Source organism: Erpetoichthys calabaricus, chromosome 3 (genome assembly GCF_900747795.2).
Source record: "Erpetoichthys calabaricus chromosome 3, fErpCal1.3, whole genome shotgun sequence".
In the NCBI taxonomy this organism is placed as follows: domain Eukaryota; kingdom Metazoa; phylum Chordata; class Cladistia; order Polypteriformes; family Polypteridae; genus Erpetoichthys; species Erpetoichthys calabaricus.
This window is the reverse complement of record NC_041396.2, coordinates 252,492,132-252,632,787: the sequence shown is the minus strand read 5'-3', so window position 1 is coordinate 252,632,787 and position 140,656 is coordinate 252,492,132. Positions and strand designations below refer to the sequence as shown.

At 39.4% G+C, this 140,656-nt stretch overlaps 2 protein-coding genes across 2 annotated transcripts; both read right to left on the bottom strand.

Moving 5' to 3' along the window:
- Positions 1–23,461: 23,461 nt before the first annotated feature.
- dcst1 (DC-STAMP domain containing 1) lies at positions 23,462–98,654 on the bottom strand. Its single transcript, XM_028796197.2, has 16 exons — positions 98,254–98,654; positions 66,717–66,842; positions 55,993–56,067; positions 55,602–55,730; positions 49,828–49,967; positions 49,357–49,609; positions 42,750–42,893; positions 42,438–42,559; positions 38,885–39,042; positions 38,270–38,369; positions 33,736–33,831; positions 33,280–33,406; positions 30,474–30,590; positions 29,996–30,138; positions 29,798–29,911; positions 23,462–23,973 (listed from the first exon to the last, which is right to left on the bottom strand). Exons 1-16 carry the CDS (start codon positions 98,333–98,335, stop codon positions 23,722–23,724), a joined length of 2,178 nt encoding a protein of 725 aa, XP_028652030.2. The 5' UTR covers positions 98,336–98,654; the 3' UTR covers positions 23,462–23,721.
- A 5,946-nt stretch (positions 98,655–104,600) lies between these two features.
- LOC114648812 (ras-related protein Rab-5B) lies at positions 104,601–135,963 on the bottom strand. Its single transcript, XM_028798075.2, has 6 exons — positions 135,847–135,963; positions 134,704–134,974; positions 134,060–134,211; positions 132,794–132,916; positions 132,560–132,653; positions 104,601–107,084 (listed from the first exon to the last, which is right to left on the bottom strand). The coding sequence occupies exons 2-6, from the start codon at positions 134,864–134,866 to the stop codon at positions 106,963–106,965; spliced, it is 654 nt and encodes a 217-aa protein (XP_028653908.1). The 5' UTR covers positions 134,867–134,974; positions 135,847–135,963; the 3' UTR covers positions 104,601–106,962.
- Between the last annotated feature and the right edge of the window lie 4,693 nt (positions 135,964–140,656).

Sequence of the window (140,656 nt, the reverse complement as noted above, 5' to 3'; positions counted from 1 at the left end):
AAAGAGTAGAGAAAAGTGATGAATGACCAGCCTCCGTCGCCTTTAGAAAGTGCGCATGCCGATACAAAGCGAGAGACCGCGATTTTTTTTTTTTAAATTACACCCACTCATCTATTATCAGACGGGCTCCTGTCGAACTATATGGGCATATCTAAACTGCACTTCTGAAAGAATAATTTACACAACCTTAGATGAGAAAACAAGAAATATAACTGGACATTTAAACGAAAGTCACAAAGATTCAGAGCTAGCAGAATTTAGAAAATCCAAAACAAATTTGACCTCCCCCCGCATTTGCCCCTAAAGGTCACAGGACAGTGCACTGCTCAGTACCCTAGGCAGTTAGAAACAATAAAATAGGCGTGCCGGAGCACATGGTCAGAAATGTAAAGACCAACTCCGTCCGGCATTCGGCTGTTAAAAGGCTGTGGAGTCTCATATTTGAGTAATCTTTTCTTCCCGTGCTCCGTGTTTGTTTTATTAATGACTTAATGAAACTGAATAAAAAATGAAATAAGGGTAGATTAATTATTATGGATACATAGACGTGTTATTAATTCCAAAGGAAATTGCATTGTTACAACAGCAAACAACGAAGGGTACAAATGAATATATAACAATAATTATAATAATCTAAGTATACTTAAAAAGGTGCAAATACACATACTGTATATCAAGAATTATCTACACCTAGGTCAAGAAAGTGTAAGTATAAAGTGATTAGAACTGCACATACAATACTTACAAGTTATTTATAAGAAACTGTTAAGTCCCTGGCACAGTATATTGCACATTGCGTCATTTCCTGTTAATATGAAATTATATGTTGCAGTTTAAAGATGTAAAGTTGCACAACAGAATGGCACACCTTAAATATGGATTTGAATTTTGATATTTTAGGAGCTCGATAGAAAGACATCTGGAGAGGCAGTTTCAAAAAGCTGGTAATGCAATGCTGAATGAGTGTTTGCCAAGAACAGTGTAAAGAGGATTAAGGACTTTGAAGAGGACTATGCTATCACGAAGTTTATACTGGGTAAGCAGTGTGGCATATGATTTCAAAGCTTTGTTCTGTTTTCTTTTGAAGGATTTTGCCTATGATAATGTGTATATATATGACAAATTTTGATCCAGACTACATGCTATGGGACAGACGGATGAAGGATCAAGTGCTATCAGTGGCATCTGAGCAAACTATCCATGCATTTACTGTAATCACTGAATCCGGAGTCAATGGTAGCCAGGGCCTATCCCAGCAGGTGTGGGCATACTGCTGAAACCAACCCTGGGCAGGATGCCTATTCATTGCATGGCCCATTTTCACATGCAGACTAAGCCATCTTGCTGTCACCAGTCAACCTAGCCTGCACAGCTTTGGAATTTGGAAGGAAGCCTAAGACCCAGGAGAAAACTGACACTTAATGAGAAAGGTTCAGCAAACTCTGTACAGATAGGATCTTGGCTAAATTTTGAACCCAGGACCCCTGAGCTATGAGGCAGCAGTGCCACTCAGGATCATCTCAACTAATTCTGACAAGCTTATCTAGACCAATATGATTACAGTATTAGACAAATTATAAATACATATTTAATGATATATTTACTTTTTTATCACTTTTTACTAAAGATAGAAAATTAGAAAAATATGTATAGTGAATAAGTGCACACATTAGCTAAAGGAAACTAATTTACCACAAGGCATGGGCATCTAGTAACAGAGTAATCAAAGCAAAAATCACAGTTGACAAAGTTCCTGTAGCAAATAAAACTCAGTGTGATCTGCCTACACCACTAAGCCACCCTACTTCCACACATGCTAATGTATGATATGACACCTTGCAGAGTCAATAGTCACCATGAGCTACATTATAGAATGGCAGATCAGGCTTAGGATTTAGCCCATAACTTTCGTAATACAAACACAAATGTAGACACCCAACATGAAGTTTATATTATTATTATATTATATTTTATATTATATATTATATTATTATTATTTATATTTTATTCATAGATATTGTGCTTTTAATATTTGGAGCACAGTCAGATTGAGTGGCCTTTTCAGGGACACACAGTTAAATCTTAAACCAAAAAAATGTTTGTATGCAAACGTTAAAGACGCATACAGCGCCACCCCGCTGCCTGCGCTTGGGAAAGCAGATCATAACCTGGTTCTGCTTCAGCCTCACTATAAACCAAAAGTGAGAGTCCTACCTGTAACCACACGATCATTCAGGAAGTGGACCCCGGAGGCTGAGAATACTCTGAGAGAACTTTTTGGAACTACAGACTGGGATATCCTGCAGGGATCTCATAATGAGAACATTGAGGAAGTTGTTGACTGCACTACTGACTACATCAACTTCTGTATGGACATTGTAGTTCCAGTAAGAACTGTACGCTGCTATGCTAACAACAAGCCATGGATTACAAGTGACATCAAGGGCCTTTTGAACCAGAAGAAAAGGGCTTTTAAAAACGGTGATCAGCATGAGCTCAAGCGCGTGCAGAAGGAACTCCGAGTCCAGCTCAGGGCGGCGAAGGAGCAGTACAGGAGAAAGCTGGAGCAGAAGTTGCAGAATAACAGCATGAAGGAAGTGTGGAATGGGATGAAGATCATCACTGGCTGCAGCTCGAAGCGGGGTACCACCATTGAGAGAGACGTGAAGAGAGCAAACCAAATGAACAACTTCTTTAACAGGTTTGACCACCCTAACCCACTCTCACTCTCACCTCGGAGTATTGCACCCTCCACACATCCTTCTGCTGATACCAGCATAGGAAAGACATCCCCACCCATAATTACAACAGCGCAAGTGAGCAGAGAGCTGAGGAGACTTCGTGCCAGCAAAGCAGCGGGTCCAGATGGAGTATCGCCACGACTGCTGAAGGTCTGTGCATCGGAGCTGGGGGGCCCTTTACAGCGCATCTTCAACCTGAGCCTGGAACAGGGGAAAGTCCCGAGGCTTTGGAAAACATCTTGTATCACCCCAATCCCAAAGGTATCACGTCCTAGTGAGCTGAATGACTTTCGGCCTGTTGCTCTGACATCACATGTGATGAAGACCATGGAGAGGCTGCTGCTTCACCACCTTAGGCCACAGGTTCAACACGCCCTTGACCCTCTGCAGTTTGCATATCAGGAGAAGGTGGGAGCAGAGGATGCCATCATCTATATGCTACACCGATCCCTCTCTCACTTGGACAGAGGTAGTGGTGCCGTAAGAATTATGTTTCTAGACTTCTCTAGCGCCTTCAACACAATCCAACCTCTGCTCCTTAGGGACAAGCTGACAGAGATGGGATTAGATTCATACCTAGTGGCATGGATCGTGGACTATCTTAAAGACAGACCTCAGTATGTGCGTTTTGGGAACTGCATGTCTGACATTGTGGTCAGCAACACAGGAGCGCCACAGGGGACTGTACTTTCTCCGGTCCTGTTCAGCCTATATACATCGGACTTCCAATACAACTTGGAGTCCTGCCATGTGCAAAAGTTCGCTGATGACACTGCTATCGTGGGCTGCATCAGGAATGGGCTGGAGGAGGAGTATAGGGACCTAATCAATGACTTTGTTAAATGGTGCAACTCAAACCACCTACACCTGAACACCAGCAAAACCAAAGAGCTGGTGGTGGATTTTAGGAGGCCCAGACCCCTCATAGACCCAGTGATCATCAAAGGTGACTGTGTGCAGATGGTGCAGACCTATAAATATCTGGGAGTGCAGCTGGATGATAAATTAGACTGGACTGCCAATACTGATGCGCTGTGCAAGAAAGGACAGAGCCGGTTATACTACCTTAGAAGGCTGGCGTCCTTCAAAATCTGCAATAAGATGCTGCAGATGTTCTATCAGACAGTTGTGGCGAGCGCCCTCTTCTACGCAGTGGTGTGCTGGGGAGGCAGCATTAAGAGGAAAGACGCCTCACGTCTGGACAAACTGGTGAGGAAGGCAAGCTCTATTGTTGGCATGGAGCTGGACAGTTTAACATCTGTGGCAGAGCGAAGGGTGCTCAGCAGGCTCCTATCAATTATGGAGAATCCACTGCATCCACTTAATAGTATCATCTCCAGACAGAAGAGCAGCTTCAGCGACAGACTGCTGTCACTGTCCTGCTCCACTGACAGATTGAGGAGATCGTTTCTCCCCCAAACTATGCGACTCTTTAATTCCACCCGGAGGGGTAAACGTTAACATTCAACATTATACATAGTTATTGTCTGTTTTTCACCTGCATTGTTATCATTCTTTAATTTAATATTATTTATTGTATCAGTATGCTGCTGCTGAAGAATGTGAATTTCCCATTGGGATTAATAAAGTATCTATCTATCTATCTATCTATCTATCTATCTATCTATCTATCTATCTATCTATCTATCTATCTATCTATCTATCTATCTATCTATCTATCTATCTATCTATCTATCTAGAGTGCAGGGATTTAGCCACTACACCATACTGCCTGCCTAACTTATCAAATGGAAAAAAGCAAAACGTTGTGCCTAAGGAAAAAGTTTAAAGGAACCGAGAGTGTGAAATATGGATTTGAGTTACAAATACTGTATATGGCTCTCATAATGTACATAGCAGAGGCACTCAGCTCTGGTCCTGGAGGTCCGTAGTGGCCGCAGATTTTCATTCCAACCAATTTCATAAATACAAGCCAGGACTAGCAGAAAATGAAACTTGTATTTAACTACACAGTATATAGCTTGTTAGTGCTTTTTTCATCCAAGACAAATCTTTATCACATTTTTTGTGAACAATATCCATATGTTTTGTGGTCCGTAACAGATTTGTATCTCTTAAGACTTTCCCTTCACTCTCATTTATTTCAAAACATTTTATTAACACAAATACTTCATGATGCATATACACAGGTTTAAATGGAGGCATATTAGCTGGAGAGCTGGTGGTTCTTTTGTCATTTGCATCTCAGTATTAAATGATGGCTGGTTAAGAAAACAGGCAACAATTAAATCCTTAATGCAGCTGTTTAAAATTAAAACAAAGAAGGCTTCTGAATTGTAACAACGAGTTAACTAAAACCGAGCCCTATAAAACATATTGCTTCAAATCTGGTTAAAGCAAAAATCATGTGTGTGACTCTGCTGTGTCTTCAATAACTTGCATTGGGGATTTGTTTTGCTATCAGGAGCGACTATCAGACGGGTAAACATGAACAACATAAACCTCTTTAAAGTTAAATTTGAAAGAGTTGCATAGAAACCTCATTTGTTTTAAGATAAGACGATTTTGAAAATTCACCAATGCTTTTTCAATGAGAAATATGTACAGTACAATGTGCTCTTGAGATACCTTAGGAAAAATTCAACTTTCTTGACAACACTCTGTAAAAAACAAGTGTACCAAATTTGAACAAAATCAGTCCATTAGAAGCCAAGTTGTTTCATGTAAGGAGGCAGACATGGTGACAACATTCAGTGCTTTTGCGTTTTCTGTGAATGCGGCTAATAAAGATCATAAGGACCTTGTACAAGAAAGAATAAGTTCGTTTTCCAAAACAAGAAAATCTGAGATAAGAAAGAATTCCAAGAATGTTGTTTCAAGTTGTTAACTCTTAGATTATTTATGTCTAAATGTACACAGAAAAAAAAACATAAAGCAAAAGAGGAAAAAAAATTCTAAAATTTTAAAGTGGTATTTTTTGGTTACAGTGTGAGAATTAAAACTAGTACAGAAATTCACCATGGTTTAATGATGTGTATGTGAAATATGAAGGCTAGTATCATTCCCCAGGAAGAGTACCAGCTTAGCCAAGATGGTGGTGACACCAAGTGCCACTGCAGGAACCCAAGAGGAAATAAAGAATGAGGGGGGCTTACTAACAGCCAGACATAACACCTGCCACACTCTTACAGCATGTTATACAAATTCTCAGAACTGAAGAAAGACATGCAAATCATTTTAACTGGGGTGACGAGAATGGGTGTGGTGGGTATATTAGAGTTGGATACCCTGTTTTGCTGTAACTAAACAGGCTACAACAACAACATTTATTTATATAGCACATTTTCATACAAACAATGTAGCTCAAAGTGCTTTACATGATGAAGAAAGAGAAAAAAGATAAAATAAATAATTAAAATTAGGGAACACTAATTAACATAGAATAAAAGTAAGGTCCAATGGCCAGGGAGGACAGAAAAAACAAAAAAAAACTCCAGACGGGTGGAGAAAAAAATAAAATCTGCAGGGTTTTCCAGGCCACGAGACCACCCAGCCCCCTCTAGGCATTCTACCTAACATAAATGACCTCAATCAGTCCTCATTGTATTCAGAGTTCTCATGGAAGAATTTGATGATGACGGTCATGTGGACTTCTGGCCTTTAATCCATCAATGTAGGCTAGGTAAATGAATGTGTGGATGGACATTTTCTCGGTACAGACAGCTGAACCACCAGCTTTAATGAGAGTATTCCTGAGTTGAAATGGGACTGAAGCTTAAATGTCCTTAATCCCAATTAAGTGTTCCTACTTGTCCAACTGGTGCACACCAGTCTGATGAAGTAACATTTGATGCATCTCAGATGGCAGTGTAAGTAAATCAGACACACAAGTTTGTTAGTCTAAGGTGTAAGGAACAGTGCACTAACATTTGAATTGAGTTAACTTACTACACTAATATCTTAAAATTACACACTTGATAAATACATCTGTTGATTGGTGCACCTTACTTTTTTGCAAATCCACATTCTGGGTTATTTTTATAGTGGTACCTCCTACTTTGTCACCTCACACACCTGCCACGGTGGTCTAACATTAAAACCAGTGAGTTCTCTTGCCAACATTGCTCAAGCATCCCATAGATGGATCATGGCTCAAAATGAGCAAATTAGCCAAACCACATGTTAAGCTCATAGACACGGTGCTGTGTGCTAATAGCTCATGTGTCAAAGGCTCCCCAAAGTATAAAGTCTACCTCTAACCACACTTAATTCAGGCTCCTTATTTGTATGCACAGAGCCAACAACATCACTAGGACTGCTGACTGTAAAATGTGGTTCAGGTTCCAGTGTAACATCTGCTTCTGTGATGTGGTTGCATTTGATCACATCACAGCATAATGCTGCTTTTCCATGTCACGTTTCAGCCAGGGTGTGTCACCTGCCTTATGTTTATTTTCCATTTCTGTGTCTTATTTGTTTATCTTAAAGTGTTATTTTGCAGGTGTTTATTGTATTAATGTATTGCCATTGCTCTCTTTATTTATTATTTACTATCAATGTATTTATTATGTGTTCTCTGTGCTTTGTGGGTGGAAACCAAAGAGGTGGGACCCCCATGTTGTCACTCCTGATGGATCTCCTTTATCTAGTACATTGAAGCTGTGGAGCAGATCCTTTAGTGGTTCAATGATTGTTGTTGAAATTTGTTTGTTAATTTTGGTTTCTGGATTTCTTGCTTCTGTTTTTGGGATTACTGTTTACTTGATTGCTGATTGGACTTGTTTGCATTGGGTTGCCTTTTTAGGCAAATTCTTTTTGTCCTTACTTTGCCTTTTTGACATTTTGTGTTTTTTTTATTCTAATTAAAAAAAAATCTTCATTTATTAACACTCTACATTAGCCTGATCCTTCCAAGCTAGAGGTTTTTATGGTTCTTCTCCCTTAAAGAGCATTTTTGATATTTCTTGTGTATCTTGGAAAAATTAAGTTTCTTCTTTTTATAACTTTTCAAGCCAAATGTCCTATCTGGGCCTGTGTAGGCTGAAGCCTGTCTATAGAGTTTGGAGGTCAGGCTGCCTGAGGTGAGGCCTGTTTTAGTCTTTTATGTATCAGCTTGTGTTTATGTGTAATTTATATTTCGTTGTGTCTTTGTTAAATTTGAATTCTTATTTTCCATGTATTTTTATGATTACTGTTAGTTTTGTTTATTATTCAGTGATTATGTACTATTCCTTTAAATGTATGTCTGTTCCTGGTGTTATGTGAGTGGAATGCCAAGAGGCAGGTCCACCCTGATATTACACCTGAAGGACTGGTCTCCACCTTTATATTGTGATGGATCAGACAGTGTCTTTGTGAGTTGTAGGAGTCATTATTGTATCAATTTCATTTGAGTTTTTTTAGCTATGTGGATTTCTTGATTTGGTTTTGGATTTTGAGTGTTGGATTACAGGTTGGACTTGGATTGCTTCTTTAGGCAAATACTTTTTTGCCCTTCATTTTTTTTCTTTTTTGTGCTTCCTTTGCATTTCTCACAATACACCCTTAATTTATAAAGATTCTTGTTTTAAATGTGTCTGTTGAAGTCAGAGTTTGATGGAAATCCTCTGTCTTGAAGAACATTTTTTTTTATATTTTTGGCCAAATTTCTTTTTCTGGGCCTGCTATCTGGGCAAGTCAGGGATTGTCTTGGCTTGATTTATTTGTCTTTTTGTAGGTCTCACTCCCCTTTTTTCCATGTCTGTGACTCCATCTCACAACATCGACAGACTGGTGAAGGCCCTGGCATGGTTTATGGGTCCTTTAGAACCCTCACACCCTTTCACCCTTTTTGAGAACACTGAATCATAACAGTCCAAAACCTCATCCAGTAAACACAAATAGGGCCAGGTTCTAGGTGTCTTCCATTTACAAGTCAGATTTGTAAGCAGGCAATATTCATAAACATCGAACATAATCACAAGATAGTGGTATACTTACCCAGAAGTAGACTTTACTAGGGTGCTAATTTTTCTTTTTGCACCTTTCATACTCTAGTTTAATATTTTTACTCTGCACCATTTCAGTCTATGCAGGATGATTTTTCCATTCACCTTAGTCGAACACACTGGCAACAGCTGGAGTGGTGTGGACTTTAAACTGGTTCAGTTCCTGTTTGTGACCCTAAAGCCAATGTCACATTATGCACCAAACCAGTCATAGGGTATGACAGCCTTGCCAATTGCAGTTGCTAATCTCATTGCCTGGCAATATCAATTTACATGAGTAAAAATCGATGGGCACATCAAATGCAGCGACTGTGTCACAACTTTCCAGCACAGTCTTGCTCCTCTCCCCTTTGTCAGACAGCCAATAAGGTGTTGCCTGACAGAGCCTGTGCTGCACAAAGCACTAACAGGTACGTTGAGTTCAGCAGCTATCTTTATACTTTTTTTTGTTTTTTTTTTCCATTCTGTTGTGGTTCGTGAAACATGAGATATCCGACAGATTAGCTTCTCTTCTGTTTGTGAGGTCCAAAACATCCACATTCCTTATTCCTTGTCACTGCATTATATGTATTGTACTTCCAGCTGAGCAGTCAATGGTTGTCAGCTCTTATGCATACAGAGTTCACCCCTAGGACTGAATTACAGTGAGTCAGGGACTAGCTGGAGTGAGTCACTGGGTATGTCACACTATGTAACAAGCCTTCACAATAGCATGTAGTTGACTGCCCCTGACTGGTGAACATTATGCAATGGAAGGCTACAAATGAAAATGTGGCACGGCCTTTCGTTACTCATTTAACAAGGCTGTGGTTTAGGTGTAAAAATGATCTGTAAACAGTTGTATCATGGCTTGACCTTGAAGGTTGATGTGGATAGAGGTATTAGCCAAGTATAAAATAATAGCACTGTAAATAAGCTCTTTCATTTTCTGTTTTGTCAAATATACAGTGTTTGTTTCTCTATTTAGTATAAAAAGTGAATGTTGCACAAAACAAATGCAATCTGGACAACTAAAGTGAGATTTTAACAAAAGACTGCAGAGAAATAAGCTGCACACACAGACCTGTCAACTGGATGACAACACATGTGGTACACATAATTTGAAATCGTGGCCTTCCTACAGCTTAGTAGGCCAGTACAGATTCCATAAGCCAAGCTAACCAAACCAAAATGTTTCACAAATGTTTCAAAGAAACCCTAAAATCAACAAACGAAATGGAGGTTGTTAATGTCAAAGCAGCACTGGGAACATTATGAATCCCCCACTATAAACCAATTGCCCAGTGCACTGGTGATAGGCCACTGTCAAAATCTTCATTAAGGCTATACTAATCTCAAAGTGCTCATCCCATATTTCCATTTTTAGGCCCTCCAAATGTTCACTTTTGTTTTACAACCCAGCATGCACTGCATCAGTCCAAGTGATGACTTCCTTGCAAAAACAAGTGGGAAATATAATGTTCCAGAGTGAAAAGGATAGTCACAAATCATTATTGATAGTTTATAGCTGTTTAACTATCCTCGTCTAAAATTATTTGTGAAATATGAGTAGCCACATCCTAGTCTGGTCTGGCAACTGTACGCAGACCACATAGTTAGTTATATGGCATGTGGTTAAAATGACCCTGATCATCACTGGAGCCATGGCGTCATCTATACAGGACATTTATGACAAGAAAGGCCTGAAGAAAGCACTTTCCATCATGTCAGAGCCCACACACCATAGCAACAAAGTGTTTGCATCCCTGCCACTCAACAAGCACGTTAAAGTCAAGAGAATGGCAACCAGACTGATTCTAGGAGAGCAGGGAAAGATTAATGAGGAAACTGCAGGAGTTGACATTTTTCCACATAAGAGAAATGAGGTTTTGTACCTGGCATGAAAGAAGTGTTTGAGATTATAAAGGGAGTAAGTAGGTTGATGGAACTCAATACTTGCCTTTACCATTTAAAAACAATTCCACGCATCAGTGGCATTTTTGCTCTCATTCAGTTGCTGCTGGATTCTTCCTATGTGGAGTTTTCACACCCTCCTTGTTTAAAAGCAACCTTCCTCCAGGGACTTTGAATTCTTCTAACAGTCCCAAGACATGCATTAACTTTGATTGCTGACTTTAAACTGGCTGTCTGAGTGATTGTTCCTGGATTAGTGTGGCTTACAACTATTTGAGCCTGTCTCCTCCCTTGTGCCGATTGCTGCCAGGATAAACTCCAGCTTCCTGCGTCCTTGTACTCGATAAAAATACTCCAGAAAATGGATGGACTGATGAAAGTTAAACATTTTTTCTCAGCACAGATAATCGTAAATATGTGGTGTGGTTAAAAGTAGCAACATAAGCACTTTCAAATAATGACTAGATGTTATTTTGGAGTCACTCAGTAAAGGGGAATAGCCAAGCTATGTTGGGCTAAAGCAATTGTTCTCTTCAAAAACCTTTATTATGAGCACAGCCGAGCTAAACAATGACACAGAAATTAATGATCATTTACAGAGGAAGCAGGACAAAGTCAGGATAAAGCGAAGGGGTGAACTGAGGTAACAGAGGCCTTTACTTAAGGCTGCTACTGTGTGACCGAGCTGTCTGCGATGTCAAAGTGAGTCGGCCCAGCTGGCTCTTCAGAGCCTTCTCTGTTCACGCCACTTATTTAGAGCCTGCTTGGCCATCATTTCAGACAAGATGATTAAAACCATTTATAAAAGCCTTCATAAGCAATTGAAAACACTATCTGAGCTTGAGAACTTTTACTTGTACTTGTAATACAACAGATCTAGCATAAATCAATCCCAAATCTTTAATATTGTGTGGGTATTTAAGTTAACCTCATTCAGCATATGTTAAGAAACAAAATCTAATAACATTTTGAATTTTTTGAATGATGTGATAGGTGTTTGAATAATAGGTATACTTCTACAGTTAAAAGGATAATTTTGGTATTATTCAGATCAAAGTTATTTCTTCACAGTCATGACATATATTAATTTTTCACATGAAAATTAATTTTAAACCGAGGCATTTTTTTGGGTATTTTGTGGGTATTGAGCTTACAATGTAAAAAAAAAAAATAATATTAAATACATCCACTTTGAAGCAGCAAAGATTTTGATTTTAAAAAACTAGGAGGCTTTGCCCCCTGCCACCCCCGGGGCACGCTATGCGCCAGCTACTTCGCGTCTCTGTCGCTCGTGTTGTGAAGGTGGGTGCTGAACGCACGCTAAGGAGATGCAGTCGGATCAGCTGCTGGCTTTGTTCTCATGCTGCCGAGCTGCATGTTCTGCTTGTTGCACTGCGCGTCGTTCATTTAAAAGCCTGTACAGCAGCTGTCCTTTTGTCTCACTGCCTTGTCTCACAGGAGGTTAAAATGTCTCTGAGAAAATCACATATCGTCTCCTTCCAAGATTTATTTTTATAATAGAGAGATGTGCCTTCCATGTTTCTGAGGCATACTTGTGGTATCAAAAGTAAACTGGAAATAGTACATTTAATCTCAGATTCCTGGTACTATTTTCTCAAGGTAAGGATACATTTCTTGCCCACTTGTCTGTTCTCTGTGGGCATTGTGAGTGAAATTATGCCCCCCTTCAGCTTATAAACCTACTTTTACTTCTGCAGTTCTGTTTCTTCAGTGGTTATGTTCTGTAATGGCTTGTACCAGCAGCCAAATCATATGATTTTTTTTCCTAAATGGCACCTACTTTTCAAATTTTTATGGACAGAATTTCTAGGTGCAGCCAAGGAGTGAAGGGTCTCCAGTTTGGTGGCCTCAAGATTGCATCTCTGCTTCTTGCAGATGATGTGATCCTGTTGGCTTTATCAGACTTTTTATTGGACTTTGACCTTAGACACGCATTTTGGTGATTTGAAGTTGACTGTGTAGCGACTGGGATGAGGATCAGCACCTGCAATTTCGAGGTGGTTCCCTGACGGAAAAAGGAGGAGTACCCTCTCCAGGATGAGATGTTGCCTCAAACAGATAAATTGAATTATCTCAGGATCTTGTTTAAAAGTAAGGGAAGAACTGGAGATTGACAGGCGTAATGGAGCAGCATCTCCAGTCATGCAGGCGTTGAACCGTTAAGTCATGGCCAACAGGGAGCTGAGCCCCTGATTTCTGGTTGTCCTACATTCCTGTCCTCACCTATTGTCACAGGCAGTGGGTAGTGATCGAAAGCAGCAGAAATGAAATGAGTTTCCTTCACATGGTGTCTGGGCTCAGCCTTAGGGATAGAGTGAGAAGGCACATTCTTTTCACCTGCTACATTCTGTGTTGTTATTTTACATAATAATAATAATAATACATTTTATTTATATTAGCATCTTTCCCATTCTTAAAGTGCTTCACAGAAGAGGGCATATATAATACTGGATACAAATAATATCTGCATAAAACACTAAATAATGATAATACAGGATGTACTAAGCATTAAGACAGAATAAAAGACAAAATACTACAAGAAAACCCTGAACAGAGAACATAATGTGCGATACAAACAAAATGCCCTTGAACACCTGAAAAGGAAGAGTCAGAATGGCAGGGAAAGTTAAACGCCCTCGTGAATAAACGAGTTTTAAGTTACCGGTAGAGCAAGATTCACATTGAGTGGCAGTGTTTTGTTGAACAGTGCACATAAGAGTTTAATTTTACTTTGTACAAATAACAATAAATCTGAACTGAACTGATTACACTGCATTGTAGTTTTAAATAAAAGCCTTAGATTTCTGAAAGAGCAAAGTCACATGTATGTTGTGTGTGTGCATGTACAATAAAAGAAAAAGGCAGTGTTTGCTATAAAGCAAATTAAATAGCCACAAACCAATTATTGAATTTTATAGCACATGATAAGTGAGGAAGCATTAATAAAAGAACCGAGGATGTTTTTGAGTGAAAACAAACTGACGCTCACTAATAATAATCTGTAAATTCATGGAGACAATTTGCAGACTGCATGAAGACCCTAGCACTGTGAGACAAGAATAGTTCATCTCTGTCCTCTGCTAAAAACATCTCTACTAAACTTCATCTTGATTAAAACTAAATGCATACCTGCTGTATAACATCTGTTCAGTTCTTGTCACTTGATACCATAGTATGCATACGCTCAATATTTCTCTTGCTAGACCACTGAAGCTTACTCATGCATTATTTTTCCAGCAGCAGCACTCGATATATTTACAAAATATTGAACTAACCTCCTATTTAGTGAATGTATATAAGCGATTGTGTGACTTTTTCCAGTTATTATTGTCTAATTGTTTACAAAACACAAACAGCTGTTCACGTCTGGGATTGAACATTCAATAATGTCAATAATGGTGACAACTTTACAAGGTGGAACTGCACCCCTGACCCTGAAAGGAACCTGCGTAGGAAGAAAAGCAGAGAAGTGAAAATGGCTGAATCTTACAAACAAGTCTGGCTTTATTTTTGGCTTCTTAAAACATATTGGATATGCTGTTGCAGTATGTCTGCAATCTCAAAGACATGGATCAATACTCAATAACGTTTTGGCAGGAAGAGTGAACATATTCAGTAAGTTTTAATGTTTTTTTACATTGGGACCCAGGTATCTTTTAAGTTCATTAGCTAACACAAAATCAGGCTGGTTATGTTTTTAAGTTTGTAAAGTTTGCTTCGCTTTAGAACACAATTTTATGTGTCAAATTAATGTATTACCTAACTTTGACTTGAAAAACACCGAACTTATCACTTAATGGCAACTAGCAAAACTGGCCAAGTTATTGTGAAGTCCAATGCTTTGCACACATTTTAAGACCTTATAGCTAAATTCAGGCCTTCTCCTTGAAGTCCTTCATAGGACTAACAGGTTGAAGAGCTCTTTTTTAATCACTATTACTTTTTTGACCGAGTATTTATACAGATTTCCTATTTCTAGTAGCCACACTTGACATTTATATTGATTGCTTTATTCAGTATTTTATCTTTTGTGAAGTTCTGAACCTCCTAAACCATGAGATGGCTGAGGGCTGCAGGTATCCATGCAGTAATAAGAACAGTGACAGTTTTTAGGATGAATATGAAGTCCTTTATTAATTGGTGCATGGAAATGGCAAAAAAGTTTATATTCAGATAGGAAATTGCCAACAAGGATGAGAAACTTACGCCAGCTTTCACTAAGACATGTGCCATGAAATTAATCAAAAGAAGAGAGAAGGTGGCAATGTAGTTACTGGAGTTTGTTTGTTTGTGAAGAGAAACAGCTGGTGGAGACTCCTTTTTATAAAAGAAAAAAATAGGAATTTCGGACAGCAGCGATGAAAAAATGAAATGTGTTCAAGGAAACAGGAAAGATTCTACCACCGGTACAAACAGTGGTGTGGTCGTCTGGGCAAACCTCTGTCCTGTCATACACACCACAATAGCTAAATATTTAATAAACAAAAATGTCTCCTTGAAGAAGTAAATAAAAAATTTAAAATGCTCCAACTTTTCATACATCTACACTCATCGGCCATTTTATTAGGTACACCTGTTCAACGACTTGTTAACACAATTATCAGCCAATCACATGGCAGTAACTCAATGCATTTCGGCATGTAGACATTGTCCAGACAACCTGCTGAAGTTCACACCGAGCATCAGAATAGAGAAGAAATGTGATTTAAGTGACTTTGAACGTGGCATGGTTGTTGGTGCCATACGGGCCGGTCGGAGTATTTGAGAAACTGTTGATCTACTGGGATTTTCACATCTGTGGGTTTACAGAGAATGGTCGGAAACAGGGAAATATCCAGTTGACGGCAGTTTTCTGAGTGAAAATGCCTTAGTGATGCCAGAGTTCTGAGGAGAATGGCCAGACTGGTCCATGTTGATAGAAAGATAACAGTAACACAAATAACCACTTGTTACAACTGAGGTATGCAGAAGAGCATCTCTGAACACACAACACTTCAAACCTTGAAGCAGATGGGCAACAGCAGCAGGAGACCACACCGGGTTCCACTGCTGTCAGCTAAGAACATGCAACAATTCACACTGGTTCATCAAAATTGGACAATAGAAGATTGGAAAAAAGTTGCCTGGTCTGATGAGTTTTGATTTCTGCTGCAGGATCAGAATTTGGCAACAACAACATGAAAGCCTGGATACATCCTACCTTGAGTATCAACGGTTCAGGCTGGTGGTCGTGGGGTAGTGGTGTGGGGGATATTTTCTTGGCACACTTTGGGCCCCTTAGTACCAAATGTACATTGTTTAAATGCCACAGCCTGCTTGAGTATTGCTGCTGACCATGTCCCTCCCTTTATGACCGCTGTGTACCCATCTTCTGATGGCTGCTTTCAGCAGGATAATATGCTATGTCACAAAGCTCAGATCATCTCAAAGTGGTTTCTTGAACATGACAATGAATTCACTAAACTCAAATGGCCTCCACAGTCACCAGATCTCAATCCAATAGAGCACCTTTGGGATGTGGTGGAACGGGAGATTTGCATCATGGATGTGCAGCAACTGTGTGATGCTATCATGTCAATATGAATCAAAATCCCTGAGGGATATTTCCAGAACCTTGTTAAATTTATGCCACAAGGAATTATTGCAGTTCTGAAGGCAAAAGGAGGTCCAACCCGGTACTACGAAGGTATACCTAAAAAGTGGCCGGTGAGTGTATTTTCTAAACCTGCTTATCCAGAGCATGGTAGCAAGGAAGCTGAAGCCTAACTCAGCAAGCATCGGGGCAAGGCAGGAACAATCCCTGGACATGGCGTCAGTCCATCACACACACACACACACACACACACACACACACACAATAGGGACCAACTTAGCATCACCAACCCACCTTCAGAACAATTGACCCAATCTCAGAACACCCTAAATGTTACACCATGCATACATTTTGTAACTTGTTTAAAAAATAAAGGTTTTATTTTGCCACAAATGCAATAAGCAGACAAACAACCTAAAAAGAAAGTTTTCTGTTATTTCAATATTCACAATTTTAGGATTTAAATGTCTTATTGTAAGATTTAGGTTATATTGTAACTTTATATTATGAATACTTTATGATATTTGGCTTGGTACATGATATAACTATGTAGCAATATGATTATGACGTTTTGTGGTTTCTCTGCACCACCCTTTCCCATAGCAGTCAAAATGTCAAAATCTGCTTCTGCCTAAAATATCTGCTTCTCGGTTGAACAGGCCCTGCCCTGCCCTGCCTCGGGTATTCAATTTTAGAGGCAAGGATGTAGAGTCAGCTAGTTAAACTCTAGAAATGATGGGGTAGTTTAGAATTTTAAGGAACATTTACCATCAACAGCCTGTGGAAAATGTGAAAGAATACTGTTGACCCTTTCTCTAAAGTTTCCTTCGTCAGCAAACTTGAGGATGGTGTTAGAGCTGTACTTGGCTACGCAGTCATGGGTGTAGAGAGAGTAAAGCAGGGGGCTCAGCATGCTGCCCTGTGGGGTGCCAGTGTTGATAGTGATGATGGAGGAGGTTTTTCCACCAATACACACTTGCTGAGGTCTGCCGGTGAGGATGTCCAGTGCCCAGTTGCATAGTGAAGAGCTAAGCCCCAGATCCAGGAGGTTAGCAATGAGCTGGGATGGAATGATGGTGTTAAATGCAGAGCTGTAGTCCACAAACAGCAGCCTGGCATAACAGTTCTTGTTCTCCAGATGAGACAGGGTGGTGTGAAGTGTTATGGAGATGGCATCCTCAGTGGACCTGTTACAACGGTAGGCAAACTGGAAGGGGGTTCAGACTGTCAGGGATGATGTCCTTGATGTGTTCTAGCCCCAGCCTCTCAAAGTACTTCATGGCTATGGGAGTAAGTGCTACTGGGCAGTAACCATTAGGGCAGTCTACGTTATTTTTCTTTGGGACAGGGATGATGGCTGTGTGCTTGAAGCAGATGGGGACAGATGAAACTCTCAGAGATGTGTTTAAAAATATCCATAAAGACAGCAGCTAGCTGGTCGCAACATGTTTTTAAAACGCGACCTGAGACTCTATCTGGGCCAGGTGCTTTGGTGATGCTGAATGGGGAAAAAGTCTTTCTCACATCATCCTCAGAGAGCCTCAGGCTGGAGTCTTGCGGCGCTGCGAGGGGTCACACAGGCCTGTCCGTGTTAGTGAGCTCAAAGCATGTGAAAAACACGTTCAACTCATCAGGGAGTGAAGCGGTGGTAGCTGTGGCCGCGTGTGTCCAGGGTTTGTAGTCCGTGATCATCTGAATACACTGCCACATCTGATATATACAGTTAGGTCCATAAATATTTGGACAGAGACAACTTTTTTCTAATTTTGGTTCTGTACATTACCACAATGAATTTTAAATGAAACAACTCAGATGCAGTTGAAGTGCAGACTTTCCGCTTTAATTCAGTGGGGTGAACAAAATGATTGCATAAAAATGTGAGGCAACTAAAGCATTTTTTTAACACAATCCCTTCATTTCAGAGGCTCAAAAGTAATTGGACAAATTAAATAACTGGAAATAAAATGTTCATTTCTAATACTTGGTTGAAAACCCTTTGCTGGCAATGACAGCCTGAAGTCTTGAACTCATGGATATCACCAGATGCTGGGTTTTCTCCTTTTTAATGCTCTGCCAGGCCTTTACTGCAGCGGCTTTCAGTTGCTGTTTGTTTGTGGGCCTTTCTGTCTGACGTTTAGTCTTCAACAAGTGAAATGCATGCTCAATTGGGTTAAGATCAGGTGACTGACTTGGCCATTCAAGAATTTTCCACTTCTTTGCTTTAATAAACTCCTGGGTTGCTTTGGCTGTATGTTTTGCGTCATTGTCCATCTGTATCATGAAATGCCGCCCAATCAATTTGACTGCATTTAGCTGGATTTGAGCAGACAGTATGTCTCTGAACACCTCAGAATTCATTCAGCTGCTTCTGTCCTGTGTCACATCATCAATAAACACTACTGTCCCAGTGCCACTGGCAGCTATGCACGCCCAAGCCATCACACTGCCTCCACCGTGTTTTACAGATGTTGTGGTATGCTTTGGATAATGAGCTGTTCCACGCCTTCTCCATACTTTTTTCTTGCCATCATTCTGGTAGAGGTTGATCTTGGTTTCATCTGTCTAAAGAATGCTTTTCCAGAACTGTACTGGCTCTTTTAGATGTTCCTTGCAGTGCACCCTCTGTATTTACTTTCATGCAGTCTTCTCTTTATGGTAGACTTGGATATCGATACGCCTACCCCCTGGAGAGTGTTGTTCACTTGGTTGGCTGTTGTGAAGGGGTTTCTCTTCACCATGGAAATGATTCTGTGATCATCCACCACTGTTGTCTTCCGTGGACGTCCAGGTCTTTTTGCGTTGTTGAGTTCACCAGTGCTTGCTTTCTTTCTCAGGATGTACTAAACTGTAGATTTTGCCACTCGTAATATTTTAGCAATTTCTCTGATGGGTTTTTTCTGTTTTTGCAGCTTAAGGATGGCTTCTTTCACCTGCATGGAGAGCTCCTTTGACCGCATGTTGTCTGTTCACAGCAAAATCTTCCACATGCAAGCACCACACCTCAAATCAACTCCAGGCCTTTTATCTGCTTAATTGATAATGACATAGCGACGGACTTGCCCACACCTGCCCATGAAATAGCCTTTGAGTCAATTGTCCAATTACTTTTGAGCCCCTGAAATGAAGGGATTGTGTTAAAAAAATGCTTTAGTTGCCTCACATTTTTATGCAATCGTTTTGTTCACCCCACTGAATTAAAGCTGAAAGTCTGCACTTCAACTGCATCTGAGTTGTTTCATTTAAAATTTATTGTGGTAATGTACAAAACCAAAATTAGAAAAAAGTTGTCTCTGTCCAAATATTTATGGACCTAACTGTATATATATATGGGTGGCGTGTACTGTTTTGTGCAATTGACTGGAAAGATCAAGCAAGATCTCCTACAACATGTGCAAAAGGCAAACAAAGAATGTTAAATCTTGAATCTTTCAGAGTTTATACATTGTCCTTACCCATCCCAGAAATGTGCAGGTTATATTAACTGAAACCTCTGCATTGGCCTTGTGATAGACTGCTGCACCACCTTGGCTTGGTCCCTCCCAAATCTCAAAGATCTGAGTGTCCAGTGAATCGGGGAGTCTAAGCTGGTCCAGTGTGTGTGCATGAATGTGCAGAGCAGTGGACTGGCCTGCCATCCAGAGCTGGGCCTAATGCTGATGGCTTGGGCTTTGGGCCCCAACTACCCTGAAGTGATAGCTGGACTATCCAAAACCTCTTAGTCGAATATAAAGAAACAATAAAAATGTCAGCAATAATTAGTAAATGTTTTATTTTTTTGTTCAAAATAAACAGACTTATTTATCACATGGTCAGGAAAAAAAATACAAGGCCAGCCTTTTGTGTGCACCTGCAACAGCTCCACCCTACATTCTGCTCACTAGCTGTGCACTGTTATTCTTGATTTTGCAGATACTTTTATCTAAGGCAGCTTATTAGAAATTCAACACACTGTAATATGCTTATATTTGAGGAATTATCAAGAAAGTACAATATTAACCAGCGATGGAGAACACTATTTTAAACTAATGTACTGGATGCAAGCTAGCAGTACTAAAAAGTATACTTAATTAACCAGGTGGGGACAGCATAACTGAGCATCACCACAGGAGATAAAGTCAAGTAGAAGACCCAAGATGCTTTATGAAGAGGTATGTATATTGGGAGTAATTCAGAGAGACAAAAGGAAACCACATTCTACAGCAGGGGTTTGCAGCTTAGGGTGCTCGTACCCCCTAGGCATTTCAGGGGATGTACGACAAAGAGGAAAGCTACATTGTGAGTCGCCAGAATTGAGTGAAGTGCATTTGTCTGACTTTAACGTGGTGTAATAGGTGTCTTGTGGTGGGACATTAATGAATTAAAGCTCCTGCACTGTGATTTGAAAAGAATCAAGCATTGCACACACAACTGGTTCCTGAGAATGAGCCACAGAAATGCACATTCTCATGGGTTCCTTTTCAATAAAGGCAAATGACTTTTTTTAAGAGAATGGAATTTGGGCCTTGCAAGGTTCCGCAGAGTAGGCCGAGGTCTAGTATTGATTTCTGTGCAAGCCCCGATTGTGAAACTTCACCGATTTCAAGGTTTGATTGATGTTTTTGGCAGGGGTAGTGAATTGGATGCAACATCTGCTGCTTAGAGTCAGTCCATCTCTCGTGCTGGCGGTCCTATCAGTAGTGCAGCAATTTTAACTGTGTGGCGCGTCTGTTTTTGAATTGCAGTGCTTGCTAAAAACAAGGCTTGTCAACTGTGCTTCACTGTTTAGTGGTGTGCTGCCATCTGTTGCTTCACTGGGGTCTAGAAACCCCAAAATCCCTGATCGCTGAACATGTACCATTTCCTTGCAGTTGCTGGCCAACCCCGAGATCATCTCTAAGATTCACATGGGACACATTTACAAGATTATTGAGATTTATGAAGGTAAATTTCTCAATTTACATTTACACTAGACAAAGAGCCCGTTTCGACAACATAAGATGAAATGGGCACGAGTTTGTGTCGGCAGTGTATGAAGAACAAATGATAAGTAACGAAGAAGTTGTTTTGTAATGATTGTAGTCCGCTTTACTCATTACTGTACAGGCTTGTACTGTTAGTTGATGAATTTTCCAGGCCTATAGTATAATATTGAATGATGAATGTTCCAGTACAATATGGAATAGTAGTAAGTATAAGCACCACAATCCTGATATAGATGTATTGAATGAATGCGTAATTGAATCAGAATGCATAATTAGGCCTCGAGCTGTAGTCGAAATCGCCTTTCAGGCCTCTAGAGCTTTAATCGAAGTCGCCTTTCTCTTTGAATTTTTGCGGCCGAAAATCCGCCGCCTGCCGCGATGTTGGGGTTGGATGTCGGTCTCGTAAGGTTCTTTGGGCAGCTGCGCAGAAGGCGACTGCGCATTCAGTTTTGGACGTGCGCAGAAGGCGACTGCACAGTAGCTTCAGACGTGCGCAGAAGGTGACTGCGCATTTGGCTTCGGACGGACGTGAGTGAGTGAGGAGGCAGGCGAATTATATATTAAGATTTTATGCACCAATTTAAAAGCCTATTTTTTTCAAGTTCCATATGTGGTTCAAAAATTAGAAATTTGACTTTTTCATCTTTGCCCTGCCCAGGATTTGTTCCTACTTTGTGCCCTGTGCTGGGTGGGATTGGCTCCAGCAGACCCCCGTGAACCTTTGTTAGGATATAGCGGGTTGGATAATGACTGCTGCAGTGGGTTGGCACCCTGCCCGGGATTGGTTCCTGCCTTGTGCCCTGTGTTGGCTGGGATTGGCTCCAGCAGACCCCCATGACCCTGTGTTCGGATTCAGCGGGTTGGAAAATGGATGGATGGATGGATAATGACTGACTGAATGTAATTTTACTTTGGTAGGGGGTGCAAACATAAAGTAAATATTTTCTATGGGTACGGAGCATAGAAAAGGTTGGGAACCAACCAGAAAGAACTAAGAAACAGTGAAAGGAGGCTCAGAAAAGAGATTTCTTGGAAGGAGGTATGGAGATATGAGAAACCAGAAGAACAGGCACACTCAAAGTGCCGTTTAAGTCATTTACTCCAATCACACATGAAAAGGAAAAGAACTATTTCACAATGGAAGGCAGTGTTTGCTGTTTCACACTCTCCTTCACAAGCACTTGCGAGTCTGACCTGCCAGCTCAGAAATTGGACTTAAAACCATCAAGTCACAGCTTACTGTGAATCTTTAATATATCAAGTGTTCTTTACTTTACATATTGAGCACCTCACAGAGTTCTGCAAAGCATGACTACAATACCATCTAATTAAATGACGATGTTACATTAAACAAATGCCAGTATGCACAGGAAGGGAGGGGCACTGCATACATTTAAAGGGCAATGCAGCGGGTGGTAATGTTGGTGGATTCCTCACTGGTATGCCTTCTGTGTATAAAGTGAGTGTTTTCATCCTATTCACGTGGTCTCCCCCCATAATCAAGCTGCCTGATTTTTAGATAAAAGTTATAGGCAGTGTGGCTTAATGGACAGGCTGATGGATCTTTAATCACAGATTGTCTGTTCATTCTCGACCTACAACTCACTCAAGAAAGTCCCTTAACTGCCCATACTCTGGTAAAAAAAAAAAAGAAAGAAATAAATAAGGGAACATCTGTAATGTATCCCAATCTTGAAAGTTGCCCTGGGGAAAGACATCTGTCAAATAATCAAATAAACAAAAGTATTAATAAAATTGCTTGCAACTTCCCATAAATGTTTCTGGGATAGACTCCAGTACCCTGCAACCCTGTACTGGTTCTGCAGGATCAAATATGAATGGACGGAAGATTAAAACAACACAAGAATCTGAAAAATTTCAGGTATACCATTATATATTACACAGTGAGAACTGCTTGCATTGAAATCAAAAAGAGACACCAAGGGGTCTTAAGTGTAAGCATTTCAGAAAGTGGACTGTAGTACTAGGGTGTTATACTGTGTTAGCCCATTATGGATGTAGTGAGAAGTCAAGCAGAATGATACCTTTTATTGGCTAACTGGAAAGATTATAATATGCAAGCTTTCAAGGCAACTCAGGCCCCTTCTTCAGGAAAGATGTAATACAGAAACTGTATCCAAGATGTCTTACTTAAAGGTTTTCCAATGCTGTATCTGTCCTCATGTCTATATAAACACAGGGAACTCCAGTTTCTGTATTACATCTTGCCTGAAGAAGGGGCCTAAGTTGCCTCAAAAGCTTGCATATTGTAATCTTTTTAGTTAGGCAATAAAAGGTGTCATTTTGCTTAACTTCTCACTACAGAAAGTGGACCGAACAACAGTCAAAATGTAATAATCAAGGGATGTAGTACTGCACATATTTAATAGTAACCAAGATGTCCATGAAATGCTAAGATGTCCCCCTCCCTTTTGCAACAACACCATCTACATTCAACACATTTCAAAGAAAAAGGCGGAGGAAGGCCTTGGGATGGCATACCAGCAAGGCCATCTACTGGGTAAACAGATACACCACTCAGTAGCGGCAGCTCAAAAGCGCTGTCAGCTTTCTTCAGAGTCACTCTCACTTTCACTCTCACTCTCACCAGACACATACTCTGAAAATGGTGTGCAAGCATAGCAGAAACAGTCCATATCCTGCCAGCACATTGGACAGTACACTGTGAAGCACTCCTTCGAAGGGCACACGAAACTTTCTTCAGTCTCCGGTTCAGAGCACACGAGGCAGCGCCGGCTTATCAGACGCTGCAGTATTGGGCTCCGCATGTACAGTCTGCCAAGCCAAGTGCGCACCTGGTGAGAAAAGGAAGATTTGGGAGCAAGTTTAAAAATAAAATACTACAAAGAATACAAAGTGGAGTATTAAATCGAAGGAAACCAAAGTCTCTAACATTGCCGAGTGTTAATACGGAAAGAGGATTGGAGACAAAGAGTAAACTGTTGTAACAAGAAAGCATCAAAGCTTATCAAAAACAGAATAGTGAAGAGAGTTCTAAAAAATAAAGATAGAAAGAGGCAACAGTAAGTCATGCAGACAAAACTGTCCAAACACAGGAGAACAGAAGAGCTAGAAAAGGCAGACGTGTCAAACACAGCAGGAAGCAGCTAGACGTTTTAGGAGATAATGGAACAATCATCGTCTAACAATCATCAGGGCCTCTGACGCTGCGTTACATTTGAACTGAGAGGTTGGAAGTTTTAAGTTCCTAGTTGGTAATAGTGTGGTGCTGAGGTGTCACCCGTTGCATGGCTGCACTCGGGTCCTAATCTGGGATCCTGAGTTGGTTTGTCATGTGGTGGGTGTGGCAATGCACTGTATCAGTGTGTGCTCCTAACCTAACCTCTCTCTAGTTGGAATGTTCAGCCGGAACGCCCCCACAAGTCAGATTTCCTACTTGTAAACTCAGGACTGGTCTGTCAAGTCCAAGTTTGTCCAACTTCAGATTATGACATCAATCCAAAATGGCAGCAAACATCACAAACTTTAGTATTACACTGTTTATTAGCACATCTGTATTTGTGTCTCATTAAATCAGTTGAACACACAGTACAATCCAACTTCTAACCGTGGACATGCTGCTACAGTGTCTGGATGTGCAAAATACTACACAATGCATTGTTATCAACTTATATTTATTCCGAAAAAACAAGCACAACAGAGGTTTTCATGGAGGAGTTAGTGTCGGTTTTCCAAACGTTTTACTGGAACACGGTCAACTAGGGTGTGACATCATTCTCAACTTCAACATCCAGATTTTAAGGTGAATGGAATGTAACATGAGGTGAAGACTGTGGGTGGCTTTAAGTTCAGAGGTCTCCATACAGTCTGAAAGAGTAACATGGCCATTGTAAAGGTAAGAAGGCTTTGGACCACAGTTACAGGTTTTTGGGTATTTATCTGCAACGGTCACCAGCATTAATATGTTTGTCAATTAATGGAATGATCTCTAATCACTATTCCAAAGATAATGTCTGGCTACATGGAGGAAATTAGGTTGTTTGTGATCTTCTGCTTAATATTGTCAGGCCTCTACAAGATTAATAACCCCTTTGTATGTGCCTTGGTTGTTTGACTCTGTAAGGATACCTGGGGTCACCATAAAAAGCTCTTGAGAAGGGTTCAGATGCCGATCTTTGGAGTTCTGTGATTCAGAACCTCCACTGCACAGCCAATCGTCTGTTTGGTTTATGTCATGAGTTACACAGTACAAACTTAGAATGTCTTCCTGCAGCAGAACATGACACTTCTACTCAATAGCCATCATTACTCCTGAGTAAGGTAAGTCTCCCATAACCCTAATTTTAACCATAGTGTAAAAATGTTTTATGACAGCAATGTGTGAACTATGCCTTGAAATGACTGGGCATGTTGTGTAATGTGACTGACATGTAATGTAAAGGCAGCTACACATAGTCAGATGTGTGCAATTTGATTGGCTCATCAATGGAACACAGCTGTGGAGGTCTGCAGCTCGAATCTGTTGGGAAGAGCAGTTTTGGGACACCCTCTAACCTCAGGAAATGAGACCTCTAAGTGAAACTGAGGACAAGTTTATAAACCTTTCTAGTTCTGAGTTCTATAAGTTTGGAGTCAGGAGTGAAGAATTAGCAAGGGCTTGTCTGACAGCAGCTAAGTGTTTATTAAAAAGGAGGTGGAGGTACAACAGGTGACTGCTGTGCCAACAATGCTGTGGGCAAGTGCATTAGGCACCCCTCTAATAATAAAAGCACATTGTTTGTGTGTATGAAGACTCAGAGGAGCATTAGAGTTGTTATTTTATGTGTTCCTACCCCTGTTGGTACAGTGGTGGCTCTGAGGCTAGGGATGTACACTAGCAATCGGAAGGCTGCCGGTTCAAATCTTGTAAACACCAGAAATGATATTGAGCAAGGCCTTTAACCTGCAGTTGCTTCATCCTGGGTATGACATTAACCTGCATCCAGCCCTGCAAACAAGTCCTCCAACTTGCAAGGGAAAATTTAAGGGTTGGTGGCAGGATTGGCACTCTAGCCACTGTAAAAAAAACTAACACTGTTCCAGTGAAGTGCTGAGATGTCACCCATTGAATGGCTGCACTTATGTGGCAAATCCCTATTTATCTTGCAGTGGGCCAGCTGGAGGTGGACACCAAAGAGCTGACATAAGTCAAATGCAGTAAGTATTATACAGGACTTTAAGTAATCACTTGTTGGTTATTTTGAATTTCTAGTGTTACAAAATCTAGTGTTACATTTGCTGGCACTGATTGCACAACTGTGAGCTGAGCTACAGAAGGAGTTGAAGGAAGGTCTGAAGGAGGAGGGAGGATTAAAGGATCTGATGACTGCTAGGAAGACATCCTCTACAATGCATGTTTTCTTTTCAGGAAGGATGCCTCTCACTCCGGCCATCCACATTCAAATCCTGAGTGACTTTTCCCTTTTCCCGCAAATCGATAATTGATGTACTAAAGTCATCTGTTAAACAGAGTAACCCCCTGCAGATAAGTCCATCCTCAAGTAACCATGACCAGTTCAGCTGTATGAAAAGTATCATCTAGTAATGTCCATTGCAAAGGTCACATATTAACCAACATCAAAGTAGTGTCATTAAGGACAACTGAGATTGCTACAAATAACACCACTTTTACCTCCTCATTCTTGTCAGTATAAAATCCAGCAAACATTTTAAAATTACCTTTTTCGTGCAGTGTGGCACACATGACTTTTAGCCTCTTGAATGAACATGGATTTTTTAATTTTATTTGTGTTTGGTGAGATATTTATCCTTTTCTGAGCTGTATTTGAATTTGTCATTTTCAAATATGTTTGTATGTTCTTCTGTCTCAGTGGGCACAGGTGTTGGCACCATGGCCACCATCTGTCTTTTTCAAAACCTTTAAATCTGCTTGTCTGATCAGAGAAGACAGAGAGTTAATGAGCAGTGGGGTACCCCTAACTCTTCATTTGCCAGGACAAAATGTGAGGAGGTAATATTAAAATGCAATATTCTGCAGTACTTTAGTTCCTACATCATTTTAAGTTCCTTTTAGCTCTTTATTGTTGGCCCCTCTTAACTGTGTCTGGATGTCTCGCTTAAGTGGAGGAACACGTAGGACAAATATTCAGTAGCACTCACTCTGTCAGAGCTTGGCAAATTGGCAAAGTGAAATAGGAAACGCTCTAAACTTTCTTTTTTCTTACGTTTACACGTTAGGAAGTGGAGAATCTCCATGGTAGAGGTTGGCATTGCTGGGATATTGTTACTGCTGTTACTGAGGATTTGGAAATTGTAGAGGGAGAAGTACTGCTTAGATTAAATAGGCTAAAATGAAACAAAACACCAGACCCCATTAAAATGTACCCCCAAGTATTTAGGGAGATTAGCAAGTATGTACAGTATATAAACCCTTGAGTAATATTTTTAGGAATGTAGTGTACATTGAGGACATTCTAAAGGACTGGAAAATGAAAGATATTATCGTGTTGCATAAAAATGGTGATTGGGCAGATATAAGCAACTATAGGCCAGAAAGTTTAACATGCCTCAAAGGTAAAATAATGGAAGGAAATAGTAAGGAAAAGATTGAACAACACATAGCAAGAACAGGAGTTTTACTGAACAATTAGAATAAGGTCAGAAGAGGGAGGTCATGTTTTACCAACATGCTGGAATTCTATAAGGAAACAACAAAGGATACATTCAGAGTGGAGCATGTCATATTATTTATCTTGACTTTCAGAAAGCATTTGAAAAGGTACCACATGAGAGGTTGGGCATCAAATTAAAAGAAATGGGAGTTCAGGGAGCCATATGTAGATGAGTGCAGAACTAGTGCAGACACAGGAATCATAGGGTGATGGTGTAAGGAACCTTATGAGAATTGGCTTATGTTTGGTGTTCCACAGGTGTCAGTCTGGAATAGACAGCATACTGACTTGGGCAGATATGTGGTAGATGAAATTTAAAGTAAGTAAATGTAAAGTATTACACATAGGAAGTAAAAATGTTAGGTTTGAATACACAAAGGGAGGTCAGAAAATTGAAAGTACACCTTACGAGAAGAAGTCGAAGTGGAGTCAACACTGTCAACTTCCACACAGTGTTCAGAAGTCATTAAGAAGGCTAGCAGAATATTAGGTACAAGTCAAAGGAGGTTGTGCTGAAGCCTTATAACACACTGGTGAGGCCTCATCTGGAGTACTGTGTGCAGTTTTGGTCTCCAGGCTAAAAAAAGGACATGGCAGTGCTAGAAAAAGTCAAGAGAAGAGTGACTAGGCTGATTCCAGGTCTGCAGGGGATACGTTATGATGAAAGATTAAAGGAGTTGAGTCCTTAAAGTTTAGACAAATGTAGATTTAAAGGTGACATGACTGAAGTGTTCAAAATTATGAAGGGAATTAGTAGAGTGGCTTGAGACTGTTACTTTAAAATGAGTTCATCAAGAACAAGGGGACACAGTTGGAAAGTTCTTAAAGGTAAATTTCACACAAACTATTTTTTTTCATACTGAGAACTATAGACATGTGAAAAAAGTTTCCAAGTAGTGTAGTAGACAGCAGGACTTTAGGAAACTTCAGAGCACAACTTGATGTTATTTTGGAGGAATTACATGGACAGCATTGGCGAGCTTTGTTGGGTAGAATGGCCTGTTCTCATATAAATTTTTCTAATGTTCTCATTTTATATTAGATGTGGGTCATGAGTATTTGGGATTCAATGATTAAAAGATTTTTTTTTACACTATCAAGCATGTCTTAAGATGCCCTAGAATGCTCTGATGGTCACTAGGTCTATGATTGTACATTCTATCTGATCGTGGACGCCCCAGAAGTTTATTTTTTCCATTACTGTTGTTCAGTGGAGTTTTAAAATGTTCTTTCCTCCAGTATCAACGAGCTAAATCCCAGATTTTACCCTTAATAGACCCTAAACTGTTATACCCTGTTTCACTATGTATTTAATGTAGTGTGTGTTCAAGTACATACATTTTGTATGGTTTAGCAATCCAATGTTAATAGATTGTACATATGGATTTCTGCACATGCTCTGAGGCTGTACTCTGTGAACACCGCTTTACAAAAATTAATTGGAAGTGAAATTGAACATCAACCCTGTGACATGCAAATAAAATTCTTTAACAGAAAATAAATTTCAAATCCATTCTGACAAGAGAACTTTCACACTGCTCATATTCACTGTTGATACACAGAAGAGTGTGGGTGGAATGTGGAGGTTTGTCTGCTTGGGCAGACTGAGCAGGTCCACCTTGCAGAAACACACCAGTTCCAAATGAAGAAGACCCTTTTGTCTCCAGATGAGGAAGCAGAGGATGTAGTGTGGGGAATCACACATTAACAGGGAAGCAGCTGAGCAGACAAAACTGTTAAAAGAAATTACACTTCCTCTTATAACAGGTGAACACACTGCCTGCTTACAAAAAGAATATGCCAGGTAAGGAAATGAAATCCTAATGGAGGAAGTCCAAAAATCACAGAGAGAGGGAGTGGACAGGGAGCACAGAAAATAAATGAATCGGTGAATGAAGAAGTCTAACCAGTTAGAACAACACACTTCCTATGTAAGAAAAAGCAAACTGGGTTTACAGGAGGAAATAAGACAAGGTTGCATACACACCATTATTGTCCCCAAGCGAGCACTTCTCCTGACCCTGGAGCGCTGTATTTCATTATACATGCAACGCTTCCTGATGCGCTCATTGTAGAAATAAAGTGTGCGTTTCTTCTCTTGCTGTAAAGGAAATGACAGAGAAAGTGAAGTAAAATCAGCAGCAGTCGCATTTGAAAATTGCTCACATTTTAGTGCCAGCCTCACCTTTGGGAAAAAGAAGGCAGCAATGACCCGCCGAACACGCTTACAATACACCTCAGAGCAGCATGTAATAAAGAGAGCGACTACTGGCAAGATGGTCCAGAGGTACTGGATAAGGGTCATCCTCCTGGGATCTGGAAGGCAATCTGAAGGAGGTAATGGGAACCATTGCTTTTGTAGACTCAAATGCATATGCCCATAAAACCATACACTTTATATCAAGAGGAGAGAAGAAAGAAGATTGGTGCAGACAAACTGAGAAATACAAGGCAAAGAAAGCAATGAACACACAATGTGGTCAGATAATTTAAATAATTTATAGGCTGGAGTGAAATCATAACCCAAAAGGAGGAACGCTTCAAGTAGGAGATGGACAAGACTGAGGAGGCTTTTAAACTACCATATTATACTTCAGTTATTTCTACTAAATGTGAAAAAGGGGAAAAAGACAAGAACAAGATGAAGAAAGTGAGTGCCTTACGCAAGTTGTTGCTGGTCATGGTAAAATTGGATTTTGTCTTGAAGGCACCTATGGTCTTCCGCAGGAATGAGGCCAACATTGAAGTTCCACCCACCTTGATCTCAACGTGATGACCACCTGGGTTTGAGACAAAGTGCACAGTGGTCAGCATTAGGCCTGGTTTCTGAAGTCTACATCCTGGATAAGGTCTTAGATGGAAGTAATCCAAACCTTTAAGACTGATTTGGTCAATGCCTGCAATTTGATGACACCAGACTGGCAACTTCACTGTTTACTGTTTGGGGTTTACACAATTAAACTGAAACCTTCCTTGGGTGTGTGGCACTCCTGATATCTTTGCAAAAGGACGAAGGTCCAAGTCTTTAGAGTCTTGGTGTTTCCTGTTTTGCTGTATGCTTGCAAGACATGGACGCTATCCAGTGACCTGAGACGAAGACAGGACTCCTTTGGCATGGTGTCTCTTTAGAGAATCCTTGGGTACCACTAGTTTGATTTTGTGATGGATGAGTGGTTGCTCATGGAGTCCCGAAAAAGGCACTTTACATGCACTGTGAGGGAGTGTCAGTTACGGCATTACCGTGATGTGGCGCGATTCCCCGAGGGTGATCTGGCTTGCAGGATCCTCATTGTCGAGGACCCAAGTGGCTGGACCAGGGCAAGGGGACACTCATGTAAAACCTGTCTGTGGTAGATAGACGGTCATTTCCGAAAGTGTGGGACTCAACCACCTGTCCCCTGGTAGATAGATGGTCATTTCCGAAAGTGTGGGACTCAACCACCTGTCCCCCGAGGAGGTTGCCAACCAGGATAACCTGAGTTGTTTCGTTGTGTGTAGGTGCGACAATGCGCTGAACCAGTACATGCTCCCTAACCTCACTTGACATGAACAAAGAGAGGCATTGTATTGTCTGTCCCAGGCAGGAGGCTGGTGTGGAGGGGCAATGTGGCAGGTGGTACACTGGAACTGGGGTTCTAGCAGCAATGGAGGGAAGTTCCATACTCAGAAATGAGACAAACAATTGGGATAGTTAGTAGTTCTTTTCCAAGTCAAGAGGACTTAAACCACTGCAGGGCAGTGTCAGAGATACCCAGAATGTTCTCCATTCTGGACAGTAGAACATCTTGGTTGAGAGTGTCAAATGCTACACTAAAATCTGTCAGAATTAATATTCTGCTTTGCCCAGAATCATTAGTCACCCAAGAAGAGTAATTTTAGAGATGTGTTGTGCTCTGAAAACACACTGAAAGGGCTCCATCAGTCTATTACAAATTGAGCAACTGGTGAGTTGGAAGGCCACAACACGCATGAGAACTTTAGACAGAAGAGTTAAGTGAGGGATTGGCTGAAAATTGTCGAGGCTGTCAGCATCACGACCAGACTTAATTATTATTGGGATTACAGAAGCATTTTTCAAAGTAGCTAACATAGAGCTGGTGTCCAAGGATGTATTCATTATTGTCATTACGGTCTGTATTATGGCTTGAAGGATTGCTTGAGAAGTGTGGTGGGGGTGGAGTTCAATACACAAGTAGTAGGCTTCATCTTACAGAGCAGATCATTAATAAATGGGGAACAAACTGGTAAAAATTTGGAAAAAAAACTGGATGGAGAAGGAAGATGGGAAACATACAACAGGAGGATGAATTTGTATCAGTTGAATTATTTCCTTTTTTAATTTTACCATGGAAAAGATGAAGGTATTTTTAACAGTCTTCAGTTAAAGTAGTAATCAGGTCAGACGCAGGCTGAAGTAGTTTATTAGCCACAGAGAACAAAACCCTCCGGTTATCATGGCCACTCTTTATTATCCCGCCATAGTGTGTACTCACTGTAGTTAGAAGCCCTTTGATGACCAGAGAAGGCCTGGGCATGCACAGTGAAGCCAGCCTTACTTGACACTCTCTCAAGGCATCAGCCAGCTGCTTTCATAGATCCTAAAGGAGACCATCCTGTGTTTTAAAAGGAGTTATTTTATCTAGTTCTGAATAATTGAGTGCTGCGTTATAGCGATCAACAAGACTATCTAATGTGGATTTAAAAGGGGAAGACAGAAAAAAGACAACAAGACTTCTTAAAGTTAAAGGCATTTCTACTCAATCCTACACCAAATGTTGAAAATGTCAAAAGCAAAAGAAAAGAAATTCAAGACACAAAGTGAATTCTTCGTATTGATATCTAGAAAGACACTATCTAAGGTAGAGTGCACAACCAACACAAAAGTAGCACACAACTATTTCATTTATTTACAAGACCGTGAATATTTTAGTATTGTTTTTTTTGTTATTTTCATTTATATTTTAGCTATATACATTTTTTGTCATGCTGCTGGAATGGCACCCTAATTAACAAACCTTAAAGTTTATATTGTAAAAACTCCAAGAATTTAGTGCTACCTACTATATAAGAACAAATAGGGAGATTTTTATCAAAAAATCAATAAGACTATTATATGGATTCAGAGATGGTCACATTTTGAAATTGTTTGTTTCTTTGGTTATACTATTTAGTACAACAACAATTTATTTTTTGCACAAGACAAAAACATATAAGGAATGCCTCAGTGGGCTTTTAACAGGCCCAGTATTTTGGCAGCCCCCCAGTCTTGACTGTCTACGAAGACGAATACAGACAAGATGTCTGTATCAACAATAAAATTGCAGGACATGTCAGACGGTAAAGAAATTCTGATCTTTTACCCTTCTTCTATACCTCCACTCATGCTATTATCCCCATCTGCTCAGTAGTTTTGACTGTGGAGTGGCTATTGATACCATCTGTGTATGCCAGAACATTCCCAACACTCACTTTTGAAGGAGTACTGCACAAAAGAGTGCTTCCTAATGATGTAAAAAATCCTGTAAAGCATCCAGTCAACCACTAGAAATACGCTTATAACACTGGCCAGAGATATAATCTGCAACATGCTCACCATCTATGAAAGAAGAGAAAGACAAGCAGAAGGTTAGTCCCATATGTCTTCAGTATATGCTGTCCTCATACCCCCCAAAAGTAAAATAAATGGATGGCTGGAGTTTCCTCTGACAGGCAGGTATACAGTAGGGACTCTCACTGGCAGGAGCAGACAAGACAAAAGGGTAAAAATAACTTTAACCGGAGAATGTAAACTACTGATCCTATGGTTCACCAGCATAGTTTGGAAAGCTTAGATGATAACTTGGCAATGCCATTAATGGATTCTTTTCACTGTGAATTGTGAGGGCAGCTAATGTGGAGCAGCCAAAGTAGAAGCTCAGTATTCACCATGGAGCGCATTTCAGATGAGTGCATGGAGAGGCTCCAGGGGAAGATAAAGTCACTGCATTCTGCCCGCCTCAATGGCAACAGGTATCTTTTTCCCTGAAAAGACAAGAGAAACAACCATTTAAAATGTCGATGAGTTCACGATCCAGCAAAGACATTAATCACCATACTTCTTTCTGTTTTGTGATGCCATGCTGAATGTGGCATTTCTTTTAGAGCTGAACAACACGGGTAATGCCCCAGCAGCAACAGAGAACACGAAGTGCACAGACAAAATGGAACACAGTATTAACAATCAGAAATGTAAGAAACACACTATACACACAATAAACTCAGTATACTGTACATTTTATTTACAAAGAACCTAAAGAAATACCGTACCTGTGAAAATGTGCCTCTTAGAAATTGCACCAGGTACCATGCTGATATTCTATTGTGTTTTGTTGCTATATCTAAGCCTGCTCTACAGCACATGCCCAGTGCTTTACCATTTCCTAAAAAGCCCAAACTGATAGTTAAATTTGTTTCTGTCTTTGACGGCATAACCATTGACTTTACTGCCAGTCAGACAACATCTTCATACTTGCATAACCAGTGTCCACTAAATATCCAATTCCTTTCACAGATTTGGAGATTATTGATTTAACAAACACCACACAGCAGCTAAGACCTTGGTGTAATCTAAAATTGGATGCCTAACTGAAAGTGTAGATTCTTTCCATAAGTTGAAGGCGATGAATGAAAAACCACGATTTGCCATTTATTAGGGTGAATGTAGAAGGTATCTAAGAGAAAGTCTTTAATTTAGCACAAGGGAAAATATTAATGTAATACTAATAAAAAAAAAGACAGAAATTAAGAAAGTCCACATTTACTTAAACATGAGCTTCTGCCCACACCTCTCAACTCTAAATTCAAAAGCCAATGGCAAGATGTAGCCATTTATACCTGCTTCCTGTTGTTATATCCCATTTGGTTTCCCTGCCACACCCTTGAATGCGTTGTACTCTCGTATCCTGGGTTTTCTTTAACTTGCTAGGAAACCACAAGTGCTTCCTGGCTGCCTGCCGTATGACATGGCCAACTCTACCATATACTTAAAGATCTCCACTACATCCAGAAGCAGAGAGGGATCAGAGCAGGCCCCATCCCTGTCTATCAGAGTGCTCTACAGGAAACAGCCTCAAAAATACTCACTTTATCAATAGAGCTATCCTGACAGAACCTTAGTCAGCGCTCAAGGGATGTGACTGTGCTATAAAATGACTTGCTCTATACACATACACATTACAATGGGGGATCTCATATAATGAAGTAGAATTCAATTCAGTTCAGCTCACTTTGCACAGAGATCTTCACTGAGTGTAGATTCAGAGTGTTGTGTATGAGCAATATGTTATGAGCAGTATAGTATAAAATTAATTATATCTACTAATTGGTGTGTGATGATTAATTACAAACATTATTTATACTTTGTTTTATTTACAAAATGGCAGAGACGCTTTCTAGCCTATTATTCAGGACTAGCTGTTCTACATTTATCTATCTAACTAATCAACTTAGACCTCAGAATTCACGATTGTAGAGTACCATGCAATGCACGTGTCTCTGTTATATGCCATTTGGTATGGGATTCATGAAAGCAGTGTTAACACTTGTATTGCTCCATCTGTTGGAATTAAAAAATGCAATGCATTTTATTACTAGAAATGTTTGTGATGCACCATCTTTTTGAATGACAGAGACATAACAACCAGATGGACACAGTCACTTATTCTTTTCTTAAAGTGGATAATCAAATTTAATTTCAATTCTTTATTGTCATGTGTACAAGTAAAAGTACCATGTACAATGAAATGCTTGCTTGCATGTGCCCCTGCAAACAATGAACATAGACAAAAAAAAAAACCCACACACAATCCACACACAATAAATAAATGAGTATAATAAGTAAATAAATAAATCCAGAATTCTAGGAATAAAAAAAGACAGTGGCAGAAGTATATGTGCAGGTAGCAGTGGAGGTGACACAAGGTTACTGATTGTTCATGGGTCTGATTGCAGTTGGGTAGAAACTGTTCCTGAACCTGGAGGTGTGTGTCCGAATGGACTTTAGTCGCTTCCCTGATGGGAGGAGGATGAAAAGTGGCAGTGCAGGGTGGCTGGGGTCCTGCCTGATACGGATCACTTTCCTGAGACAGCGTGAATCGTCAGTCATAGTCATGTTTAATCAAAACATCCATCCATCCATCCATTTTCCAACCCGCTGAATCCGAACACAGGGTCACAGGGGTCTGCTGGAGCCAATCCCAGCCAACACAGGGCACAAGGCAGGAACCAATCCCGGGCAGGGTGCCAACCCACCGCAGGACACACACAAACACACCCACACACCAAGCACACACTAGGGCCAATTTAGAATCGCCAATCCACCTAACCTGCATGTCTTTGGACTGTGGAAGGAAACCGGAGCGCCCGGAGGAAACCCACGCAGACACGGGGAGAACATGCAAACTCCACGCAGGAAGGACCCGGGAATCAAACCCAGGTCCCCAGGTGTCCCAACTGCGAGGCAGCAGCGCTACCCACTGCACCACCGTGCCGCCCTTAATCAAAACACCAAAATCAAAATCAATAACAACAGCAAGCCTTACGTTTGCAAAGTTCCTATAAAACATTTGCTTTTGTTTTTCTTTTCACTTTTCAAGTTCGGATAGCCAATCCTTTGCATATTTTCATGGCTTATACAGCATGTGCATCACGTGCCTAACAGATATACTGCATCATGGAGACTAGAAATACAAAATGGTGTCCCTCACAGAAAAAGGCACAAACTTGCAATGTGTTCACGACACCAAAGTGTTCAAATATATCAACCATAAAAGTAATAATGAATTTGCAAAAAAAAAAATCTAAGAGAAACTAACAGGGGTCTAACAGAGTCAACTTGCTTATTTTTATTAACATTGCTTATTATTCTATATACTGTATTATTTTTGTTACCACCAGTATGTCCAGTATGTAAGCAAAAATTTTCAAGAAAGATTTAAACAAATATGACATGACCTTAAATGTAAATTAAATTTACTGGGCAAACACAGTTATAATGAACAATCATAAGATTGAAACCACAAATAACATTTAAAAAAATATGAAATGAAGTACACCACCTGTTATCACAAACACACTCAAGCTAATTCATGAGTGTTGCACCAGAATAACAGAAGCAAAAAAAAAAACTTTTGCAGTAAGTGGATTTCATCCATTAAATATTTTATAAGGAAACTTTGAGCTGTTGTTTACACTCAGTATTTATTAAAGCATAATGTAGAGTAAAATTTTCTTTTATAATTCTCTGCACTAAACTTTGTAATGTGAACTTTCCTTGTTTGCCACTACACGCTAAGCTCCAATGGTCTAAGTTCATTACTGCATTTGGATGACACTGCATGCCCTTACTGACAGTGGCACTATGGACTTCTTTACACCTGATATTAACAAGCATTTTCAGTGATCTAATCAAGATCAGATAGCACTTGACACCATTATGAACCAGGCGTAAATGTCCTTGTGATTAGACAATGATTGGATCAAAGCTGTACCGCTGCACTATTGAAAGCATCCTGACCAGCTGCATCACAATATGGTCTGGTTACCTGACTTCCCAGGATTGCAAGCTCCTCCAAATGACTGTCCACACCTCTGTTAAAATCATTGGAGAAGACCTTAAACAGCTTCATACAGTGTACTCCACCCAACGTCTGAGGAGAGCTGAATACATCATCTCTGATGCCAACCATCCAGCTCATCCTGTTTTCACATCAGCCTTCTAGTAAATACTACTGGAGCCACACCACATGCTCCACCCACTTCAGGCACAGCTTCTTCCCCCAGTCCATAAAGTCACTGAACTCTTGGTAACCTGATCATACCTGGCCTGTACTGTACCCACCTGCTGTTTTATGTGTGTCTCTGCCCTAAATTACTTGTGGCACAAGAATTTTATCATGCTCTCACAGTGTATGCAACAATAAAGATCAAATCTTATCACTTCGACCACATTCAGAGGTGGTAAGAAAGAGCAACTGCATTTAATGTAAACGTAAATGTAAATGCATTTTTCATTTGCATACAACAAGCAGGTAAGTGGATTTGAAATTTGCAAGGATGTTGGCATCATATCTCTATACAGACACAAATCACATACTGGAAACTCATTTTAATGCCAGGTGTAAAAGTAGTCTGGCTACATTTTTCTTGGATACAATGGCAATATAAATTACATGGTAACGCTAGTTGTAAAGGGTGACACAGATCGCAGATGATATTCTATTGAAATACCCCAGTACTGTGTGACAATTAACAATATTCCAAGTCATATTATGTACTTATATAGTATGCTTAACCGGAGCCAATTCAGATGGAAGGGATGCATTTCAAGTAATTAGTGGCATACTTTACACTTTGCAAACCACTTGACCCCTTTTCCCCCCAGTTAGCTTTAAGAACTCTCATATGGATGATGTGTACCCACCTGTTTCTTCCTACGGGCATCAATCTCCCTGAAATATGTGCTCACATAGTTATTGTCAAAGCGCAGGTCCTCCAGATAGGAATTAGTATATGAGAAGGCTCTGAAAACGATCACAAAAAGTCAGGACACAGGACCCTCAAGCTATCTTTTCAGTCTATGCAATTTCTCATGCACACAAGGCTAGAAGAACCAGCTCTTAATATGTTCCAAATCTGCCATTTATGTTTCCAAAGCCTAAGTGCATTCCTGTTACGCTGTTTTCAGAAATTGGAATCATAACCATCTGTTTGAGTTTGTCAAGTCCACATTCCATCCTACAACACAGACCTTAAATTGTGCTCTTTTGTATTCATAATGACCTGTAATAATCAGTATGCTGAAGAGTTATAGGTCTCTATCCCCCACAAATGTCTTGAATTAACTTTTCCTTTTTAATACCCAAGACAAAATCTTAAAAAATAATAACCCTGTTTACTTTGTCAGTATCACTGAATCCAGTACTTGTTCATACAATAACAAATGTTAGGCTGAAAGAGGTAACAGAAAGACCTCTGCTGATCAAAATGAAAATCACAAATTGGATGAAAACCAGCCTGTATGATGAGATGGACCTACGAGAGGAAGATGAAGACAAATGTCACAGACAGCAGGATTCTGATAACACCCATCACCCGGCTGACTGCTGATTTCTTGCTGCTCAACCTCTCCCTTAGGTTTTCAACGATAGTGGCTTTGCTGAATTTGTTGCCCACAATGGAGCTCTGGTCAGTTTTCTGCAAATGAAACAAGAAGATTAAAGTACACTCTTAGAAATAATGGTTCCTTAATAGTACTTTGCTGGGTTTTGGGGTTCCTTTGCTTGAACCACTGCTTGAAAAGGAACTGTTTCTTTCTGTGACTGGTTCTTTGCATATGAAATTGATTCTTTCAGCATTGAAAAAGTTCCTGAAATGTGAACAAAACAGAAGTCTTTCATGTTTAGTAGGCTATTTAGCAGGATACCGAAAGATCAAGAAAGCCTAAACTTAGCCTGTGTTTTTGTATGCAGCAAGAGTTCTTTAAAAATCAGGAACCAACTGAAATTTCACAAATCTGTCATCATCTTTTCATAACCTCTTATGGAGCCTGTTATAGATCTAAATAAATAATGGTTCTGTCTGGAACCTTCATGTGGATGATTCTTTTGGGAACCAAAAATTGTCCTCCTTTGGCATTGCTCTGGAAAACTACTTTAATTTTTAGGGTGTTGGTATTAATTAGAAGATGTGGAGATGCACAATGGGCTCTTCAGCTGTAGCAGATGCACACCAAAGACTGTTAAACTCCATTCATGTCAGGTCTACCTCAGTAGACACTAGGCGGCAGTAAACTTAATTTAACACTTTCAGACATGGTAATTTATAGTTTATAGTGCCTATGTAGAGTATTCAATCCCTTGGACGCTTTCACATTTTATTGTTATACAACATTGAATCACAATGAACTTAATGTGGCTTTTGTTGACACAGATTAAAAGAAAAAAAACTCTTTAATGTCAAAAGTGAAAACAGATCTCTGAAAAGTGGTCTAAATTAATTACAAATATGCAAAAAAAAATATCTGATCACATACGCATTCACCTCTTCAAGTCAGTATTTAGTAGATGCCCACTTGGCAGCCATGACAGGTTTAAGTCTTTTTGCACTCCTATCAGCTTTGCCCATCTGGACGCTGCAATGTGTCCCCTTTCTTCATTTATTTGCTCAGGCTCTGTCAGGTTGAACTGCTTGTGGTTCAAATTTCACACAGATATTAAAAGCCTTTTCTTCACACAAAGAACCATAGACATATGGAATAATTTACCGAACAGTGAGATAGACGGTAGTAATTTAGGGACCTTCAAACCTTGGCTGGACGTGATTTCTTGAGAAATTAGATGAATGGCACTTATGAGCTTGTTAGGCTGAATGGCCTCTACTCTTCAAAATTGATCTAATGTGTTACTGTGTGGCTCCTCACTACCTCCCCCGGGACGCTTGGTGGCAGCCTCCCTGGCTGACAATGGTGCCTCACTTTCCCACAGGGTTTCATGGGAGAGGGAGTTCTCCACAACCCTGTGGGGATCTGGGATGGCCGCCAGGGGCTGCTGCATGGGTCCCGGAGCCCACCTGGACATCTCTACAGCCCCGCCTGGAAGTGCAATTAGCCACAGGTGATCAAGCACCTGGAGCAGGTGAAGAAAAATAAAAGCCTGTGTGATTTTACACGTGTCTCTGCGTCAGTCTGTACCGGGTCAGGCACTATATAGTGCCTTATCACAATATCCATATATTATATATGCGCCAGCCACTTTGTGTCTCTGCCGCTCGCGTATGTGGATTTCACTTTCACCAAACAACAAATCTTTTAATTCTCGTGGAAACGTCTCTTTATTGGGAAGAAACACTACTACTTTAGACGATCTACAAGTCTTCGACTTAAAGTTTAAATCTGAACAATATATTCAATCTCTTTTCTCTGTTCCGTTATTTCACCGAGTAATAACTTCCATTTGTTGGAACTAATGCAATCCTTACTATCATTTTTTGAGACATTTGAATTTTAGTACTTTCATTATCTCTAACCTGCTCTGCATGTTTATCGCGTCAATGTTTTTGAATTGTTTACAACGTTCTACTTTGTCATCTACTCTTTGTCTTTTATTTCCGGCCCCGGGCGTGGTTAAATCTCTTGGCACAGAGTGTCGTCTCGCGGGACATGAAAGTATCTCTCTGAAAAAGTCAAGTCTCGTCCCAGGATTTTTTTATTATAATAGAGAGATATACAGTATATAATCATAGCAATGTTATTAATTTTATCCTGTACCTTTTTTTTTTTATGCAGCTTCTGAAATCACACAGTCAACATGTAGGAGTTGCTTTTTTATGACACAAGTACTAGATTCCTGGAAATGAAATGTTTCTTAGGGGCCAATAATACGTTAAGGAACAGACCTCAGATAAGGAGTAATATTCACTGCATATATAAACTTTGTCGTCTTGCCTGCCTTGCTAGGAGAGAGGAACCGCATAATACTGTGTGTCCCAGCTCAGGGTTTCTCAACCACAAAAGGTCGTTAACTTAAGTTTAAACAAAAAAATGAGTAGTGTTTAATGTTTTAGGGTGCTACAGATTGCAGATTTCAGTCCTGCACCCAAACAAAGGGACTTTTTTTTCCCTGCATACTGGGGAGTTGAAACAACTGACACAAGTCAATTTACGAGCAACTGATAGCCTGTAACACCACATGCTTCACTAAGAACACCAACAAACATGGAGAAGTTCCTAAAATGCCCCATAGTGTCATCGACTCTGAATTCTTTTAATTCCATATCAGCCTCACATGATTAATCCCAAAAAACCTGAACCAAACAAGATACAACCCAGATTTTCAAAGGTATAGATTTACTTTTAACATGAAGCGCAGCAAAGTAATGGCTGATGTGTTTTATCTGTAATGTGGTACAAAAGAAATCTTGAAGCCTTCAGCTATAAAGACATTTGGAAAGCATGCAACTTGCAGAAGTAAATCAATCAAAATTTTTAATGAAAAAATGAAAATATTGAGGCTTCACGCAAACGTTCTAGCATGTTTGTACAAGAAGCCAGCAGGAACTCAGGGCATTGTCTCGTTGCACATTGAATTGCCAAATATAAGAAAGTACACACAATTACAGAACAGCTCATCTCGCCGTGTGTAATAGATGTGCTCACTGAAATTCTAGGCCAGTCAGCTGCCTGCAAACTAAAACATAAAATGTAGATGCAGGCTTCTACCAGCTCTGTCATCACCAGTTTGTAAGAATAACAAAAAATTATCTATATTTTAACTATGATTCCTGTCTATAATTTCATTCAATGGTGTACAGACTCAGTTGGATGATTTATCTCCCCTTTCACTTGGTAATCCAACTGTGAGATCATGCTGATTTGCAATAACCTCCATTTGAATAGGGATGTAATGTTACACAAGGTTAAGATGCCATCACAGTACATAAGACTTCATTACAATGAGAATGTACAAAATATTTATCAACAAAGCAATTCAGTAGAAGACCATACATGATCTTTTAAGAAAATGGACAGTGAGAGAAGTTAAAGCTCACCACCACAAGAGATCCAGTGTTTAAGGTAAGGAAAACCCACACACCTGGACCATCATGGATGAGCTGAAGCCCTTATCCATATTGTTCACTGATGAAGAAAAGCGATCAAATGTCTCCCCAAAGTTTGGGTCAATAGGAATCTTATCCTTGCACCAGCCAGTTGCCACTGAAAAATACAACAACAGTAAAAGAGTGTGAAAAATGTCTGCGGAAAAGCAGAGATGTCCATGCCTATTTCAAGCTCACTTTCTATAAGTAGACATTGCTTGCACAAGGAGCTGCTGCATCTTTAAATGAAAGGCATGGACTAAAGATGACTATCATAGATCACAGAGATAGTGGACACACAGTCTTACATCTAAATATTTCACATGCAAAGGAGAAGGTCATGGGGAGGCACAGCAGATGACTGATCAATGGCAACACAATCTTTTCGTTACATTCCACCCACTTCCGATGAAACCAGTCCTTGCACCGTTGAACAGATTCGTCCACAACAACTGCAAGAGAAAACAAGTGTTAGACTGAAGGTATTGAAGAATGCAGTAGCAACTGGGCAAGAGACATTTCAGCCTCTACAATATGGGATCTAATTAAAGTGCTCTGGCTAATTAGTTAATGAAAGTGCTAGTTTTGTTTTCTTTTTCTTTATTTTTTTTTTACAATTGTGGCATGCTGTTGTTAGCCACAGGCATGTGCTTTGTTAAGCAAAGCCGTATTTAGTAATTTTATAAATAGACTTTGTCTTCTTGCGCAGCATATAATTGTGGTCAATAGGGCACAAGTCCAAACATGAAACTAAAGCCCGAAAACTTACAAAATATGCCCTTCTTCAAAACACAGAAGGTTCCTGTATTTTAATTCATGTTCTGAGATTACACACATATTAATGAAGTGCTTATCCAAAGTGTTTTCACAAAAATACAAAATGGATGATTCAATCAAGGCCAGAAAGACTAAATGGACTGCTTTCATTAAGTTTCAAACAATTTTGTTTTGTTGTAATGTGTTAATTACTATTTCTTGTTGTTTTGATTGTTTTTTGGCCTTTTTGCAATGCGTGCAAGTGCAAGTCATGACATTGACACAGCTGAGCTATAGAAGGCTGCAGTGTGCATAATAAAGTGTCAGAACTTTGACTCAGTCATGGGAAATACTTTGTGAAAGGCTTTATGCTTAAGCTCAAACAAATATTTTCCACATTTTCAAAGTTTTATTTTATATCATTTCATGCCACCACTTTGTGCCTTTTTGTTGTTGATGGCGGAGACAATTCATTTCTTGTATAGCCCAAAAGCATACAAGGAATGTCTCGATGTGGCTTGAACAGGCATTGTTTACCATTGAGACCACTGCTAGCCTGTGACCACTGAAAGCTACGAAGATCAAAGTAGTCATGATTTTGGTATAAAGGAGGGTGTTGAGCTTCAGTTTACATCTAAGTTTGTGGAAAAAATCTCATTCTAAATCTCTTTAGGCTAGCTAGCAAAAAGAATCTCACTTAGTCAACACATTTGGCATGTTTATTTCGACTTTGATTTTTGGTCCGTGTTCTTATTTTTAGCTAATTGTTTTTTTCTTTTAATTTAGACTCTGGCCCAGTTAAGACTTGTCCTCTGTTGTTCTTCTTCTTCATCTCCTGCTCCATTATTTTGTGCTTCTCCCTCTTTGCCAAGCACACCTTTACTGTGATAGGACACTGGGAAAGAATTATGGGTTTTGACTCATGCTTCATTTTCTGGTTTTGATTCTGGTATTGTCCTTGCTGAATTATTAGTAACATGTTCTGTAAAATGACCTTATCATCATCCCCTGCTACTAGTCCTGCAAGCTCCTAACAGACAGACCTTACAAAATTTCTTCCATTTGATACAAACATTTGTAACATGGGATGTCCTGTCTTTCCTATTGATCATATTGCCTATCAGGCTAGTAATAAGTTAATAATGTAACCTGCCTAAGAAATAATGGGTAATTACATCTGATCAAAGCACCACTAGCCATTGGATCAAGGTGTCGAGATTACTAAATGGGCTGTCAGAAAGCAAAACCATGCAATTCTTTCATTACGTTTTCTCACTCTGGCTATGTGCAGATGCACTCTGTTGTACCGATAGATCTACTTTGTGCTAAACTGCTACAGGCACTGATTCTATTTCAAGATTGTTGGTGATTTTCTTCCACAAAACGCTTTTAACCAGCTCCATTGTGATTGTCACACACAGTATACATGAAAACTCTACCCTCACTCATCTCCATGAATGGAGAACTTGTAGTCTTCCCATGGAAAAGACAGTGCCAAAAATCTGAAATAAAATTATTTGTGTCTTCCTATTTTTGTTAATAACTCCCCTCTAAATCAAAGAATGCATATTTTATGAAAGTAGGAAGCTTTATGGCTTAGAAGAGGACAAACTCGCCTTCTGTTCCACATTTGGACAACTTCCGTGATGGTAGCAATTTTAAACCACTCAGGCAGATGTTTTATTTATAAAATTACCTAGTACAGCTTCACTCAGCACTTTATTTATAAAATTAGCTAGTACAACTTCACTTATCAGTCCTGCAGTGTCTGTAACAAAAACTGGCACACGATGATTGTGAAAAAACAACTTAAATAAAATCCTAATGTTTTAAAGGACTACCAAAAATAATAATGTTTTTATCTGTTACTTACCATGTTTTTTGTAGAGACAGTCAAGAAAAATTTATAATCTCATGTTTTCATGGAAAATGGATAGGTTCCTGATACAATATATGTCAAGGGGGCTCACACTGAACATATTAGATAACACATAAATGTCCACAAAAAAAATGTCAACTTCTGTTACATAATCGATATGTCAGGTATGTGATAGTCTGCAGTAGAAATGATCTCTTGAACCCAGGACCACTGATAGTCATGTACTGAGATGAGCCAGGCAATGAGGACACAAAACAAGCAAGGGTAAGGTACAAATGTGAAAGTGCTTTTAATAATAATAGTGTCCAAACAGTAAATTGTCCTCAAAAATTATTTAATAATCCATAAAAACAAGTGTTCTGGCATAAAGGTTAAAAATAGTAATAAATAAACAAATCCGCTAAGGAAAATCCAGAATAAAACCGTGCAGACATCTGGCTTCTTTTTATTTCGCACACTCTACCAGCCCAGCACGTCTTCGGCTCTCCATCTCCCCAGCACAAACTACTGGTGTCCTCAGCCGGTGGAGACACCAGCAGATGTGGTCCCATCCTCCAGCTTTTGTCTCAACTGCCTCCTACAGCATCTGCCATAATGCTCAAAATTGGCACTTTTACATCTAAACCGTTTCTGGCATCTATGGGATCCCTGTAAGAGAACACCTCAGGAGCAATGTTCCCTTCTCTTCTTCATGGGGCCACTGACTGCCCTTCTCACTACCACCACACTGCCTCAAACACCCCAATTTGCCTTCCTCCACTCCTTTCCTTTATTCTGTTCTCCCTTATCCCTCACTCTGACTTCATACCTCCGTGGGCACAGTGTCCTAATTACAACTCGTGAAATGTCAATGAGGAAATTGGAACCAACTGCACATTCATGTGAAAGGGGATGCAAAAACAAGTGCATCTTCAGAGCCCAAACTGTAACATTTTTATTTAAAAACCAGCCCTGCCATGAACCTTCACTTCACCACAAGCTATCCAGTCGTATGCTCACAATGTCTCAAATGCATTTTGGGTGCAACATTCTTAAATAAACCATTTACAGAAAATTCTCTTGTGAATGAAAGAGTATTGCGTTTAAAATGGGATGAAGACCTGCCATCATTCACTGGTTGTTAAAACACAATACTCTATTGCTTTATTGAGTTTTTCTTCAATAGGTTGTGAAACTGCACAACTGAATTGAACTTTTGCTTGTTAGATAGATAGATACTTTATTAATCCCAAGGGGAAATTCACATACTCCAGCAGCAGTATACTGATAAAAAACAATATTAAATTAAAGATTGATAATAATGCAGGTAAAAACAGACAATAACTTTGTATAATGTTAACGTTTACCACCCCTGGGTGGTATTGAAGAGTCGCATAGTGTGGGGGAGGAACGATCTCCTCAGTCTGTCAGTGGAGCAGGAAAGTGACAGCAGTCTGTCACTGAAGCTGCTCCTTTGTCTAGAGATGATACTGTTTAGTGGATGCAGGAGCCTGCTCAGTGCCTGTCGCTCTGCCACAGATGTCAAACTGTCTAGCACCGTGCCTGCAATAGAGCCTGCCTTCCTCACCAGTTTGTCCAGGCGTGAGGTGTCCCTCTTCTTTATGCTGCCTCCCCAGCACACCACCGCGTAGAAGAGGGCGCTTGCCATAACCGTCCAGTAGAACATCTGCAGCATCTTATTGCAGATGTTGAAGGACGCCAGCCTTCTAAGGAAGTATAGTCGGCTCTGTCCTTTCTTACACAGAGCATCAGTATTGGTAGTCCAGTCTAATTTATCATCCAGCTGCATTCCCAGGTATTTACAGGTCTGCACCATCTGCACACAGTCACCTCTGATGATCACAGGTTACTTGAGGGGTATGGGCCTCCTAAAATCCACCACCAGCTTCTTGGTTTTGCTGGTGTTCAGGTATAGGTGGTTTGAGTCGCACCATTTAACAAAGTCCTTGATTAGATCCCTATACTCCTCCTCCTGCCCACTCCTGATGCAGCCCACGATAGCAGTGTCGTCAGCGTACTTCTGCATGTGGCAGGACTCCGGGTTGTATTGGAAGTCCGATGTATATAGGCTGAACAGGACCGGAGAAAGTACAGTCCCCTGCGGCGCTCCTGTGTTGCTGATCACAATGTCAGACCTGCAGTTCCCAAGACGCACATACTGAGGTCTGTCTGTAGGATAGTCCATGATCCATGCTACCAGGTATGAATCTACTCCCATCTCTGTCAGCTTGTCCCTAAGGAGCAGAGGTTGGATGGTGTTGAAGGTGCTAGAGAAGTCGAGAAACATAATTCTTACAGCACCACTGCCTCTGTCCAAGTGGGAGAGGGATCGGTGTAGCATGTTGATGATGGCATCCTCTGCTCCCACTTTCTCCTGGTATGCGAACTGCAGAGGGTCGAGGGCATGACGGACCTGTGGCCTCAGGTGGTGAAACAGCAGCCGCTCCATGGTCTTCAACACATGTGACGTCAGAGCGACAGGCCGGAAGTCATTCAGTTCACTAGGATGTGATACCTTTGGGACTGGGGTGATGCAAGATGTTTTCCAAAGCCTCGGAACTCTCCTCTGTTCCAGGCTCAGGTTGAAGATGCGCTACAGAGGACTCCCCAGCTCCAACGCACAGGCCTTCAGCAGTTGTGGCGATACTCCATCTGGACCCACTGCTTTGCTGGCACAAAGTCTCCTCAGCTCTCTGCTTACCTGGGCTGCTGTAATTGTGGTTTGGGGTTGACTCTCTCCTATGGTGGTATCAGCAGAAGGATGGGTGGAGGGTGCAGTACTCCGAGGTGAGAGTGGGTTATATGTTGAAGCATATTGAACAATCTAGATGAGAACAGGCCATTCAGAACAACAAAGCTCGTCAGTCCTATCCACTTAATTCTTCTAATATAACATCAAGTCTAGTTTTGAAGGTCCCTAAAGTCCTACTGTCTACCACACTACTTGGCAACTTATTCCATGTGTCTATGGTTCTACGTGTAAAGAAAAATCTCCTAATGTTTGTGTGAAACTTACCCTTAACAGACTATGTCCCTGCGTTCTCGATGACCTCATCTTAAAGTAACAGTCTCAATCCACTGTACTAATTCCCTTCATAATTTTAAACATTTCAGTCATGTCTCCTGTTAATTTTCTTTTACTTCAACTGACAAGGCTCAGCTCTTTTAATCTTTCTTCATAACTCATCTTCTGTGGCCCTGGAATCAGCCTAGCTAGCCTTTTTCTTGGACTTTTTCTATCTCAGCTATGTCCTTTGTGTTAACTGGAGACAAAAACTGCACATAGTACTCTCCAGATGAGGACTCACCAGTGCATTATAAAGCTTGAGAATAACCTCCTTGGCCTTGTACTCCACACATCGTGCTATATAACTTAACATTCTTTTAGCCTTTTTAATGGCTTCTGAACACTGTCTGGAAGTTGATAGTGATGAGGTCACTGACTCCTAAATCCTTCTCATAAGGCGTACTTTCAATTTTCTTACCTCCCTTTGTGTATTCAAACCTAACATTTTTACTTCCTATGTGTCATACTTTACATTTACTTCCTTTAAATTCCCATTTGTCACAAATCTGTCCAAGCCTGTATGCTTTCTCTTTGTAATGATTAAATGGATTCTAGATTATCTGCCAATCCAGATAATCTTGAATCTAAATGCAATGCATACTTTCCACCTGATGTTTTCACTTACTTTTTTTGTAACTTTTATTCTCTAATTTTACTCCTGTTTCAGACCACACTCTGTACTGTTGATGATCTGAAGTGCTATGTTAGCCAAGGAATGAGATGCTACTGGTCAGTGCTCCTGACCAATGAATGAATGGGCTTCAGTTCAAAAGCTCATTCTTGTTTGTGAGCATATGAATGGATACCTGATATGTCCATCCATTTTCCAACCCGCTGAATCTGAACACAGGGTCACGGGGGTCTGCTGGAGCCAATCCCAGCCAACACAGGGCACAAGGCAGGAACCATATGGAATATGTAATACCAGTAACCTACATTTTTATATGGAGGTTCTGATATTGCTTGTTATTTAGTGCTGGCCCCCACTGAAGTCCACTGTATCAGGAACATTGTTATCATCATTCTCCATGAAAACATGAGATTAAATGTTTCTTCTTTGAATATCAAATACAAACCAGATAGGGCAAGTAACATATTAAAAGAATTATACTATTTGGGTGCAATATTCCTTTAAATGTGCTACACACCTAGCAGTCAATCTTCAGTTTCTACAATCTACCTGCTCCCTAGTAGCAGCACTGCAGATACTCACACTCACAACGCATCTTGGTTTTATAGCTAAACTTCTCCTGAGTGTTCTTCAGTGTAACTGGGGGTATGGTCCCTGCTGTCAGCCCATAGTTACCAAACACTTGTCTAGTGGTGGATATTGTGGTCACCACTTTCTGAGTAAAAGGGGTTGTGCTCTGTGCATTCATTCCATAGTTTCCCAAAACTTGTTGGTTAACACCTTTGAATTCCTTCTTGATGTCTTTCACCTCTTCTTCAAATTCCTTGTTCCCTTTCTGAAAGAACAAGATACTTGAAAGTTTGGACAAAATTTACATTTCACTATTTCAGACATTCCCCTATCACCAAAAGAAACTTTCTTGCCCTGTGTAGTTGTTGTTACTCTATCCATGATGCCTTGCCATCTTACAAATGTAGTCAATCCTGCATCCATGGAAATTACCTTTATACTTGTGAATAATCAGGTTAAGTGGCAGCCCCTGGTTCTACTCACCACCATTTCATTAACAATCTGCAATACGGGGGCCTGCACCATTTTAAACATCATTTTAGTGTGGTTGACAGCTAGCTCTGCTGTACATCCCATTGAGAATGCAACATCCCGTATATTGTGGTTGATGTTTGCGAGTGGACCTGTTGAACACAAAGGACAAAACATTATTACATTTTTCAGTATATTCATTTCACTTATTCTATGAATTCTACATGTTAAAGCTAGGTAAAGGCATTTCAGTGCAGTCCATCGAAATGATGTAAACATCAATACTCTGAAAAGTGAACCAAAAGAAAGGGTTGATACACACCAGGCCATGTTAAGGGTGACCTATCACAAGGTGAAGTCATTAAGGAGCTGCCATAGAAGAGAGCACAGTGAGAAAATACATAACATGAAATGCGTTGGACCATGTGACACCTGTAAACATGGACATGTGCTATCACTGTATTAGGGTAAGATCAGCAGATATGTAATTTCCTAATAAGAAAAGGGCAGGTGTTCTGCAAATGTCACCATTGATACTGTCCTTTTTTGGCTAAAACCAGTTCATGAAAGCCTTTCTAGTCAGTATCTACTGTGGCCAGTTGCAGGAATGACAGGTAGCAGAAGGATGAAAGTTGGGACACCAACCGGACTGTTCCATTGAAAGTCCAACTAAAGAAAGGTCTCTTGGTATTGCACAGCATTTCTTTAGGCAAAACATAGGAAAAAGATATTCGTCTCTTGGCACCAGAAATAAAGGTCGTTTCACAGGAGCTCCATCCAGTAAGATGTCGTCTTAAAGGCAGCCAGGTTCTTATAGTGGATGAATAGGAAGGGGCGGGGCTAAGTGCTGTCACTGGGCAGTGTCTCAGAACAGAAAGGAGAAAAAAATGTTAGTGGCGGCTCCCCAATTCACCCTGGTGGGTTGTCACATACCATGATCACGCCCGTAAGGAGATCCTCTGATGCACATGCGTGATACTAGGGGAGGATTCTTTGTCCACTCCTCCATAAATAACTGTTTTATACTGTATGTGCTGTAGCTGATGGAGTTCTGCACACTTTATGCCACACGTTCAGATAATTTAAAGATCATTTAGCTGTGGACTCTGATCTAGATATTCCAAACCTGTCCACTTCACATTTTTGGGCCATCACAATATGGACTGTTGAGACAGTGTGGACTGAAAGAAATATTTTTTGAGCAGAAGAGATATAAAATAAGGTCTTTCTTGGGGATAAAGTAGAAGTGATAGTTTTGTTTGGTCAACACGAGGTTGATTCTATTTATTTAGCGTTTCTTATCATGAAATTTATTGTTAATTTGTAAACGTCATTGAACCCATATGTATGTGCTTTTATTTCTAGGGTCACAATTTGGGACTTGATTTTCATGGTTGTGGCCATTGTTTATAACCACATCATCCATTGCTGGCTACACGACTGATGTCAGCACAACACATGACATTACCATGGCATCATTATAAAACTTGGTGGCAGGGCCACCTCAAAGGTACAATGCACTCCTAGGCAAAGTTGGATACATTTGGCCAAAAATCACCCCCCATGAAGTTGTCAAGCAAGGAAGATCACTGCCCTCACGATTGCATAACACGTCAACAAGGGGGGGACTTTGGAGACTGACACCCTTGCAATCACATATGATAAAATGTTTTGGTGCCCCAAGGCCAGTGCCTACTTAGCTTATGCCTAGAGCCAGCCCTGGTTGGTGGTGCAACATGTGGTTGGAAGACTAAGCAGTAAAAGCTATAGTTTGGACCTTTTGCTTGCTTCATTTTGACTTCTACTCTTGATTAAAAGTTTGGAAATGTTGGCAAACATCTTGGCAAATGCTAAGACAATTAACAATAATTTTTCAAGTTTCCTTTTTGACCTTTTGACCCTAGTTTGTTTAAAGACTACTCGTTGTCTCACACTTTCTGCCTTTCTCCATGTCCTCAGTAGATTTTTCTTTCTTTGTCCAGCATGGCAAACCATTCACTAAGATTATAATATTGGAGACCAAAGACAGGTCAATACACAAGATGCCAAATCAATTTCTAGGTAGAAGGGATCAAAATCAGAGTAAAGTCAGACAAAGTTGAACAAGTATTTTCAGACACATGTACAGCAAATAGCCATCTTTATATATCACGACAATGTTGTCACCAACCACACAGTATTGTTGTGTTCACATTCTACCAGAGAATTTAGAGCTCTGAGTTCTGAGGTTGTGCCTTCCCACTTCAGTGCACTTATGTGAATTTACAAACATGATGTCGCTGTTAATTTGTTACTTGGTCTGTAAAAAAAGCAATTCAAGATAAACTTTTTTTTTGTGAAAATAAATGTATTAAATGTGAATCACTTCACTCCAAAAATTGCATTTCTGACTACACAAGTTAAATTTATTTGTCTTATGTAATTGACTAAGGTGAAAGATCAGCATTACGTCACAATTCAGAGAATTTGGGTAGCTTTGTTTTTTCGGAATTGTCCGACATGTAACTCCGCAGTCGTAAAGTGTTTACATGGAAGCTCCAACTTGGAAACTCGTATTTACCGTCTGTCTGATAGCATGTGAATACAGCAAATTGCAGCAACCCAAAACACAAAATTGCAGCACCCATGAAAATAGCGACAAAAACAGACTATCACCAAAATAATGTTTTTCAAAAAATAAAAGAATGGAATGCTAAAACAAAATAAATAATGGGCTCCTGACGTGGGCATACTCAAATATTTAATCTATTGTCCCATTACAAGATTCATTTTTGGCTCATTGTCAGTATTCTGACAGACGCACTGATTTTCAGGTCAAGTATTCTATGACGCATTTTGGAATTCATAATTAACTCAATAATAGCAAGCTGCCTACGCCCTAAAGCAGCCCAAAACCATAATGCTTCTACCACCATGCTTTGCAGTTGAAATAAAGTACTTCTGTTCAAAAGTGGTTTTCGGTCTGTGCCATGTGTGACATTGCAGCAACTCAAAGACAAATTTGGCCTGATCTTTTTAAAACACTTCTTCAGAAGGCTTATTCTTAAACCTAAATGATCCCTGTCAGATGTGCATTTATGTTATGTTTTGAGAGCAGTGACCTCCCATAAACAGCACATCTGTGAAATTGTCTGCTGAAAACTGGCATGTGTATCATGCCATTCATTATGGGAAGATAACCCTTTAGGTTTTTAGTTATTAGTTTAAAATTCCTTTTCAAGCATCTCTCAGTCAGAGTGTGGCTGAATGTGACTGTGATGTGAAATATTGTAGAATGAGCTCACCTTTACATTCATTTCAAACTGTTTAATGAACTCTGCAGGACATCAACAAATAATAATTCTTTGCATTTATATAGCACTTTTCTCACTACTCAAAGCGCTCAACAATTGCAGGTTAAGGGCCTTGCTCAAGGACCCAACACAGCAGAGTCCCTGTTGGCATTTACGGGATTCGAACCAGCAACCTTCCAATTGCCAATGCAGATCCCTAGCCTCAGAGCCACCACTCCATTAACAATTCTCATGTTTATCAATAGCTGCACCTAAAACATCTTATTAATCTTGTTATCCTGATTTGGCACAACTGGTTTAGAAAATAAGGCAAGTTGTACACATGCATTTCTTGCCCCAGAATATTTTATCTGTTGATTTTTGTTGATTAGATAACTGCCGAGAACGTATTTCAATGTTTTGTATACAACATATACTACAGGTGGTGGAGACGCAACCCTTCTGGGACGATCCCAGTCTGGATGAATGAACAATTCATACCCCAGTGCAGTAGGTGGCAGTATTCCTTTGGATTGCTCCCAACATTGACACCCGCAGCGTTGCCTGGGAATTGTAGAGCACAAGAGCAACCTTGTTGGGGTCCTTGGGTGCTTATGTGCTTATGCTTACATAAGAAGTGCTTATGTGCAATATGGCAACACCAGAAGTACTCCCGGGTACCAGATATATGGAGCTGCTCTGCCTTATACAGGCAAGTCTGAGTTGCAAGGCAGTGGACAATGCTCAGCAAGGCAGAATGGGAGAGAGATGGGAAATTATTACTATTGCATGGCACAGTGTTGGACTGGCTTCAAAACATGTGAAGGTGTCTTTGTTTAATAAATATTTTTATTTTAACCAGGAACCGTGTGTTGTGGAATTGTGTCTTGCTTGGTGCTGCCCCCTAGTGGCCACAAGTACAAGTCAAGGGAGTACATAACATGCTAGTGAGGCCTCACCTGGAGTACTGTGTTCAGTTTTGTGTCTCCATATTACAAAAAGAGACATAGCAGAGATGGAGAAAGACCAAAGAAGAGCAATTACGCTGATTCCAGACTGAGAGGTATGAGCTATGAAGCTGTGAAGAGAGACTGAAGGACCTTAAGAGCTTAAGAAAGCAGAGATTAAGAAGGGACATGATTGAAGTGTTTAAAATTGTGAAAGGAATTAGCACGATAGGTTCCAATTGTTACTTTAAAATAAATTCTACAACAAGAATGCAAGGACATTGTTAAAAACTTGTTAAGAGTAAATTTTGCATAAATGTTAGAAGGTTTTTTTTCACTGAAACAACTATAGTTACATGGAATAAATTACCAAGTAGGGTGGTGGAGATTAGGATTTTAGGGACTTTCAACTCTCAACTTGATGTTATTTTGGCCAATCTAGGCAAATAGGATGGGCAAGCTAGTTAGGCTGAATGCTCTGTTCTTATCACAATATTTCTAAAGCTCTAACTCTAATTTGGCCTAGTGTGGGTAAGAGCCTAGGTGTGTCATGTGATGTACTAGTATGTGATGTCTGAAACTGGATGGATGGACCAACACAACATTATTTACTGAGGAAGAAACACTTGTTGAGTCTTGGAGAACTCACCTTTTCATTAATGAAAGGTTGTACCATCTAATCAGCCATTTCCTATCATAAGTTATATGTTTTATATGTATTTTATCCAATTCAGAGTGATGAAGTGGTGAAAACTACCCTGGCAGCATTAAGCCCAAATCAGGAATCAGCCCAGACTATGGCATCAGTGCATCACAAGGCACATTTCAAAATACATTCCAGGTCAGCCATAGTTAAGATTGCTAACAGATTGCAAGTTGCTGTTCAGAGTACAAGTCAAGATATGTTGTACGTAAACTGTATAATGCACTTGTGAGGCCACACCTATATATCTTACACAAACCATGTGCCATCTCTATAGAAAGCTCAGAGCACTACTAGGCCGAGTGCAGAATGATAAGTTATGAGCTATAAGGGAACATTAAAGAAGTTATTTATTTTCAAGTTAAGTATATATAGCTTCAAAAGTAAAACAACAGAAATATTATGGATTATGAAGTCTATTATAAGATGTACTGTATGTCAGCTGTTACTTCAAATAAGTTCTTTGTCAAGAACATGGAAGTACCAGTGAATTAAGAGAGAGATGGAACCAATTTCCTTTAAATGTTACTGAAAGAAGTATTTAGGATTTCATTACATCTTGACTTTATATTGGTAATGTTAGGAGAACAGGAAATAATGAGCTTATGAACATTTTTTACACTCTTTTAATAATATTCTTGCCAGTGCCCATCTCTTTGACCATCAAGTGCTAAGGTCTGAGCTGACACTGCTCTGCTGCGCCTTGTGTTAATCTCATAGATGGTAGCCAACAGAAGAGGAAAAATGACAAGAGTGGCTGGCTCTGCGCCCTTTACAGGTCAATGAAAATCAACTGCAAGGATTGGGAGACTGATGTCTCCTCCTCCTCCATATTGTGATCCCCTGCTACACAATATTACCCACCTTTATAAAGTCCTGTTACGACAAAGAACATAATGTATGCTCGTCCATGTCCACTGATGGTGTTGGGGACAATCATCAGCAATGAGCATCTGAACCTCGGCGACATGCCAAAGCCCAGACCGCTGACCGCTAAGAAGAGGGAGGAAAAAAATGAGAATGACTGATTGAACATCATTTTAAATGGCATCAAGAGTGAAACTTGGGCACAAAGGCCCCTAGTTCAGAATGTAAGTGGATGAAAGAATGAGAGAAAGAGAGAGAGACAAAAGAATGAAGAAAAGTGGGAAGGAAAGAGAGACAGAGAAGGGAACAAAGACACAACTGGGTGTTATTCTAGGACATGGAAGTCATAATTAAGATGGCATACTATCATGCTTCTGACATAACTCACCAGCCAGAGAAAACAATGAGTAGATTTTCTGATGTTCATAAAGAGGAAGATGATGGATGAATGCAAAGTACAATCCTACAAAGGATAAACTGGTTAGAATTCAAACATATAGTCAAGATATGCAAATTCCATATCAAAAATACATAGCGACAAAGCAATGGAATGCATGTCCCATGTGAGAAGAACACACAGACAGACACACAATTACTGCCAACAAGCACAAGGATGTTTAGAAAGGGTTACAACCACAATTGTCTCTAAAAAGTGCCAATAGTACAATAATGACTGGGGCGTTCAGTGTCAATAAGAAAGATTCTCTCTGATTCAAGTGATGAGTTGTCTAATGGAATACTTTTTTAAAGTAGGTAAGGATTAGGCACAAGGAAAGCAAGAGGCTTATTTAGTGCTCCAGAGGCAGCCTAAATAGAATGATTGTTTCCTGCTGTGGTGTTTTATCACTAAAAGTGAGAAACTAGGAGGAGTAACTCCTTGTTGTGCAGCTAATATCATAGAAGCAGTTTTGGGGAAGTGACCTGAAGAAACAGAACTTGGTTGAGATAATGGCAACACAGAAATGAAGCAGTTTTAAAGAGTGTCACGCACGCGCATTTAGGGAGCCACGGAAGGACCCAAACTGTTACGTGAAACCGCAGGCCAGAAGGGAATGGCGGAGTACTAACCTCTCTCTCTTTGTTTTCGGCAGAAAGAAGGAAACACCACTGCCATGAAGCCACCTCCAGTAACTAACCACACAATATCACTTCCGCATTCCCTCTGACGTCAGCATCCCAGCATCCATCTTGGTACCTTCCCAGCAGCCTTCACTTTCATTTCCGGTCCTCCTCAATAAAGACTCCCTCATTCCGCCATCTTGTTGTCTGATGTACATTGTTGTGAACAATTATTCTGACCAAGATTTATTATTTACAGTATACGGGGCTGGAAAACCCCAACCCTTTATGCTTGTTGTGTCTTCTTTTTACAAGAGGTAAATCAGAAGACTCCACCGTAATAAAATGACACATGTCTATGTCCGTCCGGTTGCTATGTCTCTGTCACTCCAAAAGATGGTGCATTACAAACATTTTTAGCAATGAAATACATTGCATTTGTCATTCAAAAAATATTAACACGTCTTTTACAAATCCCAAACCAAATGGCTTATAACAGAGACATATGCATTTTATGGTGCTCAGCAAACATGAACACTGAGGTCTACATTGATTACTTAGATCTCAAATCACCTTAGTAACACAGCTAATTTCACAATAAATGTTATAATGTGTTATTTTTTTTTTATTTTTGATGCCTTCCCTTACAAGGTCCGAGTACATGCTGTACATGAAATACAGGTTTTGGACTCCAAGGATTATGATTTTCACATTCATTTCTTCCATTATACAATATGTACAAAGTTTAATTTTGTTCATATCTTATCACACCATACCGTACCATTTATAGTAGAGTGTTGACCGTTGCCACAGTGATCTTTCCTAGAGTCACCTGCAAGTACTCAACTTGTTACATCATTCAGAGTGCTGGTACAGCACTTTTCTATTCTGAGTATCTGATATCAGGGTTCTAGTTTTACTGTGCGTTGTGTTATTTTGATTTGCCTATTCCTGGCAACAAATTAATATTTTTCTGGTTAAAAGACTTAGGTTTTTTGCTTAGTGTTTTACGCTTGACAACTGGTGGGGTGTCTTTTCTAGTTGTGACTCTTGCCCGTTTTTGTGCCCATGTCTCATCATATAATCCATTTTCATTAAAATCTTTTTACTGTCTCATCTTGAGTCAATACACAAGAGGAACAAATTGCCAACTAAATTGAAAGTCTTTATTCTAAAATCGATACAAAATAAAACATTAATCATTTTTGTTTTTCACAAGTCTTTCCTTTGTTTTTAATAAAACTAGGGGGCTTCACCCCCTGCTCGCTTCACTTGTACATCCCACCCCAGCACTACGCACCAAACACTTTTCGTCTCTGCCGCTCGCGTTATGAAGAGGGTGGCTAAACGCACCCCAAGGAGACGCGATCGCTCCGCCGACACACCCTCTTAAACGATGATACAATGGAAAACACATCGTTTTTTTTTTTACCTCTACTTTGCTCAATCAGCTGCTGGATGCTGCTGCCGTGCCGCGTGATCTGCATTTCGCACAACGCACTTCTGTCATATCATCTATGTTCATATATTCGATCTCTTTGACCTTTTACCTTTTCATCAATATCACATTGAATTTTGATTCCATGTTTGGAATTACATCGTGACAACGCAATGTATAACTGCCTGTGAGTGAATATCATTTCTTTCTCTCTACAAGAAATGTGTCTGACATAATCACACAGGACTTTTCCAAATCTCTTTGCATAAGCTCTTGTCTCGCGGGGCTTCCGGCCCTGGGTGTGGTTACATTGCTTGGCACGAAGACTCGTCTCGTGGGACGTGAAAGTGCCTCTGAGACAATCATGTCTCGTCTCCTTCCAAGAATAGAGAGATGTTTGGATATAAATTTAAAGCATGCTACAAAAAGCTCAGACTGTTCCATTGTGGTGCTGAGGTGTCACCTGCTGCACTTGGGTCCCAATCCAGGTGGTTTGTTGTGTGGTGGGTATAGCAACACACTATCAGAGCTATTACCACATGCCACCAAATGTTATAAAAGACTATGTCCCACAAGACTCAATCTTTTATCAGTGCCCATCAAAACAATGCAAAAAATTGCATCACCCATCAAACACTAATCAAAATGGTGATGAAATGATGACACAAAAGTAATAAAAATAAACCCCTAAAACAACAGAATTAACAAATACAGAAATTACATAAATTTAATCAGGACAATAACCAGCAAGAAGTGACATGAGGTATAATCATGGCGTCAGTCCCATTCCCTGTAGCTATTACAGTACAGAAATGCCAGAGATCATCTTATTATGGAGGAAAGAAATCAACCACCTCAGAAACAGTTATGGTCAGCTAGAACTTTAAATTATTTTCTCAGCTGATTTGGACAAATCCTCATCACATGTAAATGGTACTTCACGTATCCACATATGTAAGCCTACATACCCTTAAGTCAGTTTCTCAGAACATCTCACTTCATCACCCAGGTGTCGCGCCATACGGCAGCCTTACCAAAGGCTCCCTTTCTCTTTTTTAAAATTTATTTAGAATTATTAATGGCTTTAATGCACTTAATTAATGTTTTTAATTAGTAATACTAAGATTTGTCCTCTGGCTTGTTATCATACGTTTTTTAATGTATTTGTAAACTAAACTGAAGGGTTGCTGCTGTCAATGCAGACCCATGCATCAGCCCACCTCAACTGCCTCTCAGATAAGCTGTGAACTTGAGAAATGTCACATGGTAAGCATAAGAGATCTAATGGCTGCCTATATCTATAACATCAGAGAATATGAAAGAGTGAAAAAATGTAAAGTGGGATAAATTAAATGTTCATATATTTACTTGATAGCACTGCCATCACTGCTGCCTCAATTGCCTTGTTACACCCTATTGGAAGAGTTACTCGTCTGAAAATAAAAATGATGAATATCCGTGGCAAGGATAAAAGTTACAAGCCTATCTGGTGTAGAACAAGGCGAAGTTCCGTAGAGAGGCCTAAAGTAAGCTGGAAAGGTTTCAGACCCGGGCTGTCTACATATAATAAGAAATATTTGACTGCTTTTAAATAAGTTGTTTGAACTGTTATACCTCATAGCGAATTATGGCAAGTTCAGGTACTGTGATATTTGGGTACTGGAAAGAACTGTCTCACACCTCATATATCAGAAGATATTTTAATGCTGGATGTGTTTCATTAGACTGAGTGAAAAAAAGGAGGAGGGCTGGAGATTTTTGTGAATGTGCAATGACGAAAAAGGGAGAACAGTATAATTAAAACTAAATGTGTGATCCAGGCAATGAAGTACAGACTGAATTCGTCCATGTCAATGCCCAGTCATTCTGACTGACTCAGCAACAGAAATGATTAATTCTGTACCAATATCTTTCTAATAAATCATTCCTAATGCTGGTGACTTCAGAGAAGGAGCCAAGTCCTAATAGGCCTGTTCCTTTCGTTGACACTGCTCTATCCAAATGTTAATGCCTTTCAATAGAAACCTGTGGCAGAATCCTCACCTCTTGTTACTGCCACTTACAAGCCTGTATTGACAGTAGCCGCTCTCTGCAATCCAAGCCAGATGTTTTTATGTGCGACTGGGGGGAATTGTTGTTTGTTTTTATCATATTTATTTTTTGGAGCTTCTGTAAAATTTTAATTTCCCCTTGGGGACAAATAAAGTATAACCGGTCTAATCTATTGTGATAGACGGCCAGGAGCCCTGCCCCGCCAGGATGCCTGGAGGAAGGAGGAACCGGAACAGCGGCACCTCTTTTTCCTGGATATCCGGCCGGTCCTTGATCCCTGAGGGACAGCACTTCCGGGACACCAGGAAGTGCTGACAAACCAGGGATGGTTTATGCCCGGAGTGCTTCCGGGTGCAAGGGCAGCACTTCCGCCACACTGGGGAGTGCTGCCGGAAGTCAGTCATCAGACACCTGGAGAACATCCGGGGCTGAATAAAAGGGGCCACCTCACTCCATTCAGGAGCTGCAGTCAGGAGGAAGAGGACAGAGCTTGGTGGAGAGGAGTGGAGGCGGAGAAGGACCTTGAGAAGGACTCGAGAGGGTGATTGGTGCAGGGGCAGCGTGTGCTGTGTACGGGACCTTATTGTTCACTAAACATGTGCTTTTTGTAATCAAGGAGATGTCTGTCTGTCTGTGTCCGGAGCTGGCTTCCACACTATCTATAATCTAACAGAATGTCATCTCCCATTGTTGTTATTCATTTACTAATGATTTAGTTTTGGTTCGTATAGGATTAAGTATATTCACTTTGAATTTGCCCAAAAATCAGTTGTATTTGTCATGTTGCCAAAATGTATTATACAGACCTCATTTGTTTAGTGCTACCCTGCAAAACATTGAGAGCTATGTGCATGGTGTAAGTCAGCATGTGCAAAAATGTTAATTCAGTTGTCAGAAAGGTTCCTTCAGTGGTGAAGAATAAAGGAAATAGTTTAAAAATAGAAGTTTAAGTGGATGATAAAATTGGAAACTGATTATCAGGTGAATCCTGAGTTTCATTTACGAAAAAGACTGTTCAAATATTTAGATCAAATAGCTTACACATCATTCAGTAATTGTACACAGGCACAACTCGTAGAAAGGACAAGCATATACATACGAATTAGGGATGCTGCAACTTTTGAAAATGAGAAAACAAGCTGTTGTTGACCAGATGCAAATGGCTTTGTATGAAGGAAGGTTGAGGATGCAAGGAGGTCTACTGAAAGGGAGACTGCATAGTGAAAGAGCTAGAAAAGGTCAGAGATACAGACCCGTGGCAGATGAAATAAGGGCAATAATAGTGGACCATGTCATAAACTATAGTCTTATGGTGGCAAAGGCTGGTCAGAGAGTACAGCCTAATATGGACTGCTCAACAATGTCTTCAATCATCCAAACATTCAGAAGAGAAAACAGGTGTGTAATCTTTCAAAACTTTCTTAGTATGTATTCCAAGTTATTTTGAAGAAAACAGCACAGTAATGTGATCTATTTTAGCATTGCAGTAAAATTTGTCATCAGTCTGTATGTACTATGTATTTAGGACTGCACGTTGTCCAAATCCTGGTGGCAGAAGAACATTTTTCATACCTCAACAAGACCAAGAGATCTGCAATATGGTCATAGTGAATAATGCCATCAGACAGAGTGCCATTATAGTAGACAATGAACTTCATCCAAACATCAATTGTGTCAGTCTCTCAACAATAGACAGAGTACTGAATACAAATCTGATGTCAACAAAAGGGTGCTGTTTGAAAGGAACAGAGACAGCAAGTGATGTGATGTAGACCAGTAGACTTGGCCAGACCAGCAGGAGCGGCAGGACAACCCCAAAAGTAGAACTGGCCTTGTTCTTTCCAACATACTGTAACTACCTAAAATACTGTATTTTTACTGTAACATACAACTTAATTTCTTTCATTTTTTGTTTGATTGTGTGTGTAGCATTGTAATTTTTCGCAATTTTCACCTTACAAATGTTACAGTATTCCTTTCTTGCAAAAAAATGGCAATGTGGTAGAACCTTGTAATGGTTTCTAGCTTAGTGTTTCCCAAACTCGGTCCTGGTGACTCCCTATAGCTGCAGGTTTTTGTTCCAACTAGATTCCTAATCAGTGACAACACCTGGTAGCACTGATCTCATTTAACTGGTATTATTTTTCTTTTATTCTACATACAGAACACCACAGCAGCATGAATTTTACATTTATAAGACATTTTGAAATATTTCTGCTTTTGCTATAGATTTAAATGCTTAACTCTCTTTTGTTGATTTAATTATATTTTGCCCTTTCTCTGTGCAGTTTTTCCCTTTCGTTGTATCTTATTAATGACAATTAAAAATGAGTAGATTAGTTTTCTAATTTCTATATTGTTCCCAAAACACAAAACTTGGGAAATAACACATCACTTAATTAGCCCTGGGGGGTATTTTCCGTACGTCACTTAAATCATCCGAGATCAGATGCCTCATCCTGAATGAATTAATGCCAGTGAAACTCATCCGGGATAAGTCGGTTTTTCAAACGCAGCTGTGTGGTAGATTAGTGTAGCTGGATCTAATCATACGAGATGAATGCGCGCGCCCGCGCTGAGTGAAAAGCCCATATATATTGAGTCTAGAAAACATGATCAGCAAGTCTTTGATAGGCTGTAACAAAATGACGAAAGAACGGGAGCATTTTTTTTTTCACACAAGTGGAGCAAGACCTTTTATTCGAAGGACATGAAGAATTTCAAGATTTAATATGCACAAGGGGTAACACTGCAAAAAGCAGCCCAAACCAGAAAAGACGGCTGGCAAAAAGTGGCCAACAAATTAAACGCGTGTGCATTGTACTTACTGAAAGCAGAGATTCATTTCCTATGTGTCAGATTAATTATTATTTAATATGTCATAATTCCAGATCAAATGTGAGTACAAAGAGAACACGGGAACAGGTTAAAATGAAGTACAAGAATATACTTCAAACTGGTAAATATTGGTATATATAACTATTTAAAGAACTGTTGACATAAAGAATCATATATAATGTAAAGAACATTAATTTTAAAGCTAATAAGAAGGCAGACAAGCAAAAAACAGGTGCCACGCGGTCCAGACCTAACCCCATGCAGAAGAGTTGGCTCTCCAGCAAAATGCCCATTGCCCTGTTTCTGAGGGCATTCCGGGGGAAGCTCCTCCTCAGAACCAGTGGCAGGATGCAGTGGTCACTTCATTTCAGGTAAAGGATGGTCATTGCATATATTTGTCCTCAATGTGTGCCATAGGTAGGTTCCATATAGCCCTCTTTTTTGTTGGGTCAGTTGCAGGGAATATCATATCCCTAGAACCTGTGTCTGACCAACGAGATATTGACGAAGGTCGAATATTTGATGAGGACACTGTCTGATTATTCATCAGGAGGAGAGGTACATTTTCCAAATAATGTTTGATCGAACTCCACTGTGATCAGTCCCATGTGCCCCAATCACATTTGGAAACCCTGGGTAATGAGAATGTTAGGCTGATTGTGAGATTCTTTATGGAACTGTGGGTGTTTTTACCTGTGCATTACCTACCTGCAATGGCATGAAACGCCTCTTTTGTCTGCACACTCAGGTGTCTGGGAAACACAATGAAAACCCGAAGGAAATATTTCAGAGCCAAACAGACTTTACGAATTGCCTGGCAAACTGCACTTTTAGATAAGATTTTCTGCATTGCCTACAGTATATACAGTATATATACAAAAAACCTCAAAGCAATGCATACTGTCTGTAGGGTTATGAGAGCCCGACTTCGCCAAGTTTGACTTCAAATATAAGGTCCTAATAAATTTTTGAGGTACAATATTCCCCCTCAGCTACAGCGGTATCTTTCGAAAAGAATTTCCTCCGGGACCAATAAAGGATCTTGCCGATCGCACAAACCCCTCTCTATATGAAATTCTCTTCTTATAATTTGTGTACCGATATCAATTGGTCGCTCATTCATGAACGGCGAAGTCATGACTAAATGAATTCCATACACGGACACTGATTAAGGGTGTGAGCTAATCCTTGTTTACATCGAACAAAGCTGCTCCAAGCAGGTTTGAGGGTTAGGATGTGTTGCTATGACAACACATCCAGCAAGAGTTTCGAAAAACCGACAGATCCAGGATCACGCCAAATCGTCAACAATTACATCCGGCTAAATGAGTAATCCACGTACGAAAAATACCCCCCAGGAGTCCAATTAAAAACAGAAGCTGGTTGGAACAAAAACCTGCAGCCACAGTGTGCCCACAGGACTGAGGTTGGGAAACACTGAGCTAGAACATAAGTACATGTGGTTTGGCGCACAAGCACATTCAGCTGGCTATAGAGAAATGAGAGAGAAGTGAAGTAAATTGAGCAACATTCGATCAAATGTGAATCTTAAATACTTCCATAGTATATTTACATGTTGACAACATTACTAAACATTCTGACTGGCATGTCTCTACACAATGGTTCAGAGATTTCACATTTTGGTGTCATTGACTAAATAGCTGACAAGAGAATTGCATTTTGAAACTTGAACAAAAGGTTTAGAATGAATTACGGTGGTACCTCGGTATACGTCTTTAATCCATTCCAGATCCTTGGACTTATACCAAACGAATTTTTCCCATAAGAAATAAAGGGAAAATGATGACTCCGTTCCCATGAAAAAAATCCTATTGTTATTGGCATATTATACATTGATGGGGTTGTATAAAATAATTTAAACACTGCTTAATACTAAAATACATAAATACAAAAGCAATTAGATGAAATAAATTAAAATTTAACCTCACTTTACCTTGCTGAGAAGAGTCGAGTGCCTGCTAAGACTGCTCTTTCCAGTCTTTTAACCTCCTTTTTATCTTCCACTATTTCTCGATCCATCTATCCCTCCGTTCCTGGTGCCGACCCATATATATACATTGCAACGCCTTAATCACATGCCACAGGAAGCCAATGAAGCAATTGAGAATGATCGCACCCACACGTGCAGGTGCAATTCGCTCCAACTACCTCATTAACTCCCCGCGGTCGTGCAATCGCACTCACGGAGAGCGACGCAGCTATACGGATTTAAAACCTGGCCCTTTTTTTTGAAGTCGCGGACCCGCTATAGATAGATAGATAGATACTTTATTAATCCCAATGGGAAATTCACAACCACAGGCAGTCTTGGCTTTGTCTCAAGAGAGGTAAACAAGGATAGCACAGAGTGTTCTAGCACGCAAGTTGTATTCCAAACAAAGGTTGTATACCAAGCAAAATTTTTTGCGCCCAAACAGGACTTATACCAAGATGGACTTATTCCAAAGCGGACTTATACCGAGGTACCACTGTATTTTATTTTCCTGGTTACCCAAATTATTATGCAGCAGTGTGTATAAACTGCTTTGAGAAATGCGCAGGTAACTGAGAGAACCTCAGGACTGTTTACAGAAACTGTCCAAAGCAACCGAGAAAAACTATAAATAGCCCTTGCTGATAGGAGTGGAATCCTGTCAAATCAATTTCAACTTGAGTGCCAGAGATTGATGTGTGCATTGATATATTGAGGAGAACCCTAAAGAGTAGTCAAAGGCAGCAGTGAGGGTCAATACACAAGATGGCAGTAACAATCATCAAAGGTGGAAAGGAAAAGCAAAACACAAAGTGAAAATGATGCCAAGTACAAAAGCAGAAAGCTTCCCCTAAATGATTTTCTATTGCATCTGTTGTTTAAAGTTTAAAGTTGGGACACCATTTTAAAACACCAGCACAAAGACTTTGCATACCAAAATGGGTGCACCCATGCCAAAACAACAATGCAATGGTTTCAGTAACCAGAAAACATGTGAACAATAAGTAATAAGTATTAATAATACATAAAAACAATTCAAAGTGAAATACACACATCTAAATCATGTTCTTGACAAATGTAAACCATGGAAAAGGACTGTAGTAGAGCTAGAGACAAACACAAGGTGCTATGGACTCGTAGAGTATTAATTTTTTTACAACAGATGAAAATGCTTTTACAACAAAAATCCAGAATATAGTCAGAAGGCTGAATGGGGAAATACTCACTAGCAGATCTAAAACAAATTAGAATAAAGTTGAAATGGGAAAATAACTCATTTGACAAATATGCAGCATGAGTGAGCCAATGTTCTGTTTGATTACGGCTTGCAGGCTAAACTACAAAAAATCTTCCTCAAATGCATTAACTCCTTGGCAGCTGTAAGGAAATATCACGCTATGTGTATTCATATTAAGTTGCTTCCTTATTGACTGTTTCTCATGTGTGATTTTTGTTAAAGGTATCACAGTATTTTTAAATGTTGAACTTGGGTGCTCTGTCCACTGTTTAAAAAGTTGGTATGTTGCTACTGCTAACATGAAGTGATATGAATTAATGTAGTTCATAAAAGGCACTATATAGTACAGGACTGATTGATTTGCACCATACAGTGTGTTGCATGTTGATTAGCACATGCGAATTTTACTGTACTGTGCACATGAGACAATAATGAGTCAATAATGACACTATAAACCACATAATATAGCAGTAGGAAGGACTTTATGCCCCTCACCTGTTCCAAAGAGTGTTCCAAATCCTAGTCCCATCATGAACTTGGAATACTTGAATTCATCATTTTTGCTAAACAGGAAACGGGTCAAAAAGTATGGAAGCAGGCGAGTGCTCACATGCTGAAGAGCTAAGAAAGACAAAAAAAGCTAAGATCAATAATGAAGTCACAACAGAACTGCACGTTTCATGTTTAGTATAAAAACAATAGCATAGAAACAATATTCAAAGGTTTACTAACTTAGTAACATTCCAATGGTCAGTTCATAAAGATCCACATTTTGTCACTGATGGAATTTTGTCATTCTACAAGCCGTTAAGTGACCTAATGTCAGCAGACCAGAACATGACACATGGTTTACTATATTTACAGATCAGCCATAACATTAAAACTACTAACGGGTAAAATGAAAAACATTGATTATCTGATTACAGTGGAACCTGTCAAGGGGTGAGATATATCAGGCAAGAGTCAGTTCTTGAAGGTGGTGCGTTGGAAGCAGGAAGAATGGGCAAGTGTAAAGATCTGAGCGATTTTGACAAGGGCCAAACTCTGATGGCTAGATGACTAGGTGAAAGCATCTCCAGACAGGTCTTGTGTGGTGTTCCTGGTATGCAGTAAATAGCACATATTGAAAATGATCCAAGGAAGGACAATGGGTGAACTGGTGACAGGGTCATGTAATATGGAGATTAAAAGTGAACATGGTCTCCCAAGTAAGGCCTTATTATTGTGGTATATACAGTAATTTAACCGTAGCCTCCCTTTGACTTGTACTCAACAAACTGTATCATCCCAGTAGCCATCGTAATGGCTTCTGAACACCGTCTGGATGTAGAAAGTGTAGAATTCACTGCTATTCCTATATACATCTCCTAAGATGTACTTTTAAATTTCAAAACTCCCATTGCGTGTTTACATCTAAAAATTTTACTTCCTACATAGGACACTTAACATATGCTTAAAACAAACTTAATCTGCACAAGCCTTCATTCTGTAATGAATCATTTAGTTTAGCAGCATCTGCAAACTTAACCACTTTGTTATTTATAGTCTGATTCAGGTCTTTTCTATGTATTGAAAAGAGAAGTCGCTCCAAGACCCTTCTCTGAGGGACACCACTTTTAACATCACCTAATTCTGAAAATCCTCATTTCACCATAAATCTTAGTTTGTGGCGTTTACGCCAATTTTGTATCATCTACACACCGTGCCCTGAATTCCCACTTGTTTTAGGACTTTGAAGCCATGCCTATCAGCTATGTGACACAATTACTGATACTGCTGGCCACTTCCACCTGCATTAGACTTGGTTTAGGGCTTGGTTCAAGCAGGTTAGAATGATGGATGAATGTGTAGCAGGGCTCAGATGGAATGAGTCTGCTATGAAGAAGAGTCACTTATTCTTCCTGAATAGTCACTTGCACTGATGTGGTTCTCCTTTGGCTTGACTGGCTAAGAAAGTTGCAAACATACTGCATGTTTGTGTCTTAGGATCTGTCATGGTATGGATGGATGTGTCTAAGCCAATTATACATGGAAGACAACATCTCCAAATATAATTTTTGGCCTAAAGCCCTGATGAACACACCTTCACATAATCCCCTTTCTTTCTGTATTGATGGTAGTATGCCTTTTGCTGCCATACGGCATTCTTCCTTCTCCTTATTTGTATGAATAACCTTTGTGTGGCTGTGGGTGGAACCCAGTTTGTAAAACATTCTGTCATACAGTTTTGTCACTGCTCAGTTCAGCAGTTGCAAAACAGCATCAGTGACCGATGCACGTCAGCAGGGTTTCCAACAATGTTGTATTAGACCACAGGTGTCAAACTCCAAGCCTGGAGGGCCGCAGTGGCTGCAGGTTTTCATTCTAACCCTTTTCCTAATCAGTGACCAGTTTTCACTGCTAATTCACTTTTTTCCCCTTTTATTTTAACAGCCATGTTAGAAGGATTCAGTTCTCTGAATTGATTTGTTTCCTCATTAAATGACAGCCAAACAGAAATGAGATGTGAAACGAGCCAACAGATGACCAGCTTAAACTGGGGCTTCAAACTCCAACAAGTTTCTTTAATGAGAAGCCGATGCTTGCTTGCTTGCTTTTATTTAAACCCGTTATTTAATTCCACGGCTTGTTGCTCCTCTCGTTCTGCAGCAGCAGACATTTCCAAAACTGTTGATTTTCTGTTTTTTGTAAGAACATCGTCAAAGTGTTTTGAGATATTAACCTTACTGAGACCATCACCTTTCTTTATTTTCAGATATTGTGTGATGTGGCGGCTTGTTTTGTCTCATTATTGTTTGGCTGGTAATTAAGGAAAAAAACTAAAGGGCCTGAGTCAAGTTAATTAAAAAAAGTAATTAGCAGCAAAAATTGGTCACTAATTAAGAAGATGGTTAGAATGAAAACCTGCAGCCACTGCGGCCCTCCAGGACTGGAGTTCGACACCCCTGTATTAGACTGATTCACTTTGAAGAATACAACGCTGGTGTTAGCTCCAAATTCATTTTAGAATCCTTTAAGTGCATTTTATTATAAGAACCTATGAATGACTCAGAATCACTTTTTTGTGCCAACACTTAATGTACAGGAATTTGACTTTGTAGATTTGGAGCGTTTTATAACAGAACACAACATTACATACAAATAATCTAAATAGCATAGGTTAAAAAGAAAAACTTCATACCAAGCTGCAGAATAGTACAATTATAAAGGGGATGTGCAAATGATGATGTGCAAGTGAAAATGTGATTGAGTAATGTGTATGCACATGCCCAGACATATATGTACATATACTGTACAAACACACACACACCCCTTCATACAGTATATGACAAAATACATGAATATACAAAGAAGACAGGCTAAGTTACTGGTTTGAGAGGGCTAAGGCTCTGGGAAGTTAGTTTTTGGTTTAATTGACCTGATCGTTTACCATAGAAGAGTGACGACCTGGGTGAGATGAGTCCGTAGTGATGCTTTTCACATGGTTAGTGACACAAGATGTATTCAGGTCTGTCACAGATGGAAGAGTACAGCAAATTATTTTTTTCAGCAGACCTCACAATATGCTGTAATTTATTTTTGGAGTGTGCCGCTGCTGAACCAAACCAGACAACAACGGAGAATGTGATTACACTTTGGATTGGCTGGGAAATATTTAATTTCTTTAGTTTGCGTAAGAAGTACAATTGTTGCTGAGCCTTTTTTGTGATGGAAGTAGCGTTAATAATCCCAGCTGAGAGTGTTTGTGATAGTTGTTCCCAAAAATTTGAACGATTCCACCATATTGACTACAAAATCAAACTCATTAATTTCTAGTGGAAGAGGTTGTAACTGCTGTTTGCGAAAGTCACATACCATTTCCACTGTCTTAGAGGTGTTGAGCACTAGGTTGTTGAAAGGACACCAAGATGCAAGACAAGATATCTCTGATCTATGAGGTGTTTCATTTCCATTAGTAGTTAGTCCAATAATGGTGGTGTCATCAGCGAACTTAATGATTTTAATTTAAGGATCAATGAACCTGCAGTCATCAGTGCAAAAGGAATATAGCAGGGGGGAAAGTACACAGTTTTGAGGGGCACCTGTGCTAATATAGAGACAGTCTGAGAGGAGGGAGCCAACACGAATGTATTGTTTCTGGTTTATCAGAAAATTGTAAGGATTCAGTTCACTCTATAGAAGTTTAGTTATTTATTAACAACTCAGGGACAATGGTGTTAAAAGCTGAACTGAAGTCAACAAACAGCATTTTGGTACAAGTTCCTTCACAGTCCAGATACTCCAGCACCAAGTGAAGGATCTATTTGCTTGATATGGAAACTGAAGAGGGTCGAGATCAGTAACAGCAACAAACTTCAGATGGGTTAGAACAAGCCATTCAGTGATAATAGTGATAACAAAGAATTCTTATATTACATTTTGATCAGTCAAAAATTACATTTCATCCATGTACAGTGCTACACAAAAGAGAGTACACAACATAAAAGGAATGTATTTTGAGACATTTGGATATTGTATATGATATACTAAATGTAGAGAAGAGCCAAGCAAAATGACACCTTTTATTGGCTAACTAAAAAGATTACAAGATTGTAATCTTTTTAGTTAGCCAATAAAAGGTGTCATTTTGCTTGGCTTTTCTCTACATTCATAATGGCTAACACGGTACAACACCCTAGTACTACTGATATACTAAATGAAATTCAGTTTATTTTTGTATAGCACTCATCACTGACTGCAAGTGCAGAGAGCTGATACATGATTATATTTTTTCAGCAATATTCATAGGTAAAGATGATCTCATTTAACACATAACAATGAAAATTACTCTTTGTAATTACTTTTTTAACAGAAATGTCAGAAACGAAATTGTCTATTGTGAAATGAATAGGTACAACATTAGCTTGAGTAGCAGATGTTACAACCTTGGCAGAAGTAACTGTCCATCAGTCTCCTATTTTGACTTGGAAGCAACTTCTGACCACTGTTCCTTATAAACCTCCTTCAACTTGATGATGATGGAGGACCTTTTGCATAATTTGCCCATTTCAAAATTCCTCACACCATTTTTATGGGGTTAAGATCTTGGTTTTGACTTGGCCACCATAGCTCTATACTTCTTTCAAAATGTAGATACACCTCTTCACCTCATTCATTGGTCAACAGTCCTGTCTCCAATTCAAAAACCTGTATTCTGAATATCCAGAAGTATTTATTCAACAATATTTTAGCAAAAAATGCACAGGTTTTTCCCACCTGGATAACTTCATATGTGGATTATCCAACACAAGTAACAATATATTTTTTTCATAGACATTTTTACATTGTTTCTCGGTGGTACAGTATTGGTCTCCACAGACATCTATTCTATCAGAAACAGTGTTATATCCATTCTCCATTAAAACATGAAATTAAATTTTTCTCAGTCAACACTACAAACTACATGGGGTAAATATCATACAAAAATACTATTTTTGGGCTGGGTATCCTTTTTAGCATTTCAAACAAGAACACGTATCTTAACCCAGTGATGTATTAATTTGCTTTTCTCTGCACAGCATCTTAATTTGCTATACCTTAGTAGCATGGTGCCCAAAACTGCACACACTACTCCATTGAACATTAACGCAAGACACGAAGGGCCACAACATTCAGAAGCCTGGCCCATCCAAATCATGAGACATTATTTTGCACCTGCTTAAATGATGAGGCACTGTGGTCAATGTCGAGTGAATACTGAAAGCCCATAGGTGAATAATTTTGAAAGACACTCGTAAAGTCCCACTATTGGTGTTATTACTCTATGTCAAGCCCTCATTAATCCATCCTTGTTTTGGTAGTTTGCTTTCAATACTTTGGAGTAATGTCAGATTGTCATGTTCATGCCATCATGAATTTTATTCTAAGGAATTAAAAAAAAGCCATCAAAGGAAAATCAAAATGCAACTAACAAATTCTACTTAAAGGAACCTAAATTTGATGAAGCAGGCCATACCATGTATCTCAAACCTAAGTTACTGGAAAAATAGTAGGGATGCACCGATACCACTTTTTTGGAAAACGAGTACAAGTACGAGTACTTGCATTTCAGTTCTCGCCGATACCGAGTACTTGCCGATACCGAGTACTTAATAAAAACATGATTTAAATTTACAGGTAACAGCTTTAGTCATATAACTTAACAAAAAAAAACAAGAAACTCTCGTCTATCCACTGGGAGGTTAGGCTAATTAGCGTCACGGGGCTAACACTGCTTGTCCAAATATCCGTGGTGAAACTAAACGCAGAGGAGGCTTGCAGTAGGCTGTGGATATGTTTTTTCACGGAGTCGTGTAGTTTAGGCAGCTCCGTGTCAGTCATGTAGCGGCGGCTTGGGACATCATATCTGGGCTCCAGAACATGGAGGAGACGCAGGAATCCCACATTTTCTACCTCCGAGAGTGGCTGGTCACTCAATGCAATGTACTCGATAATTGCCTGTGTTATTTTCACAGCACGTGGATTGTCTCTGGACATTTTCTCTCGTCTTGCAAGAGTTTGCTGCAGCGTGGGTTGTGTTGGTTTAGAAGCGTGGGTAAACTCTTTGTACTCGTTGTCGTGTTGGGATTTTGGGTGCTTGATTAAATTACTTGTGTTAAATGTGCTACCTTTTGAGCCTCCTCTGGACAATTTCGCTGAGCACAATTTGCAGTCTGCCTTTGTTTTGTCGTCTTCATTCGCTTTGAAATAGTTCCACACGGCTAGGGTTACCACTTTTAATACAAAAAAATAAGGGACGCATACTGCAGCGGGGGCCACATCCCGTATTACCCAATCAAAAGTAGGAAAGGAGGCATCTTCATAAAATGCGTGTGGGATGATTTGCATGAGACGCTGCTTTAAAAAAAATGCTAAAAAAAAATACGGGACAAAACCCGTCCCGTATTGATTCAAAACGGGACGCGCAATTTCATTCTCAAATACGGGACAATTCCGTATTTTAAAGGACGGGTGGCAACCCTACACACGGCTGACATGTCTCGCCTCGCCTTCTCCCCGCTCTGAGCTGCAGCCGGGGCCTGGGGGCGGGCACTCGGCGCCTGTGATTAACTCCTTACACGCCGCTCAAACATAGACATCGGGTATCGGGGGACTTTTAACGAGTACGAGTACTTTAGAAAATGTGGTATCAAGGCCGATACCAGATACCCGTTTCAGTATCGGTGCATCCCTAAAAAATAGTGATACAGAAGCATCATAAACTTGACATGAATCTCCAGAAATGGCAGTTATTTTCAGTTACCAAGATATTTGGAAAAAAATGACATTGTTTTTCTTAGTACAATAAGTACAACTGGCTGGAATACAGCATGCTTCAAGATGCACTATTTTGTAAAAAAAATTTCCCCAAGTTACATAGTGATGAGCAAACTACACTGTGAAAGATGGAATCAGAGGTGGGAAGCATCTGAGACAAGGCTGTTTTAAGGGCCAGGTTAGTAAACAGCACATAAACGCATAAGTAAGATATCATGCATACAAGCAGATGCATAAAAATGAAGGAAAAATCAACTAAAAAGAGATAACGAAAAATGTATCCTTTGTGCACAGAAATCGGGAGCTTTTTAAAGTGACTCTTGAAATCGTAATGTTCTGTGCCAAACAAGATATTCCATTGGGTGAGCACAGACAAACAGACGAGGCACTAAATCAGGTTAACTTTTGGAATGGTTTAAATTGCTGGCAAAGTATAATCCTGAAATTAAAAAAATCACATTGACAAATTGCCAAAAAATGATGACCTCTGATGTGTAAAATGATTTGCTAACATCTGCTACTAAGAAATACAAAAAAAAAAAGAATTGTATGCATGTCCCAAAACCTATAATGCTATTATTGCTGATGAATGTAAAAATGTTTCAAAAAGTGAGCTTGTGATTGTCTGACTTCGCTTTGTTCCAGGACACATTATTAAAGAAAGAGCTATTGGGTTTGTGGATACACATGATATGACCGCTAACAGCATCCATCCATCCATTTTCCAACCCATTGCATCCAAACACAGGGACACGGGGGGTCTGCTGGAGCCAATCCCAGCCAACACAGGGCACAAGGCAGGAACCAGTCCCGGGCAGGGTGCCAACCCATCGCAGGACACACCGCTAACAGCATTACAGAGAAAATCCTTGAAGTGTTAGGGCCACTAAATATGAACTCTTTCCTTATGCATGCCATTTAGTTTTGATGGTGCTTCAGTAATGTCGGGAAATAAAGGCAAGGTAAAGGAGACACTGGGGCCTCATTTATAAAAAACTTTGCTTGGATTTGAGCACGAAAATATGCACACACCAAAAAATCGGATTCATAAAATCTGTCATATGTACATTTCTATGCAGTTTACCATTTATAAATCACAGTCACCTTGTAAATGTGTGTACATGAATGAGCCTTGAATGTTGACCTAAAAAATTCATAAATAAACCATGCCAATCAACGTCATACATATGCAATCATGAACTGCTTTGGCTGGTAGAGCAGCCTCCTATTTAACACATTAAGAAATTGCCAACTCTGCAACTGAGAGCACAAGATCACGTAGGTCATTACAGCGCCTCTCTTCTGCGTTTTGTGAGTCAGGGAAAGCACCATAGAAGATAGCCGCTATTACCCGGCACATGTAATGACACAAATGTGAGGGCCTTATTTAGAAATGAGGGTTCAGCCAGTTACTTTACCAATAAGCAAGCTACCACATACTGCACCATCATGTTTGCGGAAGCTACTTTGCCTCAAAATAAATGAATCATGAGTTGACCTAGGTCTCTGAGTCATGACTTTTGCCAGCCATATCTTGGCATCACAAATAACTTGTGTGTTAATGGAATTTCATTGCTTACAGTAAACTAAGGCAACTTCATTCTTGCTAGGTGCCCTTATTGCAATGATTGTGCAGTAAAGTGCTCCAATTACATTAGGAGAACCAGACACTGCAGCAAATTGCCTTTTGATGTTGGCAAAAACTTGTTATGTTTTACGTATTGTATGTGCCCCCACACCATAGGAAAACTGGATGTAGCACCTTGCTGGTTAGTTAATGGCTTCCAGCACAGCCAGCATCACAGAGTGAAGCTTGGCTGAGATACTGCAAACCTGTCGGCCATGTACAGTACCTGTAGACATCACCTAGCCAATATAAACTGACGAATAACAAAAAAAGTTCCTCAGTGGAAATATGCAGTATTGACATTCTTGAAAGGGAACTAAAATACAGTCTGTACATCATAATTATCACTTTTGAGATTGTTTTGTCTTGGTAGAGTACTCTACTTTCCCCTTTTGTATTATTAATGTGTAGCCTTTGTCAGAATGCCTCAAATCTCCCAGACTTGCCACTGTTTAGAAGGTACTGTACCATATAAATTCTACATGTATAACCTCAGGCAATTAGATGTAGTAAAAGACAAGTAGGAGTTAAGATACAATTGAAACAATGTATTATTGATAAAATATTCATAAATAATAACAATATGCAAAGTATATTTGAATATTGGCAACCATACAACCTGATAAATGGTGATGTATAGTTTCAGGCGGCACACAGACTTGTTAGTTACTTAAAATGTCTCTAGTTAAGGCATCACTTGTGGTCAGCTTTCTTCAGAACAGGCCACATGCCTGTCTCAATATGGCTGCCGAGCTGTGCTCTTCATTGTGTTGTCATTTTCAGTTCATGGTGTGAGATGGTCTTTCATCATTTGGTAAGAGAGAAAGAGCATGAGGTAATGCAAGCAAATTTATAGGTTTTTTGTCCAACCCCTAGAGCCAATAGGGCGTTGTGGTACTTAAAGGCTTCTGACACAAGCCAGTTCCAAACAGCCATACTTCATACCAAACGGGGGATAGAACACCTTCATACCTGCCCTCCAAACCATATGTTAAGGTAAAGCTTGGCAGTTAGGCAGCCTGGCTTTCCTGTGGGGGTTGACTGGGAGTCCTGCAGAGAAATATTAGCCAAACTTGTTTGAGGCACTTCCCCCAACCCTGTCGTACAATTACAAAGAGACTCAGTCATAAAAGGGGGGTAAACAAGAATGCTTCTCACTAATGTAACACTAATATTACATTGCTTTGCCAAAGTTACAAGTAAAGACATACAAAATATTTATCAACTTGTATGCAAAATTTCACATCACAACAGAGGTGTAATATATGTGTCAAGACAAGGCTTTTTTACCCCCATTTTTTATAGATGCACTGTAGGTGCTGTCAGGAGAAGAGGTCATCAGTTGATGCCCAGCTATCTCTGACTGTTTTGACCCTTAATCAATAACACTCTCTAGTTGGAGGGTCAGCAGTGCTGGCGAAGTCACTACCCCTATCCTCCAGGCTTCCAGTTAGTGTCCTCTCTCAAATGCCTGAGCCAACAGAAGGCCCTTTCTGGCGCTTCTCCCAGCCTTCAGACAGCTGTTTTCCTTTCATGGCTGTGCACTCCAACTTTTGTCTGCACATTCCATACATATTGCAACAGGAATCATACTCCTCCTCCCATGGGACTGTTAATTCTACCTGGATAATTTTCTTTCTCTTAGGAGACCACATGATGCTGTCTGGTCTCAGAATTGTGGCAGTACTCTCTATGGAAACAAGAGTTTTCTCTCCAGGTCAACCTTCATTTCCCATACAAGCACTGACCACAGCAAATTCTGCTTGGCTTCACCCTGGATGACCAGCCTCTGACCTTTTTTTAAAAAGGTGATGGTGCTCAGAAGTGACTATTTTGGCTGGGTATTTCTTTCTCTTTTCCCGCTCCAAGATGTCTGCAAGCATTGTCAACACCTTGTCATGACACCCCTCTATAAATCCCTTTGGTCAATGCTGTTTTGCACTGACAGGATGTGCAACACAGTTCCTCTATCCCCACAAAGCTTGCAAAGAGGGTTCTCCCTCATTTCCCATCTATGCATGATGACAGGAGTTGGAAGTGTTATTATACACTGGTCTGAGCAGAAAGGAAATTTGAAAAGGCAACAGTCACCACAGTTCAGTCCATGTGATGGTTATCTTTGGGAGGTTCCATCTTGTCCAGGCACCTTGAATTCCAAGCTCAATGGATTTAGTTCTTCTTCTTTTCTCCTCAAGGGTTTAAACTTCTCTTTTCCCTAAGAGTGGACTTTGACCACTTTTTGAGATGTCATGCTCTTCCAAAGCAAGGATTTCCATTGCTGTCTCTGGCAATGATGGAACATTCTGCTTGTCTTGTTTTAATACCAGCTTCCATGACAAGTTGGTCTTATGAGTCTCTATATGTCAAGGAGAATCTGCACTTGGCAACTCTGAATTTCTCTACAACTGAATACAAGGCGAGCTGGAGCTGTCCAGACCTTATGTATATCCCAATGGATGTAAAACGTAGGGGTATTCTCCTAATCTTGTTAATCTTTCCCTCCACACCTTCTACAAATGTATAGGCATTTCATACACAACGAGCCACATAAGCCTCAGAAGGTGTCCATGTTAGTAAATCCTGGCAGGCCAGACTTGTCGATCTTCTTCGGCCAATCTTCAACTTGTTGCTCTGTGCTGGAGATGCCATTATTAACTGTTGGGTTATTATCATACCACTTTCCAAGGCATTTAATTGTGGTGTAAAATTGTGCTAAGAAATTCATAAAGCTAAATTAAGTAATTATTCTTCTGATAAGCAATGGTTCATGATATTTATAATGTGGTTTTAATGATAGTTCTGCAAGAGTCATGAACTATTCTATGGTCCAGACTTATGGTTGCCTACCTAATTGTTTCCACTCTCATACCCAACTTTGCAATTTCTGGCTTCGCTTGTACAGCACACACTTGTATCAAGAATATCTTGATAATTTCCAACACAGCGCTCACACTCAACAACACTACTTAATCTGGTCAATGGGATAAAACTACACTGAGTGAAATGTTATTTACCAACAGAAAGATAGACTCAAGAGGTAAATTGAAGAATTTTGTTATCTGATAACAAGTCTTCTAGGATGGCTTAGTGACTTCCACAAGGCAGAATAATCCTCAGGAAGACCACCAGATGTGTTATCTATCTATCTATCTATCTATCTATCTATCTATCTATCTATCTATCTATCTATCTATCTATCTATCTATCTTGTAAAGCAGTATTTATTTTGGAGGTATATAATACTTTTATGAAGTGCTTCACTAATGGAGACACCATCTGAAACAGGAGCTGAACCCTGAAGTAACTAAATTCCAATTACAACTACATCTGTCAAGGAGAGTCATATGCTGCATTCCCTTTAACTCACAAATCTGATGTTGGAGTTGGAAATTAAACTAACTCCAGAGTTAGTGATGTTCCAGTAAAACATTTGGAAAACCAACATTGACACGTCCAAGAAAACCTTTGTTGTGCTTGTTCCATGGAATAAATAGGTATTTTGCACATCCAAAAACTATAGCAGCATGTCCAAAGATAGAAGTTGGACGGTACTGTATGTGTCTGATTTAATGAGACACAAATGGACAGAAGTGCTAATAAACAATATAATACTACAGCTCTCACTAAAGTTTGCAGAGTACATCGCCATTTTGGATTGACGTCATGATCTGAATTCGAACAAACTCAGACTTCACAGGCCAGCCCCAAGTTTCCAAATCATAAATGGGGCATTCTAGTTGAAAATTCCAATATAAACTTGGAAATTCCAACATCTCACTTCACATGGAATGCAGTAATAGTAGCTGATTGCAGAACATGTCAACCATAACAGAGATCTAGCAATTAACACTTTGATACGCAAGTTTTCAAAGCAAAACAAAAAACCAACTAACATTTTCACAAAGGCCAAATAGCTGGTGTCACATTCACAGATTCATCAACCATAAAAAATGTAAATTACATATGTCAACAAGAAGAGTCTGAAAAATAATAACATCCAGCCATCCATCCATCATCCAACCTGCTATATCCAAACTACAGGGTCACGGGGGTCTGCTGGAGCCAATCCCAGCCAACACAGGGCGCAAGGCAGGAAACAAACCCCAGACTGGGCACCAGCCCACCGCAGGGCTGTGGTATAGCAGGTCCACAGCTCTCAGCAGCGGGAGTCAGGACTTGGGATGTGGTGTCCCCAGCGTGAGAGCCTTGGTCGTTGGGGAATCCCAAGTCACTGTTAGGAGGAGCCGACCAGAGCCAAGGATCGGTAAGGCGACTGACAGCAGAAGCAGGCACTGAGAAGGTCAGCTGCAGAGAGAGCGTCTCGCCTGCTGCAGGGCCCAAATGGGAGAAGCAGGTGAGACGCTAGCATAAAAGAAGCACCGGGCTTGTCATTGGTTTAAAGGACAGCAATGTTTTAACCTCGTTTTTAAAGGATTGTTTTTCTATAGTTTTTTAAACCTCCACATATTCACTTGCTTTTATTGGATTATTTATTTATTGACTTTTGAAACACTGCACTATTTGAACACTCTTTTGTTTGATTGTTTTTAAATAAAAGCACTTTTGCACTTTGTACCATCTCCTTGCTGTGTTGTTGCCTCACTTTCAAGCTCATCGGTAACATTACCGACGGTGTAGGGTTCAAGGGCTCCCGGACAGAAGATGGGAGCATGGAGCCGAACCCGCATCGTCACAAGGGCACACACACCCAAACACCAAGCACTCACTAGGGACAATGTTTTAGAATCGCCAATGCACCTAACCTGCATTTCTTTGGACTGTGGGAGGAAACCCACGTAGGCACGGGGAGAACATACAAACTCCACGCAGGGAGGACCCAGGAAGCAAACACGGGTCTCCTAACTGCGAGGCAGCAGCGCTACCCACTGCGCCACCGTGCTGCCCAAAATAATAACAATGTTTTCAAAATTAAATAGACTGCACCAGCAAAGAGAAACAGCGATCACATACTGATGGGTTAGACAGACACTTCACAGATTAATTGCTAAATGGAACAAAAGTTCAGCTTCAGAAATTACCACTGAATTGAATCAGCAGCTCTGTGATCGACTCTCAGCAAAAACTCTACATTGTGAGATTCATGGAGTTGGAATTTATGGCAGTCTCTTGTACTTGAAAAACTGCCAGCATCCAATGACAATGTACAAAAAACACAACCTGGTGTAAGAAGCACATGTGGGAGCTCAAAAAGTGGACCCCTGAGCAGTGGAGAAAATCATATGGTTATTATGAACCCTAGCTTTCATTGGAGAAAGCTAAAGGATGTCTTCAACCTACAATATCTGTTGCTGTCAGTTTAGTCTTGTGGGACCAGATGTGAATACATATCTGGGGGACAACCCATAAAAACTGTATAGTGAATTGTGGCAAAACCCTGCACTGCAAAGGCATCACCCACAGGGCTTCCTCCTAAAACACCCGCCCCTCCCCATATTCCTCCAGTCCATGCATTTTAAACCTCCGTCTGGGTTTCAGGGAGACAGCAAAAGATACTGAATGAATAAAGCCTTGATGCTGAGAGAAAATAAAAAGTTAAATTGCTGTTATCCATTCAAGAACTCAGTAGCACAAGGTTGCTGAACCTTAATAATAAATGTGCATGTTGTAATGAGTGCTGCAACAGTGGAGACAGACAGACACACACACTAAGTCCACCGCAGCTACTGGGCACCACACATTTGAGAATTGACCTTGCCACTACATGTCTTCTTGTCATTTTAACTATTGCATCACTATATGACATAACAACAGCAAACAGAGTTTAGATAAGCGTTGTGACCTATGGATATACAACATGTTAAAACGCTGTGGCTATTTTGTCGTGGCATGTTTGAATTTCCAATTAGACAGTAATGTTAAACTTCTTCAGTTATTTGTGTAGACGTGCAGTAAGAAGGTGGTGTTGTGCAGGCTCATCTGTGCTTCACTAGTGTCGTTAGGTCGATTTGTTGATTCAGGTGTTTTGAGTACTGAAATCTACATATCCTTCGTTATCAGCTCCCTTGTGTATGCCACAAGGTTTACTTCAATTTTCATGAATATAGCTGCCAATTCTTTCAAGCTTATCAACTCCTACACTATCATCGTAACGTTGAACAACAGAGACCACACACAGAACCTGTGACAACATATCATTCAAGTTTACCATTCATCCATTGATGCCGCTGAATGCCAAAGTATAATCTGATGCTACAGAAAGGTTTTTCTCCTGCATAAAGTTATGTTTATTTTTAAGATGTGTAATGTGCGCTCTGCACACATGACACACATTTATATGTCTAATAAGGCTTTTTTAGGAGCCTTTTCAACTGTTGACGGTTCATCATAAACAGAAGCTTACTCTCTGTCAATCAGGTTAACGAGAGCACCTCTGATCTTTGCAGTTCAAAATCTCTGGCCCTACTCTGAGGCCCACCTTCATGAAGAATTAGAATTGATTTAGAAATGTGATACTCAGTGAACCATCTAATTGTTCCCATCCAGTTTTAACCACAATTCACTCATCGTTGTCTCCATCCAGTGGCTTCAGTGAGACTACCGTCAGTTTAATATTTGGGTGTATTCTTTGTAGTTTGTGTGTGTCAGCTGCTGGAGCACTACAATGTCTTACTGGGATCAGTAAAGTATCTATCTGACCAAACTGACACCCAGCTATCACATATATGCTGTCTACCACCTATTCCTTAAAAGTAAATAAAATAGTTTGTGTGTGGTAAAGAAATGTGATGTCATACATTACCATCAATGTATTTCAAAGTATTTAGAATCACTTCAGGAAATGAGAGATTTTTAATGTAAATTAGCAGAGATTTATTTTTTTCCCATAAATGGAGTTTGGTTTATTTTTAGGATAACTAATTTTACACATACTCTAAATCAGTGTTTCCTAAACTGTGTTCTGTAGAACCATACAGTTCCACTAAACCTTATAGAAGTACCATAAGCCATCAGCCATAATTCCTTCTATTAACTGTAGCTACTGGAAAAATTAGCAGTGATCAACAAATAGGCAGAATTTGATGCAACTCTGAGCTCACCCAAACCATAAAGCAGAGGTCCTGCTGCCTGTTATGATGGTTTATAAATGTCTCTGTGGTTTGATACATGCTGTGTTGTATTTGTCACGTTCATCTAGTTATGCGCATTAACTAAACTGAACCTATTAATATTATTGTTGTTACTTTTTATTTATTTATTTATTTTTACCAATACAAGTAAACAACTTAAGTTATTTGTTTTTTATTTTAAATTGTTATTACATGCAGACGTTCGCTGGTTTTCACAAAGTCAGAATGTTAAGAAAAACTGTGTGATGATCAGAGAGTAGAAACAATTACATTCCTATCACACAAAAACTGTGACCTTGTGAAGTTCTTCAAAGATACAGATTGGAACATCAAGTTTTGTGACCTTGCAAACACACTTTGGTTTTTGAAAACGTTCAACTTATTACTTCACAAAACACATAAAACAATATTTGACCATTATAATAAAAGAGAAAACCCAAAAAAATCAACTTTGGATACAAAGAACTGAAAAGAAATTCTTTGAAAAATTCACAACTTAACTGACCACATGGGAAATGAAGATTACAGTTTTAACAAGCTAAAACTTATGATGATTAATCACTTACAAAATGTCAGTTAAATCTTTTCACTGCTATGCTGATGATACTCAGGTTTATATTACTGTCTGCAACTCCACAACAAATCAACTCCACAACTGAACTAAGATCCTGGATGGCTAATAATTTTCTTGATCTGAATCAAAATAAAACGGAGGTGCTTATAGTGGGTCCATCAGCTAAAGTCCAAATTGGTCTTGGACTTCTCGGCTCTTTCTCTGTCTTTTCCAAACCTCAAGTCCGCAATCTTGGTGTTACCTTTGATAGTAACCTCTCTTTTGAGAAACAAGTAAATTCTGTAGTCAAGAGTTGCTTTTTCCAACTTCGTCTATTAGGTAAGATAAAGTCTTTTTTATCTTCTAGTGATCTTGAGATAGCTACTCATGCGTTTATTTTTTCTCGCCTCGATTACTGCAACTTGCTGTATTCTGGGATTAACAAATCCCTGATACACAGGTTACAGTTGGTCCAAAATGCTGCCGCTCGCTTTCTGGGTGGCGCAAGAAAATATGACTCTGTTTCTCCTATTTTAGCTTCTTTACACCGACTGCCTGTCAGTTTTCGAATTGATTTTAAAATCTTGCTGCTAGTTTTTAAATCTTTACATGGGCTTGCTCCTGCCTATTTATCTGAACTGTGTGTTTTACATCAGCCATCTAGAGTGCTTAGATCTTCTTGTCAGCTGTCTCTTGTTGTCCCTCGTACCAAGTGTAAAACCAAGGGGGACAGGGCTTTTGCAGCTGTTGCACCTCGCCTGTGGAACTCTTTACCTCATCATATAAAGGAGTCGTCTACAATTGAACTGTTCAAAACAAGACTAAAGACTCATTTCTATTTACTTGCATTCCGTGACCTTCAGTAATACTATTGGTTTCCTCTTTGTGATTATATAACATTACTTCTATTTTTTATGTATATAACATTACTTCTATTTATTATTATGTGAATTTCCCATTGGGATTAATAAAGTATCTATCTATCTATCTATTATGTATTTTATTTTATGTTCATATATTTTATTTCTATTTATGTTTTATGTTAATTGTTTTGTTTTTCTTTTATTCTATTATTGTAAAGCACTTTGGCCACAGCATTACTATGTTGTTTTAAATGTGCTATATAAATAAATTGACATTGACAAATCTGAAGACTATTTTGCTAAAAGTTAGGACTCTAGAGAAGTATTTTCTGTGGATTTTGGATCCATTTAATCTCAATGTCTATGAATGAAGAAGATATGTTGGATGATTTGTTTCCTGAGATGTTTAAAAATTTGAAGACTAGTTTACTTCTTGGTTAGAAAAAAGATCAAAGTGAATGCGAACTTTTATGTGAGTAAGCATTTACTATTCTACTCCATTTTGCTTCTACATGTTTATATGAAAGTTGACTTTCGACTGTCACGGCAATGAAAAACAAAATATCAAAATACTGCATGACACCTACATTAAGGCTGTCTTGAACAAACTTTACACCAACTATTGATGAGTTGTGTCATACAATCCAAACAATTCTTTTTCATTTACATTTTATTACAGTTACAGTTTTTACAATTTTTATCTTTATCATAAACTAGGTCCCCTGCTCACTTCATGTCTCCTTCCAAGCATTCCAAGATTTTTTTTTATAATAGAGAGATACAGTACTGGGCAAATGTTTTAGGCAGGTGTGAAAAATGCTGTAAACAAAGAATGCTTTCAGAAATATAAATAATGATTGTTTATTGTTATCAATTTACAAAATGCAAAGTGAACGAACAAAAGAAAAATCTGAATCAAGTCAATATTTGGTGTTACTACCTTTTGCCTTCAAACCAGCATCAATTCTTACAGGTACACTTGCACAAAGTCAGGGATTTTGTAGGATTCTAGTCAGGTGTTTGATCAACCAATTCTACCAAACAGGTGCTAATGATCATCAATGTCACACGTAGGTTGAAACACCGTCATTAACTGAAACAGAAACAGCTGTGTAGGAGACTTAAAACTGGGTGAGGAACAGCCAAACTCTGCTACCAAGGTGAGGTTGTGGAAGACAGTTTCATGTAATGGCAAGATTGAGCACAGCAACAAGACACAAGGTAGTTATACTGCATCAGCAAGGTCTCTCCCAGACTAAGATTTCAAAGCAGACTGGGGTTTCAAGATGTGCTGTTCAAGCTCTTTTGAAGAAGCACAAAGAAACGGGCAACGTTGAGGATCGTAGACGCAGTGGTCGGCCAAGGAAACTTAGTGCAGCAGATGAAAGAGACATCAAGCTTATTACCCTTCGAAATTGGAAGATGTCCAGCAGTGCCATCAGCTCAAAACTGGCAGAAACCAGTGGGACCCAGGTACACCCATCTACTGCCCGGAAAAGTCTGGCCAGAAGTGGTCTTCATGGAAGAGTTGCAGCCAAAAAGCCATACCTCCGACGTGGAAACAAGGCCAAACGACTCAAGTATGCACGAAAACATAGGAACTGGGGTGCAGAAAAATGGCAGTAGGTGCTCTGGAATGATGAGTCAAAATTTGAAATATTTGGCTATAGCAGAAGGCAGTTTGTTTGTCGAAGGGCTGGAGAGCGGTACAATAATGAGTGTCTGCAGGCAACAGTGAAGCATGGTGGAGGTTCCTTGAACGTTTGGGGCTGCATTTCTGCAAATGGAGTTGGAGATTTGGTCAGGATTAATGGTGTTCTCAATGCTGAGAAATACAGGCAGATACTTGTCCATCATGCAATACCATCAGGGAGGTGTATGATTGGCCCCAAATTTATTCTGCAGCAGGACAACGACCCCAAACATACAGCCAAAGTCATTAAGAACTATCTTCAGCTTAAAGAAGAACAAGAAGTCCTGGAAGTGATGGTATGGCCCCCACAGAGCCCTGATCTCAACGTCATCGAGTGTGTCTGAGATTACATGAAGAGACAGAAGGATGTGAGGAAGCCTACATCCACAGAAGATCTGTGGTTAGTTCTCCAAGATGTTTGGAACAGCCTACCAGCCGAGTTCCATCAAAAACTGTGTGCAAGTGTACCTAGAAGAATTGATGCTGTTTTGAAGGCAAAGGGTGGTCACACCAAATATTGATTTGATTTAGATTTCTCTTTTGTTCATTCACTGCATTTTGTTGATTGATGAACATAAATGAATAACACTTCCATTTTTGAAAGCATTCTTTGTTTACAGCATTTTTTCACACCTGCCTAAAACTTTTGCACAGTACTATATATACAGGGCTATTCAAAATAAAGAGCAGATTTCAAAAATTTACTTCAAACAAACTGTATAAGACAGAAACACATTCTGCACATCACTGGATAGAGGAAAGTTCAAAGTTTAAAAGCCCACCTAAAAGTACCAGTGAATGCCACAGAGTGCTGTTTCTCATTTATAGTAAAATGACTACCATATCACAAGAGAAATCACCGAAGGTAAATATGTTTTGTGCCATTTCTGCAAGCAAAGTTTATATACCTTTCTTTTTTGCGGAGCAAACTGTGACTGGATTTTCATACCTGGACATGCAACAAAACTGGTTGTTTCCCCAACCAGAAGAAGATTCAAATGACTTAATTTTCATTCAAGATGGTGCCCTGCCTCATTTCCACTTGGAGGTCCGGCGTTACTTTAACGACACCATTCCAGGACGATGGATTGGAAGAGGTGGACAACAAGATCTTGCTCATTGTCTATGGCCTCCCAGTTTACCAGACCTTACCCCCTGGGATTCTCATTTATGGGGGTACATTAAAGAAAGAGTGTTTGTTCCACCTATACCCGCCAATCTTCAAGATTTGCGACATCATATTGAGGAAGTTGTGAATTCAGTAACTAGGGACCAGCTGACTCGTGTGTGGCATGAGATGGTCTACCGTTTTGATGTTTGTCACGCTACACATGGTGCTCATTTGAGTGCCTGCAACCTCAAGGACCATAGGACCAAACTTTGAACTTTCCTCTATCCTGTGATGTGCGGAATGTGTTTCTGTCTTATACAGTCTATTTGAAATAAAGTTTTGAAATCTGCTCTTTCATTTTGAATAGCACTGTACTGTAGATGCAAATATATATAAATATTTTTTTGATTAAAACATTTTTAACATAAATGATTATTTTATTTCCATTTTTTATTTTCATAGGGTTCCACAGATCAAATGTTTGTACAGGGTTCTGTAGTCCCAAAAGGTTTAAGAAACACTGCTCTAAATGTTAAGAAGAAAAAAATACTCATAATGGTGTATTTATTTACTCCCTATTCCGATTAGTAACAAACTGGACTGTGGCCAGCCATTCCTCACTGCCAGAAGGTTCTGTATGCTGAAGAGATGCCCTTCCGAACTTAAGTGGACTGCTGTGCAGTGTTAGATGATGACATAGTGCCACCTACTGGAGAAGTCTCTGGACAGTAATCTAATGAGCACTGAACAACTGACATGTCATGCCCTTCCACATTCATAAACACCACCAAATGGATAAATCAATAAAACAAATGGCATAGATTTTTAAAGATGTTATAGAAGGGGAAATAAGACATTGCCTAGATGAAAAATGAGAAGCCAAAAGTGACTATCAAATTAAATGGAGTTTATAGGATTTGTAGTCAAAGTCAAACTGGCATTGATATCAGTAATTTTTTTTGTTCTTTATTTCACCTTATACAATTTTTTGTATTAGGAATTTGTTAGTTTTCACATAGCCCTTGGGGTCAGCCATTGTACAGCACCCCTGGAGCAATTACAGGTTAAGGGTCTTGCTCAAGGGCCCAGCAGAGTAGGATCTCTTTTGACAGTGACGGGGATTCGAACCGGCAACCTTCGGGATACCAGCGCAGATCCTTAGCCTCAGAGCCACCATTGTTGACCAATACACGAGCACTCAAAAGTTTGAATAACCGAGAAATTGTCATGTTTTAAATTGAAATTATTATTTTTTTTAATATATCATTAAATTGGTTTTAAAAACCAGCAAAGACTTTAGTACTAGTGTTTTTAATTACTATTACTGCTTGAAATTTAATATTTATGCCAGACACACTAAAATTGTATTATATTTTTCAGTTACTAGCTGTAGAGGGGCTACCCATGAAGTACAGTATCCTCCATAATGTTTGGGACAAAGATACATTTTTCCTTGATTTACCACTCTGCTCCATCCACTGTGTAAGATTACAAATCAAACAATTCAGATGTGACTAAAGTGCACATTGCACACTTTCATTTAAGGGTCTTCTCAAGCATTTTGGTTACATTATGTAGAAATGACAACACTTTTTCTATATGGTTCCCCCCATTTCAGAACATGTTTGGAACACAGCGATGGCAGGTACATTAAATCGGTCATATTTAGTTTGTGTAACTCTTTGCAATCTTCAGCTCATGCTTGTTTCTGGGGGCTTGACCACATAGGTTTTCTCTTCGGCATATGGAAGGCATGTTCAAATGGATAGAATCAGGTGACTGGCTTTGCCATTCAAGAATTTTCCATTTTTTAGCTTTGAAAAAATAACATGTTGTCTTAGCAGTCTGTTTGGGATTATTATCTTGTTGTGGGATGAAGAACTGTCCAATAAGATTGGAGGCATTATCTGGAACTTAAACAGATGTTTCTATACAGCTTAGTGCCACTGCCATCAGCAGATCCATCATCAATGAAGATAAGTGTGCCAGTTCCTTCAGAGTCATACATGCCCAATCCATAACACCTCCACTACGTTTAACATATGAGGTGGTATGCTTTGGATCTTGGGCAGCTCCTTTAAGTTTGCCATCACTGTGTTAAAAGTTACATCTTTGTCTTGTCTGTCCACAAGACCCTTTCAAGAATTCTGCAGGCTATTTTAAGTACTTTTTCATAAACTGAAATCTGGCCATCCTGTTTTGTGGCTAACTAGTGGTCTGCATCTTGCAGTGTGGCCTTCGTATTTCTGTTCATGAAGGGTTCTGCAGATAGTCATCTTTGACACATACACATCTGCCTCATGGCTATTGGTTACTGAGCTCACAAGTGTGTTCTTTCTTATTCCAGACAGTTGATTTAGGTCCTCCCAAGATTTTGCCAATGTCTGTAATGTTTTTAGTCTTGTTTCAGCCTCATAATGGCTTCATTGACTTTCATTAACAAGACGCAAGCCTAGGTATCTTATGCCTGTACTAATGAGGCAATGAAACACATATGAGTAATCACAAACACCTGTGATGCCATCATTGTATGCAAAAAGATACGCAAATTACATATTACTGATTTAATATATCTGCAATTGCTGTTTCCTAAACATAATGATGTCCTGAAATTATGGGACCAGGTATAAAAAGAGTTGTTATTTCTACAAAGCGTGTGCAGATGCCCTTAAATTAAAGTCTGCAATGTATACTTTAATCACGTCTGAATTGTTAGATTTGAAATTTTAAACTGTGGAGCAGAGGGGTAAATCAAGGAAAAAAATGCGTCTTTGTCCCAAAATTTATGGAGCGCTCCGTACATCATGGCTATCAGGAGGGTCCTGCTAAGTGCTCTAGTGTTGGCTGAACACTGAAATAATCCTCTGTAGCTATGGAATATACAATCAGAACACTTAGGTAATACTTAGTACTTAGCTTAAGTTGACAAAATGCATCATACACAGATATGTAATATGAAAACCACACCACCTTGTACTTCTGACCAGCATCACACAGAGCCCACGCTTTTCGGGACATATGTGCACTTCTATGTAGGAAATCAAAAACCAAAAACTCATTAAACATAGTAGTGTTGGTCTTCACTTAAACAGTAGCTAAACGTTTGGTTGAAATTTCTTAATTTGGGACGTTTTCATCTATCTGTTTAATTTTTAAAAAGTAAATCTTAAATGTATAAGTGCTTTTGTTTTCTTTTCTTCAGTTTGTAGTCTAATTTAAGATAAAATGGCTATTTCACAACAGCCATTGCGGATTAAGATACAATAATTGTGTACTGTGAACCGGTTTGTTACAATGCTACAGCCAAAGCTGCAGTTCTTTTTAGTTAAGAGTGAGCTTTTGATTTCAAGTGGGTCAATCCAAGCTAAAATAAAAGGAAGCACGCTAACAGTGACCTTCCATTTGAGCCTTTTCCCTTGCAAATCCAGTAATGGTCACATAGTGATTTACAACAGCATGTCTTTTTCTTTTTTATCTATTTTCAGGAACCCCAAACGTTTTCAGTGTAGCTCTTTTGGGAGTCCAAAGGATTAATTAAGGGGTCCTGATCCCCTGAAGACCCCCACACCCACCAACCCATATTTAGCATCTTGTCCCAGGCTACTGGTGTTTGAAGTCCTCTTATAAACACAAGTCTTCAGGAAAGTATCCTAGGCCTGCTTATGATTTCCACCGAGCTGTTCTCCATTCCATATCAACATACCTTTATTAACTTGATTCCTAAGCACAAGAGTATCAAAAATATCTCAAAATGCACACTAAAAGTGGGGGGAACCATCAAACCCTGGCTACAAACAAGAGGGCAAATGCTGAATCTTTATAAATAAAAAGAATTGTTATCACACAAAAATGCTTGTGTTAACAGTGAAGTTCCGAAGAGCATGAAAGGCAAAAGGAGTTGCCTGACACAGGCAATCCCTAAGTAAAAAATGTCCTAATAATCCAAAGAAGAGTAAAAAAAAATCAGTGCAAATGTTCCAAATCTAGAAAATTACAACAGCACAAAGTAAATCAGAATCCAACAAACTCACCAATGTCAGCGCATTCAATGAACCGCAAAGGACTGTAGGTTTTCATCAGCGGCAGCTCTTTGCAGTGATGGGCAGGTAGTCCCACCTCCCACAAAGCACATGGTACAAGAAACTAAATGATCAACAATATAAAAATAAAAAATAAATAAAAATATCATTTGAACCCCTGCCAGGGGAGGAACTCAGTCAATCAGCTGTTTTTTTATATTGTTATTTTGGCTTGTAGGGCTAAGAACAACTGTAGTGCTGAGGCTGCTATATTCCTAATCTAATTTTTATTCTCAGTAATCTGTTGTATGTTTTAGTGGGTATTGTAATAATTTTGATATCAGTTAAGTTGCCCATACCATATACATAAATAAAATAGCAATAAAAAACAGATTCTGTTTTGTCATCTACTACCTGTGTTCATAGTTAGTCTAAATACTTTCCACAAGTGTGAAGCCAGTCAATCCTTCATTGATATTCCAGATTTTAGCTGGCACCAAAGCTGACGTGCCACTCTTTACTACTGTTAATGCCTGTTAAAGCCCCCTAGAGCTGCATTTTGTGTAAGATTAACCAAATCTACAGTTTACAGTGTGCAGTATGGGTTTGTATGGTACCACTGCCTGGCAGAATACTCACAATGCATTGTGTGTATCACTGCCAGCAAGCCTAAACAAATATGGCCAGCCTTTAGTATAAGTGGGCTGGTTTGGACAAATTGATTGTGCTAAGTGAAGTGAATATCAATCCCATGCTGTCACCCCCTACCCAAGTATGTGTAAGGTGCCGGGCTGTCCAAAACGGGCAGCTGCTTTGAAGTGGTCTGTACCACAAAGTTCCCCAAATCTGGAACCCCTCTTCACATACGCATAAAAATATAAATATACAGACTTTTAAATATTTTTATAGTGACACACAAAACTCTTATTTTTACTCACCATGAAATATAAAATTGGCTGGAGAGTAGATGCATTACAACTGGAGGTGCGTCCGTCACAGACTCATTGTCATCCGTGGCAAGATATTGCATAATGCAGCATTAAACACATTAGGTTGGAAAAAATGATAAGAAAGTGGAAAAATGGCAATCACACAAACAAAGAATCACAAATAAATTGTGCAGTGGGTCCATGAAAAAACAAAAGAAATGGACGAGGAAGGGTGCAAATGTGGCTATTAAAGAGTCTTTGTTTAAAAAAAAAAAAAAACAGGCGTGGAGGACAGACAATGGTGATTATCAAGATGACAATGTTTGTGTGACACCCGAAGGAAATGATTTAAGTTAGCAACAACAGCACAGGACCGTGATGTAACTATTAAGGGGCCATTCACACTTCCATCCATCCATTTTCCAACCCGCTGAATCCGAACACAGGGTCACGGGGGTCTGCTGGAGCCAATCCCAGCCAACACAGGGCACAAGGCAGGAATCAATCCTGGGCAGGGTGCCAACCCACCACAGGACACACACAAACACACCCACACACCAAACACACACTAGGGCCAATTTAGAAACACCAATCCACCTAACCTGCATGTCTTTGGACTGTGGGAGGAAACCGGAGCGCCCGGAGGAAACCCACGCAGACACGGGGAGAACATGCAAACTCCACGCAGGGAGGACCCGGGAAGCGAACCCAGGTCCCCAGGTCTCCCAACTGCGAGGCAGCAGCGCTACCCACTGTGCCACCGTGCCGCCCGCCATTCACACTTGAGCGTTGTAAATTTCCAGCATTTGTTGGATACTTTATAAATTTTTTTATGTCATTTTTCAGTGTTTTTTGAGTGTTTTCCAGGTGTTTTCAAAGAAGCGATTTGCAGGTGTAAGGGATGGCTGGCAGCTCAGCCCGGCCGGGACACCCCGAGCATGAAAGGATGGGGGAAGGCAGCTATGTTTGGACACTGTCTCCCCCAAAGCGCCACATGGCAACTTCCCTACACTTTAATGGTGCCCCAGATTCCCGCAGGGCATGATGGACTTTGGAGTTCACTATCGCAGCCCTGCTTGGTACTATGGACGCCGCCAAGGGGATGCTATGAGAAGACCTTGGGACTCTTTATTTCCTACATAGTACTATCAAGTCATGAGGACGGGAGTCCAGAAGTACTTCTGGGCTAAGAGAAACTCAAGTTCTCCATCTGACCTGGAAGTGCTGGCAAGTCACATGGACAGAAGGATGGAAGCACTCCTGGGTCGGACCATATATAAAGGACTGCTGAAAACCCAGCAAGCGAGCCAGAGTTGGGTGGAAGTGGACAAAGCTTGCTGGGAGGTGTGGAGGAGAGATTTAAGATTATTGTGCTTGGTATCTGTTTGTTTATTAGTGGCTGTGGTGCTTAGAGGCACTATTTAAAGAATATTAAAATGTCTTCTTGGTGCTTTTAACCTGTGTCCTGAGTGTCTGTCTTTTGGGTTTAAAGGGGCAAAAGTGCCACCTAGCATTTCACACAGGGAAAATATCACTGACATTAATTCCTGTCACCATTTTGTGGGTTGTGAGGTGTTATCGGGCTGTGAGATGATCATTGTGCCTCCAGAATTTCTTCTATGGCTTTAGATCTTTCATCTATATAAATGTAAAGAATTATTAATTAATTCTGGTGATCACAGTACTGAAGAGGAGATGTTGTTGGCATTGTGAGCATGCATAGTGTGTGCACCCTATTCTGCATCAATGGGAGTTTAGAGGACAATTCTGAAAAACTCAGGCAGCTTCTTCCAAAATTCCATGTCGATAACCACATACGTACAGTGATGTGTGATAATGTCTTTATGGATGCTTATTCTCACCACTCAAAAAAATGATTGTATTATTTCACAAAGATATTGCAGGGCAGCACGGTGGCGCAGTGGTAGCGCTGCTGCCTCGCAGTTAGGAGACCTGGGTTCGCTTCCCGGGTCCTCCCTGTGTGGAGTTTGCATGTTCTCCTCGTGTCTGCGTGGGTTTCCTCCGGGTGCTCCGGTTTCCTCCCACAGTCCAAAGACATGCAGGTTAGGTGCATGGGTGATCCTAAATTGTCCCTAGTGTGTGCTTGGTGTGTGGGTGTGTGTGTCCTGCGGTGGGCTGGCGCCCTGCCTGGGGTTTGTTCCTGCCTTGCGTCCTGTGCTGGCTGGGATTGGCTCCAGCAGTTAAGATATAGCAGGTTGGACACTAACTGACAAAGATATTGCCTGCTGTGGTCAGTACCATCATGCATGTGTATGATCCAGTCAAGTAGTGACAGCAGAGGTTAAGCGTGCAATCGAGTGACAAGACCTGAACAGATGGCATATACTGTGCATTTAAACCTGCACGTGCTGAGGGGCACATTTAATTGGCCCACCTTAGGGTTACAAAGAGCCAGTGATTATCGTAGCAGAACTGGGTAGATGGTAAGAAGCAAACACCACTCCTGTGCAGGGTACAGTCGCACAACCAATCAGAAAAGAGTGTGCTGCGTGACAAAAGCAAATAAATAAAATATTTGTTTAGTTTTAATGCAGTTACTTGCTATAGATATTCTGGTGGTGGTGCAGTTAGTGCTCTGACCTAAAATCTACAGGGGCTCAAGAAGGGGATCGAAAAAGGAGATGGATGTTATTTACTTCACATAACATGAAGGACTAAACATATTTTATTAATTGAAAAGCATTACTGACACATGTGTAGTATTTAGTGTTAAAGCAGGTAATCATCAGGTATCACGATGGCATACGAATGCTAGCTCTTCATTATCACTCCCCCTATATAACGTCTGTACCACACTTACTGAACTTTAACCTGATTAAAACTACATTATTTATAACATTTGCTCAGGTCTCATCACTTCATTGCAAGCTACACTCAGGGTTAACCTCTCTGTCAACAGACGAGAATGTACGAGTGTAGGTGACAGTTCTGGCCTTTTTTTTTGAGCTCATTTCATTCTGTGCTCATCCGGGAACAGACAGCGTCTTCTTGTAAAAATGCTGCAAAAAAACTCCCTTGTTCTTTCTAACCAGCATTTTACAAACGAGACCATTCATTTCAATGGAAGAAATGTTTAGCTGAAACCTCCCGAAAACTGCTGCAGACTACAGTTTTCTAAACCACTCTCTGCTAAAATTTTTAGCTGAAAATAATAACAAATAACTTTACAAGCAGTTTAGGAACATTCTGGTCAAAATGTGGTGTGAACAGTCCATAATACTATGTCCTACCACCTCCAATCCACAGGGGAAACCCACAATAATAGCAGATGTGAGACCTGCCTTGACAAGGGAGATAGCCCTGTCAGGATGTAGGGTGGTCCACAAACAAATGCGAAGAGTTGCTGTGTGTAGAATCATTTCTCCACGAGGCTTATTTTTGTCCATTAGGGATAGCTTTCTTATGTGTGAAATTTTGGTCTGACATTTGGAGGTCAGTCCATTTTGAGCATTTTATTTGTTTTGTTAGTATATACTATGTGCTATGTATTTTGTGCCAGTGCACTCCCCACACATTAGCTATTAGGTGGTGAAGTGGTGAGAGAAAGATTGCCAGTTTGAGAAAGGGGATGATTAGGGGGCCAGAATGACTAGGCTATGGAGGACAATTCAGCCTGGACATTGGTACACACCCTGCTTTTTACAAAGGATGCCCAGGGATTTTTATGACCACACAGAGTCAGGAACAAGGTTTTACATCTCATCCGAAGAACAGATTACTTATTTTAGTAGTAAGTAGGGGTTTCTCTCTTATTTCTAGTTTATTGGTGGTCTACACAGAAATATTTACAAGCATCTAGTAACAACCACTGCCTATATAAAGTGCAGAAAACTTCACAACTGCTAAGTTATTACACTTAACAGTCGTAGCAGTAACTTAGGAGTTATTTAATATGGGAGTTATTGAATTAATATGGCTTCATCTAGTTTAGGATCTGACACAGAGAACTGGTCCCTTCAAAACCCCATCTTTCATTTACCCACAGCAAGACACCCATATGGACTTAACATGTTGCAACTAGTCCAGGCATTTATTCGTTTAAGATATTCTCTTTAAAGGCTCAGGATGACTTCACTTGTTTATGTCAGACACTGCAATGAAGCACCATTTACAAACTGAGCTCCCCTCAATAGATAGATAGATACTTTATTAATCCTAAGGGGAAATTCACATACTCCAGCAGCACCTTACTGATACAAAAAACAATACAGTATTAAATTAAAGATTGATAATAATGCAGGTAAAAACAGACAATAACTTTATATAATGTTAACGTTTACCCCCCCGGGTGGAACTGAAGAGTCGCATAGTTTGGGGGAGGAACGATCTCCTCAGTCTGTCAGTGGAGCAGGACAGTGACAGTAGTCTGTCACTGAAGCTGCTCTTCTGTCTGGAGATGACACTGTTTAGTGGATGCAGTGGATTCTCCATAATTGATAGGAGCCTGCTGAGCGCCCGTCGCTCTGCCACGGATGTCAAACTGTCCAGCTCAATGCCAACAATAGAGCCTGCCTTCCTCACCAGTTTGTCCAGGCGTGAGGCGTCTTTCTTCTTAATGCTGCCTCCCCAGCACACCACCGCGTAGAAGACGGCGCTCGCCACAACCGTATGATAGAACATCTGCAGCATCTTATTGCAGATGTTGAAGGACACAGCCTTCTAAGGAAGTATAACCGGCTCTGTCCTTTCTTACACAGAGCATCAGTATTGGTAGTCCAGTCTAATTTATCATCCAGCTGCACTACCAGGTATTTATAGGTCTGCACCATCTGCACACAGTCACCTCTGATGATCACGGGGTCCATGAGGGGTCTGGTCCTCCTAAAATCCACCACCAGCTCCTTGGTTTTGCTGGTGTTCAGGTGTAGGTGGTTTGACATTTAACAAAGTCATTGATTAGGTCCCTATACTCCTCCTCCTGCCCACTCCTGATGCAGCCCACGATAGCAGTGTCGTCAGCGAACTTTTGCATGTAGCAGGACTCCGAGTTGTATTGGAAGTCCAATGTATATAGGCTGAACAGGACCGGAGATAGTACAGTCCCCAGTGGCGCTCCTGTGTTGCTGACCACAATGTCAGACGTGCAGTTCCCAAGATGCACATACTGAGGTCTGTCTTTAAGATAGTCCACAATCCATGCCACCAGGTATGAATCTACTCCCAACTCTGTCAGCTTGTCCCTAAGGAGCAAAGGTTGGATTGTGTTGAAGGCGAATTCTTCATCAATTCTTAAGACTTACCCCAACCAGGCTGCTGGCCAGTAATGCATTTGTAGCATTTTCAAGGCACCTCTATTTTTTTTTTGTTTTGAACATTGACAGGCGTAGCCCTCTTTGAAAACAGGGTCTCAGAGAAACAAAAGAAAAGATGGTGCAAAGCCAGCAGCGGCCATCATTACCAGACATTCCATGACGTCTTAAGCTGACAAATGAATCTGAACAGCTGAAGTTACAGGGAAAGAACAACATCCTTCTTTGATGTTCTAATGGAAAAAAGGCAAAGAAAAGTCTCAGCTGTTTCTCAAAAAAAAAAAAACACCAGAGCAGTAAACAGATGATCCAATCTTCAACACATTTTGTGAACTTTCAACACGTGTGACGGTAGTGAATGACACAGCTGAAATAGGAATAACTCTAATCAAAAAGTACAATGACATACTAACAAAGGAACAGAAACAATTTACTCTTCAACTGGTTGAATATTTTACAACTTCATCAGTACAAGACAGTACTAAAGTTGTAGTCCTACAAAGTGTGGAACAATTGTCTGCTGTTCATTTCAGATGACTGCCAAAAGGAGTGACCTCTAAATGTTGTTTATTCTCATCAAGATGTTGGGTGTTTGTTATATATACGATAAAGAATAAAATTAGCCTTTTGGAGAACATTAATCTGTTTTTTGTATTATCCCAGTCAGGGTGAACATATTAAATTAACTCACAGCTTTAACAAAACCGTAGCCCAAAAATAAAAATTAAGCAGCATCCCTAATTCTCCAACTGGCGCCCCCCCCCCAAGTTTTTTTTATACCCACCAAATAATCCAACGTTTACATTTTTTTTAACTGGAGACGTACGTATATTTTTTTCCACTAGGTTTTGGTTTTTGTAGGATTTTACTGATATTGGGATTTGGGAAATTTCAACAGCATAGCGATACCTACTTTCTGTTTCATAAAATAATTTCCTGTATTCAAGTTAATATTTAAAACATCTGTCACTTGTGTGCAGCATATCGTTTTCTGTCAGGTCACCTTTGGCTTCTGGCGGCAACTTCGTCTTCTCTCGGTCTTTTATGGACACGCGATGGTTTCTGATCTCGTTGTTCTAAAAGGAAATCAATAAATCATTGACATTTTTGAGCAATGCCGGATTGTGTTTAGATCTTTTATCCATTTGGGGTCTCAAAGCCCAGTTTTATTGGGTACTCGTGTTTGTTATAACCCCGCCACTCAACCCAGATAGCGCTTCTCCTTTCACTCATCCGTAGAACCTCCAATGGCGATGATTTGAACTTCGCGACAGAAGTAATGTTTCAAAAGTAATTAAAAATCAAATCTCACGTATTCTTATTTTTCTTTTGAAATAAACGAATGTAAAAACGATTACGTTTTTCTCTTGCCTGAAATAAACGAATGTAAAAACGATTACGTTTTTCTCTTGCCTGTCCCTGTGTAGGGATTATAACACACGGGTACATGTTATTGTGTACAAAAAGATGATGAAATGTCTAGATAAATAACACCGCCTTTCCGAGATGCCAATACAGTCTAGGTGAAAAACATAAAAACCCATACGTAGGGAAGACCGACAGACGAACGTCTTGGCACTCACTGCTATGTGAGTCCGGCATCTTCAAACTCCTCCGTTTTCTTGGCGCTGTCTCGTCCATCGGAATCGCTACATACTCTCCCATCTCTACGAAACAAGGCGGCGTCCATTCGACTCACGCAGAACACGCGGCGTTTATGGCTCGGAGTGGTGGCGTCACTCCTTCTAAAGTCTAGATGTGGTGACGTCATAACAGGACAAGTTAGCGGCACACGTGGTACTTCTAAAGCGCATATTATTCAACTGAATAAATTCCAGCTTTGACGTTCAAGCTTTTAGGTGTTCTTTTGCTGCGAAGCTCCGGCTTTTCGATGTAACGAAATGAAATTCGAACCCCTTCTATATACAGACTTCATATCCTGGCCTCATGTCAGAATTCCTCTTTTAGTTGATGTATGTGCCAAATCTTCTTCTTTCGCCTGCTCCCGTTAGGGGATGCCACAGCGGATCATCTTTTTTTCCATATCTTACTGTCTGCTACATCTTGCTCTGTCACACCCTTCACCTGTATGTTGTCTCTCACCACATCCATAAACCTTCTCTTAGGCCTTCATCTTTTTCTGTTGCCTGGCAGCTCTATCCCTAGCATCCTTTTCCCTTTGTACCCAGCATCTCTCCTTTGCACATGTCCAAACCAACGCAAGCCAAATAATCAGGCGAATTGTCCCGTTACGCAACTGCCTCTTATACTGTATATATTGTAAATTTAAAAAACGATATTTCGCAATTGAGTATTCGTTTCCTTACTTTTTCTCCGATGAGCCTTGGAATGTGTTACTCCCGCTCAAGGAGTATACTGATAAAAATTTTTTTTCAAAGATATATACAGAGGCTAAATTAATTCCAATTGTTATAATTGAATTGCTGTGTCAAAAGTAGAGTCGTCCTGTGATTGACTGGTGCCCTCTCCAGGTACTGTTCCTGTATTGTGGGTGCTTAATGATGGCTCACACAGACTCCATCTGTCCAGCGCCCCTGCCCTGGGGGGTTAACAAGATGGATTGACTGATCAAATCAACGTGCTTCAGGCGTTATTCGCAGTTGGTGCTACCTACGCTGTTGAGTCCGTGCCACATGGAGAAATGGTACCACACTAGTCCAAGAGTTTTATAAAGTATGGATTGCGGACGTTTGTGATAAGTCGCCAGAGTCATTGTATAGTAACCTTAACCGAGTTCGCCCAAGCGCGAGTTCCGCGATGAACAGAGTATCGCCGCCCTATTTAACGCCCTCTTCAATGTGGTACTTTGTGATCTGAGACGTAATGTGCTCAGCGAGTGCTTTCATCTGATGAACGTCTTGAAATGTCTTTACAGGACGAATAACCGCGCCAACTTTCAATCGGTGTGATTGATTAGCGTTTTAACATGTCCTGTCCACAGACTCGTCCTGGCATACAGGCAGAGAGACATCACTAACACCATTTTTAGGGCTGATTAAGGTTCAGATCTCTAGAAAACTTGTAATCGACAATTTGACCCGTTAGAATAATTTCTGTATATGCCAAATATTTTTGTAAGGGGTGTACATACTGTTTGCATAGGGAATGTGTAATACGGCTCTTATCGCTATGGAAGAAAGGATTGGCTTGCCACAAGGGGTCAGGCTAAGACAAAAATAGAAACGATATGTACAGGCACAAGGCTCCTCAAATACCAAACCCGCTATTGTATAGGCATATCGAGCAACGGGTCAAAAACAGCTAGATCTATCTATCTATCTAAAAAGGAAACACTCATTCCACCATGTACATTTGGACTACAATGACTGGATATCTCATCTAGACATTTCTTAAAGACATTATGGTCTTTGCCTCACCTTCATTACGTGGTAGTTTGTCCCTCATTGCCACAACTGTTTCCACAAAGTGGCACAGTACTTTCTGGATTCTGTTTTGAGTTCACCTCCTTTAATTCCTAATAGATACTGTATCTTCAGGAACAAAAGTCATGATTTTTTTGATAGAACTTTGCCAGATAGACTTGATTGATGACTCTCTGATTTTTGAAAACCTAAATTAGTTCCCTGTGTCTGTGTTTAGGACTAAAGGGGCCCGGGCTGTCAAAGCAGGACATCTCTTTGGTGCTAGGGTGCTCTCGGTTGATCTTTTTTTTTTGTAGTGTGGTGATCAGAACTATGTACAGGACTCAAGATAAGGTTCCTTTCTGTTCAATTTGACTTTATTGTCATTATGCCTTACAGTATAAGAAAACACATTCATACTGCTCTCACGGGTGCAAGAGTGCATAAAAGAAAGTACAAATGTGTAAACTACAGCATGTAAAAGTATCACACAGAATACAACAAATACTTATTTACACTAGAAATGGTGTGAGGCAGCTCTATGGAGACTCACATTGATATCATTGAAGCAGCTGTTATAGTTATTTTCAGTTAGACAGTAAGGGTTGCAGTCTGTCATGTAATGAACAGGGTATGAATAATGTGGGAAATGGCAGCTTGACAGCTCTAGGCTAGAAGCTGTTTCTCCATTATTAGATGTCCATGACTAGATGGTCCATTATATTCTATCCTTCAAGGATGGCAAGAACATAAGCAGGTAGTGTGGAGTCTGTAGTGATGCAAGGCTTCTCTTCCACAATCTCATGCCCTTTTATGTGGGGGTAGAGTAGCCTCAGTAATTTGCTGTGCTGTTTTTACCACCCATTTCAGAGACTTATGTAGTAGAATGCCCATACCAAGATGTAATACCGACTTTCAGTACACACTTCACTGCACATGTATAAAGACTGGTGAGGAAGTTTAGTTGTTGGTTGGCCTTCATGATAATGGAGCTGTGAAGGGCCCATAAGAGATTCAGGGTTATATGGACATCCAGGAACTTGAAACTTAACCTTCTGCACAGATGGAGATGGGTCTGTAGTTTCTGAAATCAACAACTAGCTCTTTTGTCTTGCTGATGTTAAGTCACAGGCTGCATGGTACTTTGCATCCTCCTGCTCATCACTGTCTTGAAGCAAACCAACCACTGATGTGGTCGTACTAGAGCATCCTACTGTTTGAGCATACTGTTTTTTGATTTGCATTCATCAGTTTCTACAATATAGCTCAATATTATATTTGCCTTGAGGCTGAGAATGTTACAATGGTGTAAACCACTAAATCCAAAAACATTCTAGAAGGTCAGCACCAATCCATTAATATTTAATGTTTATTACAGTAGTACTGAATTACCTGTTTGACCCTATTCAGCATGACATTAGACCAGTGCCTTGAAGCTGCATGCTGCAGCACTGCCTCAATGTCAGAGCAATAAGACGTCACTTCACAGCTTTGAGTCTTTCTGAAATTCAGGAAAAATCAGATTAAGGAAGGATCCGTGCGCTTCTGAAAATTGTTTCAGGACCTGACTTCTCTTGGCTGCCACCCTAGTATCTCCTATTACTCCAATTCTGGCATCAGCTGCAAATCTCTCATGTTGATTTAGTAGACCAGAGGCTGTCCTCACCTTGAAGGGTTCAACTGATGACCACACTCCACTTGTGAGACACTGCCCGGCATATATTGACCCTTGGTTTCCTGTCCAATAACCTTCTCACAAGAGAAAAGAGGAATCATAGGTAAAGATAAGAATGAATCATTATACTTCGATTTCATTGAATTTTTGATGATATTAGGGTAGTTAGTTTAGCTCAAGGGCCTACATTTAATTTACTTGACCAGTTTATGGGTCTGCAAAGTTTAAAAAATTATATATGTACATAAAAAGGAGCTATCATAATTATTGTAAGCTACCTTGCATTTTAGTGGATTAAATACTGAGTTGCCCAATATCAGCATTATATGTTTTACCATATCAGTTTGATGCAATTTATTTTTACTTGCGACACAAATTCAATACTTTAAAAAAAAAAAAAAATACAAAAAAAACTTCCTACACGTTTTACACAATATCTTATCTCAAATGTAATTTTCTGAGACACATTTGGTACTATTCCATTGAAAGCATCCTTGAGCACTGGTATGTGGCTTTGCAAAGCGCATGCGCCATTTTGATTCTCGGGAGCTTATAACGTGTCAAGGTGCAGCAAACAAGGACATATCTGTGCAGGCCGGAGCTCAAAGTAGGAGTTGTTGACTCTACTGAATGGTCCAAATAGGTGGAGTCGACTCCAATGAGTGCCAAGAGTCTAGCTGCAGACCTCCAAAGACTAGGGTAATCAAAAAATGCAGTAGAGCGTTCTTTAATTCAGCTTGGAGGTCCAGGCTGCAGTGATAACAGAATCGACCACATTATGCCAAATTTGAAACTTTTAAAAGAAAAATATTCCACCATTTTTAAAGGAGACATATAAATAAAGTACTGTGTGTAAATCTTAAGGTTCAAACCTAAGCCCATGTATGAAGCTGTTGCTATGTGCAGAGGTTTGAGCAATGGTGGCCAAAGGCAAGTTGGCTGAGAATTTGATTATATCCTGCCAGAGGGGGCCAAATTGTTTGTGGCGCTCCAAGTCAGAATCCTGACGAAGACTCCAAGGGGGCTGGAGGTTGCTTAGTTTTATTTTATTTTTTTAAATGTACTGATTTTATAATAGGGAAACTTAACATTTATTTTTTACATGGCCACTTCATTTATGAATGCACCATGGACACTTTGCACTTTTTGCACCTTAAACTTTGTTCCTCTCCTCACCTGCTGGTGGTCCATCTTGGTTTACAACTATCAAGGTCCAGGTGCATAATGAGTGCAATAGGTGCAGGTAACCTGGGCATCACAGGACTTAAAAGGGCCAGCAAGAGCCCAGAATTGAATCCAATTGAACCTCTCTGGAAAGACCTGAAAATAGATGTCCACAGACAGTTTTAATCCAACCTATAAGAATTTGACCGGCTCTGCAGAGAACAATGCTGGTAATCCCCAAATCCAGGTCTGCAAAGTTTATCATGTCATAACCAAGAATTGCCATCAAAGGGCTTTAACTAAGTAAACGTTCTGAATACTTGTGTCAATATGACATTTCAGTTTTAAAATTTTTAATGCATTTGCAAAAAGTTGTAAAATCCTGTTTTCGTGTTGTCCTTCTGCAGTACTGAGTGTTCATTCATTTTTTTCCTGAAATGGTTTTATCACAAGGCTGCAAAATAACAAAATGTGAAAAAAGGGGTCTGAATATTCTTTGAAGGTACTGTAACTTGTCTAAAATTGACTACAATGTACTCCATACAAAACCCAAATGTCAGGTAGGTCACATTTTAGGAAGGTCCTATTCTTAAAACATTTTTTGCAAACATTTTTGTATATCTTATGCCTTAACACCAGTATTTGGAGTAATGGCAGGTGGTTAAAGGCACACTTTGAAAAATATGTTTAGTATCCTATACCATGCCATACCACACTGCTTTGTTCAAACAGAAGACTCGTTCCACCATATAAACGGGGTGGAAAAATTATGCTCTATATTGTATCAAATTGGAAAAAAAACAAAAAAAAACCAAACAATTTCTCTCTAAGAAGATCTGTTCACAATACTCCCATACTTTGGCAAGATCTCATTAATGGAATTTTAAAGTATGAATGCAATGATAAACCTTTTTTTTCTTAATTGTTTTTCCCGTCATATTCTCTCCAAGGAACCATTGCAGATGAGGCCTTCTCTGTCAGGTAGAGGCTGAGGGCAGACTTTCATGGATTGTCTTCAGAATATACTATTATACCTGATGTGGATAGAGCTTTGAGTACTGAAAAAAGCGCTATATAAATGTAATGAATTATTATTATTATTATATATCCTTTTCACATGACTGTTTTGTATGTTGCTCATGTGTTCTGTTTCTTAAAATACAAAAATAAATAAATAAATGAAAGAGAAACCATATAACCAGCAGAAAGCTTTTTCAGTTAGAACGGTCACTTTAGTCTATTGCAACTAAAACTGGATGCACACTTCATTCACCCACTACTTTATGAGTGAAATGGAGACAAGCCAGTATTAATCTGTAAGAGCCACGAGGCATTCAGATTCTCACTCGTCCTAAAATGGTGATTTGTTTATTTTATTTAGGAGATCCTAAATTGTTAATTGTTCACAACTGATAAGCATTCAAGCAAAGTATATTAATTAATCAATGTGCAATTTATGTATCAAAGCATACTTATATAGACCTACTTTATAAAACTCACTGCTGGCTACACACAAGCTGCACAAATTCATGTATAATTGTGCCGTTTATAGAAAGAAAGTGCTCTGTGGGATAAAATGCACTACTGTCTGGTCATTTAACTGGTCTGCTAAGCTGAAACAAGTACATTGGATTGGTAGCAATGGTATACAAAGCAAAAGTTACTTAACAAAATGCAGACAGAGAGCAGGAACACACTAGACAATCAATAAGAAAGGCAGTCCATTTAATACATACAAGCAGACAGAACATTGTTGTAAATCTTACTTACATTAAATACATAGTGAATTGTCTGCCAGAACTCAAAATACAATTGTTACCTCAGAGCGTCCAGCTCCCAGTTTAATCACTATTAAGTATACTGATTTGTTTTGTTTTATTAGGCAAGTATTTTGTTTAGCAACATTTTTGAATAAAAATGAAGGTAAAAAGGTTATCAGGGTTAAAAGGCTGCAATATACACTCCTTCATGGAGAGCTTTTACTAAATACCAAGGCCATTGCAGCTTGATTCCAGACTGCTACAGGGGAGTCAGCTGCCCTCAGACTCTTAGGGCAAGAGAATTCATGCCACGACTTTCAACCTGTACCTGCAGCCAGCAAATCACAGAAAAGAGGCAGCTGAAAGGAACAGCTTCACAATTTGTAAAAATTTCCCAGTGTGTACACTTCTGTTCACAAAGCCAGTAAAGAATCTACTTCTTGTTTCTTTCAATTTTTACTTTACCTTCATGTACCAGCAAGCAAAATGACTACTAGACTGTTATATCCTCATACTGCTAATCGCCACATTTTCAGTATGACAAAGAGCTTAACAGAACAGACGCCACTGAGGGTTCTATATTTATAATCAGGGTTTAATACTCAGCTAGGCTAAGTGCTGCAGAAAACTGCAGAAACTGCATTTTGGACTCCAGGCTACAACATTCATGTCCAAGTTTGGCAAAGGAAGAGGAGGCAAAAAGTAAGAGTTGCCCCATGATAGACAGGAGTAAAAATGAAAAATACTGAATAGTGATACACCAATTTGAGTATTCTTGTGGAACTCCCCTCTAGCAGCTGGAGACAATCATTTCTGCAGTGTACTTACTTTTATCTGCCTCTCAAATACAACTGTAGGCAGAGAGAGAGAGAGATAGAGAGAGAATACCGCAGATATTAAATAAGCACAGATCACAAAAAAAAAAAAAAAAAAGATTAGCATACAGTTTTCAATTGATTTACAGGAATTTGATCTGAATAAAACAATCTAGAGAAATGTTAAGTCATCTGTAATAAAATTAAAGGAGATACGCGAAGGCAAGATAGCACTACATTGGAAGAGTGTGCCAAGCAAGCCCATCCCAGGCAAAGATGCCATTGCATTGGTTCTCCATAAGCCTCTTATCCGATTTTCTTCAAATTCAGTCAGTTTCTAAACAAAGGTCAAGTATATATTCTCCCCATTAAATAATCCAAGTGTTGTTCTATTCGGAAGGCATCTCAATGAAGATACTAGCACAATGGGACACAGACACCCCACTTCCAAAACTGAATGAACCAGTATGCAAGAAATGGTGGAAGTGTGCTCTAAATGCCAAATAAGGCCCACCAAAATGCTGGTCCAGATTGTCAAGGATCCAGTATCAACTTTGTATATTTGGCTGTGCTTATAGTGCAGTAACTGCAGGATGCCAGGCTCAAGAGCCATGAACTCCACAACTCATACAACTAGCCAAACTGTGTTAAACTCACTTCCAAACAATTTTTATTCTCACCCATTTGATACAGACTACCTGCTGGTAACTTCAAGTTCGTCTGTATCCCACTAGAGTCTCTCTGGACTACATACCAATAAGCACATGAGCCAAATAAGTCAATTTACACAATCAAGTCCACCCCCTCTCGATTTAATCTTTGACCTCCCATTAATGCACTTAAACCAGGAAGAGCATCTATCAGGTTCCTTTAGATATTAAAGAATTTCTGCAGGCTGCAAACCACTTTTTTGTCTCAAGAATCATGCTTGTAGACAAGGCAATGCTTCTGTTGACCTACAGTATATCTTGCATTTTTCTAATGGTCCAATACACAATAAGATAGACTCATTTTATCAACACATTTGCCTGATTTTTATCTTTAGAAAAAGACAGAAGATATTAAGAAGTGCCAATAGCTAAAAAGGCAAAAGAGCCAACTAAGTTCATGTTTGGCTACTCCATGAAAACAAAGAGATGTCTCCCTCCAAATCAACAGAGCCACTTGCCCTTGCTTAGTTAAACAAGAGACTATGAATTTTATTATATCTCCTTCAGTAAATACTTGGTTCTGCACATCTACATAAGCCTCTGTCAAGCCACTTGGGCCCATCCCAAATATTTTCAAGGTGCATTTCCTTCAGGTCCCTCTGTGAGATGAAACATTTCCTTGATCCTATAATCCTTATTTCGAGTCACAATTCTGTCAGCCTATTCTGCTCTCAGCCCACCCAGCCCACCCTCTCCCATTAGTCTCACCTTTAGCCAACATACCAGTCGGGAAACTGACTTCCATTAATTCCCAGCCCCCAAACCCCTACCCCAAATCTGTTTATCTAATTGCTGCAACACTGGGTTTTTGCAGGCTGGCTTGGCTCACTAAGGTCCACTCCTCCACGGACCCGGCCTGCTGTTCCCCCAGGACCACTTTGTGGTTCACTCTTTGGCAGTTTCTTAGCTGGAAGAAAGAGAGAGAGAGAAAAAAAAAAAATAGTGAAAACTGAAGTTTTTCAAACATGCCAATAATCCTTCTACTTGGGATGAATAAAGTATCTAAGTAATTTTTCATACTAGCTAAACACCTAATATAAACTATTTTTCCAGGCATTATTTTGCAGTGTTTCTTTGTTTGTCACATTTGTAGATCTAGCAATGTATTCTGAACACAATGAAAGTTTTTCTAATTGTACACACAAGCAGACAATGACACCGCAGTAGCTTTACACTTCAGACCAGTTTAAGAAAGTTATTGGACTTTCAAAACATCTGCAGCCTATGAAGTGGGTTTTTATTTCTTCAGTTAAAAGTGAGAAAACAAAATCTACTCTTAATGTTTTCCATCCCAGGTACGATTTTTGGGTTGGAATTTTGTTTATATTAAAACTCGTTGTGGTGCCTCTGAAGCAGAATTTAAATTTAAATAGATTGTTTCTTGTAAGCATTTCTGTAGACACTACTTTTTCACACAACTTCTCAGTTTTCGGCACACTTCATATCTCATTATTCACAGGCAAAAACATCTTTGAATACAAACTGTTGTGCATCCTTCAGAAGCAGGTATTACATTATTATTATACAACCCAATTTTTCAATCTATACGAGTGTGACTAAATTCAGCAGTTTCATATTATAGTTCATATTAGTTTCATTACTTAAATGTTTCAGGTAACTGTAGTTTACACATTACAGTAATCCCTCCTCCATCGCGGGGGTTGCGTTCCAGAGCCACCCGCGAAATAAGAAAATCTGCGAAGTAGAAACCATATGTTTATATGGTTATTTTTATATTGTCATGCTTGGGTCACAGATTTGGGCAGAAACACAGGAGGTTGTAGAGAGACAGGAACGTTATTCAAACACTGCAAACAAACATTTGTCTCTTTTTCAAAAGTTTAAACAGTGCTCCATGACAAGACAGAGATGACAGTTCTGTCTCACAATTAAAAGAATGCAAACATATCTTCCTCTTCAAAGGATTGCGCATCAGGAGCACAGACTGTCAGAAAGACAGAGGAAAGCAAACAAATCAATAGGGCTGTTTGGCTGTTAAGTATGCGAAGCACCGCAGCACAAAGCTGTTGAAGGTGGCAGCTCACACCCCCTCCGTCAGGAGCAGGGAGAGAGAGAGAGACAGAGAAAAACAACCAGTCAAAAATCAATATGTGCCCTTCGAGCTTTTAAGTATGCGAAGCACCGTGCAGCATGTCGCTTTAGGAAGCAGCTGCACAGAAGATAGCAACGTGAAGATAATCTTTCAGCATTTTTAGACGAGCGTCCGTATCGTCTAGGTGTGCGAACAGCCCCCCTGCTCACACTCCCTACGTCAGGATCAGAGAAAGTCAGCGCAAGAGAGAGAGAGAGAAAAGTAAGTTGGGTAGCTTCTCAGCCATCTGCCAATAGCGTCCCTTGTATGAAATCAACTGGGCAAACCAACTGAGGAAGCATGTACCAGAAATTAAAAGACCCATTGTCCTCAGAAATCCGCGAACCAGCAAAAAATCTGAGATATATATTTAAATATGCTTACATATAAAATCTGCAATAGAGTGAAGCCGCGAAAGGCGAAGCGCGATATAGCGAGGGATCACTGTATTGTTAATTAAAAATTAGGGAGTGGTCTCCCTGGACTTTCTCGTATACTCAGATATGGGGATGGATATTTAAGCAGTAAACCACAAGACAATGATTATATTTTTATATTATGTACATTAAGGAACCATCAACAAAAATCAAATTAAATTAATAATATATTGAACAATTATTATAAAAGTAATGTTGAATAAATCGGACTCTGCAGCTGCATGAATAAAAGGTAAAGTACCACTTCCGGTTAATGAAAATAGGCCAAAAGTTGATAGAAATGTATGTTTTGTACCTAATACAGTACTTGTATGCAAAATTTGGTTGACCTAAGTGGAAGCGTACTCAAGTTATTGTGTTTACACACACACAGACATAATTCCAAAAATGATATTTTCGCACTCAGGGAGGTCTAAAACGTTGAGATTCATAAACATTTTTAAATGGAATTTTTTGAGGATTCCAATACATTCCCTATACTTTGTATACGAGAAAGTCAGGGAGATCTAATATGTCGAGATTCATCAAACTCTCAATATCGAATCTTTGGACGATTACAATACTTTCTCTATACTTCACATATGAGAAAGTAAAAAAAAAAAAAAAACACTAATATTTATTCTTTATTATGACTCATTGAGTTGCACATTTCCTAATATTTCAAGCAAATTGGGCAAACATCTTTTCAGGCCTATTTAAGTGGCAGTGAACACATTGATTATGTCCTACTTTTAAGTAGAGTATGATATTCAGTTTTACTAGTTATCAGTGTTTATTGTAACTTACTATCAATATTAATTTCACCATATTAGTACATTGATGTTCTTAGTTATTACTTGCATTTATCACTGTAGTTACTGTTAAAAGGATAAGTTCAGTATTTTTCAGGTCCATGTTATTTCTTCACAATCACAGTATATATTCATTTTCACTTGAAATTGTGTTGTAAAGTGAAGCATTTAAAAATACCTAGTCTGTTACACATTTTAAAATAGACGTGATGTGGCCGGGGACTTAATGTGAAAACAAAAGCCTTAAAACTTATCAAATACTCAATAACACTTTCTGCTTGAAAAATGGATGTATTATTCTGTGTCTTGAGACTGCACACATATTTTAAAATGGTGCATCTATGTCATTTTAGGAAGGAAAAAAGATTAAACTATTTTAAAATGAAAATGTACACTGTAAACTTTACCTTGTTGATCGTTTACTGTACGTTTGCGACAACCCCAAATCCCCTAGGATTTGTTTTTGCTTTGAAAAGTCATCTCTAAATGGTGTTATCGATGTTATTAAATGTTGATACCGAAATGTAAATTACTATTTCTGTAGACATCTTCAAAATAATCACTGAAAAATGTCACACTTAAGATCACTCACAGGTCTTTTACTATGTATAAAAATAATAATGAACAGTTAATTTATAATAGCTACAAATTACAAATCAGAACTACCACATTATTGGCTTAACCAAATGGAAAAAAATTGAGAAACTTGTCAATTACATTTCATCACTCAAAAACGTTGACCTTAGTTCTTTTATTATCATATCCTCTGCTAAAAGGACTCAGCATGTGCCATAAAATTCGATCAATATCTATCTATCTATCTATCTATCTATCTATCTATCAATGGTTTGTGGTGTTGCAATCAGTTTCATCATGGCTGGGCTCTATCTCATAATCTGCCTTTATTTAATTTTTCTCAGTATTTTTTTTAATTAAGCATGCACATGACATCCCACAGAAAGTGTGCAATGCTGAGTGTAAATCAGCACTGCAAACTTAATATCAATGAACAGGTGGCCTTCGCCCTTTCAAAAATGCAATACAGTATATTCAGTTCATATTTATTGTTACATGTACAAATTACAATGAAACTCTTATGTGTACTTTACCAACATACACTACACTGCAACTCAATGTAATAAGCAAAAAGGAGTCGCCATTTGGAAAATTTGTCATATGAAGTTGAGCACATATCTGCCGTTAAACCATTGTCTGCCTATAAAAAAAAAAAAAAAAAAAAAAGAATAATACAATATGTATGATTTGAGTACATGTGGCACCAGCGATGGTGTGTGTTTTGAATCTTGGCAGGTGTGCATTCAAATCAGATAATTTCAGGGTATAAATGACATGTAAGCTGCACAGTACCATTTGTTATGAGGCATGGAAGAATATAACTGTGATAAAATTCATTTCTTCCAGTTTACTTTTATTGTTACAAGCATACCTCAAAAATTACGAAGACATGTTTTCTTAAATCAAAACCTTTTCTGCCTCAAAGTAGTATTTGGTAAGTTTGAAGGCTTTCATTTTCACATTTAGATCCCAGCCCCTTCACCCCATTTTAAATTGCAAGAAGAGAATGCAAGTATTTTTTTCATTTATAAAAAATGCTTCACTTTAGAACAAAAAATTGATGTTGCAAATAATATATACCATAATTGTGAATAAATAACTTAGACTTGATAAATATCACACTTATTTAAATTAATAACGCCTTCTTTTGTTTCTGGTTTGTCAAAGGAAACCACACACAAACACACGTGCACACACCATTATCATCACCACATCTCAAACCATCACGTCATACATCTTAATCACCATAATCATCACCTTCCATCTGTTAAAAAAAAAGTACCTGAATATGTAATGGCACATCTATGTTTAAGAGTGGCTTGGATATGTATTTTGAATAAATAATTATAATGGATATCCTTACTTTCTGACAGTTCTCATTGGATAATCTTTCATATTTTGGAATTCCACAAAGAACTGAAACTAAGGATTTAGCAGGGAGGCCACAGGTTTGGTCCAAATTAACCAACACCTCTATAACAATCTTTACTGTTTAAATCAATGGCAGCATAACAGCAGTTCAGTGTTCCCATAGGTTATTAATAATTATGTACAATTTCTTGTTAATAATGGCTGAGGTACAATTTACATTTTACACAACTAATGGCACATGGTTTTTCCATGCAGCTTTCATCACTATGGAGCTAATTACACTGAAGTGAGATGGCTGTCTCACTGCTGAGTTCTTGAATGCTTTTTCAGCCTCCTTTCTGTAGTACTAGGGTGTTGTACCGTGTTAGCCATTATGAATGTAGAGAAAAGCCAAGCAAAATGACACCTTTTATTGGCTAACTAAAAAGATTACAATATGCAAGCTTTCAAGGCAACTCAGGCCCCTTCTTCAGGCAAGATGTAAATATGCATGATTGTTCACTGCAATAGGAAAGGAAAACTAGATTTAGAAAATCCAGAGTGGATTTACAACGGACGTCAGATACAAGCATTGCAAAACAAAATCATAGCTCTGTACATACTAGATAAAGATGCAGATACCAGATAAAGATGTTCAGTTTCCAAAGCTGAAAGCAGTGACCAAAGATAACCCACAACTGATGAAGTGACTTCAATTATAGTATAGTGAATTTGTGGAAGTGTTGGAGAAGCAGAAGTGTGTGGTTTGAATTGAGATTCCAGAATATAAATGGGCACAAATCGTTTTTTCCCCAATTTAACTGATAACCTCTTTCATCAGACCGTGCCTCGTTTGACTCTAGTCAATTACTTAGCTTTGCCCTGGGAAGTTCATTGCATTTGTCAGTCATTAAACCATCACTTATAAAGACCCAGATACACACATTTTTAATAGCTACAAACCCATTTGAAATTTACCCCCTCTCTCTAAAATACTTGAAAAAGCTGCTGCCAATCAGTTTCAGTCACACCTTACACATCACAATTTATTTGAAAAATTCCAGTCTGGTTTCCGCACAGGTCATAGTACTGAAATAGCACTAACGCGTGTTGTAAACGACATTCGGATATCCTCTGATGACGGAAACTCCAATATAATTATGTTGTTAGACTTAAGCTCAGCATTTAACAACACTGACCATTCTATTTTACTGCACAGGCTAAAAAATGACATTGGGCTTACAGGCACAGTCCTTGCCTGGTTTAGTTCTTATTTATCAGAACGATTACAGTACCTACAGAAATGTGCTGACGGTACACCATACACAGAATTGAGATACGGTGTCCCGCAGGGCTCAGTAAGGAGACCTTTAGTGTTTTCACTTTACATGCTTCCACTGGGATCTATCATTAGACACCACTTTTCACTTGTATGCAGATGACACCCAGTTATACCTTTCTTTTAGACCAAATGAAGTTTATCAGATGTTATCTTTAATTACTTGTGTTAGTGAATTAAAGGAGTGGATGGATGAGAACTACTTGTCTTTAAACTCTGATAAAACAGAGATGTTAATTATTTGAGGGAATGATGCTGATCACAAAAAAATTGTCATCATTTAACTCAGTTGGAATCACCATTAATTTTACTGAATCAGCCTGCAATCTAGGAGATATCTTTGACTCTAGCATGTCATTTAAACGCACATTACAACGCTGTCTGAATCATGTTTCTTCCATCATAAAAATGTTGGGAAATTAAGGCGTTTTCTAAATAAGCAGGATTCTGAGAAATTAATTCATGAATTTACCTAGTAGGATTGACTACTGCAATGCAGTGTTCACTGGATGTTCAAACTGTTCTTTATACAGCTTCCAGTTAATCCAAAATAATTCCAAAGAATTATTACAAGAACAAGAAAACATGAACGCACAACTCCAGTTCTTAAATCCTTACACTGGCTCCCGGTTAAGTTTAGGGCAGATTTCAAAATCCTCCTTTTATCATATAAATTCTTAAATGGCTAAAGGTCCCGACTTATTTGTCTGAACTTATCATAACTTATAAACCAGAACATACATTAAGATCTCAAGATGCCTGTCTCCTTATGATTCCAAGGATTAATAAAATAACAGTGGGAGGTTGTGGCGAGTGCCCTCTTCTACGCGGTGGTGTGCTGGAGAGGCAGCATTAAGAAGAAAGACACCTCACGCCTGGACAAACTGGTGAGGAAGGCAGGCTCTATATTTGGCATGGAGCTGGACAGTTTGACATCTGTGGTAGAGCGACGGGCGCTAAGCAGGCTCCTATCAATTATGGAGAATCCACTAAACAGTGTCATCTCCAGACAGAAGAGCATCTTCAGCGACAGACTGCTGTCAATGTCCTGCTCCACTGACAGTCTGAGGAGATCGTTCCTCCCCCAAACTATGCGACTCTTCAATTCCACCTGGGGGGGGGGGGGGGGGGGGTAAACATTAACATCATACAAAGTTATTGTCTGTATTTACCTGCATTATTATCACTCTTTAATATTGTTTTTTGTATCAGTATGCTGCTGCTGGAGTATGTGAATTTCCCCTTGGGATTAATAAAGTATCTATCTATCTATCTTTTAGTTACAAGGCCCCTAAACTGCGGAATGTTCTGCCTGCTACTATAAGAGATGCCCCTTCAGTCTCAGCTTTCAAATCCCGGCTGAACTACTTCAGTTTAGCATATCCTGACTAGAGCTGCTGATTAACTGTACAGACTATTCATTAGCACTAAAACATAAGTAATATGATACAGTGGTACCTTCAAATATGAGTTTAATTCATTCTGTGACCGAGCTTGTAAGTCAAAATGCTCGTATCTCAAATCAATTTTCCCCACTGAAATTACTTGAAATGAGATTAATTCATACCAGTCTCCAAAAAACCACCGCAATTTTTTGTTAAATGTTTTCAACATAAGAAAAATGTATTTATAATGAACAAATATTGTATACAAACAAAATAAAACCTAATACAAAAAAGAGAATCTAAAGAAATAAACAGATGTTGGCGGAGCCGATTAGCGTATTGTATTATTTTTTTCTTTCACTTCACTTTTTCTTAACTAGTTTTTTTTCTTTTTTGCCACACTTTCGGCACTTTCATTCGCAGGGCGTTTCAATAGAAACCTGTCCAAGGAGCTTTGTTTCTTCCTCCCCTTTAGAATGTTTCTGAAATGAGTTAGGCAAGTGTCATTAAATAGCACCATTACACGACCAGTTGCAACTTTTTCAGGGCGCTTCTTTTCAATAAAGTCCGAAACTTTTTCCCACATTCCCAACACTTCCTTTATCTCACTCACTACCTCCGCCTCTGGCTCCTCTGCGATACCAATCCTCTGCAGAACCTTCGTATGTTGCTGCGTCTGTAGTTCTGTCAACTCCTCCATCATCAGTTCCTCGGGATGTACAGCAACAAGTTCTTTGATGGCTCATATCTTGAATTTTGCCTCGTAACACAGGGCAAAAAATTCGACCTAGTGACGGCTCGTATCTCAAAAAACCCATATGTTGGGGCACTCGTATCTCAAGGTACCACTGTAGTTCTAATTTGTTACTAACCCTCTCCTATTCCATTTTTTTTCTCGGTACTCAAATATGACACTTGGTGCTACTGCCCACCTGCAGTTGCAGGGCTAAAGGTAAGGTCATCTCTGATAGAGGATTACAGGAATTGTCAGTTAGAGGGGTCCTTTCATCGGATTGGCCAGCCCAGTGATGTCTCGGCCGTGGAATGGCCAGTAGGGGTAGGCAGCTTGATGGCTGAGGTCTCCAGGACTCTGAACAAATCCAAATCATATTATGCGATATCATCTACTGTTAAATTCTGCTCTGTACTTGTAATATTTCTATTGCACTATTATATTGTATTAAGGATTCTTATGTTCTGCGTACTGTATTGTATTTACCCCCTTTTTTGACACCCACTGCACGCTCAACCTACCTAGAAAGGAGTCTCTCTTTTGAACTGCCTTTCTCAAGGTTTCTTCTATTTTTTCTCTACAAGGGTCTTTTATGGGAGTTTTTCCTTGTAAACTTAGAGAGTCAAGGCTGGGGGGCTGTCAAAATACAGGGCTTGTTAAAGCCACTTGTGGCACTTATTGTGTGATTTTGGACTATACAAAAATAAATTGTATTGTACTTGAAAGTCAAACTGTTGAGCTACAGATGAATTATACTCACGCAGAAAAAGTGTTGGTCACTTCTAGAGCATGCCCTGCGAGACAAGCTTGCCTAATATTAAAGTGTGTGCAAATGTGCCTTTTTAAACAGCACAAAAAATTCTGAATCCACATTTTACACAATTTACTAGGTAAATAAATTAGAAATCAGACTTCCTATTTTACATTTCAAGTACAACAAATACAAAAATGACAGCTTTCAACAAGACACAAGCTCTGTTCTGCTCATGTCACTGCTAAGGCAGGGATGTATTAACAACTGGCCATATATTATCGGGTGTGGAAGCACCAGAGCTGGCACATATACTAGAAAGTTCATTAATGTCAATTTGTTTTGTCATTTTATCATCTGTTATCATTTATTCCTTTGTAAACCAAGAGACATTGGAGGAGGTGGCCTTGAGATAATTCTATGCGATGAACTGCAAAGTGCCTCAAAATGTAGGTGAATTTACAACCGGTGAGGTACTTGTTATTATATATTAAAACAGATTCCAGCAGAATTGTAGTGCTAGTCTACAGACCAGCTGTTCCATATTCATTGTTCATTAGTGAATTTAGCAGCCTTTTCTCAGATTTTGTCATAAATTGTGATCATACAGTGTTGATTGAGAATTTGAATATACAGTATATATTGATGTGGATGTTGAAATTTTCAGCAAATGCTTTACTTATTTGTTAAACTCAGTTGGGTTTTGCCAGATTGTCAATGGTCTGTCTCACAGTCATAATCACACAAGATCTAATTGTTACTACTTAATTACATTTGATTTGGTTCTGTCCTTACAAGTACACTTGGAGATTAAAACAAGAATAGTGCAACATTTTTATAGTAACTGCTTCAAAATTTGTAGATATCCTGAGAAACTCTAACATAATTGTGGAAAACAATTTGGATCAGCTAACAGCAAAATACAATAGGACTTTACAAACAGTAGCTCCCATTAAAACAAAAATGTTTAAGGTGCATAGAAGTTCATGCTCCTAAATTAGAATGTCAAAACCTGGAGCACAGATGGAGAGCAACAAAGCTGCAGGTCTTCTGAATTGCATGGACATAGTGTGTTAAAAAAATGTATATTTAAAAAAAACACCTCTCTCTTTATAGCCCACTAGGACTACTATTCTAGATCAACAGATAACAACAGAAATAATCTGTGTGTGCTGTTCAGAACAGTAGCTAATCTAATAAATGGTAATTCTGACAGACAATGCAAAATACCCAGAGACATTAGCAGTACAGAATTAACTTCTTAAATTAAGAAAATTGACAATATAAAATCCTAGATTTCAGCATCATCTCACAAACTTAATACTAGATCAGCAAACCCTGTCTCATCTTGCACACACTCTTTAGTAACTTTAATTTGGTAACAGAAATGGAAGTCATACCTTTAATTTCTAAAATGTAACCTACTACCTGTTCCTTAATCCAGGCTAAACTAATAAAAACTTCAACAGATGTTCTAGCAGCACCCATCCTTAGCCTTGCCAATAGTTCATTACTGAATGGCACATTTCCTGAAGAAGTGCTAGAAGTGTCAGTTATCAGACCATTACTTAAAAAGCCAAAGCCAGCCAGACCCACATACACTTAAATAATTATAGACCCATTTCAAATCACCCTCTCTGTAAAATATTTCAAAATGCAGCTGCCACTCGATTTCATTCTCACCTTACACATCATAATTTGTTTGAGAAACTCTAGACTGGCTTTCACACCAGTCATAGCACAAATACAGCACTAATCCATGCTGTAAACAACATTCTAGTATACTCTGATGAAGGAAATTCCACAGTAATTATGTTGTTGGATTTAAGCACACAGAGCAGCAAGGCAGACTTTACCAGAATGAGAGAGAAGACCAGTGTTACATCCAATTCAGCTCCCTCCCCCCAGAAAGAAATGTCAAACTTCAAAATGTGTGACAATTCATGATCACGACTTGCACAGAAATTGATACTAGGGCACACCCTTCCATATGAATCGGTGCAAGGCCCAAATGCCATCATCTTAAAAGGCAAGTAACTTTTTTTTTTTTTTTTTTTTTTAAATGTATGCCCAGCCTACAACAAGAAACTTGTAGAGAATGTGCATAATTCCTGAACCTCACTTACAGGTGAAATCTGCACATGCACTGCTTGACTCTTTTAAGATGTAATGGTCACAATTAGAGCTGTGAATTTATGGTGACTCGTCAATTCAATTCGATATTCGGTTTGTACCTGTCAATTTGCAACTCGATTCAATTCAAAAGAACAACAACACCTGTGCCTTTTTCAAAAAATGAATTTTCCAAATAAGGTAACAAGTCTGTCTCCATAAACGTTTTCAAACAAGGGGGCTGCAGCAACCCTGCTGAGGTTATGTTCTTAAAACATTAAGCCAGATTTTAAAGATTGCCTTTAAATTCTCAAGTAGTTTTAAATAAATATAACTAAGAAGTAGAATTAAAAAAGTTTGGACACTATTTGTAACAAAGAAATGATACCATCCATCCATCCATTTTCCAACCCGCTGAATCCGAACACAGGGTCACGGGGGTCTGCTGGAGCCAATCCCAGCCAACACAGGGCACAAGGCAAGGAACCAATCCCGGGCAGGGTGCCAACCCACCGCAGGAAATGATACCTACTTTGTTTTCTTAGTTATTAGTTTACATTGTAACATTTTGATAAAAGTATAAATGTGACTAATTGTAAACAACTTACTGCAGGGTTTCCCAAACTTTTTTAAGCTGACATCCCCCAAAGCAGCGTACCATCAGGTCAGGGACTCCCACTAATATACAGGTGCTGGTCATAAAATTAGAATATCATGACAAAGTTGATTTATTTCAGTAATTCCATTCAAAAAGTGAAACTTGTATATTAGATTCATTCATTACACACAGACTGATGTATTTCAAATGTTTATTTCTTTTAATGTTGATGATTATAACTGACAACTAATGAAAGTCCCAAATTCAGTATCTCGGAAAATTAGAGTATCAATTAAGACCAATGCAAAAAAAGGATTTTTAGAAATGTTGGCCAACTGAAAGGTATCAACATGAAAAGTATGAGCATGTACAGCACTCAATATTTAGTTGGGGCTCCTTTGGCCTGGATTACTGCAGCAATGCGGCGTGGCATGGAGTCGATCAGTCTGTGGCACTGCTCAGGTGTTATGAGAGCCCATGTTGCTCTGATAGTGGCCTTCAGCTCTTCTGAATTGTTAGGTCTGGCGTATTACATCTTCCTCTTCACAATACCCCATAGATTTTCTATGGGGTTAAGGTCAGGCGAGTTTGCTGGCCAATCAAAAACAGGGATACCATGGTCCTTAAACCAGGTACTGGTAGCTTTAGCACTGTGTGCAGGTGCCAGGTCCTGTTGGAAAATGAAATCTGCATCTCCATAAAGTTCGTCAGCAGCAGGAAGCATGAAGTGCTCTAAAACTTCCTGGTAGAGGACTGTGTTGACCTTGGACCTCAGAAAACACAATGCACCAACACCAGCAGATGACATGGCACCCCAAACCATCACTGACTGTGGAAACTTTACACTGGACCTCACGCAACATGGATTCTGTGCCTCTCCTCTCTTCCTCCAGACTCTGGGACCTTGATTTCCAAAGGAAATGCAAAATTTACTTTCATCAGAGAACATAACTTTGGACCACTCAGCAGCAGTCCAAAGGCGAGACACTTCTGACGCTGTCTCTTGTTCAAGAGTGGCTTGACACAAGGAATGCGACAGCTGAAATCCATGTCTTGCATACGTCTGTGCGTGGTGGTTCTTAAAGCACCGACTCCAGCTGCAGTCCACTCTTTGTGAATATCCCCCACATTTTTGAATGGGTTTTGTTTCACAATCCTCTCCAGGGTCCTGTTATCCCTATTGCTTGTACACTTTTGTCTTACACATCTTGTCCTTCCCTTCGCCTCTCTATTAATGTGCTTGGACACAGAGCTCTGTGAACAGCCAACCTCGTTAGCAATGACCTTTTGTGTCTTGCCCTCCTTGTGCAAGGTGTCAATGGTCGTCTTTTGGACAACTGTCAAGTCAGCAGTCTTCCCCATGATTGTGTAGCCTACAGAACTAGACTGAGAGACCATTTAAAGGCTTTTGCAGGTGTTTTGAGTTAATTAGCTGATTAGAGTGTGGCACCAGGTGTCTTCAATGTTGAACCTTTTCACAATATTCTAATTTTCCGAGATACTGAATTTGGGACTTTCATTAGTTGTCAGTTATAATCATCAAAATTAAAAGAAACATTTGAAATACATCAGTCTGTGTGTAATGAATGAATCTAATATACAAGTTTCACTTTTTGAATGGAATTACTGAAATAAATCAACTTTGTCATGATATTCTAATTTTATGACCAGCACCTGTAAACATAATGCTGCGATTTTAGATCTTGGTCATTGTTAATAGTAGTTAATAGTAGTAACGCAGCATGATTTTGGTAGAACAGTAGACATATCAAAATCAAAAGTAAATGCTTAACTACAGTAGACTACTGACACATATGTTATCAAATGTGGTTTGATATCTCTAGGCAAGGAGTTCAACATTTTTTTTCTTGACATTCCCCCTCCAAGAATTGAATGTTTTGAAATACCACAATTTGTTCGGTCTTAAATTGTTAAGTACTGAACCAAAATTAGGTACAAACTAGAGGTGATGTTTCCTAAATTCACCCATCCCTAATATTGTATTATAGAGTTTTAACAATCGAATACTGACAGTTTTTGTGTAGATGAGGGTGTATATTTTTTAATTATCCTAATGCAAGAAAAATGCTTTTTTAATAACTTATTTTTTATGCAAGAACAGTAGGTGGTTTGATATGGAATTAAAATTGAAAGCCTAAAATTTTCACTTTTAATATACAATTATTATACAATGATTACAGAAAAAAAAAAAAGACGAATTTGTTTGTACCCCATCATAAAAAAAAAATAAAAAAAAAAAAAACTCTCAAAAGTGACAAAAGTAATTGTTAAATACAGAATAAACAATGATGGACGCCAAAGACTTTAAAATATTCTGTTGAACCAGAACAAAGCAAACAATAACAAATGAAAATAGATGGACACAAATGATGGGACCCTTAAGCTAATATTTTGCTGCACAAACTTTGCAAGCAAGTGATTTCCTGCAGCTTTCAATGAGACATCTGTACTTGTGAACAGGTAGTTTGGCCCAGTCCTCCTGAGCAGACTGCTCCTGCTGTGTCAAGTTTGAAGGGGGCCTTCTCCAGACTGCATGTTTAATTCCCCCCCCCCCCCCATATAGATGTTCAATAAGATTTAAATCAGAACTCATTCAAGACTATTTCTGAATAGTCTGATGTTTTGCTCTTTGTTATTCTTGGGTACTTTTAGCTGTGTGTTTTCATTTTTCTGTTGGACGATCCATGACCTGTGACCGAGACAGAGCTTCCTGACACTGGGCAGTACATTTCGCTCCAGACCTGTACAAAGGAAAATTCTCCCAGAAGCACAATGACTTGTCCATATACATTTTAGCAAATTCTGGTCTGGCTGTATGTTTTTCTTTCAACAGTGGAGTTCTCCCTAGTCTTCCTCCATTGAGCCCAATGCCACTCGAACAGTGATGGATGGTACGATCAGACACTGATGGACCTTGACCTTGGAGTTCAGCTTACAGCCTTTGCCTTTAACATTCTTGTCTATAATTTTTTTCTGATCTCCTCAGACAACTCTATCCAAGTCAATGTTCAGGCCAAGTCTGCTTCTTGGTTATACCCTTTAATACTGGAACAGGGAGAACCTAATGTTTAAAAAGGTTACGGCTTCTGATTGTTGATAGTTTTGTCTGAATCAAAACCTTTCCATTGCTGATACATTTTTTATTAATTGTTAACATTTGCCTCACTGTATATTCTTCTGCATTATTCTGCCATTTTCTACAAATATTATAAAAAATTTGTATTCACTAAAAACATTTACCAAAACAAAAAATATTATAATGTTGGAGGTTTTGTCGAGAGAGAGAGAGACAGACAGACACTGTGTGAACTTCTCAATAGGGAGAGCAGCAGGTGAGAAGGAAGGCACTCATTTGTTAAAATGCTTTTTCTCACAAAATTCCCACAGTTTCGATGTGTGGTTTTTGGACAGTATCAAATCTAGGGGAATTGCAAAAATGTGGAAGCAAGAGGCTGGGGTTACCTCAGGCACCAAGTAACGGGTACATTTCAAACTGGTGTAGGCAAGCGCTGGACAATTAATGTGTTTACTTATGCTTCAATAACCCGATCATTCACAGAAACCGTTTTTTTTAAAATGCCATGTAAACCATTATTCCAATTAGAGAAAATTAGGTTCTGGCCTCTGAGAAACATGATTTAGGTGATTATATTATTCGCATAAATGTATACCGATGAGCTGAATGTATAGTGCTAAGCTCAGCAACACAATCTCGAGAGCAGTTGAGTAACTAATTAAAATAAACATGCGTTAGATTACTTGTCAGTTTAGAAAGTAACCCGACTACTTAATGCTTATCTTGCTTTAATAACTAACCTCAATGCATGTAAAAAATCTAGGCAGTGCGGCATAAATACGAATAATTTAATTACAATTACACCTTTAGATGAACAATGTATTAAATCTATAAAAACAGATTATAGATTAAATAAAAAATACACACAGAGCAGCGCTAATAAAAATAACTTAATTTCTATCTCGAATACCCATAATGCACATACAATTCAGTTTTGCTCTTCCGAAACATTAAATATGGCTTTATTAAATGTTAGAGCATTAACCAACAAGACGTTTTCCCATCAACGATCTTATTAATGATAGGAAAGCTGATTTTATTGCACTAAGTGAAACATGGCTTAGCTCTGAAGGTGCAGCTGTTTCTGCGCCTCCGAATTACAGCTTTACTTATGCGGATCGCCAAGGAAATAAAGGCGGCGGTTCAGCAAACATTTACTCGAGCCGGTTAAAGTGTAAAGATGTCAGTTTTGGTAAATTCATGTCCTTTGAATATCTTGCCGTTGTTATTCACAGAGTTTCTCAGTTTCTAGTATTATCCATGTATAGACCTCCTAAATACAATGCATCTTTCTTTGAGGAATTCAGACTTGGTGTCAATAATAATTACGAACTATGACACGCTCCTAATAGTTGGTGACTAACTTTCATATCGATAATCAGTGTGGCCCGAAAGTAAAAGAATTTATGAAACTCCTGGACTCTTTTGATTTGAGACAGCTTGTTAGTCAGCCTACACATAAAGCAGGTCATACGTTAGACTTAGTAATTACAAAAGGACTAAATGTTGATGTGAAGCAGATCACTGATGATATTGGTCTATCAGACCATTTTCTTTTACTATTTAATACAGAAATAATGATAGAAAACATTCACGAGAAGCATATTGTTAAAAAATGCTTCTTTGATTCGTCAGCAGCTTCTAAATTTACAAACATTCTAAGCAACCAGTCCATTTGTAGTGCTTACTACAATAGCGAGGATAATGTAAATAGTATGGTGGAAAATTTTAATACTAAGGTGAGAGCTGCTGCCGACATAGTCGCACCTGAAAAGACAGTTAAAAAAAATCTACTAGCACTGTTATACCGTGGAATTTGATTTAAACTGATTTAAAGAGAACATGCTGGAGAGCTGAGTGTAAATGGAGAAAAACTAAACTAACTATCCACCATGAGTTACTGAAGGTTAAAACAACAGAATACTATAACATAGCCCGTCTTGAGAGGCGCTGCTATTTCTCTAGAATTATAAATAACAATGCTAGTAATCCCAGAGTCTTATTCTCTATGATTGATCGTCTGCTAAACCCAGCTAACTCAATGGAATGCCTCCAAAATACTTCCAGTGAAACTTGTGAGGCTATTGCTGTACTTTTCAATCAAAAAATTAATGATATTAGAAATAATATAGTATATCTCCCAAACACTGATCCTCTTAAGCCTGTACTCCATTATAAACAAATTAAATTCTTTCACCAGGATAGATTTACCTGATTTATATAAAATAATTTCTCAACTGATGCCCTCCACCTGCGTCCTTGACTCAATACCAACAAGTTTTTTCAAAGAAGTATAGGGCGTGCTAATTGATAGTATTCTTGACATAGTAAACTCGTTATTAGATATGGGGGTCTTCCCAGACTGTCTTAAGACTGCTGTAGTTAAACCCCTACTCAAGAAACAGAATCTCAACTCCTCTGCTTTTGAAAATTTTAGACCTATTTCTAACCTGCCTTTCTTAAGTAAAATCTAGAGAAGACAGTCATTATGTAGTTAAATGGTCACTTGAATAAACATGCTATTCTTGATAAGTTTCAGTCGGGTTTCAGAACAAATCACAGTACAAGAACTACACTCGTTAAAGTAGTCAATGACTCGCGGGTAAATGCAGACAGAGGCCGTTTATCTGTTCCCATCCTCTTAGATCCGAGTGCCGCATTTGATACCATAGATCACAATATTCTTAGAAATCTCCTTAGTCAATGGGTGGGCCTCTCTGGCAGTGTCTTAAATTGGTTTGAATCCTACCTGGCAGGTAGAAAATTCTTTGTTAGTTGTGGTAATTATACTTCAAAGACACATGATATTTTATATGGCGTTCCACAAGGTTCTATCCTGGGTCCGCTGCTCTTTTCGATCTACATGCTTCAGTTAGGTCAGATTATCTCGGGGCATAACGTGAGCTACCACAGCTATGCTGATAACACAACTGTATTTATCAATAGCGCCTGATGACCCCGACTCTGTTCTTTCACTAACACAATGTCTTACTTGTGTTTCTGAATGGATGAGTAGTAATTATCTCTAGCTAAATAAAGAGAAAACTGAAATTTTACTGATTGGCAATAATGGATATAATGAGGTTATCCAGAAATAAATTTGATGCATTAGGTTTAAAAGTCAAGACGGAGGTAAAGAATTTAGGGGTAACTGTTGACTGTGACCTAAATTTTAAATCGCATATTAATCAGATCACTAGGACAGCATTTTTTCCACGTAAGAAATATAGCAAAAGTTAGACCTCTCATATCATTGAAAGATGCTGAAAAATGAGTTCATGCTTTTGTTTTCAGTCGACTAGGTTACTGTAACGCACTCCTCTCAGGACTACCCAAAAAAGGCATCAATCGATTGCAACTAGTGCACAATGCAGCGGCTAGAATCCTAAGTAGGAAAAGAAAATCTGAGCACATTTCTCTAGTTTTGATGTCACTACACTGGTTACCTGTGTCATTCAGAATTGACTTTAAAATACTGCTTATGGTTTACAAAGCCTTAAATAATCTCTCTCTATCTTATATTTTGGAATGTCTGACACCTTACATTCCAAATTGTAACCTTAGATCTTCAAATGAGTGTCTGCTTAGAATTCCAAAAGCTAAACTTAAAAGAAGTGGTGAGGCGGCCTTCTGCTGTTATGCACCTAAAATTTGGAATAGCCTGCCAATAGAAATTCGCCAGGCTAATACAGTGGAGCACTTTAAAAAACTGCTAAAAACACATTACTTTAACATGGCTTTCTCATAGCTTCGTTTTAGTTTAATCCCGATGCTCTGTATATTCAATTAATTATTATTCATGGTGGCTCCAAAATCCATACTAACTCCTACTCTCTCTTCTGTTCTTTTTCCGGTTTTCTGTGGTGGCGATATGTACCAACACCACCTAATCAAAGCTCCATGATGTCCCTACATTGATGGATTAAAGGCCAGAAGTCCACATGACCATCATTATCAAGTCCTTCCATGAGAACCCTGAATACAATGAGGACTGATTGAGGTCATTTATGTTAGGTAGAATGCCTAGAGGGGGCTGGGCGGTCTCATGGCCTGGAACCCTTGTAGATTTTATTTTTTCTCCAGCCGTCTGGAGTTTTTTTTTGTTTTTTCTGTCCTCCCTGGCCATCAGCCCTTATTTTTATTCTACATTAATTAGTGTTCTAATAAACTTGTTAAGCACGATAGCCTTCTATATTCTTGATACACATCGCAAGAACATTTGATTGATTTGCAGCTTTTTTTAAAAGGTTTGTATGGTGTTTATTATTTGTTTGTGTGTGTGATACAGTACAAGATTGGGTAAGAAACAAGTACATAATTAAAATGGTAAACCATTTATTTTACTTCAACAATTAGTAATGTCTAGCTGGTCCACTGAATTAAAAAAAAAAATACCAACACCAGTATGAATATAGTAAATGTACATTTTAACACAAATAGATGTAATGTAATTAGTGATTAAAAATGATTCAAAACCTGTTAAGTGCATACAGTATATATTTCCATTTGAGCAGTGCCACTATCAATTAAATTAATCAATGTCTGAGATTACACTTTTTGTTTGACTAATGGTGAAAAAGTACCTTTCACATTTAAATTAAGCTTTGTTTCAGATAAGTACCATAGATACTCGCGTATTAGTCGATCTCGAAGATAAGTCGATTGTATTTTTTAAGCCGAAAATTACGAAATTTGTTATGACCCGCATATAAGTCGAGGGTAAAACTAATAAATTATAATTACGGAAATCGTTCGCATCTTCCGTTGGCGCTTGGGCACGGCCTCTGAAGCAGTAGCAGGAGCAGATCGATTTGGAGCCATAACGAAGGGCTTAACTATGCACAAAGATAAACACAAAACAGCACAAAAGTTACCTCTTTACACAGCGAAACACATTGATGCTGAATGAGCGAGACAAGACTTCCTGGTTAATGCAGCGGAATCGAATTTGGCACTCCGTCGCTGAGCCAATCAGCATACAGGAACTTACCTGCTTGCTCTAATTGGGTAGCTTCTCAGCCATCCGCCAATAGCGTCCCTTGTATGAAATCAACTGGGCAAACCAACTGAGGAAGCATGTACCAGAAGTAGAAAGACCCATTGCTGGCTTTTAATTATTAAATTGTGTTGCCCCGTGGATAAGTCGACCCTGTTTTTTTGAATGAATTTTAAGGCATACATTTTTTGACTAATACGCGAGTATCCACGGTACATTACAGAAGAAACTATATAATATTATAGCTTATAATTATTAGACACATTTCGTATTCTTTTATGTGATATTATGGAAAAATATTTTTTGTACATATTTCATTAGATGAAAAAAAGTATGCATTTTAAAAGGTAACTGTATGTATTTTAATATTTTTATGGTCATTTAACAATAAGCCTACCAAAAAAATTAATAGATCACAAACTGTCTATAGTTTAATTATAAAAATACCAAAGTTAACACACACACAAGTCAGTGCAAGTTACATCCATTAAGATTACCAGTTCAAAGCTACTATAGGATTAAGTACAAATGAATGAAGTGATTACTTCAAAAGAGAAATGGGAGTCCTTTGGCTGAGAAAACGTTGACTGCTCAAAGATTCCAAAGAAGTTCATTCCATAAAACAGACGGATATGGTTAGGTTTTAAGGAGAAAAACTATTGCCAAAATAAATGCGAACCCTCACAGCTTTTGCTAAATCACTGATAAGATACAAGTGAAATAAGGCTATGCTATCTAACAGAAAAGCTTTAAATAATTAGTCTAAAATAAATGCAGCACATTATAGTAGAGGTAAGGTTAGCAGGGTAAAGAATGATGGGGTTACTATTATGTAAATACAAAAACAGATGACAAAAACATGCAAATCCTAGAGGACAAAAATAATCCAGTCTGTAAAAAGTCCAGGTAACTGAGAAAATATTAATCTTTCAGGAATAGAATATCATCGAAAAGTTAATTTATTTCAGTAATTCGATTCAAAAAGTGAAAAATCATACATTATATAGATTCATTACACAGAGCGATATATATTTCAAACATTTATTTCTTTTCATTTTACTGATTATGGCTTATAGGTAATGAAAACTCAAAATTCAGTATCACAAAAAATTAGAATATTACATAAGACCAATTAAAAAAATTATTTTTTAATACAGAAATATTGGCCTACTTAAAAGTATGTCTATGTACACACTCAATACTTGGTCGGGGCTCATTTTGCATGAATTACTGCATCAATGCGGTGTGGTATGGAGGCTATCAGCCTGTGGCACTGCTGATGTGTTATGGAAGCCCAGGATGCTTCGATAGTAGCGGCCTTCAGCTTGTCTGCATGGTTGGGTCTGGTGTCTCATCTTCCTCTTGACAATACTTCAGGTCAGGCGAGTTTGCTGGACAATTAAGCACAGTGATACCATGGGCATTAAACCAGGTATTGGTACTTTCAGCAGTGTGGGCAGGTGCCAAGTCCTGCTGGAAAATGAAATCAGCATCTCCATAAAGCTTGTCAGCAGAGGGAAGCATGAAGTGCTCTAAAATTTCCTGGTAGACGGCTGCGCAGACTTTGGACTTGATAAAGCACAGTGCACCAACACCAGCAGATGATATGGCTCCCGAAGTCATCACTGACTGTGGAAACTTCACACTGGACCTCAAGCAACTTTACTTATGCGCCTCTCCACTCTTCCTCCAGACTCTGGGACCTTGATTTCCAAAATGAAATGGAAAATTTACTTTCATCTGAAAAGAGGACTTCGGACCACTGAGCAGCAGTCCAGTCTGTTTTCTCCTACACATGTGGTGGCTCTTGAAGCACTGACTCCAGCCGCAGTCCACTCCTTGTGAATCTCCCCCAAATTCTTGAATGGGTTGTGTTTCACACTCCTCTCAAGGCTATGGTTATCCCTGTTGATTGTGCACCTTTTTCTGCCACATTTTTTCCTTCCACTCAACCTTCCATTAATATGCTTGGATACAGCACTAGGTGAACAGCCAGCTTCTTTAGCAATGACCTTTTGTGACTTACCGTCCTTGTGGATGGTGTCAATGACTTTCTTCTGGACAACTGTCAAGTCAGCAGTCTTCTCCATAATTGTGTGGCCTACTGAACCAGACTGAGAGACTAATTAAAGGCTCAGGACACTTTTGCAGGTGTTTTGGGTTAATTAGCTGAGTGGAGTACGACACCATGAGTCTACAATGTTGAACTTTTTCAAAATATTCTAATTTTGTAAGATATTGAATTTTGGGTTTTCATTGGCCATAAGCCATAATCAGAAAAATGAAAAGAAATAAATACTTGAAATTTATCACTGTGTGTAATGAATCGATATATGAGTTTCACTTTTGGAATTTAATTACTGCAATAAATTCATTTTTTGATGATATTCTAATTTACTGAGATGCACCTGTTAAAATGACTTTACAACCAGAGGCAAAAAATTCCACTCTCTGGCAAAGCAATGTGGGCAGGTTAAAGTAAAAACTGAGCGGGTATACAGTTGAGAAAAAAGCTCTCTCCAATCACTTTGAAACAGCTTTTCAGAAGCAGAAAATGAAAAAAGGGACAATTGTGTGAATAATTTTGCATATGAATACAGAAGCAGCTTTTGTATAACTTGTTAATACAGCTCTATTAATATTAAGCACTATTGATGTAGTGAAACTGGTCCAATGGAAATGCATAAATGCAAACAAAGTGCTGCTGTTATATCTTAGTATACTTTACAGCTGGGAAAATTTTTAAATATAAAATGATTTACAACTGTTCAAAAATAAAATAAAAATTACAAAGTAATGTTAAATTCAATATTTGGCCTTTCTCAGAATTAGCTATTACCATAACTGGTGACTAATGTACAGTTATATGCAACCTTAAAAGAGAAAAGTAAAAAAAAAAATCTATACTACTCAATCACGCTTCTGACGGTTGACAGATACTGAATTACCCAAGTGGCAAAGTACTACAGACCACTTCATTCAGCAAAGATTATAAATATAGAAACAGACACTTGCAAGCATGTTCATTCCACATTAACAACTGTTAATATTTGAATTGTGTGAAAGTTTTAAAACTAACAAATACTAAAATTTGGTATAGCAGGAGATATGTAGCTAGTGGTCATGGATAGTTGGAAGTGAGGAAAAATATGACCAAATAAAACTTGATATCTAAATTCATAACTGAATAATTAAAAAATGTAATCATCCAATAAAATGTCACTAAATAACATGCTTATAAAAGTGTAGGTACAGTATACTATAAATTTGACTCAAAACTATCTAGCAGTACAGGTACTGTTAATTTAGCAACACCATGTTTTTAGAAGGGCTGAACATGTTTGCTTAAGAATCAAAGCTAATAGAAAAGGTGAATATAGAAGATTTTAGCAGCATAAAAAAAAACTGAAAATGAAGCATTTCTATAACTTAACACTGTGTCTTTTTTAGAACAAAAATGACTAAACAATAAAATATAATGTTTTGCAATAAATATACAGTGCATCACTTTTTCCATTTTGTTATGTTACAGCCTTATTCCAAAATGGATTAAATTCAATTTTTTCCTCAGAATTCTACACACAACACCCCATAATGACAACGTGAAAAAAGTTTGCTTGAGGTTTTTGCAAATTTATTAAAAATAAAAAAAACTGAGAAATCACATGTACATACTGTAAGTATTCACAGCCTTTGCTCAATACTTTGTCGATGCACCTTTGGCAGCAATTACAGCCTCAAGTCTTTTTGAATAGGATGCCACAAGCTTGGCACACTTATCCTTGGCCAGTTTCGCCCATTCCTCTTTGCAGCACCTCTCAAGCTCCATCAGGTTGGATGGGAAGCGTCGGTGCACAGCCTTTTTAAGATCTCTCCAGAGATGTTCAATCGGATTCAAGTCTGGGATCTGGCTGGGCCACTCAAGGACATTCACAGAGTTGTCCTGAAGCCACTCCTTTGATATCTTGGCTGTGTGCTTAGGGTCGTTGTCCTGCTGAAAGATGAACAGTCGCCCCAGTCTGAGGTCAAGAGCGCTCTGGAGCAGGTTTTCATCTAGGATGTCTCTGTACATTGCTGCAGTCATCTTTCCCTTTATCCTGACTAGTCTCCCAGTTCCTGCCGCTGAAAAACATCCCACAGCATGATGCTGTCACCACCATGCTTCACTGTAGGGATGGTATTGGCCTGGTGATGAGCGGTGCCTGGTTTCCTCCAAACGTGACGCCTGGCATTCACACCAAAGAGTTCAATCTTTGTCCCATCAGACCAGAGAATTTTCTTTCTCATGGTCGGAGAGTCCTTCAGGTGCCTTTTGGCAAACTCCAGGCGGGCTGCCATGTGCCTTTTACTAAGGAGTGGCTTCCATCTGGCCACTCTACCATACAGGCCCGATTGGTGGATTGCTGCAGAGATGGTTGTCCTTCTGGAAGGTTCTCCTCTCTCCACAGAGGACCTCTGGAGCTCTGACAGAGTGACCATCAGGTTCTTGGTCACCTCCCTGACTAAGGCCCTTCTCCCCCGATCGCTCAGTTTAGATGGCCGGCCAGCTCTAGGAAGAGTCCTGGTGGTTTCGAACTTCTTCCACTTACGGATAATGGAGGCCACTGTGCTCATTGGAACCTTCAAAGCAGCAGAAATTTTTCTGTAACCTTCCCCAGATTTGTGCCTCGAGACAATCCTGTCTCAGAGGTCTACACACAATTCCTTTGACTTCATGCTTGGTTTGTGCTCTGACATGAACTGTCAACTGTGGGACCTTATATAGACAGGTGTGTGCCTTTCCAAATCATGTCCAATCAACTGAATTTACCACAGGTGGACTCCAATGAAGCTGCAGAAACATCTCAAGGATGATCACGGGAAACAGGATGCACCTGAGCTCAATTTTGAGCTTCATGGCAAAGGCTGTGAATACTTATGTACATGTGCTTTCTCAATTTTTTTATTTTTAATAATTTTGCAAAAACCTCAAGTAAGCTTTTTTCACGTTGTCATTATGGGGTGTTGTGTGTAGAATTCTGAGGAAAAAAATGAATTTAATCCATTTTGGAATAAGGCTGTAACATAACAAAATGTGGAAAAAGTGATGCGCTGTGAATACTTTCCGGATGCACTGTACCAAACATCATTCATAAAGACACATACTATTCTGGCTTAACCACTTAAAAAAATAACTATATTTTGTAAAAACTACAAAACCAAATAATGGCAGCAAAACCATATGTCCTCTGACTTGCTCATACAGCTCTTTGACTTTCCAGACTACCAGAAACTTCCACTGGGACTTCCATCCAGAAAACACTTCTGCTTCATTGGTGGACAAAAAAAGTCATACAATACTGAAAACACAATCTCCTCCATACACCGTAAACACAATGCAGATAGGTTAAGAACAAAGCTAATCTTGGGCAGCTAATCTCAGCCGGTATGCCCAAGATTATTCAATTAAACAGTACTACATTTAAATGCAGGAGGCCAAAAATAAAATAAATAATATATATATATATATATCAGCCTAAACTGCATTCTTCTGAGGCATTTCAATACCACTGATAAACAAAATATCAAAAAATTATAAAACAAGCAACACTCACCCAATCTTAGAGTATTGTCAGTACAGTATACTGCATACACATAGGCAACTATCACCCAGCTTGATTAACCTGTCCCCTGTCAACCTGTTGTGGCACACAAATGCTGATTTCTTTTTAAAGGTTATCTTGTCATCAGTTACAGCCTACCATAAATAAGCATATTACTTTTCATTTTCTTATGATTCACATTACTGACAAGTGTTCAGCATGAATACAGTGGACTCCACCAACACACAATGGAATGGAACTGGAACTGTCTAAGGTAAAAAGTACATTACGTCTCAACCAGCTGTTCTACAAACAGTTCAAAACACTGATTATATCATATCATCCATGACAACTAAGAACAGAAACAAGTACTTACAATGACATATTGAAGGCAGAAAACTAAATATTCAATCCTTTAAAATTCACACAAGCATTCAGGAATTCCATATCCATCTCCATGCATGCTTTGCCCAAATAAAGGTGGTAAAAACTGATTTCATGGAATGCTCCATATGTCACATTTTAAGTTAGGTGTTGACTTACCTATAGCCAAGAAGAGGTCATTGACATTCATGGCAGTCTTGGCTGACGTCTCCATGAACAACAAGCTGTTGTCATCTGCATAGGCCTGTGCTTCCTGGAAAGTGCAAGAGCAATAGAAGTCAGGAAGCAAAACTACCTGTGCAAAAGTTGCAGTATATCTAAAACTGTGGATACTGTAAATGTCTCATAGATGTAATAACTTTAAAAATGAGACAGATTTAAGAGAGAACATACCTCATACTCTACAGTTCGCTTGCTTGAAAGGTCAGCTTTGTTCCCAGCCAGGGCAATCACAATGTTTGGGCTAGCCTGGCGTTGCAGTTCCTTCACCCAAGTCTTTGCCCGTGCAAAGGTTTCCTACCATGAAGTACCAACAGGAAAACATTAGCTATTTTTTGGATCTGTACTTTTAAGTTTAGACTTGAAGTTGTACCCTATGTCACTTTTTCAAACAACAAATTTTGGGCGTAGTTTTCAACTTCACAGGTGTCAACAACCCCCTTTGGAATGACCACTATAACATAAAATAGTAGATTCGTCCCATTCTTGATGGTGTACCTATCAATTAACTTCTATTATGGCCTCTGTCTGAAATATTTCAAGATTCATTTAATTTATACTAAAATAGTGGGTATTAAGGAGCAATTTTCTTCTTTAGTTAAGGCCTCTGTACATAATAAGAATATTCTACCAAAAGAATCGTGATATAGCACTCTCTCTGATCCTATCCTTTTTAACAGGTATTTGTGGTATTATATGTTTGCTTTGTTTAAAGAAAAAGCACAAAATTCTGTTGGCAACATATGAAGCTCCTCGCAGTTAGGAGGCAAAAATAAGATTTTCTCAGATATGGTTTATATTAAGAGAACCACTAAAAACTTGGCTCAAGTGTATAGTAATGCTTGAACATTACAAAGGAAATCAGTCACCTTTTAAAAAAAGGAAAAAGTTGCTATTTCTGATTAGCTGTAGAGAAAAGCCAAGCAAAATGACACCTTTTATTGGCTAACTAGAAAGATTACAATATGCAAGCTTTCGAGGCAACTCAGGCCCCTTCTTCAGGCAAGATGTAATCTTGATGATTAGCTGTATAATTTTTCAGACATAATTGGTTGCATTTATTAACAGTAATTATTAAACACTGGTTATATTTGTGCCCTCTTTTCCTTCATAAAATTAAAAATTCCTGTAGCCAAAATATTCAAAATTTGATTACTTTAAAAGGTGCAAGTTAAAATGAAAATGCTGTTATGGCAATGTTTAATGGTTATGGTCTCATTTTGTCAAGTGTGTAAAAACAAGTAACGCAGGATACCTAGCACATGAACACCACTTTGCATAATTAAATTCAACAGTTAAACTGTAATGAAACTGAAGGTTATTTTTAAGTTAGTGTTTAAAGTGGAATATGGTCAGTACAGCAAACCATATGAATTAAACCTTGTGCAAAAATAACCAAATTCTTTGCAGGACTAGGAAAAAATGTTCATAGTGATTTACCTGATTGGTGATATCAAACACCACAATGGCAGCCTGGGCTCCACGGTAATACATTGGTGCCAGGCTGTGGTATCTTTCCTGCCCTGCTGTATCCCAGATTTCAAACTTCACTGTTGTGTCATCTAAGCAAACTGACTGCGTTAGAAAAGCAGCTGGACAAATAAATAAAACAAACAAATAAATACAATTTATATATACACTGTAACAAAAATCAGGTGTGTAAAATGTTACGATAATCTCAAATACTACATAATCATTGTACAAAACCCAATTAAGAATAAAATGGAAAAAAAGCATTTACAGGTTCGAGCTATTGCACAAGTAACCAAAATAAAACACTCTGTAGACTAATATCCTGCAAGTCCACAAACCATCTACTACTGTAATGCAAAAATAATTTTCTCCTCAGATGAAATAATGATAAAAGTAAAAATACATTTCTGCACATTGGTAAATTTAACATAAAAAACACACACACAATAACAAATTAAAATCTAATACCCCCTTCTCAAAAGTCAAATAACTATCTGTTGGCATGTAGACAAAAACATGGATCTAGTTGAACAGTCCCATGCAAAATCAGTCTAGAACAATGCACTAAATCAGTCTAGAACAATGCACTATATCATCAAGTGTCACCTTACCACCAATGGTGCTCTCTTGGTATTCATGAAACTGCCCCTTGACAAAGCGCAGAACCAAACTTGACTTGCCCACTGCGGATTCTCCCAACAGTACCAGTTTGAACTGGCAGATTTTGCTAGCCTGAGACTGGCCATTGGGACGAGAAGCTGCGCGGCCTGCCATAGCCAGTGGAGGACGCCGCCTCAGGGGGCAGGGAAAGAGGGAAGTGGGGTGTATATGTGGACCGCCGCTGATAGAGCCAGTCTCTGGATCAACTGATTATTCCAGAACCTGAAAGACAAAGGAAAAGGGAATATTAACTTGTTGGATGTATCAGAACAACCAAAATTGTACTTTGACATGCAACAAAGTGGCATTGAAAATAAATGAATAATGTTACTCTTTAGTACAAGGGCAAACATTCAAGTTCTCCTTCCCCGAGAAAATGCTTTAGACAAACGGGAGTTCAAGCCACCAAGCTCAACAGAAAGCGGCGGAAGGATCGTCTCTTAACATTCAGGTGACAGGAACAAATAGTTTATGTAAGTTCACAGAAGTACCGTCGAGTACTAATCTCGCCACCCAGAGTAAAGAGAACCAAGTACCTACTCTTGACAAGTAGGAAAAAAAAAAGTCTTCAGTGTCACCCAAGTGCCCCCAAGCCAAACCTCCATTCCAGTCCTGGAACAGATACATCTACAGGTTGTCTCTCTTGCTACCAACACTCCACTCCACCCCAAGCCCTATTCCATTACATCCCAGTTCCTTCTTCAAATAGTCCAACCTGTTCCATTCACTCCCCCACATAGTCTCCACCCACTGCCTCCCCAGCGATTTCAAACTGGGGCAGTGACACCGAGACTGGCGTCACAGACGCAACCGGATAATGGGAGCGGTCAAGATGCTGACTGGGAGCGAATACGGGCTCGGGAACTATCCCGATTCACTGTGTTAGAAGTGTACCAAATGTAATCTGGGATAAAGATACACCGAAGTCAGAGACGGCTTCCCCTCCCCCACTGCGCCGCGTCTGTCGTCCCAGATAACACCCCGTCACCGGCACACACCCTGCCACCTCAGACACCCGAATAACGGTTTACTGACGTTACACCTCATTGTCACTGCCTGACACAAGGTCCTGAAGATGTCCCTACGCTACGTACCTTTTTGCTCCAGGCCGTCGCTTTCCTTTCGGCGCAGCGGAGACACCCGCTTCTCAACCAACTCCTCAAACGTGGGGCGGGGCGGTACTCTGACAGACAAGCGTAACTGCCAATAATACTTGAAACAGCGAAGTGACAACCCTATAGACCAATGAACGTGAGGCTTGCGAAAGCCTGCCGGTCCTTGAGAAGGGCGTAATTTGTAATTGATCGATCGTTTTTGTATCCAATTGAAAACTACCAGAGGGTCGCTTTAAAGTGACAAAGTATGCTGTTAAATAACTTAGGATAAATGGAAACGTGAAGAGTTTTTTTGACGATGAAATTAAACAAACGTGAATAAACAGAAAGACATTTGCTGTTCCTCTTAAAAGTTGCTGATTATGTCAGGTATGTACGCCTGACCATCACCAAATAAAAAAATTAAGTGATTGGAGTCATTGCTGTCAATAATGGCTACGAATGTAATAAATATGCTACTGTCCAGGGGGTAATGGAAAACACTCCAGATTATATATGTGATTTATTAATCAATATTGTAAAGGTTGCACGTTCTTTCCATGAGTGCGTGGGTTTCCTGCCATACCCCATATACTTTTAGGTAATTTTGGCACTCAAAATCGTCCTACAGAATGTGGGTGGGGAGGTTTGTGGGAGCGTCCTGTCCAAGCTGCCACCTGACTTGTGCCCGGCCTTTACGTCTTTAATATTTGGGATACATTTGACTGCATTCCTTTTGTTTCCAATTGGAGCATAGGATGGTGAAGTGACTTGCTCATGGTCTCACAGTATTCACATTGTGAATTTCACAATGTAGCGGGATTTGAACCCACCAGCTCAGGGATTTGAATTCGAAAAACTTAACTATATCAGCACACTTTAGCGCTCTGTAATCTTGAATAAATGAACACGAAGCTAGTTGGATAGGTAGATAGATTGATCTTTATTAGTCCCGGGGGAATTTGGCTTTTTACAGAAGCTCATTAAATTATGTATATAAAATAACACACACACACACCAAAATGGCTAAAAAGAAGGAAAGCCTAAGAAAGAAAACGTCTGCCTTGGCAGTCACAATCGTAGTGATGCACTATGGAGGCGTATTGACGTTGATATGAGGAGTCCCAGTAACGTTTCTTGACACACTTCTGCTGAATAATTCCTTGGCTGGAAATATTAGCTGTGTCATGGAGGGGATGTGCAACAATGTTTCCATTCTCTCCTACTCTACTACCTCCAGGGGGTCGAGAGTGCGTCCCATAACTGAAACTACCCTTTAAATTAGTTTGTTTCTGATTAAGAGATTGCATCTACATTTAGCACACATGGGAATAAGTTGCTTGAAATAAACTTATGGTTTAGGTACCCAGAGACTACTACTGGTCCTGGGGTGTATACAACTGGTAAGCTTTCTTTACAGCTGGAGATAGCTACCAACAAGCAAGGCAAACACCATATTAATTAACTGCAATATGCTTCCGCGGAGCCACGTCGTTCCAACAGCCGTACTACTCATTTAGACTGGCCTTTGTAATTTATAGAAGGTCTTCAGATGATTTGAGTCAGACCCCAGAAAGCTGTAACGCATTCGCCAAACCAAACTGTGGTATTGCTAGTTTCAGTAGAATACTCAATGTTCCTCATCCCTGTATTTGCTGAAGACCGTCTGAATTTTTACACATAAAGTATAGTCGCCACAAGGTCTTGTAAATTACCAGGTTGTCCACGAGAAGGAAAACAGACAAAACAAGACCTAGAGTTTTAATAAAATCAGATATAAGCACTTGCCGCCACACCTCGTTAACCCTAACATTCCAACTTCCAATCAGGGTTTCTGCACGCAAGTAGGATAAGGCGGTCGCACACATTTCGAACTAATCTGAAGAATGGTTTACTGCATGAGAACATTGACATGACAAACGTCCTGCAAAAAGAGCAACGCTAATCCCGGAGGGCGGAGTCATGAATCTCAAGACTAGGTAGGCTCTTTAGGGGACTAGTGATTGGTTAACTGAGTGGGCACTGTCATTGAGTGACGGAAAGCCCGTAGATTGTTAACTCATTGGGAGCTACAAGCGAAAGGTAAAGCTACTGGGTATCAAAAGAGAAGTCATGCTGGTAAACTTCGTAACAGACACGACGAAAGGGGCACAGGTTTTAGGTTTAGGCTGGCTATTACATTTTTTAAACTGATCACACTTTTGGCTGACAACATGCAAATTCCCACTTAGAAAGGCTACCGAATCTTACTGCAACAATCGAACCATACTCCAACCTACTTATTTCACGTTATTTTTGCTGCCATGCATTTCAGAAAGTAATCAGCCCAAAACCACCTCGGGCACACCAGGCCAGTTTATACAGTTAGGTCCATAAATATTTGGACAGAGACAACGTTTTTCTAATTTTGGTTCTGTACATCACCACAATGAATTTTAAATGAAACAACTCAGATGCAGTTGAAGTGCAGAATTTCAGCTTTAATTCGGTGGGGTGAACAAAACGATTGCATAAAAATGTGAGGCAACTAAAGCATTTTTTAACACAATCCCTTCATTTCAGGGGCTCAAAAGTAATTGGACAATTGACTCAAAGGCTATTTCATGGGCAGGTGTGGGCAAGTCCGTCGTTATGTCATTATCAATTAAGCAGATAAAAGGCCTGGAGTTGATTTGAGGTGTGGTGCTTGCATGTGGAAGATTTGGCTGTGAACAGACAACATGCGGTCAAAGGAGCTCTCCATGCAGGTGAAAGAAGCCATCCTTAAGTTGTGAAAACAGAAAAACCCATCTGAGAAATTGCTACAATGAGTGGCAAAATCTACAGTTTGGAACATCCAGAGAAAGAAAGCAAGCACTGGTGAACTCAGCAGTGCAAAACGACCTGGACGTCCACGGAAGGCAACAGTGGTGGATGATCGCAGAATCATTTCCATGGTGAAGAGAAACCCCTTCACAACAGCCAACCAAGTGAACAACACTCTCCAGGGGGTAGGCATATCGATATCCAAGTCTACCATAAAGAGAAGACTGCATGAAAGTAAATACAGAGGGTGCACTGCAAGGTGCAAGCCACTCATAAGCCTCAAGAATAGAAAGGCTAGATTGGACTTTGCTAAAGAACATCTAGAAAAGCCAGCACAGTTCTGGAAACACATTCTTTGGACAGATGAAACCAAGATCAACCTCTATCAGAATGATAGCAAGAAAAAAGTATGGCAGAAGGCGTGGAACAGCTCATTATCCAAAGCATACCACATCATCTGTAAAACACGGTGGAGGCAGTGTGATGGCTTGGGCGTACATGGCTGCCAGTGGTACTGGGACACTAGTGTTTATTGATGATGTGACACAGGACAGAAGCAGCCGAATGAATTCTGAGGTGTTCAGAGACATACTGTCTGCTCAAATCCAGCTAAATGCAGTCAAATTGATTGGGCGGCGTTTCATGATACAGATGGACAATGACCCAAAACATACAGCCAAAGCAACCCAGGAGTTTATTAAAGCAAAGAAGTGGAAAATTCTTGAATAGCCAAGGCAGTCGCCTGATCTTAACCCAATTGTGCATGCATTTCACTTGCTGAAGACTAAACTTCAGACAGAAAGGCCCACAAACAAACAGCAACTGAAAGCCGCTGCAGTAAAGGCCTGGCAGAGCGTTAAAAAGGAGGAAACCCAGCATCTGGTGATGTCCATGAGTTCAAGACTGCAGGCTGTCATTGCCAGCAAAGGGTTTTCAACCAGGTATTAGAAATGAATATTTTATTTCCAGTTATTTAATTTGTCCAATTACTTTTGAGCCCCTGAAATGAAGGGATTGTGTTAAAAAAATGCTTTAGTTGCCTTACATTTTTATGCAATCGTTTTGTTCACCCCACTGAATTAAAGCTGAAAGTCTGCAATTCAACTGCATCTGAGTTGTTTCTTTTAAAATTCATTGTGGTAATGTACAGAACCAAAATTAGAAAAAAGTTGTTTCTGTCCAAATATTTATGGACCTAACTGTATATGTTATCGGCGTACCGGCACAAGCCCAGGCAAACAATATAAGAACATACATAGTCGACCACAGAGTATAGACTGGTCGATGAGAGGCAGAAACTCTAACCCATGTGCCACCATGATACCCCATGTTACTATACACATACGACTGCAGAATGTTTTGAATCATTAAACTGGTGCGAGAGATAATTCAATATTTCAAATTATTACTTTATCTTATGAATGAGGATCAACCTTCACTGTAAATGTAACCTCCAGGCTGTTGTATTTGTAATTTAGATCAAATGAAGCAAACTCCACCACGTACAATAGACTCAAGGTCAACTGGATGATAGACTCGAGGGGACTGAATAAACCTCAGTATTCCTTTCATGAATACACTCATGAAATAAAATTGACTTTTTCTTCTCGGTGTCTTGTCTGGGCCTTATAAGGAATGGATGACACAATCTTTGTATAACAGAGGCATACTTTAATAAGGTGGTTGGGAGGTCTGAAAAAGGCTATCACATAGGGTTTTTGATTGTTACTGGGTGCTGGTTAAAGCATGTGCGTATGCATTTGGGCTTGTTTAAGGGTTGATATTGCTCATTCTTACACTTGACCTTTTGTGGTGAAATCTGAGAGAAACAAAAAGGAATGGTATTAAATCTTGAAATTCTCTTCAGAGAATGCTTGCCTCGATTTTAACAGCTGCAGTTTGTAAAGTAACAATGTACTGTATTTCTGGGTTTTGCCATCATTAGCTATTAGGTGAACTTTGTTAAAATAATTAAATAGCTTGCCGCTATACTCTCAAACAACCA

Excerpts from the sequence above, each read along its gene's own strand:
- LOC114648812 (XM_028798075.2), bottom strand. The coding sequence starts at position 134,866 with ATGGCAGGCCGCGCAGCTTCTCGTCCCAATGGCCAGTCTCAGGCTAGC. Across the intron at positions 132,917-134,059 it reads TGTTTGATATCACCAATCAG|GAAACCTTTGCACGGGCAAA; the intron begins GTAAATCACTAT and ends ACTTCATGGTAG. Across the intron at positions 107,085-132,559 it reads TGACCTCTTCTTGGCTATAG|CTAAGAAACTGCCAAAGAGT; the intron begins GTAAGTCAACAC and ends TCTTTCTTCCAG.
- dcst1 (XM_028796197.2), bottom strand. The coding sequence starts at position 98,335 with ATGGGAGAGTATGTAGCGATTCCGATGGACGAGACAGCGCCAAGAAAA. Across the intron at positions 42,560-42,749 it reads TGCATGTGAAATATTTAGAT|TGGCAACTGGCTGGTGCAAG; the intron begins GTAAGACTGTGT and ends TGTATTTTTCAG. Across the intron at positions 39,043-42,437 it reads GCTCATCCATGATGGTCCAG|AAAACTGACCAGAGCTCCAT; the intron begins GTGTGTGGGTTT and ends TTTCATTTGCAG.